This window comes from Leucopleurus acutus (genome assembly GCF_964270905.1).
Source record: "Leucopleurus acutus genome assembly, chromosome: 14".
Lineage (NCBI taxonomy): Eukaryota > Metazoa > Chordata > Mammalia > Artiodactyla > Delphinidae > Leucopleurus > Leucopleurus acutus.
In genome coordinates, this window is record NC_139156.1 from 10,044,982 (window position 1) to 10,187,743 (window position 142,762).

Sequence of the window (142,762 nt, forward strand, 5' to 3'; positions counted from 1 at the left end):
CTCAGCGCAGAGTCCGGAGAACAAAGGGAGCTCTGGGGACCTCGGCCTCAGTCACCTGGAGCCACCTGCTCCCGGGGCCGCGGACCGAGCGCCACGCCGGCATCCGGCTCCCGCGAAGGAGTTAATTTTGGTTCAGCGCCGCTCTTAGAAATCTGTGAAAGAAATCGCTCCCCCCTTGATGGTCTTTCTCCCCAGCCTGGGGACAAAATACAAGAGCTCTGGGACTCTAAAAGTGTTCCTGGGCTTGTGGTTTTACGATTTCTGCTTTGTATTCTCCGTCTCCTTCCCCAATTTTACCAGGATCCTGGCCGCATCATTTTTTTCCCCTTCGGTTTATTAAAGTGAACTTCTTTTCTCGTTTGGACGAAGTAGACACACACCCTCAGGGAAATAGCAAAACAAACCAAACGCAGACATCAAGAGGAAAGGGGGAGGAAGGCGCTGTGGAAATCGCGTCTTGCGAAGAAGGGAACTTCCACTGCACAGCTAGGTGGGCCTTGCCGTAAAACGGCTTTTATTTTCTAACTTCTAAATATACTTCATGGACTAGCTGCAAAACCCTATGTAAATGTTCCCAGACGCCTTAATTAGGAAGCCCCAAAAGAGGCTAAGTTCAGTCACCATCAATCACCAAGTACCTGTTGAGGGCCCGTAGGCACAAAGGCCGCTCATGAACTGCCCACAACCAGCCAGGCAGTGTGCCAGGCCCTGGACCGCGAGATGGGAGAGGCAGGCTGGGCTTTTTATGCATGTTATGATCTAGTGGTCCCCAATTAACCCTTTTATCCCCAAATTGTTGTCCAAGGTCAAATTCGGCCGGGCTTTCTCCCAGGGCATTGCCATCTTGGTTCAGCCGGCCTTTCTCCCTCTGATTCACGGCCCTGGAATCAGAAGGTGATGCTACAGGCACCTCATCACTTTCATTCAGCCAACGGTAATATTGTATTTGTCCATCAAAGAGTATCCTGGGTCTCTCTGGCACTCTTCCCATTCCGAAGGGTAGAATTCCTATCCCTAAACCCTGCTGGTAGGGACTTCCCTGGTGGTCCAGTGGTTAAGAATCCACCTTCCAGTGCAGGGGACGCGGGTTCGATTCCTGGTCCGGGAACTAAGATCCCACATGCCGTGGGGCAACTAAGCCCACGCGTGGCAACTACTGAGCCCGCCACCACAACTAGAGAGAAGCCCGTGCGCCACAATGAAAGATCCCACTTCCTGCAACTAAGACCTGATGCAGCCAAAAATAAAATAAATAGAAATTATAAATAAATAAAAATAAACCCTGCCGGTAGCACAAGACAATGGAGGGCGAGTGGGAGTTGGGGGGAGAAAGGCAGGAGCAGGTCCTGGGGACTCCCCTGGCTAAGGAGATCCTCTTGGAAGGCAGGGAGCCTCTCCAGGGAAGTCCATCTGATACAGCATTCTGCCATGATGACAATTTCCTCTAACATCTTCACTGTCCAATGTGGTGGCCCTAGCCACATGTGGCTTTCGAGTACTTGAAATGGGCTTAGTGTTAACAAAGACCTGAACTTGAAGTCTTATTTAACTTTAATTAATTTAACTTAATCACATTGGCTGGTGGCTGCCGTATTGGACAGCACAGCTCCAAGCAGCAACAGTGGGCGCGGATGGCAATAGGGGGCAGAAGGTAGCAATAGGACACCATGGTTGATCTCGTTCTAATTTGTCCTGCACCAGCTAAAACCACCTGCATGTTTTCTCTCCAGTCCGCTTGGAGGCGTTGTGGTAGAGGTGGTGGTTGAGGGCGGGGTGGGAGTGGAAGGAGAGCACGGAGTCTTGCAGCCAAGCAATGACATGCCGTAAATTGCTCTTAAGCAGCAATGGGCCGGGGATTAGAGGACTTTTCCGGCAGATACCGTTACTAGCAGACAGGGGTCAACAGCAGGGTTCCTGGACTATGGTTTCAAAATACTTTAAAGTGGACGTTGACTTCCTGTAACCCGTTCGCTCTTCAGTGATGGGTAAATGACAACCTCTCTGTTTCTCTAGAGGCAAGGAATGCTCTGAGCTGGGAGGGGCTGGAGATCATAGACAAATTTGTCTTTGCAGCTAGAAGGGGGAGACCTCAATTATGCAAAAGTGGGTGATGCCAAGGGTGGTGGGGCGGGCACATTCAATGACTTTGCTGTTAGTCCCTGACAACGTTGGGATGAAAACCCAGGTCTTGGGTGCCCTGGCCTCGTGCTGTTTCTGTTGCACAAGGTTGCCTGTCAAGTGCCCTGTGACTTTGGGCTTCATAGATATCACATCTGGCTGGTTTGGCCAACCGTTGAATCGATCAAATTTTCTTCACGTGTTCAGACTGGCAGACGCCAGGGAGGAACTTGCAGCTTATGGGGGTGACACTAGGGGACAGTGTTGAGACCAGAGTAAAATTTCCCCAGTTATGCCCTCTCCCACTATCTTTTACAGCGATTTTTGCTTTTCTTGAACCAGAACACAGTCAAGGTTCCTGAATTGCCCCTCAATTGCATTTTGAGTAACAGACCCAGTTACCCAGATGCAAATAGCAAATGTGGAGTGGATTTGTAAGCCTTCGTTTTTCAAACGCAAGCCTCAGCGATTCTTCAGAATCTTCCATTTCCATTTGTTTTTATACTATCACTGATAAGAATCATTTTACGAACCAAAAATGTTGGCCTTTAATTCTTCCCCTGTTTTGAAGACTGTGCAAATTCAGCTAATGAAATTGTAAGTGTGCAAAAGAGATGTCAGACGATCTCATGCACCTGAACTTGAAGGTTCTTTGAAACATAACATAACAGCAATGATAACCCTTACACAGATTCTTCTTGGAACACTTGAAGAAGGAGAAATGGGCTGGACTCATGGGGAGTGGGTAATTTCTCTGGAAATATTAACATTTTGGGAGGCAGTGAATTCTACTCAAAATATCTCAGTTCTATACTGAGCGGAATCGCCTGGCGTAAACAGATGAAAGTGGCTGACTTGCTCTCGTGGCCACGGAAAAGAATCCCAGCCTGATTGGGAGAACAGATTTCTGGGTTTCCCTGCCATCAGCCAGCATGGTGGCCTAGAGCCCGTCACTTCCCCTTTCTGCACCCTGATTTCCTCCCCTGTAAAATTCGGGAGTCAACAGGATGGTTTAATACACACTTCCTCACCTTGGGCCCAGTCTCCCTAGGAAGACCTACCAATGTCATTCAAGCCATTTGGAAATCTAGCAAACCATCAGAGCAGGGCAGAGTGGCAATTTTTATTCAGATGCTCCTCACGTTTTCAAAGAAGCTCTTTCTTAAGCTGTTCACTGGTGTTAAAAGTGTCTTCTGCCCAGCACCACCCCCTCTATCTTCCTTGCCATTCCCTGGGACCGCTTCTGGGCAGTGGGTACCAATGAGCGTTGTAATGCTTTCCAGTTGGATGGCCATTTGTATGACTTGGCTGCCTTCCAGCCATTTCATCTTAGGGGGGGTCTTGGGTAGGCACCTCCAGTCCTTTCAGCTGGGGCAGAGGAGGATTGGGGAATCCAGCAGTGTTGGCTCCAGACTCGCTTTAATTTTTCCAGTAGTCCCAGGAGGTGGGAAAAATACTAACAGCTAATAATAATCATAGCAAACACATTGCATTTCCCATGTGCCCAAGAGTTGCTCTAGAACCATGGGGTATCTGGATAAAAAGGTCTAAATGCTTGTCACACCTTAATTCATTTAATTCTTTGAGTGACTCTATTAAATTACAGCAAACCCCCTACATACGAACGAGTTCCATTCCGAGAGTGCGTTCGTTAAGCCCTATTTGTTCGTAAGTCCAACAAAGTTAGCCTAGGTACCCAACTAACACAATCAGCTATATAGTACTGTACTGTAATAGGTTCATAAGACGTTTGCATCGTTGAAACTTCGCAACTTGAAGGTTCGGATGTAGGGGACTTACTGTACTACAAGATAGGTACCATTGTTTTCCTAATTTTATAGCTGAGAACATGGAAGACTCAGATAACTTAAGTTTTTCTCCAGGGAAGTCTTGGCTCAGAGATTCAGGCCCTGTTCTAAGTGTAGAATCATTGGTGATGATCAGTGCTGGGATTCATGATTTTGCTTCAGCTAAAATGTCATAAGCTCCCCGAAGATGGGTCCAAGCTCTCCGACCCCCCGCCTCCACCAGCCCGTCCTAGGATTAACGACTGTCACCATAGTCCTTGGACTATTGTAGATTTCTCCTTTCGAAAGCTTCTTTTATGCTACAGACGTTCTTGAGATGTAGCTTAAAGAATAAAATTCATAGTTTTGCAGGGCGCTCAGAACCACGTTAAAATGGCTCATTAGCACTTAAATGTCAGTAGCCTTTTTATTCCTCTAACTTTTCTATCGGGTGAAGGAACAGCCACCCATTAAAAAACAAATTATTAAAAGAGAAATTCTAAATCTTTAAAGGAGAGAGGCCCATGGCAGCTAGGGTTCCCACCCCCTCCCGCTTTCTCTTCGCAGAACCAATGGGCGAGCAGCAGTTTGTCCCTTGAAGCTTATGGGGCATTGGAGTTCTGGTGTCCTCATTTTCCTTCCTTCCATTGATGTATCATTACTGGAGTGAAAAAAAGAAGGGCGTCTCGAGGGCTTTTGAAAAAAAATGGGTGACTACTCAAGACATTTTGTAAAGGGGGGGGAAATTGTGAGGAAAAGGGGCCTCAGTGGGGGGCGGAGGGGCTGTGAATGGGGCCTTGTCTGGCGGTTCTTCCAGCTGAAACCTGGTGCTGGCGTTCGTGGTTCCGTTCAAACTGTCACCTTTAGTTCTTTCTGGCTTCTCTGCCCTCGGCCCTGAACCTCAACAGATTGGGGCTTATTTACCTATTCACACTCGGCTGTGGAAGCTCATTAATAGGCTTATTAGCTACACCATTCACGGGAGGCCATTGACAAAAGGGGTTCCAGCCACTTGAAGAGGGAAGAGAAAAAAACTGTAAAGAGATTATTTTCTCATTCAGAAGCCTCGCTGGTGTGAAAGCTTTCCTAGACCCTCTGAGGTCACTCGAAGCCTAAATATGATGACAGGATTGGTTTTTTTTTTTTTTTTTTAAATTCCAAACATGCTTTTGCTTTTCTCAAAACCAGTTTGCTGTTGTGGGCTTGCGGGCTTCACTCACTTAAAAACGGACACTCTTAAGGGAATAAGGGGCTTTTGATGGATGGGTGTCTTTTCATCCCTTTAAAGAATAAATTCTGCAAACTGCATCTGGACGTTGAAGTAGGTGTTCTTATCTGTCATTTTCAGCGGAAGGCTTCCTTTTTATTTGACGTACATAGAGCCATTGATGAATGGGGGATAGGGACGGCAGCTTCCTGCACCACTAATTTATGTGAGAATGTGTTAACAGCATTTTCAATGGCTGATGGATTCCTTGCAGGATGGGAAAGGAATCTGTACTGAGACGCTTGAGTTCCCCATTGGCAGGGAATATAAAGATGTAAGTGCCAGTCTCTGAGCAGGCAGACGCTCAGCCACGTCTCTTTCCGTGACCCCTGATCTGAGATGCTGAAAAGGTACTGATGTGGTCATAACAACTCAGGTGTGGTGGATAGCTGAGGGTCACCGGGCTGAGGTGTCCATGAATTAAAAGGTTCTGGGACTGATCCAGGTTTGAAGACTTGACCAAAACACATAGCCCTCCCCCAATCATATACATGAACTAATTGTTTTACTTGAGAGTCAGACTATTACTTTTGCTGTCACGTTTCCAAAATAGAATTTCATAGCCATTTGCCTGAAGCATTTCAATGGATCTGTTACTCCTGGCTTTTAGGGAATTTTACATAAAAGTTCTCTGAGATGTATTGTGAAGAAAAATGATTTTCTAATGATGTGGCACCTTGAAAAAATATTTCCGTAAATGTTATGAAGTGTGCAGTGTCAATGACCCATGAGCAACTGCATTTCTAAATTCAGGAAAAGTCGATTTCCCAGGTCACTTTGGTACTGCTGCTTCATCCATCTTCGGGACTCAAAAGCACTTCTGGGTTTAATGACCTTTTTCTAAGGAAAAATAATTAAGGTTTTTATCTATATTGTCTTGGACTTAAGGCACCACTGCTTAGAGCTGGATGAGTGAAGAAGAGAAAGTATATTAAAGAATAAATTATCCGGTAGATACAGCCTAGTGGAAAAGGTAAATGGAAAATATGAACTTTAACCAGTTACAGCTTGGCATTTGGTTGAAGAATCTTAAGATTGAGAGAGAGGAATTGATTTGCTCAAGGTCGTACAGCTATTTACAGTGGAGTTGAGTCTTTAGAATCTTCCGAATTTATTGATCCAAATATATATTACCAAACAACACTTTTTTTCCTCCAGTTTTGAACTTTTTCTAAGAGATCCAGATTCAGAGCCAGGCTCAGCTGCTGCCTACTTAGTAACCAGTTGTTTAACCCTGGACAAATAACCTCTCTCATCCTCAGTTTCCTTACCAGGAACTGGGACTATTACTCTGCAGGGTGGCTGTGTCAATTAAAAAGAAGACTATTCCGTGTGTCCCACCCATAGCAGGGCCTCCAAAAATATTCGTTTTTCTCATTGCTCTCGTTTTGAAGGACAGAGCAGTGTAGCGTCCAGCAACCATTCCCAAGTTGCTTCCTCTCCTCTCAAAGTTTCAGTTGCATTACGTTTCTCCCCCCAATACCACGCAGACGCATATTAAAGTCTCTTTAGGGGGTAGAGCAGGCATTCTGTCATTTGTTTTGACTTGAAATAAGACAACGTAACGCAACCGCCCGGCAAACCGTCGGTCAGGCCAACTCCCGAAGAAAGGGGGCGGGGGCGGGGGCGCGGGACCCGGCCTGATTCACCGAGGATGCTGATGCCTCTCTCCGTCCCGGCGCTGGCCGGGCCCCTCGCCTTCCCGGCCGGGGTCTTGGGGCCGCTCGCAGGCGTCGGGAGCCGCGCGGAGCAGGGGCGGTCGGGGCGCGCGGCGCTGATTGGCAGAGCGGGCGCCGCCGTCCAGGAAACGGCTCGGGTTTCAGCGGGGGCGTGACCCGCCGGGAGGGGGCGGCGGCGGCGGCGGCGCGGGCGGCGGCGGCGGCAGTGGAGAGCGCCGCGGAGAGCTGAGCGGGCGGGCGGCGGGTGAGGAGCGGGCGGGCGAGCGAGCGAGCGAGCGAGCGCGGCCGCCACAAAGCTCGGGCGCCGCGGGGTGTGCGCGCGGCGTAGCTGGCCCCGCGCGGCGACTCCTTTCCATGCTGGCTGGGCCCGGCCGCGAGCCCCGGGCGCCCCGAGGCCGCGGCTTTCCTGCGCGCTCCGAGCGTTCGCAAGTTGCGAGCAAAGTTTGCTGGAGGAAACGCCAAGACTGAGTCCTTTCTTCCTCTCGCTCCCCAAATCCAAGCGCAGCCTGCGGGCGTCATGCCCGCGCGCCTCCGCAACCTGGGGTGCGCGTGAAGCCTCGGAGCCTTGGCGCCGGCGAGGACCCAAGGACCACTTTTTGGGGGGAGCTCGTCGTTTGCTCCGGCCTGACCCACGCCGGGCGCGGGGACAGAGCCGGTCGCCGGGGATCGTTGCCATTCAAGGTAACCTCCGTGGTGGGCCCCTCGGGGAGCCTCGCGGGACTGGAGAGTGGGCCCACGGGAGAGTGGGCGCCGTGAAAGCCCGGGACGCCGGGTGCACGGTCCCCCGAGCGGAGGGCTGGCACTGTGGAGGCTGCTCCTTGTTCTCCCTCTTTGGCTGCATAGGTGATGGGGGAGCTGGGTGCATGCTGACGGCTGGCGTTAGGGAAGTTCTGCCTCAACCACCCCCATCCAGATGCTGACATCTGCCTCTGGCGCTCACACCCGCCCCCCTGTCAAACTCCGGCCGGCGAGATCCTCCGACCCCAGAGTTGGCGGGCGAGCGGCGGGGCTGCCTCGCTGGTGGCACAGCCGCGCAGGTCCGGAGCTCGGAGGGGCATCTTCGGGGTGCCTCGTTCCGGGGCCCGGGGAGCACCCGTCCCGTTCCATCCAGGCCCCGACGGGGGTGCCCTTCCCCGGGAGGGAGCCGCTGGGGTGGGGCCGGCGACACCTCCGTAGGGTAGGAGGTGCTCGGGGGTGGCACATTTGGGGAGGGGGCTGCTCCGGTTCCCCGATTGTAGTGCCGGGCGCCCCTGGCCCGCAGCCGCCGTCGGCGCTGGAGGGAGCTCGGCGCGCCTGGGGCTAGGGGGCGAACTGGACCGACTTTTTCTAGTTCGCTGCCTGCTCCGCCGGCAGCAGCTCGGAGATGTCGAAAGCGCAGGCGAGTTCTAACTTGCGCGCTCATTCTTTCGGCTACCGGACCGCGCCGGGGAATCAGCTGGGGGCCGGGCCAGGAGCTGGCTCCGACCCTCGCGGCCAGAGGGCCAGGCGCAGAGGTCCGGCCCGGGGGCGATGAGTCTCCGCCGCTCCCCTCTCCGTCCGCTCCCTTGCAGACTCTTCTCGCGACCTTCCTTCCTCTCGCCCAATTCAATAAAACCTACCCTTAAAGGCAAACCTGCTTTCACCCATTATGTGTTTGGTGTGAAACGCTATCAACATTTAAAACCCCATTGTCCCCGTGGTCCCAAATCCCTGTAAATCTTCCACTGGCCTCGACTCATTTTCATCTGAAAAGACTGTTTAGTTTGAATAGAAAAGAAATCGGGAGCGTCTCTCTCTCTCTCTCTCTCTCTCTCTCTCTCTCTCTCTCTCCCCCCTTGGAATGTCAATTAAAATGCAGATTTCTCTGAGCTCTTTAGCGCCCAGAGAAGGGGGAGAAAATCAGATATTCCAAGCAAACAAATGAAAGAAGTGCTACAATGAAGCCGGGTTGGTGGTGTTCAGTTCTCCCGAAGCGGCGGCAAGTCGTCATTGGCTTGCCAGCGTTAACAGGGAAGAGAAGGTGGTCCCAGGTCAGCCTGTATTTTGCATTTTTTGAGAATTTCAGTATGTTGAGTAATCCCCACACCCACCGCATTTGACCCCTTGAGAGGCCCCTGCCCTGTTAGCTGTGGGGAGAAGGGGAGCTAGGGAGGCTCTGAGCCAGGAGGTGGGTCTGCCCCCGGGGGACCTGGGCGCCCCCGCACCTTGCCTGGCTCTCTTGACTGATGTGAAATATACTGGGAACAAAACACCCAAGTGCTCGTCATGGTCGGGCAGGCAGGCAGACAACCTCTTAGGGGTAGAAACTCAGGTAAGGCGGGCGCTGCATGGGCTGTCTTCTTGGAGCGTGGTGGTGGTGGGGTTGGGAATGTTCTGGTAAACCGAGGAGCCCAGCATCGACCTGCATAGGGACCACTCCCCAGCCAAGCCCACTCGCTTGTCACTTTGCCTGTCTTTGGGGGCGGGCTTGTGCCGAGGTGAAAATGGACCAGGGGGACGGGTGGCCACGAAGAGCCATCCATCACTGGGAGGGTGACAACTCCTCCCGCGCCCAGGTGGAGAAGAGAGTTCCCTTTCAAGGGGAAAAATAAACACGCTGGGGCTTTCACTGAGGCTCAGACTCCAGGAGGGATTATGGTATTGAAGGCAGGAAGCTGGGATTGTGGCCGCCAGTGGCATGCTGGGCCTGTGTTCCCAACACTGAGCCTGGGGACCTCATTATCCTGCCTAGGAGGTCCCTCCATACTTTTGTCCAGTCCCGTGAGGAGTTGTGCAGACCTGCCGCCCTAGGCCTCCACCTTCCAGAGATTTGGGAAGGGGGTGGCCGCGGGGCCTGGACCTGGAAATGGCTAAAAGTCAGTTTCTGGTGCAAGCTGTTGGGATGAATGAATGGTTTGGGATTTCGCTGAGGTCACTTACTGTCCACCTTTCTCTGCCTAGAGCAAAGGAAGCTCCTCTAGGCTGGGACAGGTGGGCGAGGCGGCTGGGGAAGCAGCCTGGGGCCCATTCTCCTGCTAGGATTTAAGATTGTTCCTGTGAGGCAGAAAATTCCCATGCATTCTGGAAATGCTTAGTAAGTCAATGAGAATGTTTGTGTGTTTCCCTCCCACGTGTATGTAGAAATAGATATGGAATTATCTTTTGAGGCTCTTAACTTGAAGAGGAAAGAAAAGTTGGCCAAAAAATCCTTCAAGCAGACTGAAAACAGGGTGGGCACACATGCTTTTCTTGCTTGTGCCGTGAATCACACCATTTCACATGTGCTTTCTTTGAAGCAGAGATTTTCTTTATTCCTCCTCTGGAAGTGGTGCAGCATCCTCTTTTCCCTTACCCACTTTAATCCTTAGTTAAAGCTAAAAGTTTTTTCTGATGTAGCTTTGGGGAGGCTCCAGCAGTATTGAAATCGTAGTCATAATTCGAAATACCAAGTCATGCAGAGAGCGTGGGGTTTAGAAAGTTCTCACCCCTACCCTCGATCCTATAAAATGTGGTTCATGCATGTATAGTTCACAGAATCTAACTGTGTCGATCAAATTCTCTAAAGTTTGTGCATTTCGGTTCTATACTTAGTAATTGATACCGAACAAATTTAAAGTTATTTGGAATATCTTAAGTGCGGAAAATTTTCTTTGCCTTTGGATCAAATGAGTGAACAGAATAGCAGGTTGGGCACCCCCTTGTAATTTCTGCTCTGAAATTTTAGCCAGTAGGTTAGCATACTGAAAGTTATTGGCCCAATCACATACCTTGATAATAATTTACATATCATCAGAAGCAGCATCATTAATAACTGCCTGTGATATTCATCAGAATTTGCATTTGCTCCACTTCTTAACCCACTCTGTCTGAAGACATTCACTAGGCCTGGGTTGCCATTAGTCATAGTGGAACGGGATTCAGCCTTCGAATCTCTTTTTGGATCAGCTGCTTTGAATGTATTGCAGTTCCGTTCATTCTTTGTAAGTGGCTGCTTGGCGAAAGATTGAAATACATTTCTGCATTTGAAAATGGATCTCGACAAGTGTAAACTGGTGGGAATTTTTGGTCGCCTTCCTGGGGTTCTTTTTACTTTGCTTGTCTCCCTTCTTCCTGAGGCTCCAGCCCCCAGAAGCAGATGCCTCTGAAGCGCAGTTGGCCTGAGAGAAGTTAACGAGAGGCTGGGTATGCCAGCCTGAGCATCATTAACTTGCTTTTGTAGTTGCCCTTGAAACTAAGGTCATGTTGCTCCTGCTTCTTGAGGGCGGTAGAGGTGACAGTGGGTAGGAGAAGAGAGTACACTTTGCCTAACTGAAGTGGCCGCACGTATCTGTGTCCTGTAGCTCCTCTTTTTTTATCTCTGTTTCTTAAAAGTAGGCTTTCTAAACGATCAGCCTAACACCTTTTGTGGACGGGTCTGGTGGAAACCCCTGGGACTCACGTGCGGATGGAAGGCATTTGCAGATAATGAAAAAGAACTGGGTTGAAATGAATTGGAGTTGGGGAGGATTTCACTGACTTGCCGACTCTCTCCTCTAGAGGCTACAGCAGCAGCAGAAGTGGCTGCAGGGCCAGCAGAGGCTGTCACAGCACCTCGGTTCCCGAGCCCAGCCGGCTGAAGGCGTTGCTGCAGGCAGTCCATGGTCATAGAGGAAGTGTGCAGATGGGATTAACGTCCACATGGAGATATGGAAGAGGACGGGGGATCGGCACTGTAACCATGGTCAGCTGGGGGCGCCTCGTCGGCCTGGTTGTGGTCACCATGGCAACCTTGTCCCTGGCCCGGCCCTCCTTCAATTTAGTTGAGGATACCACGGTGGAGCCGGAAGGTAAGTTGTTTAATTTCACTTTCAGGGTACCAAGTTTGTTTTGGGATCTGTCCGGGGAAGTGGCACTTAGGTCGAGGCCTGTCTGAGAATCAGCTGCCCCTTACGTTGTAAATGAGTCTTCCAAGAGCAAGGGAGAGTGGGCTGTCTGCTCCCCGCAAGCCAGAGATTACGAGAGCAGGTTCCCAGCTGGGACACTGCAGGCAGAGTGGTGTAGTTTGGTGGTTTTTTGGCATGTGCGTTTCTCTGACCTGGGTGAGGGAGACAGCGGGCAGTTTATCCAGTGCCCAGGAGAGCCGTGGAAGGGGAGCTTGTAGCTGAATGCCATCTAGGGCTTTCTGCAGGACCATGCTTACCGGAGAAAGTTTTGCTCACAGTGTAAAGAATTGCTGTTTTCTGACAAAAGGAGTCACTAAGGGAAATTGCCGACATCTGAAATGCTGACATTTTATTTTCATTGTCTAAGGAGAAAAAGCAGCCTCTGAAGTTCAGCACGGAGATGCTTGACACATTACATTCTTTTGAGCCATTGTAATTCATAATACTTAAGCAGTACGTTACAAAGCGGCAGATTCTATTTTAAGTCAATTTGAAGTGTACCTGGGCCTTTCCTGAATCTCTGAGAACTTCCAGATCTAACAGGGCGTGCGTTGGTGTTTCAGCTTTGGAAATTGCATGAAGGCAACACATTATGCATTTTGGAAGGTACAGAAAGGCGTGAGGCCAGTTGTGTGCACCGAACAGGGCTGAATTATCCCGCCGGGCAGATTTGGAAACTCTTCCCAGGTCCTTCCGAGATGTCGGTAGCCAAGCCCTGACTCGGTGCAGCACTGAAATCTGTCATCAGGAGGGAATATCGGTAGCTGAGCTATTTTTCAAGTGGTAATCTGAGAATAAAACGGCAGATCCTAGCACTCATCGCCACTTAATGAACCTGTTTGCTGAGAGCCCACCTGGTGCCTGCTGAGCTCGGGGGCCTGAGTGGGCTGGGGTCAGCTCAGCTGTTCTGGAAAGGCACCCAGCACAGAAGAGGACCGCAAGCCCGTCTAGGACCACGTGGGAGGGAGGGCTGTGTCCCCATACGAGGGGGGCTCCCGCTGAGACCCCGAGTCAGGAAGCATAAAGGCATATCTTTTTCTAAGACGGAGGGACTTCTTACCGGAAGCAGTCCAGCAGTCGTGAGATGAGGCTCATGCCCTTTTTCTTACACAGAGGTACGGAGGCTTTATAATGAACAGGTGCGGTGACATCGCCGAGGTTTCCAGATCCCCGGGAAGGAAATCTTGTAGGAGCTTGTGTCTGTGACTACCTCCTTGTGACATAAGCATGGCTGTAATGTGCAGTGGTGATGATTTTTTTTTTTTTTTGCGGTACGCGGGCCTCTCACTGCTGTGGCCTCTCCCGTTGCGGAGCACAGGCTCCGGACGCTCAGGCTCAGCGGCCATGGCTCATGGGCCCAGCCGCTCCACGGCACATGGGATCTTCCCGGACCGGGGCACGAACCTGCGTCCCCTGCATCGGCAGGCGGACTCTCAACCACTGCGCCACCAGGGAAGCCCAGGTGATGCATTTTTAAAGGGTTTAACTTGAGGGAAAAGGGTCCTGGTTTCTGAAAGTCATGCCTGTACTTCTTTAATTTTGCTAATAATTAAAATGGATGTTTCTCTAATTGCCAGTTTTCCCCCGAGTGCGTGGCTCAGCCCACACGGAGGCAGCTGAGCTGGGATTTCCCAGGAATGGCCCAGGTTAGGAGGAAAATGTCATTTTTCATTTAGACTTCCAGGGCAGCATTATTGGGAGTTTATTTCAACATAAAGTGTAAAATGGTCCTGGAGGACTTCTTTTTATCATATTTAATTATTGAAGAGAGTTTAAAATATGTGTGCACATACTGGAAGAAAGAGGTGAGGCAGAGAGGGGGAAAAGCAGTGGACAGGGATGGAGTCCGCACGGTGGTTCTTTGTTAAAAATGTTCATCCAACAATGTGAGTATCGTTGGAAGCAGGTCTTCCCAACTTGGCATCTGTGAGCTTGCGGGTTGAGGGGAGGTGCCTGAATTCCCTGAAATGGTAGGTCATATTTTGCAGATGTCCTTCTGTGCATATTTCGGGGTTCATAGCTTCTATGAGGTTTGTGTCCAGAGTTGTGAGAGGTTAAAAAAAAAAAAGATTTAGTGGACCCCGCAAAACCCTGCAAAGAGGTGACTTTGGAAAAGCTCACAAACCCCTGGACCTCAGTTTCCTTCCCTTTCTGTCGTCTGAGGGTTGGATAAGACAGTCTTCAGGGTCTCTTCATTCGTGCTAAATGAATATTTATATCCTCAGAACCTTCTGATGACCTGCCTCAAAAGCTTGCTGGGAGATTTAGGTGGGCCTGGACGTGAAGTGCGGTTAGCACAGGGCCTGGCGTCTAATGAGCACCTGGGATGTGTTGTCATCATTGTTCCCAGTGAGCTGGGCACATGCATCTTCCTGGTCCCGTGGGCTGGCTGGGTCAGTTGCCACAGTGTCAGGAAACATCTAGGCTTTTGGAGACAGTTGAGTAGAAAGTTGCTCTCTAATGGAGGAGGCCCTTCGTGTTTCCAGGCAGCTGTGTTTGTTTGCTTTCTGTAGGGTCTGTACTTCCCCTTTCAACTGATTTGAGCCCTCAGATGAGTTCTTCCAATGCCGGAGTTTTGCTTTGGTGTCAGAGGTTGTTAGGAATGTAATCTAATTATAGATGAGGAAGAGGAGATTTTAGCAACTGGAAGCAGACTAAGTAGGGCAGCTCCAGTTTAGGCTGTGGTACCAACGAATTGGAGAGAGACAGACAGAGAGTCCCCCATCCATGTGTGTCCATCAGTCCCTGTCTGTCCTCCATGGTGAGTTTAACTGTAGCTTTGGTTAAAATAAATTCAACCTTGACCTTCTAGTGCACAAGGCCTTATCTTATTTTTGTTTTGCTAATTGGGAAGCTCAGTTTAGATAATGTGTATCGGGCTGGACCAGAGGAAAATTTGTGCGGAGAAAAAGGTAACTAAGTTCCAGGAAGGAGCCCTAATGCTAGAGGGTCCTTTTCCAATTGTCCCAGCTTTGTACAGTATCATGTCATCTATCATCACCCTATCCCATCCATCATCATATCATGTATCACATCATCTCATCTACCATGTACCATCATATCATATATCCCATCATCTGTCATATATCATTTGTCTCTGGACACATTCTGAAGTGGTGGCAGTAGGTTTGGGTCTACTCAACTGACTTAAGAAGAAAATAATCTCTAGAAGATTTTAGTTAATATTCCAGACTAAAAATGAATATTTTCAACTGGTCATTCATTTTTGTAGGTGACCAGCTGCGAAGGGTTTAAACTCAGTTGACTCAAAGGGGCCAGTAGTCCTCAATGCCAAGTACTGCTCTGTTGATTAAGATTGTAATTATTTAAAGTATAGTCAAGCTTGATTACCTTGGGGTGGAGGCGACTCTTACTTTCAAGTTCTTCCTGGCATTGTCACCTACTCTGGTTAATTAAGTCATTGTTGACATTAACCACATCTTTGTTTACATCAGCCCAGTAGGAGCTAAAATAAAAGGGCTTTTCCAACCCAAAACCCTTTATTACTTTTCCACCCTCCGCAAAGTGTCATTCTGAAAAGCAACAACCTGGGAAGAAAGCAGTATGCCTTTTTTTTTTTTTTTTTAATCAATTTTTGGGCAAGGTGGTCCTGACTGATGTGAGTTGGTCCAAAGTTCAATAGCAGAGAGATTGAGCATGGGGTCCACACGGAGACCTCCTTACCTCAGATTTTTCCAGTATGGTTTAAGTCCTTTGTTAGAAGTATTGTAAATGCCATGATATCAGCCATACGCATTTAATTGCAAGTTAAAAGAAAAGAAAAAAAGAATATATCCGCATACCAAGAATGAATGATTTAAAATAATCTTCTGTTTTGTATTATCTGCATCTTTGTTCCTCAGTATGTGTTAATATTTAAGAGTTGACTGTAACTTGATAGCTTAGGAACAAGGACTTATTCTTGGTAAATTAAACCAAACGTAGGCTTATGCAGTTCAATACACAACGAAGTACACATTCTTTATTAGTATATAAAGTATTTCACAATTCATAGACAAAGAGCTGTGTTTAATATTACTTCTAGAGCAAAAATTTGGCAAGCCCAGAGAATTGGTATTTGTATACTTTCTGTACTGGCTCGCTCTCATCCAAATTCCAAGTGTGTGTGTGTGTGTGTGTGTGTGTGTGTGTGTGTGTGTGTGTGTGTGTGTGTGTGTGTGTGTGTGTGTGTGTGTGTTTGTATTTTGCCTTTTTATTTTAACCAGTTAAAACACTGAGTACCTACTAGGTGACTAGTCCTTGCTAGGCCATAACTGAAGACTTGTTGCTCTCAAGTGTTTCCCACTCAGCTGAGGGTGAGAATTCAGATAACTAGAGCAATCCAATATGAGATGTTTCCAATATCAGACTTAATGAATAATTACATGGTTATGAAATAACTGGGGTCGTGTTTAAACAGGAAGAGTTTTGTTTAATGTTTGTGTTCTCAGTAAAATGTGTCCAGGAGCCCTCCCATTTGTAGTCTCTTGTTTGGGTATTTACTTATCCAGGGTAATTGTTAAAAGGCTGCCCCCCTCTTTCATCAGAGTCTGGCTTAACTTCACGTTTCCATTAAAAATGCTGTCTAATCTTAGTCTTTAAAGGAAAATGTGGGAAATTGATTTTTGGGTGCCGGCATCTTAGGCTCGGTAGGAAATACAGCTAGTGTGCTCCTTTCCGCTGTGTCGGTTTGACTCTTAGCAGGGTGCTTGCCTTGGTAAGCAGTTCAGAAGTGATTGTGTGGAAGTTTTTCAGGCTGTCCCACAAATGATTCCGATCCAGTGGGGTTTATGAGGCTGTGCAGAAAGGCCCATGGTCTTTATTATTATTTGGTTTTCCTGGAGGGATGACTTTAGCCTTAGGTTTTGCATCCTTCTTGTGCTTTTGCTGCATCCAGGTGGGATTTAGAGATGGCTCTGCTTTTCCGGCTTCCCTGGCATTGCAGTGCCTGATGCCACACCCTCACCCCATGTCCTTCTCTCTGCCTTACCATCTTAGCAGTAATTTCTTTTAACTGATGGTGACAGTGCTGAAGGCCATATGTGGCTGAATCGTGAACCTAATGTAAGGGCTGAACGTTTGGCCTTAAGCCAAAGAGGTGGGTTTCTGATCATTATATCCAAGATGAACAAACCCCGAAGAATTCAGCTTTGACTCCTTAGAGGCTTAGAGGCTCTTGAACTTGAGTTTTTAAAGCTACGCACAACTCGTGTTCCATTTTGCGGACAGTGTTTATCTTCATGGGAAGCCTTAAGGCTTTCTGGCAGCCCGAGAGTCTGCACAAACTGGCCACTTCCTCCTGCTTACCCAGATAGACCTGGAGTGACCCAGCCAGATTCAGCTCTGGCTTTCCTGGATCAGGGAATGGGAGGAGGTGCGGAAGGGAGCTGAGGCCGAGTTCTGTGAAGAAGTCTGGTTGAACAAGCTGCTGGCCTTTTCCCTATGATGGGCCCCCACGTCTTGGAGATGTTTCCTTTTGAAATTAACAAACGTCACACTTTTCCCAAGTTCTTTTTCCCCCCGGGCTCTGATTGTTACTACCCCGGTTTTGGGCATGACAGGAAACCCAAAATGGTAGCCACATCAGTGGTAGATGGTGGTTGCAGGCTTTCAGTGGCCTCTGTTTGTGTAACTTCAAGCTTTTACCGTTTATATAATCATGCAAAAGGATATTTTAAATTATCAGGCTAGACCACTGTTGTCCATGAAGAGTGCAAATCAAGTAGAATAGGCATGCTTTAGAGTTTCAGTAATTTTGGTTTTAGGAAACTTGTACCATGATGGAGTTTTAAGATGTTGGGTGTGAGCTGTTGTCATTTATTCCACTTTGGAATGCCATAAGTAGTTACGTCCCATTCTGGACTTTTGCCGTTTCATGTGAATATTAAAAATTTCAACTTCTTTTTGACTGTACTGAGTCAGGGAGCTAAGGTGTGGCCTACTCTTTGCTCTAACCCCTGTCCAACTAAAGCGTGGTAAATTCCGAGTCGTGTCTGAATGGAATGCACATATATAGAATGTCGGGTCGTGGTGAACATGTTTAATGGGGAGGTCAAAAAAATAGCTTATAAGGAAAAGACTGACAGATTCAGAATTGAGGTCAAGGGACATATATATTTTATGATTTATATACAGCACTTGACTTGAAAGAAAGAACCCAGTTCTGAGCTCTGACATTGATACGGTAAACTCTGTATATATTGTCATGATTATTTTCTAACACTAGAACTTCTTCTGAGTTACTATGTGTGACCTCTTTTTAAAGGCCAGTTTACTGTTAAGTTTTGCCATACATAACCAGCTGTAATGTTTTAAGAATATCAAGACATCAAAAAGTCCAACTTTGCGTGTTGCAGGGGGCAGGGGGGGTAGGAGGTGGGGGGGTGCTATAAAATGTATAGAAAGATCTTTGCAGTGGTGAGTTTAGGGTTTAAACTCTTTGAAAACCCTTACACTTCAGATTGTGAGTAGACAGTGAGTTTGCCCCAAAGGAGTGTGGCTGCCTTCAAGGCACCTCCTTCCTTTGGGAATTCCATGGCGGTCCAGTGGTTAGGACCCTGCGCTTTCACTGCTGAGGGCCCGTGTTCAGTCCTTGGTCGGGGAACTAAGATCCCGAAAGCTGGCTGCACAGGTGGCGGCCACCCCTAACCCCTGCCCAAAAAAAGGCACCTCCTTCCCATCCCACTAAGCCTCCTGGATCTTGACCAAAACTTGTCGCCTTTTTAGCTGACCCAGGCAGGTGCACAATTAACTATACATCCTAGGGTTCAAACAGAAAGTCACTCAGATCTCTAAAAGACCAGGAATACTCTATGTTATTATCGTAAATTCTGCATCTGACTTTTTATTTTTCGTAGAAATGAATAAAATCATTTCAAATGGTATGTAATGTGCTTTCTGGGGACCGAAACTCACAGAAGGAACTTGGCCTTGGGAGCTAAACAAAGCAGATTTGAATCTTTCCGTTGTCTACTGGCGCTGTGACCTTGGATAAGTTAGATAACCTCTCTGAGCCTCTCTTTCTTTATCTAAAAGTGGGTCTGATAACATCTATCTTGAAAGGGGGACCATGACGATCAAATGCAAGTGTATGTAAAGCCCGTACGGTAGTTCCTGGCAGATCGTAGGTGCTCAGTAAGTGCTAGTTTCCTCCCTGCCCCACCCCACTTCCTTGTAGAGGTAAAAACCTGAGATAGGATGTCAAACCAATATTTCTGGGATGTTTACCCTACGATATACAATGACAGATATTCTGATGAGAGGCACTTACTTTAATTAAAGTAGAAAGGGAGCCTGTCCAACCCTTTGTATTATCCTGGGCATTTACAAGTCTGGACCCTAGAAATGGGGTCCTCTTGCTGCTTGCAGTCCAAATGGTTCAGGGTTGACATTTTTTTTCCCTGTCGAAAAAAGTCAATTGCGGCTGTGTAATAACGGCTGGATATGTGCTTCATAAGGAGCAATATATTTTGGCAAGGAGTTCTGTGCTTGGGGCTTCCAAACAAAGGATTGTCAAGAGGCCCTGTGAAGAAGGATGGAGAGGGACTTCCCTGGAGTCAATGGTTAGGACACTGCACTTCCACTGCAGGGGGCACGGGTTCGATCCCTGGTCAGGGAACTAAGATCCTGCATGCCACGCGGCACAGCCAAAAAAAAAAAAAAAAAAAGAGAAGGATGGAGAGAGGTTTATGGGATGGGTTGGCGGGGAAGGGGGGTGTCACATGCTCTGCTTTTGTCCTGGCCCGTGAGGGGAGCTCCATAGCATGTTATGATAGGCTCTGCCAGGTTGGCCTGTGGTGACTTCCCCCGGGCACTCTGCTGGGCCTTCCTTAGTTAACAGGTGGCTGGGCTTCCAGTCTTCGTGGAAGGGAGCTCAAGGAGATTGTTATGGTACCCATGGTACTGGGGGTGTGAGTGGGAGTGGGCAGTGTGGATGGGGTCATATTCTGTTAGCCCAATCCTTGAGAGGCTGAGGATGCAGGTGGTGGTAACAGTAATTCTTATTACCATCTATTAAGTGCCTGTTGTGTGTTGGACATTGTGCTAGGTGCCTTGACATGTTATCTCTAATCTCTTTCCCCAGTTTTATTGAGATATAATAGGCAGCACTGTTTAAGATGTATGGCACAACCATTTGAGTTACATATATTGTGAAATGATTACCACAGTAAGTTTAGCTAACATCCATCATCTCATACAGACACTAAAAAGAAAAAGAAAAAAATATTTTGGGATTAACTCTCTTAATGACAGTCACATATACCAGCCACAGAGCCGTGTTAACTCTAGTCATTACGCTGTACATTATACCCCTGGTACTTATTTCCCTTCTAACTGGAATTTTGTACCTTCTGAACCACTTTCCTCCAGTACCTCCTCCCGCCACCATCTCTCATCTTAGTAATGCAGCTGACCCCAGCTATCCACGTTCGCATTTTATGGCTGAGACTCTCGGAGATGAAACGATTCCTCCAAGGCCCCGTAGGTAGTGAGTGCGTGTCCAGGCCTTGGGGTACATTGATTGGTGCAACAAAGATTTCCCAGTGGCCTCCTCTTTCCTGAGCAGGTGGCTCTTCTGTGGAATACTGTGGGGAGCTGCTCATTCTTAAATCTGTCATTTGACTCTTAAAACATGTAAGGACAGTGCTGGTTGATGCAGTTTCTTCTCATCTGTCCACATCTATTCCCCTAAAGCTATTTGAGGAAAAGTCGTAGACGATAAAACCATTCCAATAATTACCACTTCGTGATTCTTCTGGAATGGCCTCTGGTGGTATGTCGCTTATTGGTAAGAAGCTAACCCTCTCTGCTGCGCAGGAGACCAGAGGGAGACTGCGTGGAGTCCCAGATAGTGTCATGCGGCAGGAGTCACAGCAGGAAGGGCCGGCCCGCAAGGCAGCAGCACGAGGCCATCCCGTTGTCCTCGTCCCAGGTGCTTCAGGCGGTCTGCCCTGGGACCTACTCAGTGTTCAGTTTTGGTCGTCAGTTTGACATTGCGTCAAGCTTTTCTTCAGCATTTCTGGTTTGAGGTTGGGTCAAGGCCTACCTCTGCAGACTGGTAAACCTGGGGCTCCTGCAACCTGTGGTCATGGACAGATACTGAGCCCTCTAATGTCAGAAGCTAGGAAAGCAAAAATAAATAAAAGGTGGGGGAAGGGAAAAAAATTGCCAGAATGAAAGGGCAGAAGCAGCAGCACCTATATACTTCCTGTAGCCTTGGCCAGGAAGGGTGTCCCGAGGGAAAAAAGAGGCCGGGGTGCAGAGCCTGTTTTTAAAGCAAACGAAGTTCAGTTTGGTGGTTTAAAAAAAAAAAGAAAGTGAACTCTGAGCGGTTCCAGCCCGACGGGGAGGTGAATCAAGCCTGGTTCAGCCAGTTGCACTCCGCGCCGGCCACCTGCTCGGTGATGCAGAAGACGCAGGCATCCAGAAGGGGGGCTCCGTGTGGGTGAGAGGTTGTAGGATGCTTGGCTGGAAGGTGACACTGCACGGTTCCCTCTGAGCCTCTCAGCCCTGGTGCGGCCGCAGCTTCCAGAGCCAAGGTCATTACCACAGCACACCTTTCAGATTGCAGCGTCGTTGCTGTGACTCCTTTGAGTTTGTCCCCCAATTATGTTGAGACCCTGCTATGTCCTACTGTGTGCCGGGCTCTGTGGGGATAGAATGACAAGCAGAGAAGTCTCAAGTCCTGTTGAATTGGGGGGGGACGGGGGGCGGGGAAGGGGACTGGCATTTGTCAAATACTTGCAAAAAACGAAGGGGCACCTTCCAACCTGAGGTGAAGGTAATCCGAGGTAAAAGCATGGTGTGTCTCAGAGGGAATCGGGGAACCCCGAGGAGGCCAGTGTGCTAGAGATGGGGCTGCGGAAGCAGGCCAGGCCGGGCGGGGCTGGAGCCAGCCTACGTGCCATGTTAAGGGTTTTTCTGGGTCTTCCAACCGTGCGCCTTCCTGAGGCTGGTCTTGAAGGCAGTGGGTGCCGCCTTGATTTGCTGGTAAGTTCACCGCGTCGGCCCTAGTCAGCCCCGGCCAGGTGTACCAGCTAGGTTGCTCTGTGCCCACTTTGGGAATCCTCCTGACCTCTCTGCTGTCCGGTAAGAGGTACCTACCTACCCTTAAAGGTATGGCGAGTCAGGAGGTCACGGGCAGCCCTCAGCCGCCACTTGAGTGGGGCATCTCCTCGCTCCTTGACAGTCTGGAGCTGCAGTTCCTTACCAGACCCACGTGGATGCAGGGAGACGGCCCCGGGGAGCCAGGGAGACCTAGTGAACACGATTCTGGTCCCCTCTCAGGGGCCTCACCTGGGCACTCAGAGATTCAAACAAGGCTTCCTCCTCTTTCTATGGAGAGGGGTGCACAATCTCAGCTTAAGAAAGGACCTGGTACGCCCTGTCCACGTCTTGGGAAGCCAAGACGCTGGGGAGCCGTGCACAGCGTTTCCAAGAGCAAATGCTCCCAAGGGTTTTGAAAGGGGCTCTATTAGGAGGTAGGGGCTCTTCAAAGTTTGTTTCCTTGAAGTTTTTACCTCTCTGCAAATAGGCGGCTTAGGGTTGGGGAGAAAGGTTAACCGCGGTGGCGCCTATCTTAATTTGGAATTTCCTGAATGAATGTGGTTTCAATCCTCAGGCACAGGATTCCCCTAGGGAGACGGTTTCTTTTCTCTGCATATCACGGGAGAAAAGTGATCCCTGTGGCTTGTCGTGCCTTTCTGGGTCCTGCCGGGCCCCCGGCTGGGAATGGGCCCCGCCCACCACAGAGGCTCCCCGCCCCCTCTGACTTCAGGGAGACCTCTGCCAGGGGTGATTCTGATCGAGCTGCTCGCTGAAGACCCCTCGGGCTAGGAATCTGTGCCTTCGCCTGCCCGAGCCGTATTTCAGCGCCGGCCGGGCCTGAACTTGTTGAGGCCCGGGCCGCCGGATCAAACCCATTCAAATGAGGAGGCCCATCTGTTTCCCAGCATCCAGCTGCTGTCCCTTCATTTGCAAATGGCTGGGATGCTGCTGGAGGGGGGACCAGTCTGGGGGACACATCTGCAGGCTCCGAACGGGTGTTGGAACTGGGGTCCTGCTGAGAGAAGAAAGGCCGAGCCCTTTAAGTAAACTTGCTGAACAGTACCCCCATAAGGTCCTGAGTTGCAGAACCCGAGGCAGCCTTGCCCTCAAGGAGTAACTCTTCACCTCCCTCTCTCCTCGTCAAGCTTCCTGTTTTTTTCCCCTCTCATTTGCAGCTGGGGCCGCTTTAAAAGTATTCATGTATTCGGAACGTACTCGCTGAGGGAGGGGCTCGGGAAAATGTCCAGTAGGATTTGGACATTGATCTGACCTTTACGGGACTTAGAGGGCAAAGGTATCCCCTGGAGTTGGCACCATTTATGTCAGTAATGGGGCCATGTGAGCCACAGGTAACACTAAGGTGGAAAGGCGACCGCCCCTGAAAACTTGCTTCTGAATGTGGTCAGCCTTTCTCTGGAACGCAGGCCAACTACCCCGCTCACTGGAGCCCAGGTCCTCAAGCTAGTGGCCTCTGGGTCTGGCGTTCAGGGGGTTTCATGGCCTGCTGTCGGGGTGCAGTGAGTCATCCCTGAGCCCAGCTGGGATCCTCTTTTCTAGGGAGTTCTTTGGGGGGTTACCATGCCCCCCATACAAATATCAGTTATCTCAAATTTGTTGGATGGATGAATAGTAAACGGTATTTTAATAAGCCACAGGCTTCTTCCCTTACAAAAGTAATCAAACAGGTGTTGTACATAGCCGTTGATGACGACGACTCTCACAAGATCCTTGGATGTTTAGTTCCATTTGAGAACATTCCAGAAATCCCCACTTTGGTAACTTACATATATATGATGTGGCAGATTTGTTCATTTGAAAGAAAACCCCTTTTTAAAATCAGACAAATTCAAATTGAGGTTCCCATGTGATTGGAAAAATGTAATCTGCTGATCAGTTAATATATTACTCAGCCATAAAAAGGAACAAAATTGGGTCATTTGTAGAGATGTGGACGGATCTAGAGACTGTCATACAGAGTGAAGTAAGTCAGAAAGAGAAAAACAAATACCGTATATTAACGCATGTATGTGGAACTTAGAAAAATGGTACAGGTGAACCGGTTTGCAGGGCAGAAATAGAGACACAGAGGTAGAGCACAAATGTATGGACGCCAAGGGGGGAAAGCGGCGGGGGGTGGGGTGTTGGTGGGATGAACTGGGAGAGTGGTATTGACATGTATACACTGATGTGTATAAAATGGATGACTAATAAGGACCTGCTGTATAAAAAAATAAAATAAAATTCAAAAGTTAAAAAGAAAAAGTATCAAGCTACAGCCCACAAGCAGGAGCCTGGCCTGCTCTGGCCAGTGCTGAGGGGTAGGCAGGCAGGGCACCCCTGCCGGGGTGGAGGCTTCTCTTAGGTGTGCCCCCCACTTTACAAAAGCCTTCCCAGGCAGTCTCTGGTTTTGTCCCCGTGGTGACCTTGACCTAGCCTGGAGGTAGCCTCTTCTACAGACCAGGACTCTGAGGCTCAGGGAGGAGAAGGGGCCGCCCAAGTTGACAGGGTTCATCACTGCCGCAGCAGGTCTAAAGCGTGTCCTTAGACACTGGAGCTGAACTTCTCACAAGGCGGCCCTTGGACCAGGAGTATCAGCATTCCCCGGGAACTTGTGGGAAATCCAGAATCTCAGACCCCACCTCAGGCCTCCTGACCTAGAAACTTTGGAAGGGGCGCCCTGGAAGCTGTGTCTGGGTGATGTTTATGCAAAGTAAAGGCTGAGAAGCAGAGCCTCCCTCCTCCGCTCCCCCCCCCCCCCGCCCCCAGCTCTCAATTGGAGTGGGTGGGTGGAGGCAGACTGTATTCTGCTGGGAATATACTAGATGGATAAACAAAGACCTGATGAATTGGAGATGGGAGCCGTGCAGTCTGTCTTAATGGGAATCAGAGGAGATGATATTTGAGCTGGGCTTTGAAGGCTGAATAGGAGTTTGCCATGCAGAGTATCGGGACAGGGGATGCAGGTAGAGGGAACAGTGCCCATGTGAACAGACAAGCCTCGGGTGTGAGAGAGAGGGTAGAGCGGGATCTGGGGCCAGGAGCAGCCAGGGCCTTAGTGTGGGTGATGTTCTTTGGGTTTCACCCTGTCGAAGTGTGGAGTGGTCTGTGCCTTTTTTTTTTTTTTAAAGTGGTGGTAAGATTTGCTTTTCAGAAGATTGCTCTAGTGGCTCATGAAGGACACAGGGGGCGGCCCATGGGTGATGGGTTGGGGGGTGTTGCAGAGCTCTTTCGGAGAGATGGTAGAGGCCTGGAGTAGTGGGCCCGTGGGACCGAAAGCCGCCCTTGCTTTATCTCCAGAGCTGTTGCAGAGACAGACTGAATAGGGGAAGAGATGTGGGGACTGACGAGGTGGGAGGCGAGAGGGAGCAGAGGTGCTGTAGGGTGGATTTGGAGCTTGCGTTGATGTCACGTGGTGACTCCATTCAGCAAGAGGCCAGAGGAGGAGGTTGAAGGCCATCTGCCTGCTTTAGATAGGACCTCTGTAGACACCCAGGTAAGGTGTTCCCTCGGGCAGGTGGAAATGTGAACCTGCAAGCAGGGGCTTGAGCGGCATTGCCATGTAGGGGTGGGAAAAGCTGCAGAGATGGAGGAGATCAGAATATAGGGAGAAGGACCAGAGGAGCTGGGGGTGGAATTCAGAGCGTATCCACAGGTATGCGGGGCGGGGGGGAGATTCCCAGAAGGGCAGGAAGGTCTCCATGCACGTTCCTGTTCTTGAGAACACATGTGCACACGCGTGTGCGCGCACACACACACGCCAGCAGAAAACAGCATGCCGCTGTAGGTAAATAGGTGCTAAAGTGTGTGTCAGGGGCTCTCCCTTTCCTATCATCGCCAGCCTTCCACGCTGAGAAGACCTGGTCAGGGGCGTTTCCTCCGTTCACGGTTAGCCAACTGCAGCCCCGGAACAAGACTTTCAGCCACAGGTTCTTCCCCACGGCTGGTACTTTTGAGCGCTCACTAAGTGCTGGACACTGTGCTCAGTGCCTTCCGTGCACTGTCAGTTATGGTTGTTCCTGGTTTGCAGGGGAAGAACGACGGAGTGATTAGAAAGCTGAGGGCCCTGTCCTGGGTCACACAATTTCTAAGTGGCAGAGTTGAGACTCAGGCCTGTTCTGAGTCTGGTCTTTTAACATCCCTAGCCTGTCCTTGCCTTTTCTGAAGAGTCACCAGGGAGGGGACAGAAGTGAGGCTAAACGCTAAGGTACCACAGGGAACAGCTCCAGGAATTGAAGGAGCATCGGATGAGGAAGGTGGCCTCCCACTCTGTACAGCGAGGAGGGCCGCCTGGGGTCAAGGGCTGCCACGAGGACTTGGGGACAAAACTGTTTTGGGGGGCAGAGGACGCGTGTTTCAGGACCGGAGATGATGATGTCTGTTCATTTTACAGGCGATGCCTCTGCAAGCCCACTTCAGGCAGATCCTGTTCATTCCTTCATTCCTTCACCTCCTCGCGATGCCCCCATCCCCGTTCCCCCCGTTTCCCTTCCTGGTTGTGGTGATACAGGGAGTACAAAACCTTCTGCTGAGAAAAACAGACAAATTTTCCAGTGGCCTCAGTCAGTCGGCAGGGCCAGCTTTTTGATGATGTGGCTTTCCTAGAACAGCATGCCCTAGGAAGCCTAGATTTCGAGAAGGGCCAGCCTCCTCCGCCGTGTCTAGCAAGCGTGTTCCCAGAAGGCAGGCTCAGGGCCTGGACGACCAGGGGGCTGAACGCATAGGCTCGCTGTATATCCGACCTGGGGCAGGGGAGCTACTTTGACACAACTCTTAGCGCCAGTTTCTGCTTCCTGGGCACTAGATACCCTGATGGCTTGTCTCTCTGGGAATTGGGTTTTGAACAAAGGGCTCAATTTTGAAGTTCTTCCTCAAGCAAAGCTACCAATATCTAGGGATTTTATGCAGGTGCTTCTGTTCCGTACCCTCCTCCTGGTGGTCCCGTGGGAATTTTGCTCTCCAAACGTGAGTTTGATGCACGTGTTGTGACCGGGGGAAAACCTCTTTTGTGTCCCTCTTGCTTCCTTTTGGAGGACACTATCATTAATAGCCTAAAACCTTGGATCAAAAGAAGATGGGATGCTGACAAAATACGGGGTGAATATTTCCGCATTTTGGGTCCGAATATTGGGCGGTAATGGTGGCTCACTCTTAAATGCGTACTTTCTTAGGCACTTTACTATCTCCACATTTTTATTTTCTCTTAGGTAACAACATCATTTCTTTTCGAACTTGGAGAGCTGTTCACCGGGTTTCTCAAAGACAGACCTAAATTATATGAGGGGTGCGCCTAAATATATAATTTTTAATGGTTACCATATTGGAAGCATTAGCCATTATCCCATCTGATCACCAGGAATGCGAGCCAGGCTAGAGTTTCTGGAACAGTCAGGCTACTGTGGCAGAGACAGCCGTGAGTGGTTGGCCTGGCCCCCGTGATACCGCCAAGGAGAGTTTTAAGTCCTGACGTGAGTCTGCAAGACACCCCGACAAAGGGTTGGAAGAGAAAACTGCAGCCTGTTTACTTATCTGTGTTCCAGTGCTTTGAATTCTTTGAGGCCCCCATTTTTATGTTGGCAGTATTTCTTGAGGTAGAGAACTTTCATCTTTATATTGTGCAGAGTATCTGTCTCTCCCTTCCCCCCTTAAGGAACAAGTAGTACCCAGGCCTTATAAGGCCTCTGTTTGAGGCCCGGATTTTGTCTCCTGCAAGCCCGTTCTCGTAAAGGAGAAGCTTCGAGCCTGTCTGAGCTGAAAACAGCCAGCTCTGCTGCTGCCATCTGGGTGTCTGCGGAACCCCCGTGCTAGGGCACGCGAGAGTGGTCATTTCTGACTTCATTGCAGGGACACCAGGACCTTTCAATCTTTCTACGGCTAAGCTTTGATGCCACCTAGATGGAAACTGTGCCGTAGAAAAGTGTGGGCTTCGCTCTTCCAAAGCCCCTGTGCTCTAAGACACCATGGATTACGGAAAAGCAATGTGATATAGATGTCTGTCTGTCCAGACTCCCTCTGTTCCGGCTGGTAGAAAGTACTTTGGCAGTGCTGTGTATGTGAGGGATTCTGTATTCTGTTCCTATGGACAGGAACTGCGGGGGTGGCCAGTTGAAACTTCTTGCCGGGACTGGAGTGTGGCCTCTACGGGCCATCGTAAAGACCAGGAGGATCAGTCTGAAACAGACACTTACCTGCTCTGTGCCCTGTGACATTGCGGTGACGTGTGCAGCTGCGTCCTGTGTATTTCTTCTGTCAAGACAGTGGCAGCCCCACAGCAGTGATATTTATTCCTCTCGTGCAAGGTGGCAGAAGGTCGGGAGGGCACCAGGAAACCAGGACCGTTTCACTACTCTTGCCTCACATGCTGGTGTCGTAGTTCCCAGGGAGGCCTGCCACCCATACCCCCTAGCAGGACACCCCTTTCCCTGTCTCTTCCTCCCCTCCTCTCTTGCTGAGGAATCTGTTTAGGGATTTCTTTCTCCATTTCTTCCCCTTCCTGGAGGAATGTCTTTAGGGCTTGGATGCCCCTGACTTTCTCAGACGGAGAGACCTCAGGGGGGATGCATTCCAGGGGTGACCCCCCTGCATCCTTGAAGCCGGGGCTCCCATTTCTTAGCTGTGATCATCTTGACCTTTGAAAAGACACTGGTCCCTAGGAAACCCCAGAAAAGGCTGAATTTGTGTAGTTAGTTGTCCCCTTGGCATATGCGGCTCTTTTCTTCCTTAACAGTTTAAATCTGTCATCCATTCTCCACGAAATGATTGGACAGGGCAAGACGCGGGTTTCCCATCTGTTCTCTGTTTGCGTTTGGGCGCCATTTCAAAAACCACACGGGAAAAGTTTATAGGCAAACATTATAAAAAGTGACAGTCTGAAGTGCTGCTATGGCTGGTACGGCAGCATCAAGTGTTACCTGAAATAGCTCCCTGTTCCAAATTCTCTCCTGTTCCAATTCTCTCCAATTGTCTCAAGACGGCCTCCCGATGACACCAGGGAAGAATTCAGCTGGCCATGTACAGCGAAGTCCCAGAAACCACAGCCTTTTCTGACTTTTACGAGACTTGCCCCTCCCTGGGCTCTGCTCACCCCCAGCAAGGATTGGTTTCACTGTGTTGATTTCCTGTGAAGTAAAGCTGGTGACATCAGCGTGATGTCACACCTCTGCCCTGATCCACTGCGGGACTTGGGGTGTCAGGCAGCCCTCACCTCCTCAATCTCCTCTCCGCAGTTGGAGGGCCCTCAGTTCTACATTCCAGGAGCTCCCAAAGCATCCCGGCTTCAGAGTTTCTTAGGGGTGGGAAGGAGATGCAGCTCCGAACAGGAATCACACACCAGCCGTGTGCAGTGGCGGCTGTTAGTCACACCATTCACTTTTTGATGAGCTGCAGAGATGCCCATCTCTCATTTTTTAATATCAGATTAGTCCATTTATTGGAAAGCAGCTGTGTGATAAGATGCCACTTGTGCTTCTCAAGTGTTTGAAACTTGTGGGGAGAAAGTTCAGATTGATGCAACCAAAGATCTGCACAGCCGAGCTGCCCCCGCCAGGCGTGTGGCCTCAGCAAGTAGAAACACGTGCCTTTTCGTCCTCCCAGAAAGTAAACTCAGCGCCTTGTTTGTTTAACACTTTTAGGTACAGAGACAAAGAATGTCCAGCACTGGTGTGTGCGCTCCAGCCTTCTTGCTTCTTTGTGGATTGTAATTTATATCATGAAAGATATGAGGAAACATTTTCTGTCCGTGGAAGCCTCTGAAAGAGCAGTTGGTGCATAGCAAAGTGGCTTCTGGAGCCTTCTCCTCGTTGTGGTTTGGTGAGAACAGATGACGGAAGTGTTGGGCTGTGTGTGTGCTCTGCATGGATTTCTCCACTCCTGTCTGTAAGAAAGAGTAAAAAGTATGCTACAGTACCAGAAAAAATAAATGCAGGGAATATTAATATTGCTATAAAAGGTATCGTTTAAATCTCTCAGGGAATACTTTGCCCCGTGTCAACCATCGTATTTATAGAGCAGGCCGTGCAGCGTGGTGGACTCAAGGGGAGGCACTGTGACACTGGGAGGTGATCACATCACAGTTAGAGGGAGGGGTAGGGTACCGCAGATGCAGCATCCCCGATGTCAGAGGGAACCGGCCCGTCGTCTCCATGGAGCAAAGTGAGGTCGGTACCACTGTGGAGGTGCCCACAGAGCACTCGGGAGCACGTGGCAGGGAGTCACCTGGAGGATAGCGGCACAGAAGAGAAACCAAGCCCCAGTGGCCGCGTGGGAGGGGCAGGGACAGAGCTGCCTCCACTGAGCCAGTGGTTTGGGTCTCGGGCTAAGTGTCCGTACCCTGGGATGTCTTCGATGCAGGAAGCTACGAGCTGGGCCACGGGAGCTGCTGGGTGGCCTGGGATGGGTGTGTCGTTCTGCCCCTCACCCCCACCATGTGCCCCACTGGTCTTCCCCGACTTTTAATCCCCAACCTCTTCTCCCTTCTTCCCCCCTTTCTATTCACTCTCCCATCCTCCCTAAGTTGCGCTTGAAGTCCTAGATCATGCAGGAGTATTGCTGGGTTCTGCCGGGGTTCCCCAAAGCCGCCACAGACCCCCAGATGAGCCTGTTGTGAAATAATCAGCTGGGAAGAGGGGAGCACACACTTTTAGAATCTCCCGCTGGTAGTGGTTACTGGTTTCCGACCTTGAAGGTGGATGGCTTAACGTTATGAGTGAACATTGTTATCTTATTGATGTATTTGGGGGAATTATTTTACTACCCTTGAAGCTTATCATCTAATTGGAAAACTGGGTGACAGGTTTTTTTTTTTTTTTTTTTTTTTTTTGCGGTACACGGGCCTGTCACTGCTGTGGCCTCTCCCGTAGCGGAGCACAGGCTCCGGACGCGCAAGCTCAGCGGCCATGGCTCACGGGCCCAGCTGCTCCGCGGCACGTGGGATCTTCCCGGACCGGGGCACGAACCCGTGTCCCCTGCATCGGTAGGCAGACTCTCAACCACTGCGCCACCAGGGAAGCCTTGGGTGACAGTTTTTGTTTGTTTTTTTTTTTAAAGAAATGAAATCCTTTAGTTTATTTATTTATTTTTGCCGTGTTGGGTCTTCGTTTCTGTGCGAGGGCTTTCCCTAGTTGGGGCAAGCGGGGGCCACTCTTCATCGCAGTGCACGGGCCTCTCACTATCGCGGCCTCTCCTGTTGCGGAGCACAGGCTCCAGACGCGCAGGCTCAGTAGTTGTGGCTCACAGGCCCAGTCGCTCCGCGGCATGTGGGATCTTCCCGGACCGGGACACGAACCCGTGTCCCCTGCATCAGCAGGTGGACTCTCAACCACTGCGCCACCAGGGAAGCCCTGGGTGACAGTTTTGACCTGGTTTTCCTGGAAATTAAAACCACTCTTAGTATCTCAAGTCACCTTACCAGTCCTTTTGACCTGGGAGCCAATCATTAGTAGCATCACTCTGTATCCATGGCGATACAAATCCAAGGAGTCTCTCTGATGATCCTCCGAAAAGAGTGGCGCTCGAGATCGTGGTAGTGTCTTCAGCCTTGAAGAATGATGGAGATAGTGACCGTCATGGGCCCAACAAGGTATAGTTGGAAGGTCAGGTTCATATTGAATGGCTTGTTGGATTCTCAAGATAATATCCTGTTTTGGGGGCATTCTTGCTTCTCAGGAGATGAGGAAGCTGAGGCCGAGAGCCTAGGTAGGAGCAGAGTGGGCTTGGACCTCAGGGCTTCATCCTTTTCCCAGGCAGGCCGCACGCACTTAACCAGCATCTCCTGTGTGTCCAGCCTGAACAGGACGTGGTCCTTACTGCCCAGTGTTACCTCCTTCTGCAGCAGCAGGTGGTAGTGTCCTTTTGGTGATGTTGGTCCAGCATCTCAGATACTCCTGGTTTCAGCAAGACTTTGTGGTTTACCCATTTCAGATGAAGGAAAGGCTTCTCAGTCAAAATGCTTTCCTTTAAAAATGGAGAAATCATAATTCCACCTTTGTCCGGAGAGAAATTTTTCTGCATCATAATTGCAAGCGTCTTGCTTTTTTTTCTTTTTAAACAAACAAAACAAAAGAGAAACAAAACAGTATTAGAGCTTTCCAGTGCCTCCATGAAATAGGGACATGGCTTCCCCTTATGCGAGGGCCAGGACAGAACAGGTTGGCCCTACGGGTCCTGGGCTCTCCTTTAAGGGACGAAAGTGTTGCAGCTTCTGACCAGCTGGCTTCTTGCTCCGTCATCCCTTGATGACCAGTTCCGGCTCAGAGGAGAGCAGATTCCACAACATTCTTGGTAACTTGCTGATCATACAATGTGGTTGTAATAAATATCGATTATTTTATGACCCAGGCTAAGCCACTGGCAGCTCATCCTAACATTGTGGGTGCTGTTTCTGTGATCAGTTGTTGGAGACCCAGGACCCAAATGACATCTGGTTCTCGCCTTGACCAGCTGTGAAAGGGGTGGGCCAGGTGGCCTTTGGGGGCCCGTCATTTCGGATATTGACTGGCCCTGACTCTAGGAGGTGAGAAGAGGAGATGCTCTGAGATTACGGGCCAAGCTGATTTCTTTGTTCTTCTCCGTTTCCCCTCTTACCCGCATTTCTGCTCAGGATCCAGAGTTCAAAACATTTTTATTAGTCCCTGAATTCGGCAGCATTATGACTTAGCCTTGGGAGGCCGCATCTGAGGACCTTCCAGCTCAGTTCCCAGCCACATCTTTTAAGCATTGCTTTGCCCTTCCCTTCTCTCCAGAGAAGACCTCTCTGACCATCCTATACAACAGGAGTTGGTGAACTTGCCCTAAAGGGCGAGACTGTAACTATTTTAGGTTCTGCAGGCCATTAGGTCTCTGTTTCCACTACTCAGCTCTGCCACTGTCACATCATAGCAGCCCCAGACAATATGTAAGCATGGCTGTGCGCCTATAAAACTTTGTTTACAAAGACAGACGATGGCTGGGTTCGGCCCGGGAGCTGTGGTTTGCCAACTCCTGCTTTGGAGCCCGGAGCCTCCATCTCTGGGTGTGCCGCTAACCTGCTGAATCTTCTCCCTGACACTTAGGACCACCCTGCATACTTTCTCGTTTTGTCGATGTTGTATTTATTGTCTATCACCCACTGTAATCAATATCCCATAAGTGCAAGGACTGTTTTTGTTTCCTGTTGCTTCTTGAGCATCCGGAGTGAAAAGCAGCGTGGCCCGTAGTAGGTGCTCAATAAATAACTGTTGAATGAGAAAAACAAACTTTTGAAATGTAACCTGCTTGTCAGTTGGGGCTTCCAGCCCTTGTTTTGGGGTGTGTTTTTCCCTGTTAAACATGACTTCTATTTTCTCCTCTTTGTGTGGTAACCTCCTTATGTTCCCATCGTGTTCAACGTCGGGGCCCTTCTTGGTGTGGATGCCTCGGTGAGGCTAGGGGTGCCCCTTTGGGGGGCCCTGGCCCTCCATGTTGGCTGGCGGTGGTGGTGGGGAGAAGGATTTTTCTAGAACCAGATGCGTGCGGCTCTTGCTGGTCCTTGGATACAGGGACTGAAACGTGAAGTAACTTTCTTTCAATCTTATGTGGGAGGTTGGTCCAGGCCACATTCAAAAGGACAAAACAGTTGCCTTGTGATGTTGCCCAGCTTTGGAACCGTCCCAGAGCCGGGAAGCTTTGTGTTTTTCTGGGCCTGGGACTCTGGGTACCATTCATAGTTCTCCCTGTGGAGGATGAAAGCCGATTCACAGACCCTCGTGGGTCCCGGCTGGCAGCTCCGGCTGTTCTTGACGCACGGCTCCTCGTCAGTCCTTTCGCGGAGGCTGGGTCCTGCCAGGTCCCATCTTGCCCTGTTCGAAATGATCACCTTCCATGCGTCTGCCTGGGGCAGGGGAGGGGCTCACGAAGAGCCACAAGACCTCAGCCCTCGCTTCAGGATCTTGGCGTCTCCTCTGGGGACAGGACAAGTCCCTCAGGAATGTCGTCCGTCCCCAGGAGCTGGGGAAGAGGGGAGACCCGCTTCGCTCTGGGCCAGGGTGGCTGGTGGCACACCCTCATCCGGGAGGGCACGAGTGATCTGGGCCTTGAAGGACGGGTTGGTGTTAGTGTGCAGGCAAGGGAGGAGGAACAGCCCTAAAGGAGACAAAGGCCGAGGCCTGAGGAGGCTGGAACCCAGGGTGTATGGCGGGGGCTTGTGGGCAGGGAGCGGTCCAGCTTTCCGAATGGAGCGACAGTCCTGCAGCCTTCAGCAGCTTCATTTCAGGATCCATTTACGTGTAATGGGGACTGGGGACCGCCTCTTGGCTCCCTGGGGGCATTTTTCTCTTTTCTGTTTTGACGTTAACGCTTCCAGGCTATTATCATTTTAAGGGAAAGCAGTGTATCCCAGCTCACCCAGCGCCGACTTACGTCTCCAGACCAGCAATGTTCTGATCTGAGCCTGAGAGTGTGAGGCATTTCTTTTTAAGAAGCTCAGATTTATGACAACAGGCAGGGTCAGCACAAATAAATAGGGGTGTGTGTGCGTGCGTGCGTGCGTGTGTGCACAGCCATGCAGTCATGTGGAATTAAACCATTTGTAAAAAACACGTTCTCACAGATTAAAAACGCCACGATGATGGACTTTCCCGGGGGTTACAGTGTAAGCAGCCTTTGGATTGATAATCGACTTTAGAGTTTTCTTGTACAGTGTCTTTCCAAGTTGGGTTTGGGGTTTGTGTTTAACGCTCTACAGTTTGTGGAAACTCAGTGGGGCAGCTTTTGCCGGGTGCTTCCTCTGGTTGGTTTTGGATTCTCCTCTTCTCCTTGGTGAGGGCGGCTTCTGGGGGTGCGAGGAGAAGCAGACACCCTGGGGCCATTTGCAAAGCCTGAACTGCCTCTCTTGGGAGTCAAGGGGCCTCCACTGACCTTTGTTGGACGTTCTCTCCTTTCCCTCTTTCCCATCTGTCTCCGTCTTCTCTCTCCCACCTTTCTGCAGAGCCATCAACCAAATACCAAATTTCCCAACCAGAAGTTTACGTGGCTGCGCCCCGGGAATCGCTAGAGTTGCGCTGCCTGTTGCGAGATGCCGCCATGATCAGTTGGACTAAGGATGGGGTACACTTGGGGCCCAACAATAGGACAGTGCTAATTGGGGAGTACTTGCAGATAAAAGGTGCCACGCCTAGAGACTCCGGCCTCTATGCTTGTACTGCTGCTAGGAATGTAGACAGTGAGACTGTCTACTTCATGGTCAATGTCACAGGTGAGTTGGCCTGCCAGCTGTCTGCTCTCTCTCTTCTCTGTAGCCATTTTTCTGGGTAAAGTGTTATTGGACAAGTGAAATCATGGTGGGATCTGCTAATTGGATGCCAGGCACAGAACTTCACAGTTTGTGACTGATCTGTTTTTGAAGTTCTTCTACGGGACCTGGTATATCAGAGAGGATGGTCGTTAAAAATGACGGGATTCTCATGTGCACAGTAACATTTTTCATTTAAGACAGCACACTTTCCTATAAGTAAAAACACATCTTTTTTTTTTTTTTTTTTTTAACCCCCATACCACCGGCATCCTTGGCATTTAGAACATAGAATTGAAACTTGGATGCTGAAGATTTCTGCTTCCTTTTGTTAAAATTTGAGTCTCTCTCCTTGACTTTTCTTCCATGTGGTGAGGAGGGACTGCACAGGACCCCTTTTGCAGCCAAGTTTAAAGTTCCGCTTTCAGAATATTAGTAAACGGTCAGAAGGCCACACGGGGGCTAAGTTTTTCTAGCGACTAATTTGCTTTCTTGAAGTAGACCCCGAGTGCTGAAAGCTTGTGTTGGAAAGAATCTTTGGATATTACACAATCAGTAAGTTCGTTGGGGACTCGAGTACCATTTGAAGCTTAAAATCCAGTTTCAGTATATCCAATTTTATAGCATGTTTAAATAAGGTGAAAGCAAAAAACGTTGAGAATCATAATATAGACGAACTATCATCATGGAGTGAAAATTTAAGCCATTAAAACCATCTTAACTAAACACGGTCTCAGACTTCTTGCCTGGGTTCCTGGGTTGTTGAATCCCCTTTCCAGAAAGACTAAGTTGTAGATGATTGCAACCTTTGGCTCTGCAAAAACACAACCATGGATATGTTCTTTTGAATACAGATGCCATCTCATCCGGAGATGATGAGGACGACACAGATGGCTCGGAGGATTTTGTCAGTGAGAACAGTAACAGCAAGAGTAAGTAATTGCTGTCTCTGAAGGTCCCCGAGAGAGGAGAGCTCAGTGGGAAGGCCTGACTCTAAGCTGTCTCCCTGTCGACTCTTCGGGATGCTGTCGCCCGCGGTCCCCACCTCTCTCTGCTGTGTCTCCTCTCTTGACTTGCACATCTGAGAATAAGCCAGTGTTGCTGTGCGCCCTTCTCTGCTGTTTGTTCTTTCTTATTGTGGCGGAAGCCACTTTTCTTTTGAAAGCAGTCAGGACTTTTCTTTCCTTGGCTTTCCTTTTCCTCTGGCTTCTCGCTGTTTGGAGACGTAAAGCCAGCAGAGCCGTGTAACATCCTGGTCTCTTTCATGACCGTCGACGGTGCTTGGTTTGTCCCAGTGGTTCTCCACGGGGGGTGATCCTCCTCCTTCCCCCTCCCCAGGGGGACACTGGGCAATGTTTGGTTGTCTCAGCACAGGAAGTTGGGGGGATGCTAGTGGCTTTGAAGAGGCCAGGGATGCTGCAAATAAACATCTTTACAATGTACAGGGCAGCCCCATAACAAAGAATTATCTGGTCCAAAATGTGGATCGTGCCAAGGTTGAGAAACCGTGGCCTTGTGAAACGTTAGTGCTTGCTGAGCAGAAATAAGGGAAGTGTGTCTTACGTTGCAGATAGAAAAGGGGGGCAACAAATGCTGTTTGCGCATTTAAAGGCAGTTAAAGCACTGCCGTAACTGACACTAGGAGGCCTTTACATGGTGAGTGAGAACGTGGCCTCTCAGAGCTGGGCAGCCTCGGTTCAAATGCTGCTCCACCACTGCCGAGTTGGGTAACCTTGGGCAAGTAATTTAACTTTTGTGCCTCAGTTTCTTTATCTGTAAAATGGGAATAATCACAGTATCTTTCGGGGTTATGAGGATTAGTGAGTCCATATTTGTACGTTGCTCAGAAAAATATTTGTGAGTGTTTATTCAGTAAAGAAGATCAAATATTTCCAATAACATGGTTGGAATATTTCCAAAGTGATTTTGCATTGGTCAGTGGCGTTCTTTGCTTAGATGTTATATGCTACGTTTTCTCAAAAGGATATTACTTTAATAACTTTAAACAAGGCCTAAATAATAAGATAATTCGTTATTAAAATAGACCCAGGGCTTTTTCAAGGAAGAAGAGAAAAATCCATGTTGTCCGGCACCTGGGATAATGTTTTGCTTAAGCGGGGAACTGGATTTGTCTCTTGAGTCTCCTAGCAGCTTAGGCAAAAAGGGAGGTATTTTGGCTCATATAGTTTTCACTCTTTGGCAAGAGAAAGCTTGCGACCACTAACATCAGCGCCACTTAAGAACTTACTGGGAGTGAAAATTCTCAGGGCCCACCCCGGACCCACTGAATTAGAAACTTTGGGAGTGATTCTGATGCACAGGAAGCGTAAGAGCCACTGGCTTAGGGATTCACACATGCAGATCTGCTTCCAGAAGGAGTTTATTGTTAGAGATCTCGTTGGTAAAACAGTGGGTAATAAGGCGAGTGAAAGTGTCTTCCGCTGTGCTTTGTACCAGCCATCTAATGAGGTTGTTGTTATCATTGCGATTTAGTAATAAAACACTGGTACGTTACAACACGCCGCTCACTTCTCATTAGTTCTCTGGCTCCGGCAGGAGAGGCAGTGACCCTGACAGTGATGAAAAGGGTCTGCTCTGGGCCGACTCTGGGCTGGCTGCTGGTTCAGTCAGTGCCCCCAACGACCAGATAAGGTGGAGACAGGAGTTGTTTGTGTTTTATTCATTGGCAGCTTGTGGTTCAGTGAGCCGAAAGCCGAGCCGCAGCTCAGTCAGAGAGGCCTGTTGCATGTCTAATCACAGCGCCCCTCTGCCGATACTCAGGGTGGTGACGGGGGTGAAGGGAGGATGCTCGCACAGCTGTTTACAGCTCTAAAGTGGTACCCGTGTGTGGGAGCCATTGCTGGTGACCGGGGCATCAGATTCAGCGCGGTTCTGTTGGCATGCCTGGGAACCGTGTTGTTCTGGTGATCAGTCCCCTGCCTAATAACACGTTACCCGAAATATGCAGGAAGTTATCAAATGTAACGGCAGGGTAGGCTGAATGAACTGAATCTCTCTCTGATGACTCTCTTTTCATCCTGAATACTAGTCCTGACTGCTCAGTGCCCAGGTAGGGCCAGGTAGTAGAGTGTTGCATTTAAGGCACGCCAGCCCGCGTTGAGTGAATGGCCGTGCCTTCCTTCACCTTGCAACCAGGGTTCTTTGTAATTAGCTCTCGAATGACACCAACTCTGCCCCGAAGTGGGTGCTCTGCAGTGATTAAGGGCTGGTGTTAGCTGTACCAGGCAGATACTGCTGTCGGGAATTGCCTCTGTTTGGTGCCTGTGAAACATTAGATGCGATTTAAAGTGATAGCAGTTCTTAGCTGGCTCCTTGGCCTCTGCCATCTGTTAGTGTGATTAGGCCGGTCTGATTCACAGGTGCAGCCTGGGGCAGCTGAGATTAAGCAGCTGTGGCCCGTGTGGACAGAGGAATGCCATGGCCAGGGTAATTGGCAAGGCGGGGAAGGGGATGTTGCCATTAAGACAATTTTTTGCCACCTCGAGTGTCAAATGCCTGACCTGATTAATAGGGAAAATTGTAGAAGCACTGAATTCTTTGCATTTTCAGCCACCTGGAAACCACTCATGTGTCCAAACTGATTCCTTCGGTGCCTTCTGATTGCCTGGAGATGCCACTGGGGTGTGTTTGAAAGTTCCCCTTCAGTGAAGTTAACAAATGATGCTCAGGTAACCCTGTGCTGACAGTGATAGCCCTGAGCTTCTCTGAGAAGGGTTTTTCTCTTTTAGGATTGGTCTACGTTACTTCTCCATCAAGTGACTCCAAAAATAGATTGTAGCTTACTCTCATTGCTGGTATTCTTGTTTATCTAATTTTGTCAGTCAACTCTCAGAAGCCAAGCTTATCTGCCTGGTAGAGTTCTTCTTAGATTCTGTACGGAGTACAAAAAGTATGGTAGTCAAATATAATGGCAAAAAGAACAGTCAAAACTTAAGGCAGGATTGTTGCATTTTGGCCGTGAAACTGGTATCCGTTAACCTCCAGGTCCGATTTGAGTTTTATAGGAACGTACTGCAATGTTCGGGTTGATCTGAACTCTTACCTCATCCTGCGAGACCCAGCTCAAAAGTGGGCTCCTCTGTAGAAGATTTCCTTGTTTACACTGGGCGATTGAGTGGCTTTGACTGTTGTTCACGGGTTCTGTTGTATCACAGGTAGTGTACATTGTATCACGTGTAGTATCACGTATCTCAGACCTGCCTTTTCTGGTAGATTGCTTCTGGAGGGCAAGGACTAGCCTGGATGTTGAATGAATATTTTGTGGAACTACCGTCCTCACGTATATCTTTTACAGATCCCATTAAAAACAGAGCAGCGTTCAGGTTTGGTTCGTACATTAAGAGAATAAGCTGATGTTTCTCAAAGAGTATCCCTTGGAACCCTAGTTCGGCATAATTCTCTGCCAAAAATGAGTTGTATTTTGAAATGAATTTGGAAAATACCTCATACTGTGACCTTTCTTGAAGACTTACGGTGTCCATCAGCCTGTTATAAGCTCTGAGAAGTTCTGTAGTAAGACATCTGTTTCTTTTTGTCCTTTCCCTGGGTTTTCCAAACTTACTGACCGTAAGACCCTTTCTAAAATATAGCATCTATTCACATCTTGCTGCACGTGCTTGAAAATCCCTGCAATGGGCTGATTTGATTGATCTGACTGCCTCTCCTTTAAGGCAAGTTCTTCCATCACAGATGTGAAGGGCATTCTCCGGTCATATTTTAGCAGCTGACTAGCTGATGACCTCACACTTGACCAGTGCTAGACGTTTCCCTGAGTGGAACAATCTTGTGATGTCACTGCGAGCCCGGCTGCCAGGAAATAATGCTGCTACACATGCCCTTTGGTGAAAGAGACTTTCTACGGACAGAAAGTTGTGATTTCAGATGCTAATTTTTGAAATGCGTCCAGGTTGAGGATTTTGAAAAGGTTCAAGCTTTGTGCTTTAGCTTAAAAAAGCGTAACTTAACTAGTCCTTGCCTTCCTAGGTACTAAGTATCTTAATGGGTTATCTGGCAGCAAATAGATAGACGTGTCTGTCCGTTTTTTTCGAGGTGCTTTTTATCACCTCCGGCTTGTGTTTAAGTGATTCCTGTCTCTGGAGAACTTGAGACTGACTTCTTGGGAAGGGCATGAGTGACAGAAGGTTCAGGTTGGCTGCTTAACTAGAGGGAATTGATAGTAAGACCGCCGTATCAGGTGGAGTGGTTCTTTCTACTGAGTAAAGAGAGGGAAGGTAATTTTCTATTTTGGCTTTGTTTTCGTTCAGACCTGCATCTGCCCATCCTCCATATTAGGGAGAAAGGCAATTTTTTTTTTTTTTTTTTTTGTAAGCAACTGGGGAAAATGAGGGTTCTTGGCCTGAGATTCTAAACGTTCATTGATAGACCTGCTGATCGTAACAGTTCACCGTCTCCTTGGCTCTAATTGAGATTTTCCTTGGAAGAGATCGTACCTAAGTTGGTAAATGCTGGTTTCTTAGTTGTGCTGAAGTTTCCAGGAACTGAAGAAAACAAATTTTTAGAAAATGTACCAGCTGCCTAAAGTTTTTGAAACACCTTTGCGGTGAAAACCTCATTACAAGTTGGTTTGGGTGTTTTATCACAAAGGCCGGGGGTGGTGTTCCATCCATTCGGCCAGATTGAGCGTCTTTTCTTTCTCGGCCTCCCGTCTGGTCCAGCAGCATCACCGGCCACTAGCGGGTTCTCTTTCGAAGACAGAGCCTGGGAACTCCCCCAAGCAACTGGTCTCCCAGTGGACTTAGGCGTTTCACATGTGGGTCGCTTGCCTGGTTTGTTTTAATGTATTTCTTATTGAATGCCTTGTTGGTCAGCAAGCTGTTGTTTTAATGAGATTTCTCAAATAAAGCCCCCCTGAGCCCCACAGTCACACCTTCACTGACATCTCCATGTTTTGTTAGATTTGTTTTCTGTTTCTCTGTGCAAAACTGAAGACAGATGAACTGCAGTCTACTGCAAGGATGGGGTAGAGCTCTCAGAGACGTGCCTCCTTCCCTCATCAGGGGTCAAAGCATTGAAATGTCCTGATTAGTGATATTTTTAAAGGCACTAATTATAGACTTAAGACAGAGGCCTTAGTGAGGCTTTAGAGAGTTTGTGAGACTTAATCTAAGAGCTGAAACAGGCTGTTGTTTTTTTTTTTTTTTACATCAATAAAAATACAGTTGGCAGTCATCAGCGGCCACAGCTCACATAAATCTTGAACTTTTGACTTAATTACCATGGGAGAGTTCAAAGGGCAGCATGGAGTGGTTGAAAGAGCACTGCTCAGGGAGCTGGAGACTTGGGTCTAGCCTCAGCCCAGCCTCTGGCCATGTGACCTTGATCAAATCACTTAACCTTTCTGGATGACATTGATCACACCAGCCATTGGGCCAGATGGTCACTGAGGTCCCTTTTGGTACAGTGGTAATTTGAGTCCATGTTTTTCCTTTAAACCACCAGGCTGTATTCTCTCTATTTGGTGAGAGAGAGAGAGAGAGAGAGAGAGAGAGAGAGAGAGAGAACCATAAACCTTCGATGTCAGGGTGGGGATACGTAAGAGTTTTTGTGGGAGCTGGCTCAGCAGCCCATGTTTTCTCCTTGGGTTTAGGTTGCAGGGTCAAAATAAATCCTCTGATCCTATCATTTGTTGACAGAATCAATATCTGTGTAGAATATAGATAGATACCTGGAAAGAATGTTAGAACCGGGAGGGGCCTTATCAGAACATTCAGTTCAGCTCCCTCATTTTATAGCTCAGGCTTTTAACAGTCGTCCATCTGGTCTGTCCATCCATCCATCCATCCATCTGTTCAATAAACACTTGAGTGCCTGCTTCGTAGTCTGAAGGTGGCTCGAGCTGCACACTCCAGGTGATCTGCCCTTATTGGTCAGCAGACATCGAGAGGAATATATTTCAGTCTAGAAACACTCTGGGCATGGAAACAGACATAATAACCAATAACCAATAACCAATAACTCTGGTCCAGAGTTATTGGTGGACCAGAGAAGGAACGATGAATCTTTATTGTGGGTTGAAGGGGGGTTAAGAAAGGCTGTGTTGAGGGAACCTTGAGGGAAGTTTCTGTGGGGTTATAAATCTGCTTAACCAGCCACAAGTTAAGAGACTTCTGTTGTATTAAATTAAAATTCTACTTACTTGGTATTATTACTAACATACAGTATCTGTTTCAGTGTAGAAAATGATAATGAGTCAATACGCTGAACCTTGATGATGGGCTTGTATTTATTGATTTATTTTGGCTAGGTCTTACTGTTCCCTTAACTTGGTCGTTATTAGTATTTAATGACTAAGAGAATGTCGTTCTTTTGCTACATGCTACAGCAGAAGATTTGAGAGTATCAGAGCAGAAGGGGCCATACCTATCATCTAGGTCAACTTATTTCCTCCTGATTTAAGTATAATTCATGTTTTATGCCATCAGGGGCTTATACCACGATTCCGTCTCTATTAAATATATCCCTAAGATTATGTCAGGGAAGGTGTACAAAGTGGATGCCGTACACCTCTTTCAAGCAACATGATGTGGCCTTGGCCATCCGTATTGAGCATCTACTGTGTGCTGGAGTCTTCTCTGCTTTTGTAGATCATTAATTTGTTAAGTGAGTTCCTCCTCCAAATGAAAGTTGTTAATGCTGTTCACAGCCTTGGGATAGAGAGGCCTCATTAGGTAGAGGAGCTTTTTAGGAGCCTGGTCCCTGTTTCTCTCCAGCTGCATTGTAGTTCTTGGGGTGGGGACCCTGGCATTTCCATGTGTCCAGACTGCAAACATAGCAGGAAATATCGAAGACAGGAAGAGTTCGCAGAGGACATAGGACATTGATGATGGAAACACAGCAGGGCCATTCCTACAGTGTAATTATTTTTCTGGACCTTCCAGATTCTTCAAGTTTTCCATAAAACTAGTTTATTTCAGAAAGAGCCATTGTAAAATAATAAAATAACTCCTCCCCTCCAGCATATGTTCTTAAAAAAATTCGTGAGCTTGACTTCTTAAAGGAAGGCCTCATCGTGAAAGCACATGGTGCCTGTGTGACGTTAGCACCCGGAGTGGTGTTGGACACGGAGTTGGTGGTGACCCATCACTGCCACTCAGGGGACCTCGGGAACTTGGCCTGACGGCCCTTTTTGTTGAGTCAAGCTTTGCCGTTATTCAGAGAAAGCGAATGTTGTGAATTCGGGTTTCCAGTGACAGTCATGTAGGTGATTGGCTTCTACTTTGTTGATTAGATTTCACGGTGCCTCACCCACCTGCGATCTCTGAGCCTTTAGATGAGACACACGGTGCCCACAGACTTTATTTAAAAAGTTTTTTTTCTGGTTTCTTCTTTTTTTTTTAACATCTTTATTGGAGTATAATTGCTTTACAATGGTGTGTTAGTTTCTGCTTTATAACAAAGTGAATCAGCTATACGTATACATATATCCCCATATCCCCTCCCTCCTGCGTCTCCCTCCCACCCCTCTAGGTGGTCACAAAGCACCGAGCTGATCTCCCCGTGCGGTGCAGCTGCTTCCCACTAGCTATCTGTTTTACATTTGGTAGTGTATATATGTCAATGTTACTCTCTCCCTTCATCCCAGCCTAACCTTCCCTCTCCATTGGGTCCTCAAGTCCATTCTCTACGTCTGCGTCTTTATTCCTGTCCTGCCCCAGGTTCATCAGAACCTTTTTTTTTTTTTTTTTTTTTAGATTCCGTATATATGTGTTAGCATACGGTATTTGTTTTTCTCTTTCTGACTTACTTCACTCTGTATGACAGACTCTAGGTCCATCCACCTCACTACAAATAACTCAGTTTCATTTCTTTTTATGGCTGAGTAATATTCCATGGTATATATGTGCCACATCTTCTTTATCCATTCATCTGTCCATGGACACTGAGGTTGCTTCCATGTCCTGGCTATTGTAAATAGTGCTGCAGTGAACATTGTGGTACGTGACTCTTTTTGAATTAGCCCATAGACTTGAGATGAGAAGCGTGGCTGTGTGTCTGTTTTGCACAAGCAGATTTTATAGGTGCAGGTTTGATGATTGAAATTTCACCCCAGGGAAGTGGCTATCTGCCAGAAATTCCAACAAAATTCTTTCACCCTTGTCCTTAAATAATTCCTCAGGCTCCAGGAAAAAGGTGCTGGTTGCCAGTGTGCTCTTGCCACAGGCCAAGACTGTACAGGCCCATGTGGCCTGGGGATCCCCATGTGGGTTGCAGGCTCACCAGCAGCTTAGCCCAGTGACGGAGGAGCCTCGCAGCGTTCCTAGTTGCTAAAGCCGAGTCCTGTTTTTCCACATAGGGAACATGGAAATCATGCCTCTTGGTACGTAAGCACACGTCTGTTGATTTCTTTTTATATAAAAACGTAAAGACATTCCACGGGATCAGGGCAGCTGTAATTGATGGTATCTGAAAGAGCTGCTACATTAATATTTAGCTAATTCGTATGAATAGGCTATTGTGTTTACTTAAACAGATAACATGAATGCAGACACCTGACAGCATGAGGTATGCTTTTCATTTAGGGCAGATTTGTAAAAGTCTTTGTGTAGCGACAAAGCTCGTTATTTATTTTGTGCTCTCAATGCTTTCTTTTTTAGTGGCTGCGGATGGAATTTTCTAAGTAGGAGCTTTTAAAATGAAAGATGATTGAAATTGTTGCAGTATATGCCAGGCCCTGGGAGACTTACGATAAACAGGAATCGAGTGCTCCCTGGGGAACCCTCAAAAGAATAGGTGTGTTTATGGGCATCTGACACCCCAAGTCAAGTGGCTACCAAGTTGCCTACTCATTACAGATGCAACTGGATTCAGAGGAAAGAAGGGCAGCTCTATTTTCTCCCCCAGCTCCCCTCCCGCCCTCCCACTGGCCTTTCTCCCTCTGGTGCACATGACTGACAAGTTTTGCCTCCCTTTGCTCTGCCTTGGCATCATGTCGATACCCCACCACCTTGACACTTAGATAAGCAGAAGGATAAAGAAGATACAGCATGTCCCCGTTAAGAAATCCCTGTTTCACCTTTTATAGCAGGTTTCAAGAGCAAGGGTGAGGCAAAGAAGGGTAGGTGTTTCGGATGCAGTCTTTCCACTTTCTGATCCCACCACGACAGCCTGGCTGTTAAGTGAAGGGCATTGTTACCTCGCCAGGAACGAGCTGTGTCATCCACAGAACAGAGGAGGAAGCTTCTAAGTCTGCATCATAGACAAAGCCCCTTCCTACGCCCGTTTTTGCTTCTGGTTTGTGGAGGGTGTGTGCCGCTGCTCAGTCTAACCCTTGTTAGAAATAAGCACTTATGGATCAGTCTTCAAGAGTTTTAGTGTTCTAGAATGTTCTAGGATGTTAAAGGCCCTGCCGATGGATGCTTTGGGGAGGATACAGGGATTTTGGTTACCTGTTTGCTAAGACAGAATCACGCATGTGACAAGTTAAATTGCTGTGTAAGATTTCATTGGAAATCCTGGGCAGTAATAACGGAGGCAGTGTGCCTTCGGCCGAGGCTGTCCTGGACGCCAGTCCTGCACATTCAGAGAGGTTAAAGGTATGGATTCCAATGCTTTGGAGCGTAGGTAGGGAGACCAGCAGTGGGCTCTGCAGTCAAACTGCCTCGGATCACATCCTGGTCGCGCTTCTTCCTAGTTTTGTGGCTGTGGGCAGATTACTTCTCCGTGACTCAGTTTCCCCATCCCTAAACAGGGATTATAATTGAATTGTGTCAGGATTAATACAGTAAACACGTGAGAGCTTTGGGGGCTTTGTCTGCAACTAAGAAGCACCCAGTCAGTAGTGGTCATGAGCCATTATTAGCAGGCTTGAAGAATTTATGGCAGTATTCCCGATTGATGCTGTGACTTTAATTTAGAAAAAAATGTCCTTCCTGTGGTAATTGAAAAAGGTGTCTCCTTCTTTGAGTTTAAAAAATCACTAGTGTTCCTGTCTTTGAGGGCTACTTAGAGGGCACAACAATGTTTAATTGGCAGCCTCCTATTAAGTTACCTGCTTAGACGTGCTGGTAGAATTATGGCATTCACAACCACCATTCGAGAGGAAAGAAACCTTTTTTTTTTTTTTCATTTTAAAAATTAAAACATATTTAGTAACATGGCTTGTTGACTTGTCAGATAAAGTGCTGGGAAATTAATGAATCCTCCCTGAGCTATTCTACCCTCCTGAGATAAGTTATACTATTGATTACCCTTTGAAGCGCCAATGGATAAATTGATGTGGCTTTTGGGCACAACCTGTTTATGTGTATATGTGATCCTTTCGTAGGTGTGGTGATCTAAAATGATACATTGGAGGGGGACTCAGCTGTTGTTACGGTATGTGTCGTCACTGTGTCTAAAGTAGCATTTTAAAGCATGATTCATGGATTTATATTCTGGCACTAAGAACAGGGAGAGAAGGTTCCCTGTTAATAGACATAAACTCTAAACTATCAAGCAGCCCACCTCCAGGGACCTTCTGGGAGGCCAGCTGGAGCAGACTTCAGAAAATGTTTCCCTGATGTAAATATTACCCAAAGGTTTTGAAAGCGTCGGATCATTCACCTACAAAAGAAAATGATCTTACCTGTTAGGATTTAATGATGGAGATGAAGCTATCCATCTACGTACATTATAATGTCATTTTCCAAAACAGGGGCACCGTATTGGACCAACACAGAAAAGATGGAAAAACGGCTGCACGCCGTCCCAGCAGCCAACACTGTCAAGTTCCGCTGTCCAGCTGGGGGGAATCCAACACCAACGATGAGGTGGCTGAAAAACGGGAAGGAATTTAAGCAGGAACATCGCATTGGAGGCTATAAGGTAGAATGAAGCTTTCAAAATATTCTGTTTCTTAAATTTTTATTTCTTTATTTTTTTAAGTAGTCAAAAGTTAGCAGGAACTAGAAGGAATATTCTTTTTTAAAAAATCAATAATTATCATGATTGATCGTTTCCATGTTTGATATTTTAAAAAATTTACCCTGGACTTGCATGTAATTTTAAAGTACAATCCCCATTTGTGTTGTTCTTTATATGAAGAGAGTTTAGTAATAGAAGGGTCGAAAGTTGAGAGTCTGTTTTCTATATGTTTTATGGTCTGTAAAACTAAAACTGAAGCAGAATTTGAGAAGTGTTGTAAGTACAGTTGCCCTATCTGAGCAGGATTGTATGAACAGTGGATGGACTTGGATGAGAGACTGGGGTATGAAATACTGCTTATTAAGAGAGAACACTTCCCGGGACTTCCCTGGTGGCGCAGTGGTTAAGAATCCGCCTGCCAATGCAGGGCACACTGGTTTGAACCCTGGTCCGGGAAGATCCCACATGCCGTGGAGCACCTAAGCCCGTACGCCACAACTACTGAGCCTGTGCTCTAGAGCCCACGAGCCACAACTACCGAGCCTGCGTGCCACAACTACTGAAGCCTGTGTGCCTAGAGCCCGTGCTCCGCAATGAGAGAAGCCACTGCGATGAGAAGCATGTGCACCACAACGAAGAGTAGCCCCTGCTCGCTGCAACTAGAGAAAGTCCGTGCGCAGCAATGAAGACCCAACGCAGCCAAATAAATAAATAAATAAAACTAAAAAAAAAAAAGGAACACTTCCAAGATGACAGAGGCAATCTCCCTGTCCTCCATCCTCAAGGATTCTGAAGAGCCCATTACAGAATGTGGTGAAATATAGTCTCATCACTCACTGGGGAGGTTGAAACTGACAACCATTTCCCTGAAGATGCCTCTTCAGGCGTTTGTTCATCCATTGAGCAAATGTTGATCGAGTGCCCTCGTAGCAGGCACCGCCCTAGGCTCTGGGCAAAGCACGGCCCTAGCTTATCGGGGCTCCTCGTCCAGCAGGAAGGCAGACAGAAGAGCTGGCAATCAAGACACTGATATGGGTGAAGTTAGAAGAGTAGGTTGTGCCGTGGATGTGCAGAGAGGTGATGTTGGCTCCTTGGGAGACTAAGGTAAAGGAGATCAGGAAAGGATTCTAGGCTGAGTTTGAAGGAAGGTTGTCTCAGAAGAGTGATGTGGAATCTCCAGATCATTTAGTGTGGAGGGGAGAACTCTACGAATTTAGTATATAAGGATGACTTAAGGAACCTTACTGTGAAATTCTTTGGTGCATTTGGAACGTGAGTGGGTATATCAGTTACCCATTGCCTTGTAACAAATTACCCCAAGACCTGGTAGCTTTAATAACAGCATTTATTCTCTCACAGTTTCCATGGGTCAGGAATCCAGGTGTGGCTTAGGTGGCCTTCTGTCTCAGGGCCTCTCACAGGAGGGTAATCACGGTTTCAGTTAAGGCTGGGGTCTCATCTGAAGGGTCAGTGGGGAAGAATCTGCTTCCAGACTCACTCATGTGGTTGTTGTCAGGATTCACTTCCTTGCAGGCTGTTGGACTGGGGGCCTCAGCTCCTCACTGGCCGTTGGCTGGAGGCCACCCTTTGGCCACATGGGCTTCTCCATAGGGCAGCTGACAGCATGGCAGCTGGCTTCCTGAGGGGGAACAGACAAGACAGAGGAGTGTATGAGGAAGATAGATGTCGCAGCCTTTGTAACCTAATCACAGAAGTACCATCCCACCACTTTTGCTGTTTTCTACCATTAAGTAAGTCACCAAGGGAGGTGATTATTGAGGGCACGAGTATCAGGAAACACAGGGATCACTGGAGCATCGGAGGAACCTGCACAGTGGATGAAGCAGGATATGCATCAACTCAGGCCCCAGGTCCTTAAGAACCATGTGGGAGAGGATTTCTTGGTGGCAGCAGTGTGATACCCAGGAGGACTTTCCTTGATGTACCCCTTACCTGTGTTAACACAGCAACATCACTTTAGATGGCACGTGAGTCCCTGTCCCATCCCTGCTGCGCTCAAATGGGGCTTCCCTCCACACAAAGTGCCCCGGAGCCCTTTCCTGAAACACTATACACAGTCACTCATCTTGAAAGGGTTAGTATTTTCGTCTGTAGGAACTCTTGACTTTTGTTTTAACATTGAAAAATTACTTTCTAGAAGCCAAAACCCAGAGGATAATTGGGAAAGCCTACGAGTAAATTTCTAAGCGCACGTGTGGGCAGTTTATGTGTGAAACAGATGTGAAACACATCTGCTGGAAGGTGGATGCCTTTGAAGCCGTGGAGTAGAAATACTTGGGTTGTCTTCTACGACTCCTGCTCATTGGGGGAAGCAGTAGCAGGAGGACGATTTGTCTCTTTGTTCAGTCCTTAGAGTGGTACAGTGAGATTGGAGGTTGGCTTTTTTTTTTTTTTAAAGAATGAATAGACAGAGATTTCATTAGGTGATGCTGGTTGTAAAGGAAGAGTTAAACCACTAAAATCGAGGCCCCTGGGATTGTTCTAACCACCAAACGTTCTCTGAAATCATAACTGATGCAGTTCCAATGATTTATTTAAATACAACTTGAGTATAAGAAGGGTGGTCAAAATCTTGGTGGTTAACTCATTTCCTTCCTCAAGAAAGTCTGGGAAATGAGTGCAAAGGGTCAGTGAGCCTACAGAAACTCCCGGTCTCAAAATAAATAGGACCAACATCATTATTACGGGGAAGGAGCTTTTTGCAAATCTGAATTAGTGGTTACAGGTACGCTGGGAGACTGAGGGCGCCGAGTGAGGAAATGCTGCTTGCTTTTAACAGGTGCAGTTCGGTTTTGATTATTGATGACAGCACTCCACGAAATGAAGAGCAGCTAATGTTCTAAAAGTGGAACTAGGAACCTTTAGCCTCATCCCGAGGAGGCACAGACGACCAAAGTATTTTTGTTGTTTGATGTTGGAGTCATTTCTGGAGTGAAAGAGGAATGGAATTTGAGTGTGTGGGGAGAAAAATCTAAACTCTGTTTTTGTTTTCAATGAAAAGGGCAAACAAAAGGGAGAGTATTACACCTTTGGAGCGGGGGTGGGGAGTGCCGGCCGGCAGTGATGCGTCTCTTGCCCAGCTGGCCTTTCTCTGTGGGCCTGACTGGCCTGGGGGCTTGCCGCATCATTGCAAGGGTAGTCAACCTGGATTCACAACAGTTGTGGCATCGGTCATTCGTTTTGGGAATACGGGACACCCTTAGAAATTCCATTGAGCCCAATGGGCTTCTGGGACTTGAAAGGAAAAGACAGAGATCTCTTACCTCCTGGGAAAATATAGTTACCTAAAGCCTAAGTCTTGCTAATGACGTGTTAGACCCACCCCAGGTCCCCAGGTTCCTAGGCCATGAAGTCGCTAAAGGTCACACAGGTGGACTCCCACCTGAGGGCCACCCCTGCTGGGCTGAGCTCCAGGGCAGAGTGGGGAGCATGGTCGTGATGGGAGGTTTTCCCTCTGATGTTTCCTGTGTTACCTACATACACTTGTAAAGACCTGTGTCTCTGAACATGTGACTTGAGGGATCCGTATTGTACAGTTTGTAGTTTCCATTCCTCGGCACTTCCCCCCAAAGCCGAGACCTAATTGTTCACGTGGAGGGCCCGACTGATGTCCAAATGACCCCTCCTCTCACTCCCGTCCTTTTGCTCTTTTATTTAATGAAGAAACAAAGTGTCAAGTTTTCCAAGATGTATTTTTCCAGAAAGCAAGACCTGAAATTTCCCACAAACAAAATTGTGATTTTTTTGGTGTGCATTTCTGTGATTTTTTTTTTTTTTTCTCCTTCATAAATCTCACTGCATAAACCATGGCTGTGCTCTGATGGCCCAGCTGTCTGTCTAGCTCTTTCTACCTGTTTATGGGCTGGGCACTTTGGCCCTGGTCTACTGTATTATGCATATGTGGCCATTGAAGGGAGAAGAAACACCAAAAAAACCAAAACAAAGTCAAAGAGAATTATGAAACAGGACAGAAAGCTCATTTTAATTAAAATGGCCCATAGAGCTCTTTGGTATTCTGTGTTTCAGTCTTACTTATCAAAGAACTCATGCTGAGCCATTCTTAGGTTATTAAGAGTCAAATTACTGTTTTTCTTAGTATGTGGGCAAAGCCTGGTTGGATGTTATATAATGACGAAGCATGACTTGAAGCAAAACCATATCTCCCTAATTGTGCTGATGCCTGGGCTTTTTAACATCAGTTGAAAAGTTGACTGAGCTCTCTGGGCTTCACATCACCTATCCTTAAGATGAGAAGATGGGATAGGAAATCTCTAACGTCTGATCCTTTCCAGCACTAAAACCTGTGATTTAGTAGCCTGACCATAAGGCAGCATCAGCCATTTTTCATCTTAAACAGCAGCACAGAGGTTGTTTTTTATAAGGAGGTTGCCTTTAAGGCTAGATATTTAGTAGGGCTCTGAGCAGTGATTACAATTAAATGTAGAAAAGCAAGAAGATGACTGAGATAATTAATAGGCCAGCTCAATTGCTAGCTCATTCCTAGGTAATGATTTAGGCATAGAGGAGAAGAACATTCTTAAAAACCGTCTTTCAAGCCACGTACTAACTGCATAAGACCCAAGAGAGATCATGGGATAAAGCTCTCCCTCAACATGGCCATAGAATTGGCACAAGAGCCCACGGCATCCAAGAGGTTAGAATTCCCACGGAGCGGCCTGGCAGAGGAGAGGAAGCACTGTAGAGTATGGACTGTTAGTTTCCAAGTACATTTCAGGTCCAAGAAAAGACAACTACAAAAATTATTTTCTTATCACAACTGAACTGGTTGTTTTGATGGTTAGGTTAGATTTACATTTTCTAGGTTATTAAGTGTAATGCTTAACCCCAAAGTGTGTTTATTTGGAAAAATCAGTACTAATTTGCGTTTTAATGTATTTATATTCGTTGAGCTTTTTTTCACCCAAGACACTTCTGCTTTAATGTCAGATCAGGGAGACTGTGACGCGGGGCAGGTGTATGTTGGTATCTGCTGGCATGTGTTGTCTGCTTACCTGTGTCCTGACTGTTCCAGGTGCCTCCTGTGTACATGGCACCCTGTCCCCTGCACAGCCCAAAGAGGTGGGCACTGTTCTTTTGTCCCTTTTGCACATGGGGCTCCTAGGTGGTGGAGCTGTTATTTGGACCCAGGCAATTTTTGCTCCAAAGTTCATGCCCATATTAAAATATGGCTCCATGTTTTGTTTAAAAAAAACCCCAAAACACTGTTATGATAAATGAAAGACACGTAGGTAGTAATGGCTTCCCAAGAGCATATAACTATCAGTTGATGCAGGGTATACTGTTGAGAGTAAAGTTGGGGGGAGGGGTATGACGCTGTTCTTCTAGCTTCCGTGACCTGTATGAGATTTTTTTTTTTTGGTGTGAGGTAAAAGTATAACATAAAATTTGTCATTTATTTCTAAAACTTTTTCATCATCCAAAATAGAAACTCTGTATCCATTAAACATTAATTCCCTACTCCTCCTTTCCCCAGGCCCTGGTAACTTCGAATCTACTTTCTGTCTGTGAATTTGCCTGTCCAGGTATCTCCTATAAGTGGAATCATAGGAAATGTGTCCTTTTGTATCTGGCTATTTCACTTAATATGTTCAAGGTTCATCCATGTTGTAGCATGTATCAGAACTTCCTTCTTTTAAAAGAGTGGCTGAATCATATTCCGTTGTATGGATATATCACACTTCGTTTATCCATTCATCTGTTGATGGGCGCTTGGGTTGTTTCCACCTTGTGGCTACTGTGGATGACGCAGCTATGAACATTGGTGTACTAGTATCTGTTTGAGTCCTTACTTGGAGTTCCTTCAGGTGTATACCTAGGAATGGAATTGCTCGATCATATGGTGATTCTGTGTTTAGCTTTTTAAAGAAGGCCGTGACGTTTTTAAAGAGTTAAGTTCAAAAGGCAGCGGATGCCCTTTTGGCAGTCTGTCCCCAGAGCACCTTTCTGGGCACCGTCAGGGAACAGGCATCGAAGGGAACAGGCATCGAAGGGATCAGCCTTGCATTTTATAATTCACTTCCCACCTCCTCAGGAGAGATCCATTGTTTACTGAGTAGAGGGAAGAGTTTCTGCCATTGGTCCTCAAAGATCAGAGCTCACCCAGCCCTGTTCTCTGGACCCCTCCCGAAAAGCAAACCTCTTGGCGTTTAAGCATTAAACAGGTGTTTGTCTCCAGGTCTGCGTGGTGACAGGAAGCAGCGTGTGCTACAGCCCTTGGCACATGTAAGCTCAGCTTGTATGTATACATCCCAGAGGGATGGTCTGGAGTGCCCCAGGAACCAGCTGAAAATGGGGATCTGCCATGGGCTAGTAAGATTTTAGGCATCCTCATGACACCTGGTCTATGTTGAATTGTAGTTCGTGGGGCACCTTATGAAGGCCAGGGTTAAAAGGGAGTGCTGTCCTTCTCCATAATTTGAGCCCTGATACTGGTGGAAGGAAGTCTTGGGGGTATTTACCATCATGTGGACACATCATTCCTCGATTTGGCACAGAGCAAAACTTTCCATCCAGCTTCTGGGTGTTTATTCTGCTTGTTATCGAACACCTGGGTGTTTGGAAATGTTCAGAGTTTTTTGCAATGTGGAAAGCAAACATCCAGGTGACAGCTGGGTCTTTGACCTTTCACCTTTCACCTAGGTGTTTTGGTGTCCTACCAACTCAGTCGACATTCCCAGTTGTCAGCTGAAGGCTAGGGGTTTTAGGTGCAACGTGGAGGCTTTAGGTAACTGAGGAATTCCGAGAAAACCTGTCTGGGCCACCTTTTGTCTTTGCAATGACAGGGTGTAGAATGTTTGTGGATCCAGTTTTTGGATTACAAGTAAGAAGAGAGTTGAGGCCATTAGCTTCAGTCGGCTTGGTTTCAGTATTGAAATGTTATTTTTAGAAGATTTTAGTGAACATAGTTTTGAAACCCCATGCTCTCTCATTTTGTTCCTTGGCAGATGAAAAATACTGATGAATTCCACAAAGATTTAGCCACAGGGAGGAATGAGAAGAAGGGATTGTGCGTGGTCGGTTACTGCAGGATTTCTCTTCTCCCTGGCTTTTGTGGTCTGTCCGCCGGAGAGTTACACATGCGGTGGTTCTGCCACAAAACAACTACTACCCTAGGGTTTATTTCACTTTTTTTGTTGTGTGTGTGTGAGATTTATGTTTAAATTTGAAAAGTGAAAATGAGAAAAGAGTAAACATTTCTAATCCTACTGCTTAATTATATAAAGTATATCACTAACAGTTGAGTACATTTTCTTTCTGATTTTACCTTGTACACAAGTCATGCTTACAGATTCAGGCCTATATGCGCCTAGAAGGTTGTGTGTGTGTGTCATGTGTGTGTCTTGTGTGTGTATGTTTTTTACAAAATAGAATCATGAATATACATATTTGCACTCAGGCTACTTGTTTTCATTCATCAGTAACTATCAGTGATATTTTACCGGGACTAAACATAAGAATACCTCATTCTTTTTAATGACTGTATGCTATTCTTTTGGAATAAACTGTTCATGTTGAATGAGTCTCCTGTTGATGGATTCCAGTTTTCTTCTGTTACAAACTGTGCTTGAAGCAACAATTTTATTATGTGCTTTGAAGTAATCCTGCTCTTTTCTGTGTAGGCAAGATTTCTAGAAGTGGAATTAGCTGGGTCCAAAAAAAAAAAAATGTGTGTTGCTAATTTTAATGGGTACTAGCAAATTATTTTACAGAAAGGTTTTTCTCAACTTATGTTATCAATTTGAGTTTCTATTTCCCTCCACCCTAACCGAGTACTCAATGACATTGATCTTTCTAATTTTTGTTAATCAACTGGTGAATAACAGTGTCTCATCATTGTTTTTCCTTTTTTTTTGCGGTACGCGGGCCTCTCACTGTTGTGGCCTCTCCCGTTGCGGAGCACAGGCTCCGGATGCGCAGGCTCAGCGGCCATGGCTCACGGGCCCAGCCGCTCCGCGGCATGTGGGATCCTCCCGGACCGGGGCCCGAACCCGCGTCCCCTGCATCGGCAGGCGGACTCTCAGCCACTGCGCCACCAGGGGAGCCCTCATCATTGTTTTAATTTGCAGTTCCCTGCTCCTTAATGAGGTTAAGCATCTTTTCATATGTTTGTTGAGTACTTACATTCCCTCTTCTGTGCAACCAAAGATGGTTTATGTTCATTTGACCTAAGTGGCAGAAACAATGGAGCATTAAAAAGCTGAGGAATTGAGAAAAACGTGTTGAAGGTGACATCTTACATTTTTGTAGTTTCTTTAGGCGTACCCGGAATCTTGGTATGGAAATGGTGTGTTTAAAAAAGCACAGAAATCTTTGTGCCTCTGTTCCCCATCTTTGTAGAGTTACTGTTTGTAGTCTCTTAGCTTGTCATTAAGCAACCAATAATTGATGGTAGGATGTCCCCTACAAAAGTGTCAAATAGTCTCCCTGTTGGAGACTTCCAAGGGCATCCATTGGAAAATGCCACAGCTCATAAAATTTGGGATTGGTGGTATGTCAAGGAATCAAATACTGGGGCCACGGTGTAAGAAAGTAAATATTAACAGCACTGTATGGGGCAATATTGATTGAGTACCAAGGTCTCTGGAAGGGCAGAAGCACCCTGTTGAGTAAATGTGTTTCTCATTGTGAAAGCATTTTATAAATGTTAACTTATTAACGTTATTGTCGTGCATCTCTAGGAAGTAAATATCGAGGGAGCGCATGCCCTTGTAGATCTTACGTGGAATGCCATAGCCCCGGCGAAAGCCTGGAGCTGACCATAGGCCCTAGGGTTAAAAAAAGGCAGTGGCGTGCGGGGCTGTATATGCCAAGATTTAATGCCTCGGGCAGAGACAGACCATGCCCTGCCTGCACAGTTCAGGTTCAGCTCCATTTGGAATCCACTCTGTGCCAAATCTGGATCCAGGCACAAGAAAGACATTGACAGTTTGGATGGGGTCCAGAGACAGGCACTAGCCATGATTAAGGGCTTATGGGCATGACATTTGAGCAGGGGCTCAAAGAACTGAATATTTACAGCGGGGCTAAATGCTGGATTACGTGGCTTGGTGACATCGGCCCGAGTTACCCTCCACGTGACTGGTTCCTCAGAGGCCAAGAGAGCCCCATTCCTGCTACTGCTGAGCGCTTCTGGAGCGGGAGGGTCTCATTGTGGGCTCATCTGCCTCGAGTTAAGTCAAGGAGCTAGCACCTGCCTTTTCCATGCTCTGAGCCTACAGCTCCGGGGTAGCCCCCAGGGGGGCCAGGATTTCCATAGGGAATTCTTAAACTGGAGATTTTAGCATCCACATCTTCTCTTCTTCCTGAGCAGCCCTTTTATACATTCTGCAAAGAAGGTGCTTCTCCCAAGAGGAGACACAGCCTCTCGTTTTGGTTCTCCTAAAAGTCTGTGGCCCAGCCAAGAGCAGAAAGTGAGTCTTCTCCAATGTAGAGAATAGACTCTCTCCATTGTAGGTCTGATGACTTCAAGTTCATTGACTGCCAGACATTTCACCTGGGACAGTGAGACGAACACCCCATCACCAGCTCTAGGACCTTAGACTGAAACAACCTCCATGGTTTACAGGGGGAGTCGTTTTCAGGCAGCAGCTGAAGCAAAGTGACTGCTCGGAACGCAGTCTTAATTCAGGGCTTGTAGTCTGTGAAGAAGAAGAATCCAGCCTTCACCCCCATAATGCTTCCCAAGACTGTTAGTGATGACCAGCAGTCTTGTTTTTGGACTCAGCGTCAGTAACTGCACTCTGCCGTGATGGCTTGTGCTGAACTGAACGGCTGACATGAAAAGAGTTGTACTATCGCGTGTTCTTCTAACCTCTTACCTCTGTTGGCTCTGCTTTTCCAAGTGGACAGCTGCTCTGCCCTCCCCTTTTTATAATGGAGCGTTCACGAGACGATTTTCTTTATTCTCTAATTTAGTTCCTTGAATCTCTCGTGCTTGCGCAGGCTCTGCTGGCATTATCGGTTTTTTATGTGATTAAGGCAGAAAACACTTGCAGTGCTCAGGGAATCATTCAGAAGGTCAGTTGGAATCCCTGAAATAAGATGAGTAGGCCCTGGCTTTTTATTTTTTCTTTCCATTTCTCCAGAATGCCTTGTCCAAAATGCCTTTAAAGAATGATACGGATTTGGAGAGAAATATTAAAGCCATGAACCTGAAAGATGAAATCTGCATTTTGACCTTGATAAGGAAAAATCATGCTTGCTTGAAAGCCTGAGTCTGTTGAAATACTTTGAAAGCAAGGTGGAAACCTTAGAACCTAGTCTGTTTGCATGTTGACAGAACTAGGGTAAGAATCACAATAACTTCTTTTCTCACGTGCTGCTTATCTTTGAAAAGTCTCAAGGAGTTTGTAAACAGATGGATACACAACTTAAGTTTCCTGAGGATTCATTGCTCCCACATTTGAAATTCCGAGTGTATCTCAGGAACATGTAGCATCTATTCAGCCAGAGATGGGAGGGGCAGACCTATGTTTCCAGCTGAAACTTCTTGAGATGTCCTGACAGCATCTAAGCGCTGTGGGGAAGGATCTAAGAGGACTTCAAACCAGAAGCTTCCGGGAACCATAACAGCACCTACCTCGTGGGCTCCTTGGGGGAGTTAAGGTTAAGTTAGCTGAGGTGGAAAGGAGGGCTCAGGAAAGTGCCTGGCTTACGGTGCGTGTTCACTGGCGCAGCTCCTTGGCGCTGTGGGGTTTGAGGGCTCCCAGTGGATGAGCAGTCTGAGGCCCACCTGCCCTGGGGCACTGATGCTGTGGGTTAGTGTTGGGTTCCCCGGCCACTTGGCAGCTCCTGGAGGACCCCTCAAACCCATGACAGTGACAGACCTACTGCAAACAGTCTTTTGTATCTTAACATGATGATGTCAGCTTGCCAGATGTTCACCATGATGATAATTGTTGTTTTCCTTTGTCACCCGTCTGAGTATTTATTATGAGGAAAATTTAGAATTCAGGTGATTCTTCTCTACCTTCCTTGTCTCCCTCAACTTCTTTTTAAATCAAGAAAGCAAAGCGCCTGGTGTTCTGTACTAAGATTGTTCAATGACCACCTTTCCTCTCATCTTTGCAGGTACGAAACCAGCATTGGAGCCTTATCATGGAAAGCGTGGTCCCATCCGACAAAGGAAATTATACCTGTGTGGTGGAGAACGATTACGGGTCCATCAATCACACGTACCACCTTGATGTTGTTGGTGAGTTTGCTTCTCCCCGAGCGGCAGCCACGTGCCAGCCTGCTGCAGCTTTACTCATTTGAAATTGTGAAAGTGAGTCTTGTTTCTCCCCGTGCTTTCAGGAGGCTTGGTTTGTTTTCATTCTTTCTAAATACACGCTAACATTTGGGAAGGATTCTTCTGTCATTTGACAATGTTCTGTTTCCTGATTAGCTGAGTTTTATGTGTTTTGCGTGATCCCCTTGGCTCCCAAGCATCATTTTGTGTAATGTGGATGTGGTGTGAGATGTGCTGATGTTCTGGAAGCTGAGATTTCTCCGCAAAATGTTAGTGTCTGCAGGGAAAGGTACAGTTAGACTGTGGGAGAACGTTGTTGCTGAAAGAAGGGCAACTATATAATGCTGGCTGAAGAGTAAAGGAAAAGGTATTATAATGACTGAGCTTATAGCTGGTTGGACGAAGGTTAACGTCAAGGGACCCTTCAGTCCCATCAGAAGAAAGTCATTAGACACTACAAGTTCAACATCTATTCCTAGAAGCTATTTCTTCTGTGAAAAGGGAACTGTTTTAATGGGCTTATGAATACTTTTTTTTAATCAAAGTGCTTAAATAAACTATTTTAATGAAATATCTTAAGACAACATAGTTTGTTGTCCTGGAAACTCAAATTTCTTCCTAAGTCTGGTCTATTATGATGGGTTTTGTTGTAACTGATGAAGAAAGGCTGTTTCTCTGTCTTGTTGGAGGATTGATAAACTTACACCCAGGAGGTGTCTCGTTTCGGGGTGGTGGGCTGAGATCTTTCCTTTGTAGAAGCCACCTTTTGTCTTTGCCATCTACCCTGACTCTCAGTGTGGCCACCTGTCCTTGAGTCCTTGCTGTGGGTTACCTAATCGGTTTGCACATCCCCACATGCAGGTTTCTGACTCCTGCTAAAGTCTCAGTCTCACCTTGACTCATTTTGCGTTAGTGTGACCCTCTGTAACCCCACAAACTCATGCCCGCCCCCTGTGCATCCACAAACAAAGGCCTTCCGCCATCATTTCCTGTGCATGTGCCCTTAGTATTATTTCACATGTGGGCATTTCTTCTCCTTCAATAAAACATAAACTCTTTGCGGAGAGAGACCCCATAGATATTGGAGTTGCCCAAAGAGCCATTAAAGAAACTTTGCAACATCTTGATAAACCAAATTACATAGATGTGGTTAATTGAAGTTTTAGGTTAACTGAAAATTAAATAGAAAACCATTTTAATTTTCTATCAGGTTAAATTAAATCCATAAGAAACTCTGCCTTGGAAAGCATGATTCAGTCTTTACCTCCATTTGTAAAGTGTTCCGTGAAAAAAACAGCATTTTGTTATTCAGAAGGCTTAATGTGAAATTTGAAAGGATTTTGTATAATATAGATTCTATAGATATTCATAAAAGCCTGAGTTTTAAGAGCCTTCTTTTCTCACAGAGATATTTGTGGAATGTTTCTTAGCGGGAATCACTACGTACTGATAGTTTACCAAACAAACACAAGGAGAAGTAACACTCACCCACGAGAAGAAAATGGTTAACATTTATTTTGGCATTGATGTGTCATAAGTCTATCAATCAAAGAGCACACGACTTGGACTTCCCTGGCGGTCCAGCAGTTAAGACTCCACGCTTCCAATGCAGGGGGCGCAGGCTCAATCCCTGATCGGGGAACCACGATCCCACGTGCCACATGGCGTGGCCCCCCAAAATAAATTAATTTAAAAAAAAAAAAGAGCACACCACTTGGATTTCATTTTGGGCCTCGCATATCCTGAGTTTGACATGAAAGTGTTCCTATTAAAGGAAAGAAAGTTTTGGGGCTAAAAGTTCTAAATAGTTAATTTTGGACAAAAGTCATTTATTGTGGGAATAAAATCATTGTGTTAACAGCAGTCTTTGGGGATCCTGGCTTTGCAGAGATCTACAAATCATTCATTAAGATTGGTTGGGGCCATTCCAGGAATCAGGAGTCATATCTCGGCCACTTCAGCCACGGGCTCTCGCTTCTAGCAGGTTTTAGGTTGAGTTGTTATGTAAAATGTTCAAAAGCCCCTCACCCCACCTCCCCTTTCAGCTTTCTGGCAGCTCATCTCTGTGAAGCCCTGAAATCTCTCTTAGAGTTTAGGGTTGGATTTGAATTGTGCTGCTGAATAATGGAATTGTGCTGTCTAATGTTAATCCCCTGGCAATCAGTCTTGTTGAAAAGAGCGTATGATTCAGTGGTGTAATGTGGAGGGAGCGTAGTGTATGGAGTAATGCAGAGAAAGGCCTGATTATGTCACAAAGTTGGGAGATCGCCCAGCTAAACGTGGGCCAATAATGACACAATGCTGGTTGGGAATATCCATTAAAGCTCAACCCCAATAATTTTCCAAGCCTTGAACCTTCTTAATAAATAGAAGCCAAAAGTCAGTGGAGTATAAGACATTTTCAGGAAAGATGGAGGTGTGAAATACTCTCATCTTTGCTCAAAACCCTAGTAATTGCTTTGAGAAGTGGTAATAAAATAAGAATTGAGTCAGCTGAAGAGTCTCAGGCAGACTTACAGGGCTGGCAGACAGTCACCCTGAACATCTCGGCAAGTGGAAACAAAAGGGGTTCAGGCTTGAACTGTGAATTTCTGGTGGCCTGTAGGTCCAAGTTTAATACACGGCTGCGTGGTAGCAGCCTCTCACCTCTATCTCTGTTTGACAGAATATCAGAGACTCTTTCCCAGAGAAAGTGAAGTCCTGACCTAGTTCCCATTCTCCGAGGTTTTATTTTTGTTGCTATGATACATAGGCTTGTAGTTTGGATATGACGACGCATCAAACTGGGTGAGACCTTTTTATTGAAATTCTTCCCTGGAAAGGCATTCCCATAAGCACTTTAATGTAAAAGCTGTGTAATTTAAGTGACATTCTTGTGTTCTGGAATTAAATAGCGAGCCATTGTTGTGTGTGAGGGAAACGCTTTGGTTTATGGGAGCCTTTTAGGAGCCTTGTTTGATCCTCATTAAAATTGACACCATTACTTTTCAGCCATTTACTTGCAAGGGAAAATTAGTGTGAAGCTCCACATCTCAGTAATTGTGGTGATAATAAAACGGGCTCTCCTTAAAATAGCGAGCTCTGGGAGGTGGCAAGTGCTCGCCCGTAGCTCATCAGTGAGTGAGGCTGGAGCGCAGAATTCTGCCTGGGCCCCGCCACCAAGAAGCAGCGGCCTGGCAGAAGGCCTTTAACTTTTTTTTTTTTTTAACATCTTTATTGGGGTATAATTGCTTTACAATGGTGTGTTAGTTTCTGCTTTATGACAAAGTGAATCAGTTATACATACACATACGTTCCCATATCTCTTGCGTCTCCCTCCCTCCCACCCTCCCTATCCCACCCCTCCAGGCGGTCACAAAGCACCGAGCTGATCTCCCTGTGCTATGCGGCTGCTTCCCACTAGCTATCTATTTTACGTTTGGTAGTGTATATATGTCCATGCCGCTCTCTCGCTTTGTCACAGCTCATCCTTCCCCCTCCCCATATCCTCAAGTTCGTTCTCTAGTAGGTCTGTGTCCTAATTCCTGTCTTACCCCTAGGTTCTTCATGACATTTTTTTTTTTTCACTCTCCTCGTGTCTGAAAAGGAAGGTGCTGAGACTCACTAATGTTAGATAAAGGCAGCCTGGTGTTGTGAGCACAGCGGCTCTGTCGGCCCACACACTGGGGACCAAGAGAACTGGGACAAGTGACTAGCTCCTCTGAGCCTCTCTCAGCGATGATGCTTACCTCGTTGCTGTGATGGCTGTATCAGTTTCCTAGGGGCTGCTGTAGCACATCATCACAGGCCGGATGGCTTAAAACAATAGGAAATGATTCTCTCGTCAGTTCTGGAAGCCAGAAGTCTGAAGTCAGGCTCTCCGTAGGGTTGGATCCTTTTGGAGATTCCGAGGGCGAATCCGTTCAGGCCTCTGTCCCAGCTTCTGGTGGCTGTCAGCAGTTCTTGGCTTGTGGACATATCACTCCACCTCCAGCTCTGTCTTCCCGTGGCCTTCCTCTCCGTGGTGTCTCAAATCTCCCTCTGCCTTTCTCTCGTAAGGACACCTGTCGTTGGATTTGGAGCCCATCTTCGATCCAGGATGACCTCACCTTGAGATCCTTAAACTCCATCACAAAGACCTTATTTCCAAATAGGGTCACGTTCACAGGTGCCAGGGGGTTAGGACATGGACTCATCTTTTCTGGGGCCACAGTTCAACCCACTCTAGTGGTTATGAGAAATCGGTTGGGTAAACAGGTGAAAACACCCAACTGGTACCTAGGTGGCTAGCAACAAATGCTACTTTCCTCCTTTCTAAACTTGGAAACTCCTTTGAGGGTTAGAAGACGTCTTAAATGGCCTTTATTGACTCAACCAGAAGTTTTATTGAACAACCTGGTTGCCGTGTTGGGACCGCCAGAACCGGCCAGTGGCTGACGGTCACTTGTCCTGCTGAGGTTTCCATCTTTGGTTAATGCTGTCGTCAGGGCTTTCCCAGGACTGAGATAGTTGCTTGAACTCACAGAAGAGGGTTGTAGAGTTTGAGAGCTTCAGGTTCATCGAGTTGGTCTCGTCACCTCCACCTCCACCTCCCACCCCATTTTACAATTGGGGACCTCCAGGTTCCGGGCGGGTAAGTGATGTTTGCCAAGGTCTCGAAGGAACTCCAGAGCTGGGTCCTCTCGAATCCTAGACTCGTGCTGCGCGCACCACACACTGCTGTCTCTGCTTCAGGATTGCTGTGGAGTCAGCAGCTGCCGCAGCCAGACTCAGAGGTGAACCCCATGTGCAGCTCTTTGTTTCCAAAAAACCCCAAAATGTGAGAGAGAGAGATGGACGTATTCAGAAGACCAGTTGCTCCTTCTGACTCATATATAGTCCCTTTCTTTGGCTTGGAATTGTGAACTCTGCCTCCTTTCGATGTCCAGTTCTGCATTCCCAGAGACCATCAGATAACTTGTGAGCTTTTCACCTGGCATCGGGTATTCTGGGGGGCAGCAGAGCAGCAGAGGTGGATACGGGGCCTCTGGATTTGCAGAGGCCAGCCTTGCCTACTCCTCTGCAGTCTACTTTCCAGAAATTTGTCCTCCCGGGGCAAGAGCTATAAGCAGCACACAGTGTCTCGGAGGCTGGTTGGGAGCCGATCGGGGCCAGGAGTCCCTTCTGGCTGTGAGGGGATCACCCAGGCCCCTCCGCCAGCGCTGACTTGTTCGGCGGCAGACAGGGACAGTGCTGTCCACTGGCCCTTGACATCAATCTGCTGTAACCCGGCTTCAGACGTGATGGGACTCAGCCCGAAAGCAAGAAGGAGTCCGTGCCAGTGCTGACTGCCACCCCCCAGGTGTGTGTCGGGGAGGAGTGAAGGCTGTGTCAGTGCGGGCGCTGACCCATAGGCCTGACGAAGGGGCTGACGTTGAGCGCTCGGCAGCCCGTCCAGTGGGAGAGGTGGTGTCAATCGTTTATTGCTTGGGGCAGTCCCGTCCTGGGAAGACAGAGGACCCAGTGTGATCCCTGAGCCCTAGGGAGGGGACTGAGGCAAGTCAGAGCCCCCGAAACCACACTTCTGCAGTGCAGCGGACCTTTCTTTTTGGTGGGAGGTGTCAGGTTGGAACCGAGTAGTGTTTCAGTCAATGAAGAAATGGTGGTCTAGTTCATTAATTAACTGGTTGGTTTATTAGGACCGTTCCCAGCCACTTGCTCCTTATGGAAGACCCTTCTCTGTCCTAGTTTCTGTCACATCATGGCTCCCGGACACTGCTTCTGTTTCTCTGAGTGAAGAGGGTGGCTGCAGTGCAGGTGGCATGAAACCACACAATACCGTGTATCTGGAGATTTGAACGCATTGGACACCTGGCTCTCACCTTCCAACCTGGAGCTCTTGTGCATTTCCCTGGCACTCGCCAGGCCTCAGCTCCACAGAGCCCCTTGGGATTCTCAACTTGAAGCATCTTGACCTAGAAGCTTCCTGGCCAGACCTCATTTGATTTTCCATATTCGTGATTTTGATGCCAATGAATTCTTTTCCATTTCTTGCTCTGAGTTCAAGACTTGGTGTTTATCCTGATACTGGTTCTGCGTGCCAGCTTGACGTTGTGAAATCTAGCTGGAGGAAGGCAGAAAGCCCCTCAGCTGAGAGCGGATGGATGGAGGTGCCATGCCAGGCACAGGCCACAGCGACGCCTCCCTAAGTGGGCTTGTTAAAGTGGACGTGGAATGGTGGGGCTGTAGCGGCAGTTGTGTAGGAGGCCAAGTCCTGCTGCTTTTGTGGCTCCAGCAGCCAATACTGCCTCCCTTGTCCTAACCGTTGCTCCAGCATCAACCCTCGGGGGGACACCTGAGCACCTCTGCAGGTACTGGTGGGAATTACGTGGGTGAGTGGTTCAAATCCTGTTTCCATCCTTTGCTAGCTTTGTGGCCTGGGAAGTCATGGAACTTCTGAACCTCAGTTTTCTCATCTGTAAAATGGGGGTGGCATGCTTTGGTAGGAGGGCGGTGCTTTTAAATAATGGGACCCACTGGTGATGTCTAGTCCTGTCATTAGGGGGTCCCACACCTCCTTTCATAGCTCTCAGCGGAGACATGTACACTCAGCTCAGCCCTGGCTAAAGGAGTGGTTGGTCCTCTCCTTTCCTTCAGGACACAGATTTCAAAACTTCCTTTGGTAGCTACTGTTTAACGAGCCTTTTGGTTGCTACAGAGTGGCTTTTCATACCTATTTCACAACAGGTATTCCAGGGGCAAAAGCTGGCCAGTGGGTGGCTGCATCAGCGCCGAATGTACTGAGCGGAAAGCGCTTTCCTGCAGGACTGATACCAGCTCAGAGTTACTCCTTCTGGGCGTTGAGGGCAGGTGATGCCTGTGGGTGCCAGCTCCCGGGGCTGGAGCAGGCCCACGCTGGCCTGGATGGGACCATGCGAGAACTGCCGTCTCAGCATATTTGCCATGTTCTCTGCAAGCCGTCAGTTGCCCTCTGCTCCATAGTTGAGGAAGGAAGCCTTATTGATTGTTTTCGATTCTGGCCGTGGGCCTGACTGCGGTGACTGGGGTGAGGGCTGATACTTGAGCTCTTGTCTGATCTTTGGCGTTGAGTCTGTGGTGTGGGCGAAGAGGATGTAGAAGTGTTACAGACAAGTGAACGACTTACAGCATTTTGTAAGAGGGTCTCTTCGTCGTGGCTGGAAATAATTCAGGCGGGCGCAGGGGGCAGAGAGAAAGCTGGTTGCTCCTAGTCTCTGGGCAAGTAAGCTTGGCGTGAAGATGTAGGTTCATCCATGGCAGTCAGAGTGCCCAGCGATTTGAGCTAGAACTTAGCAAGATTTTGATCAGTATGTGCTGAATTGAAGTAATAGAAGAACAGCCTGAGTCACTTCTATTTGGGGGTATGTGGTTCTTAACATACGGCAAACCCTAATGCAAGGAATCTTCCGAGTTCCTCTCTAAACGTATATATACAGCTTCACCTACCGGTCACCTTTTTTCACAAAAGACCCCAGTTGAGACGTATTATGCCGACTCTCATTAAGATGAGTGTAGAAATGCCAACAAATTCTTCCCCTTTTAAAGAATACTTCCACCAGAGTGCTTTTATGGGTTCTCCCTCCCTTAGAACACCCTGCTGTTACATTCAGGTCTTGTGTTTGGTTTATTTTCACAGTCAGGAGAAGGTAGGGCAGAAACGACCTATCGTAACAGGGGTGTGTTCCCAAGTTCAAGAGCAGGTTTGAGTTGGAGAGGCAGCGTTTAGAGTTTCACCATAATGAGGTCAGAGTCGGGTTGGAAGTGGGGAAGAGATGGCTGAGGGGAGGATGTTAGTGTTTCTCTGGGAAAGTTTTTCTGTTTCTCCTTCTGAGAAGAGAGAGATGAGGAGATGAGGACATCAGTGCCTTGGTTTAGAGGGGAAAGATAGAGCAGAGCATTCTACAGGGATTGTCTTTATTGATTGTACTGTAATGGTTAATCCTCTATCTATGGGGCATCTCGTGCTTGGCCTAGAGGGTGTTTGGGACAATTGGTTGAATGAAACACGTGCTTTGGCCTCTTGGGGTTCTCAGCTCACAGTGCAAAAGACCCCAAACTGCCGCAGTGAGAAGATGATAAGTAGGGACGGAGATTCCTGGATCTTGATAGAACTTCTCCTTTTACTTTCTTTCTCCTGGAGCCTCCCCCTTAGAGAATTCTCTCAAACAAGGCCTGTAGGAATTCTGTCCATCCCAAATAAATGCGCACATCACAGGTCAGGTGGTGCCCCAGGCATATTCTTCATCATCTCAGCGTGAAAGTGCTCTTTTTTTAAGATACGCATTGCATATTATTTGGGAGGAATCTTTTGGAAGTTGTGCTTTTTTTGAAAAAGGAATTCCTCGTTTTATTTGGTTCCGTATACACTCTGGACTGAGACTGAGAAATGAAGGATTTAGTCCTTTAAATTCTACATGTTGGCCAAAAGAAACAAAACCATCTTGTGTGTGAACCATCACTGAGTGATCGGTGGGCAGTGGGCAGGGTTGCAGGCTGGCCTGAGGCCTCCCATTTGCCTTGGATGGTGAGAAGACACGTAGAATTCATATTGGAGCCTTTTGTGATCTGGGTGACTATTTTGAAACTTCTCTTTAGATGATGCTTATAGCAAGGAATTATCTAGAATCACTTTTATTTTCAGGGTCTGAGTTTGCCTCTAAGAAAACAAATGAGGTTTTATTGTTCCACTTCTCCTATGGTTCGTTACCAAAGGGAGGCATTTCTTGTTTGCTCAGATGGGCTAAAAGCTTTTGCTTCTGCTTGACACGCCCCAGGAGCAAAGTAAGGCATCTGAGAGATTAGCATGATAGATTTTTCTGGACTTCCTCTAGAAGTAAGGTTTTTTAATGGTGAAAGTTGATGAAACTGTCAACATTGTTACCGTGGACATCTCTCCATGTCTGTACATATCTCTTTGCTTCATTCTTCCTAGTGGCCTGTGTGCTGTCTGTTGTGAACAGAGCATAATTTATTTAATCAGCCCCCTTTTGCTAGGTATTTAACTTGTGTTCATCTTCTAGTTTCCAGTTACCAGAGAGGCTCCGTTGACAAGCTCTGCATACACCTATTTGTTGGGCACCTGGGTGAATATTTTTCTAGGACCTATTTCTGGATCTTTTTTGATGTCAACATTTTCATCCTAAACAGCTTCATTCTGATCGCTGCTGTCTTTGGGACTCCTCCATGGTTTGGTTTGTAGCTTCTTTGCAGATCATTTGAGAAAAGATATTCTAAATCAGAGTTCTGCCTGTGTAACAAGAGGGTATGTTTAATTCCTGGACTTTTCTTTTTTTCTCTCTTCTTTTTTTATTGTTTCTAGCATACTCTTCCCATGAAGGGAACCCAGCTCTGCACACAACAGCTGATAATCTTGCATTCCTGAAAGATGTTGCACCCGCTATGGCAAGTGGCGGGGTGCTGAGGCTCCGTGATGGAGCTCCCCAGCGTGACTGCTCTCAGCTGTGTTTACCCCAGCTCCTCAGGAGGGAGCCTGGGGAGACTGATGTCTGAGTTTCGCATCAGCGTGAAAACCAAGCACAGTACGGGGTGGTGGTGGGGGACCTTGTGCAGAGTCTTTGCGTCAGAAGAGAGAAAAGCCTTCATTTAGTCAATGGGACAAGATAAACATGCTAAACTAATTGAGAAGGCAGCTTTTCCGTGATCCTAGGACTATATCTTACTCTGTGATATTGTCACCTTTGCCATGTCTCTCTCTCTCTCTCTCTCTCTCTTTTTTTTTCAGTTGCGGTAAAATACACATAACATAAAATGTACCATTTTAACCGTGTGTAAGTGCGCAGTTCAGGGGCATTAAGTACAATTGCTGTGTAACCATCGCCGCTCTCGCTCCCAGAACTTCTTCATCATCCCAAAGCTCTGTGTCCTTTTAACAAAAAGAAGGGCATTTTTGAACCTAAAATTGGCGTACCTTTGTGGCGGCCAAAGAGTCTTCAGTTCCAGTTTAACTTTTCGAAGGCACAGAGATCAGGGTATCGTAAACATTTGGGGTGTAAATAGCACACGGCCCTGCTCCTGTAATTTGCCCAAGAAGACCTAAATTGACACCCAGCTGGTGGAAGCCACTCAACTCCCAGCCAAATAATACCGTCTATGACATTAATTAAGGAAGGCACTGCGCCTCCGCCCGCTTTGGGCTTCCCAGGCCCTCCAGCCTCAGCCAGCACTTCACCCTGCGTCTCCACCTCATCGAGCAAACACAAAGGAATTAGTGGTGTTTTGCTTCTAGCATTTCACATGGTGCAGCCTCCATAAGTCACTGAGGAACCTCAGTGCCGGAGGGAGAACGCTTTGGCTTTTCCCAAACCAGCTTTTGCTCCCCAGACTTTGCTCTCTCTGCCGAGAAACATGTACGTTTTAGAGGAAGATGGATCCCCAGCCCAGTTCCTCAAGACCTTCCAGAGTCAGATGTCCAAGCAGGAGGAAGACGAGGCGACGTGCAGGTTGGAGAAAGAGCGGCAAACCAGTCACTTTCTACCAAAATGCATTTCCCGGCCCCCCTTTGTTCTTTTAAAGTAATTCCAGGTACCCAGCGTCCCTAGCCTGTTGTAGAAGGTGACAAGCAAAATACTCGTTACGCATACCTTGATTCTTTCTGAGAAAGAAAGAGATGTGGTACTCCTCCTGTGGCACACCTTCTCATCCTATATCCTAACTGTCCCTTTTCCTCCAGATCACTTTTGGTTCTGACCTTCTTTTGTGCCAGTCTCTAGAGGCTGGAGGAAGCTTAGGGAAAACAAAACTCAGAACGCAGCTAGATGTAGCCTGTCCGGCTTGAGGCTATTTGGCACAGTCTTGACAAGACAATGAACTCATTCTACTAATTGTAATTAGCATGAGGGCTTTAGCAGGTTTTTGGACTCCTCAAACTTCAGAGGCCTTTGATCGGCCCCCCTAATAACCATGCCCCACGCTAACTGGCTTAGTGCGGTTTTTTTATGCAACAAAAGCCACCACCGCCTCCTCTTGAGAAAAAAGGGAGGCTGGGCTTTAGAAACAAGAATTCTCAGTTGTTTTCACTTGTTCTCTAAATCGCAGAAGGTTCTTCCCTTATTCAGCCCCTTGGAGTTGCTAAGAAACTGCCGTTTTAGAGGAAAGGTAATTAAATTTTGATTTTAATTTAAAGACAGGGAAGGCAGGGTTCTTCACGTTCCTTAAATGAAGGGGCGCCCCGAGAGGAGACTTTCTGTTTCCAGATCAGTCCTGGGCAAGCGGTGTGATTGGAGTCTTTTGGTGTTTTGCTGCCAGAGAGCGGGGTTTTGAAATGGTTCTTTGCTGCAAGGCTGCTGAACTTTGGGGAGGGATACTTACAAGACCAGCGTGTGCTGGGAAACCAGTGACTCTGGGCTTGATTAATTTATAGGGTGTGACTTAAGAAGCTGGTTCTCCTTCTGATCCCCGGGATGCGTATTTACTGAGTCCGTACAGGAGGCCCCTCTGCCCGGTGGACATTTTTTATGGCCTTTGCTATGTCAGAGCAAAAGTTGTAGATCTCTTATGAGCAAACGTATTGTTATGTCCAGGAGAGGATGGGCATGTTATAAAGTTTCAAATGGTCAATTAACAAAGATTTATTCTTTGTCACTCAGGTATTTTCTCTCTCTTTCTCAATAATTAGCCCTTGGAATGAAGCAGGCTGTGTTCTTCCTGCTTTCCTGGTCATAGCTCCAGAGCAGGATTTTGAGACAGGCCGTCTGATGTTCAGACTCTTAGCAGCTGGGCCTTCTGGTTCGGTAAAGTGGACTCATTTGGAGCACTTGACAAAAGGGAGTGAGGGAGAATGCGGGGGAGAGAATGTGTTTTTTAAAGCACTCCGGGCTGTGTTTACTACACATTTATTTGGTAGAACCTCATTCCAGCAGGGCAGCCAACTGTCCATTGGCTGCAGCCACGCCCTTTGGACTGCCTTCCATTCTGTCTTAATTTGGAGCTCACGCAGGGACCTTAGAATCTCTATTGTTAAGAGTTCTCATCCTCTTTTGGGCCCATGAACTGGCCCCTGCAACCTGCTGAACCCAGAATATGTATTTTTAAACATTTCAGTAAAAACACAGGTGAGGTGCTCATCAGCTTTTCTGTATATGTATTTCACTCCCCCGGTAAAGAGAAAAATCTATTTGCTATAATATCTGAGAGTTGAACATGCTGTAAGGGACCCTTGCCTAAAACGAAATCCTTCCTGGCGGAGAAGATGTGACTTTCGTTATCGCAGAAGGACAAGAGATGGGCCAGCTCTGGGTTTTATTCTCTCATCCAGAGATGATTCACTGACTAATTCTTCTTTTTCTATCAGCTTGCTGCCCAACAGAGTTGCAGACCCAAGGGCTTTGGTGTGGCCCAGGGCCGAGGAGCACACATTCGCTGTTGGAGGGTCTTCGTGCCCACCGTCACTGCCCTGTCCCCGGGGTGCTTCCCAAGTGCCCGCTGGGCCGGGCCTCGGAGGGGCTGCCCGCTTCCTGGGGGCTGCCACCCAGCCTGTCCTCCTAGCTGCCATCTGCACCCTGCTTTCACCCCAGCTTTTCAGAAGTTAGAACGGGAGTCCAATCGCTGTCATCCCCTCACTAACGATTCCTGTTCTTAAGGGTCTGATGGACACAAGGAAGAGTGATCACTGAAGGATCTGAGAAAGGGGAGCGCCGTGCTCGGCAGATGCTGGCACCCAGGGACCTTTTCCAAGATGTTTCAGGCCTCATTCTCCGACTTGTTTAAGGGCAGAGAATAAGGTTGCAAAGGAAATCAAAGCCTGATGTGGAGAAACGAAACATGAGGCCTACTGACTTTTTAAAAACATTTTAAATAACATTCTCTAAGGTTTCATTTTATACTGAAGGCAGCTGTAATAAGTTTTGGAAGGCGGTGTAAGGTTTCGGTTACAGAGTGATCCAGCTTGCAGTTTTTGTACCCAAAGTGAGAAAGGGCTGAGGGGGAGTTGGGGTGGCTAAGAGGTTATTTTGAATAAGGTGAGAAAACTTGAAAGGATGAATTCAAGACTGTAAGCGGTAACATTTGGTACGCTGTAATTTGCAAATGCAATAACATGAAACCATTGCAAAGGTGGTGGGTTTTTTTTTTTTTTTTTTTTTTGGTGAACATAGTCCGGATAGCAATGGAATAACTTAATAACCAGAGCGCAGCAGCATGCTGACCACAAGTAAAACAAGACTGCAGCTCCGTCGTGGGCCCTGCCAGTGTTGCCCCAGTGACGACGTTCTCCGCTGAAGGCTGGCGCAGGCTGGAGCTGTCGTGCCGTATGAAAGACCTCATTGTTCGTGGGCATCGTTATTTGGTATTACATGCACAGTGTTTGCTTGTGAAACGATTTATGAGAAACAAGCATGTTTAAGAAAGAGGACTTGGTTTGAAATTCAGTTGATCTGGCTTATGACATTTAAGATTTTATAGTACCTTTGTTTCTGAGAATAAATATTTAGGTTCACTGTAAATATTTATCTCTGAACATGCAAACACATGCACGCAAAACTGGAAAACTGAGCCAGAGAATGAACCGATACCTGACATTCACTTCTCTGTGGAAAGGCGTAAACTACCTCAATATTTGATAGGTGCAAAGGTGCCTGTTTTGTGAACTTGGCTGGCCGTGTCCAGCCCGGAGGGCAGTGCACCTTGGGCTTAAATCTCTTGGGAGGAGGCCTGGTGGGGAGAGTGTGTGTGGACTTAATTCTGTTCTTCTCACGTGGATGGGGCGAGCCGGGGTTGAACCAGAGCTCTGTCCCTGCCAGCTGCTGGCAGGTCCCTGTAGCATCCAGCTGGCCGCCCGGCTGGACCAGGAGACTCGCAGTGGCCCATCGCTAGGATGGTGTCTCAGGCAAGCAGTGAGTGTTTCTAGTGATGCTTGAAAGGATCCCGGCTTTGACATTTTCTGCCCACAGAAACTAGGAGACTCGACTTCTGGGCTCTTTGCTTAGCCTGTGCGGGTGATACTGTGAAAAATGAATGACTTCTTTGGGGATCTGAAATCTTTATCTTTTTAATGTAAAAATATAGGTGTCTGTGAAGTGATGGGAGATTCTGGAATGAAATGTGCTCAGAGTCATTGCCAGCACTTTTTCTGTTTTCGATTTTCCCTCCCTCCCTCCCCCTCCCCCGGCCCCCTCCCTCCCTCCCCCCCCCTCCCCCTCCCCCTCCCTCCCTCCCCCCTTCCCTCCCCCCTCCCCCTCCCTCCCTCCCTCCCTCCCCCCCCTCCTTCCTTTTTTTTTTTTAAAGTTTTTACAACCAGCAACAGGCTTATTGCAGTAAAATCAATTTGCGCATGGTCTGGCTCTTGTCCAACACATTCCACTAAATGACATTTTAATCTGAAAGCCCAGATATAGAAAGGCTTAGGTAGCCATCGTGCCGATTGGCTGTTTCCCGCCCAGTGCGCGGAGGTACTTAGGCGCAGCATAGAGACATCCTTGCTGTGTTGGGCCTGTTGGCCTGCCCTCGTTTTCCTTGGTGGTGTTTTAGGCTGGAGGGTGAAGGCAATGGTACCCACAGTGCGGAGAGGGAAATGGGCGGTGGCCTGTGCGTACCGGTAGGTGGGGATGGGGTGATATTTGTGAATGGACGGATGATTGGGTGTGTGACTCTTGACCGAGCTGCTGTGTAGGAAGGTTCCAGTCCAGTTGTGATTGTGGTGCCTCTGTGGACAGGATCACACAACAGGCTGGTCTGTTAGTTATTCTTACGGAGCCTGGTGTGTGTTTGCTCCTGTACCTCGGTGTGGGTGCCTCTACAGGGTTTCTGCGGAGACCGCCTCTGAACCGGAGAGTTTCCCTAGAGACTGAGGCCGATGAGGGAGGGTGGGAAGTCATTGCTGGCTTCTTCTCTGTGGGGCCTCCTTTAAGACAGCCTGAGACATGGCCAGGGTTTGGGAACCCGTGTTGCTTTTTGTTCTTTCGGTGCCACGTCTGAATAAGCTGAGGAATGTCTGTCTGTGCGTCTAGCATGGGATGCACAGTGACACTTAACTACTTATGGAGGAGGTGAATGGGGGCATGGGACAAAGAATGACCGAATGGAGTGAATGCCACAGCAAAGAGACGAAACCATTTGTTCATAACTTTGGGCCTTAGCTTTTAGTTTATTTTCTTTTTGAAACAATGGATGGGAGTCTTCTCAGAGCATCTTAGAAATGCACGGGGAGACACTGCCTCTAGGCACCATTTTGGAATTCAGGGCGATCTTAAAGGTAGTCTTGTCGCTTCCCTGGGATTTGTTAAGCTGACGACCATTTGTTAAGCTGATGGTGTCCCCAGTGGGATGAGAGAAGAGGCACTCATTCCCCGCCATTTGTCGTTTAGATTGTCAGAATAAAATCTCATCCCTTGTTCGTCAGGTGGCCACGGACGTCCAGTGACTCATGATGTAGTAAGTTCTTCTCTCAGTTTTCTAAATAAGTACTCCTTTCACAAGGGTCGCGCTCCAGCCGTCTCCTTTGAAGTCGTTTTTGTTCTGTGTCGGGCTGTGGTGTTATTTCAAAGGAGTCAGCCAGCAGGCTCGAGGCCTTTTTGGCTTGAGTTCACGGTCAGCCTTCTGGACAACACAACTTATTTGTTCGTCTCTCCCCCCCGTCCTGGCCCTGCTCCCCCTTCCACCCCTCTCTCCCCCAGAGCGATCGCCACACCGGCCCATCCTCCAGGCCGGACTACCGGCAAACGCCTCCGCTGTGGTCGGAGGCGACGTGGAGTTTGTCTGCAAAGTGTACAGCGACGCCCAGCCCCACATCCAGTGGATCAAACACGTGGAGAAGAATGGCAGTAAATACGGGCCCGACGGGCTGCCCTACCTCAAGGTTCTGAAGGTGAGCACGTTCTGAATCCAAAGACGCCCACGGCCGGGGTCTCCCTGATGGGTTTGGCCACAGGTTCTTTGGCTTCCGTTGGATTTGGGAGAAGACGACTCTCTTACGTGTTCAGCACAGGGTGTGTTTAAGAATTAGCAGATCGTTAGGCTTGCTGATAACGCCTCAGAAGGGAACCAGGGGGTAGCGGGAGGACTGCCAAAGCTGGAGTCGGAATAGTTGAGCTCTTTATCGGCCCTGAGGTCTTAGATGGGACATTTAGGCTTAGCTGCACATCTACAGAAGTGGTAATATCTCCCCTACAGGGTGTTACGCAGAGTTAATGGGATGAAGTAGCCGGAAAGAGCTTTGTAAACTCGAGGCGTTGTACCAACGTTTATTGTTACACTGATGTTGTCTTCTCTTAATATCCCTTAATACTACGTTAGGATCACATTTTAGTAGCCACCTTTTAGAAACAATTTAGATTTTCCTTTTAAGAGAGACCCCTTAACCTTTGAAATTCATTCACACGTGGTTTAGTGATAAGCTTGAGAAGGTATTCCTGCACTCATGTAATGCTGAACAAGGAAACTTTCTTTCCCCTTGTAGTCCTTATTTGGTTCCTTGCAAGACCTTGTTTTAATAGCACCAGCCTCTTTATTTCGTAGATCTGTCTTGCTTTTCAGGATGGAGATAGCAAGCAGCAGTTAAGTCTGTACAGATGCTCTGAGTGCACTGCCTGCCACGTCTCCCACGTTGAGCTGCTCATAGAGAATGTCCTTTAAAAGAACAGTCTCCCAGGGCTTCCCTGGTGGCGCAGTGGTTGAGAGTCCACCTGCCGATGCAGGGGACACGGGTTCGTGCCCCGGTCCGGGAAGATCCCACATGCCACGGAGCGGCTGGGCCCGTGAGCCATGGCCGCTGAGCCTGCGCGTCCGGAGCCTGTGCTCCGCAACGGGAGAGGCCACGGCAGTGAGAGCCCCGCGTACCCCCCCCCCCAAAAAAAAAGAACAGTCTTCCAGTAGGACCATAGGAAGCTCAACTCAGAACATTAAACCAATGAAGTGTTCTCTCCAGCTGAGAACACCAAGGATCCAAAAAGCTGGAAAGAGATGACCAGCCTGGGGAACTGTGGACCCGTTCTGCAAGGGGATTGATCACACCCTTCCTCCCCTCTCCACTGGGCCACTTCTGCTGTCCACTAGTTGACTTGTTTTCTTCCTTCTAAACCCACAGCCCTTTGATGTTGCTGTTTAGATGAGATGGAGGTTGTTTTTCTGTGGTGTGTTGGTGGTGGGCCCCTAGGTAGTGTGAAGTCCTTCCTGGTTGGCCATTATATTGTTCTCCTATGTCTGTTCCAGCACTCGGGGATAAATAGTTCCAATGCAGAAGTGCTGGCTCTGTTCAATGTGACTGAGGCGGATGCTGGGGAGTATATTTGTAAGGTCTCCAATTATATAGGGCAGGCCAACCAGTCTGCCTGGCTCACTGTCCTGCCAAAACAGCAAGGTAACAACGTTTTTTTTTTGGTTTTGTTTTTGTTTTTGTTTTAAAGAAGGCTGGATATAGAAGCTGAAAAGACTTGGTGCTTTGGGAGACTGCAGGCAGCTTATAGGATAACTCTGTGGTCTTGGTATATTCATCATAATCTTTCTTTGGTGATGCAGCTGGTGTGATACCAGCAGCCATGGAAAAATGCCCACAATATTCAAAGTGCTTGCTCTAACTTCTTCTAAAGATTACCTTCCACCCCCACCCAGTTTTTAAGTTGTCCCTTCTGGTTTATCTCGTTCAGGCTGCACGTCTCCCATCATTACTGCACACCAGCACCATTGTAAACACACACCGGCATGCCTATTGAATTTGTGGCATTTGCATAGTAGCAGAATTCATACCTCCTCTGCCCCACAGTTGGAAAGAAATACTGGCATGATATAACCGGTTCAACAGAGCATCATTTCCTTGATTGTGTAACTGATGCTTAAGGAATGCTGTCCTTGACTTTGTTTTCCCAGTTCAAGGATATTCCATCTGAATGAGTAGATGTACTGCTGGCCACTGTTGAAGACAGCAGGTTGCCTTTCTCGATTTGTCACGACTCACGTTCAAATGTTTGTATTAAGAAAAGAAAAAACAGAGTCCGGTTTCTTCGCTACCAAGATCATGCCTTCTTCCATTTTCTTTCAATGCAATGTATGTCGGGATGGTTACGCAGGAGTAAACGTAAGCAGAGCCTGCTGACCAGCACAAACTCCCTTCACCCTGGTGGTTCCCACAGGCCTGGAAGGAGGTGCCAGGTGTCCACTTGGGCTTATCTGTGGTGTGCTGTCTTACGACACGACAGTTGAGGCAGAACCATCCTTTTTTCGAGGTGGGAGTCTGCAGCCAACAGGACCAGAACCCAGCTTGGACTTTTGGGTGCTATACTTTTGGAAAATCACCCCTATATCCAAAGCAAAGCAAAGCAAAGCAAAGGCCAAGAGAATGGATCTCTGTGGGTTGATTTTTCCATGCCTCTGATTGCATGCATGTATGTCTAGGTGGTGAAGCCAGTGTGGTGACGGGCCTGTGGAGGTGAGCTGCTCCGTGTCGCTCAGTCTCTCTTGGTTGTGGGCTTTGTGGATGGGCTGCAAATCGGAATCTTCCGGTGGCCGGTACCCTCCGGAGCCCCCGGCGCGACGCCTCATGGTTCCATGGCCCCCTCCACAATCATTCCTGTGTCGTCTAGCCTTTTCTCTTGCTTTCCTTGTTTTCTAGGCCGCCGGTGTTAATACCACGGACAAAGAAATTGAGGTTCTCTATATTCGGAATGTAACTTTTGAGGATGCTGGGGAATATACGTGCTTGGCGGGTAATTCTATTGGGATATCCTTTCACTCTGCATGGTTGACAGTTCTGCCAGGTATATACTGCTCTTTCTCTCCATGGTTTTTTCCCTCTTCTGGGTTGATTGCTATAAAATTAACACAGCTTCTGTTCTCAGAAATGGCCCCTTTTCCCCTTTGCATAAAGAGTTTTTTAAATGTTTAAAAATTATCCCCCAGGGATAAGAAAGTTGCCTTGGAAATTCACTCACAATGAGATCCCACCCTCACATTTATGATCAAGTGAAATTTCACCCTTCAAACCCGAAGGGATCTTATATTTTTAGTGAGTCATTGGGTCAATGTATAGATTTACCCATCCCCCTTTCTTTTAAGGAAGAAGTTGAAATTACTTTGTAAAATCCAAAGTAATTTTTTCTCGTGTCAAATTCCATTTTGCTAAAATCCCATAAGTACTTTTATTACTTTTGTTCTGCTTTCTATTTTTAACAAGATGTAAATAGATGGGTGTGTGTTGAGGTGGCCGGGGAGAAGCACCCCCGTGCGTAGGGTGTACAGAAGCAGTGTGTTACCTACCTTGGGGATCGGTGGCTTGCTGCATGGTGGAATGCAACGGACTCTCAGTTTGCTTTTACTGCAAAGCATGCTCTTGCCATCTTGGGTTTGATGTTATTTCTACCCTACAGAGAAATCAACATCACTGAAGCCCTGTTGCCTAAACATTGCTGCTGTCTGAATCTTTAACCGATATCTCTATCCTAGTCAAGCTTTCTTGATAATTACTGTCTCCTTAATGCATCTGTCTCTTCGTCATTTCCTTTGTGAAACTGCATAGACTATGGTTTGCTAGCTCATAATGTGCTACTCCAGTTATTAATGCCTTATTTTTAAAGTGCGGTGCCTACCTGCATGCTTATTTTATATCCAGTAAAAATAAATGGAGCATTTCGTTTTGTGCTGTGCTGCTAAGAGTTTTGACTGTCTTGCAAATAGATTTCTGTTTCAAATGTATAAGCTTTAAATAATGCCATTGCATTCGTGTTTCCTTTTGTTGTGAATCTGCTCTGTGAACATTTGCTCTGAGACAATGAGATGCCTCTTGTATTGAGCTTGCTTTTACTCGCAGTACTGCATTCTGCAAGTGCCTGATCGGCACTTCGTAACCAATTTGCCTGACAGCACAAGCACATTAACTAAGAATGCAGTTTGAGAAAAACACTACTTGGAAATACACTGCTTGTCGATTGACCGTTAAGCACTAAGGAGGAAGCAGACATTATTGGAAGTTGGTATAAGAATGTGCTAACTTAAGTCATTATATGTATCCTCACATGCGACATTATCTCTATTTTCCCTTGAAGAGAAAAGTTGCAGTGACATCAGTATAACAAGATACACAAAAATTTAAATGGTTATTGATGAAGGAATGTTACAAGCTTTTTATCGTATGGACGTAATGATTCTATATTATAAGCAATTCAGTCTTTATATTAAATGCATTTGTTTGTTTAGTTGAATAACCTACTGGACTATATAAAGAAATTTGAACCTTTTCCAGTCCGGCCTACTAGATGAATATTTATCTCATGTCCTATGGAACTGTGTTCATCTGGGTCAATGACTTTGTCGCGTCTTCCTTTGGAAGAGCTTTACCCAAATAAGACTGAGGCCATTCCTTTAGAAATAAAAGTGGGCATCGTTCCTATTTAAGAATTTTTAAATGGTTTGCCTCAGAGACCATCAAGGAAGACGACTATCCTTTTGTTGAGGTTGTGGTTGGCTGCTTTACTCTGCCCAAATGCCTAACAGAATGTGACCTCGTAACCTGCCCCTTGTAACTTGGTGGCAGTCAATCCACCACAATCGCAAGATTGCAGAGGCCCGTTGAGGATAGAGATAGTGACCACCTGGGCCCCGGTGGTAGAGTGAGCAGCCCTTGGCTATTCACCTTCGTTTGGAAGAGGTGCACGGCTGGCCCGGAGCCCACGCCCTCCTGCAGCACTGAGTTATCGGGAAGCCCGTCTTGCCTTGGGAACGGTCGTCGCCTTTTGATTCCTGTAGTTCTGCCAGGATGCATCCGTCCAGTGTCCTAACTCTGTGGCCTGCTTATCTGTTCCTCTCGTGTGATCTGCAATCTAGCTCCAGTAAGAGAAAAGGAGATCACAGCTTCCCCAGAGTATCTGGAGATAGCCATTTACTGCATAGGGGTCTTCTTGATCGCCTGTATGGTGGTGGGGGTCATCGTGTGCCGGATGAAGAACACGACCAAGAAGCCGGACTTCAGCAGCCAGCCGGCTGTGCACAAGCTGACCAAGCGCATCCCTCTGAGGAGACAGGTAACAGAAAGTAGATAAAGAGTTTGAAGAACCTTACCCCTCCCCCCGCCCAGCCAGCTCTTGGGTCTCCTCCTCTGCCTCGTGCCATCTTCTACTGCTGGGAGTGTCCCTGTGCCAGTGGTTCCCGTGGGCCTCCCGGTGGCCATCTGATGAGTGTCTGGACTTGGAGGGTCAAGTTTTGTTGCATCAGTGGGGTCCACCGAGTCTAGTTCCAAGGGCAGGAAAGCCCAATGGTGCAAGACTCTGAGCTCCTCCGCATGACTGGAAATAACCCAGGAGGCAGTGCCCTGGTACGTTTGGTGGGACTCGAGTGCAGTGGTCTCTTCAGAGCGTAAGCCCCTTTTGTTCCTGTGATCTAACGCTTTTTTCAGAGACAGGCTCATGCCACTAGTTGGAAAGCAAGGGACTCTAGTTCTCTTAGACTTATTTTTTCTTAAGTCAAGTTCAGAAATCTGTCCCTGGAGGTGACTGAACTACTGCCCCATGAGGAGGTGACTGAACTACTGCCCCATGAGCTCTGTCTTAACTGAACTTTGGCGCCACCTCTTTGATTCTTAAAATAGAATCGCATGCCTGTAGTGTACTGTTTGCACTAACGTTGTGACTGTGGATTCGGTGGCAGAATGATTTTTTTTTTTTTTTTGCGGTACGCAGGCCTCTCACCGCTGTGGCCTCTCCCGTTGCGGAGCACAGGCTCCGGACGCACAGGCTCAGCGGCCATAGCTCACGGGCCCAGCTGCTCCGCGGCATGTGGGATCCTCCCGGACCGGGGCACGAACCCGTGTCCCCTGCATCGGCAGGTGGACTCTCTACCACTGCGCCACCAGGGAAGCCCCTAGAATGATTTTTATAATGAATAGGGAACAGATTGTTGTTAGCCCCGTACTTGGTCTTTGGTGGTTACTTTTTCCTTGTGTGTTCCTCCTGATTGGTTTACTCTTGCTTTGGGCAGACAGGGCAAGGTGCAGCCTACACCTCTGCTTTCAGCCGAAACCCTGCAGAGCTGACAGAGCAGGCAGTGCTCTGATTCTCTCTCATGCTCACGAAGATGGAAAGGGGAAACGGGTGTGAAGGCAGTGTTTCCAGAAGTACTTGGAACTTGGTTCCGATAAAGTCATGTTTTTTGAAACAGCAAAGAGGATGGCTACCTCATGGGCCCTAACTCAGTGTGTACTTCAGTTGAATTTACAGGGCGCTTGTTAAAACTGTAGACTCCTTGGTCTCAGCCGCCGAGATTCTGGTTGAGTAGGTCTTGGATAGGACCAGGAACCTGCATTTTGAGCAAGTCCTCCAGTGATTCTGAAATGCACTCTGAGCCGCTCTGGGTTAATCCCAGCCCCGTCCCTCCCGGGACTTCAGGTGGCGATGACATCTTCTGGGCAGGGCCCTGGCAAGGATCAGGGACCATTCGGTCAGCAGCGGTTTTAGCACAGATCCGGCTGTTCTCAGCCCACCTCCGAACTCCAGGCTGAACGGGTCCTTGCTGACTTCTTTGAAGCCACGTTTCAAGCAGGTCTTTCTGAATGGAGGCTGAGGGTAGCATCTGGAGTATGTGTCACGTGCAGGCAAGTGCTCAAATGGTGTTAAGAGTTGGGGGGGAGAAGGGTGCCCATCGGTCCCCCTGCCTCCAAGAATGCTGTTGTTATTAAAGGTACCACTGTCATTCTTGGGGCCAGGGCAGCGATGATGAGACCACTTGCCTGATTCTGGGAGAGTCCAGTCCTAAGGTGACTCTTACAAGCTGGTACCCTTGGTGACCTTCAGGTGATGTGGCCACCCCTCCCCAACCCTGGCTCCTTACCAGTTACCTCTGGGCCATCCTTACAGCCACCATCCTGAGAGCCTGGCTCCAGGGAGCTGAAAGAGGGAGTGGTGTTCCCATCTCTATTATTATTTTTTTTCCTAATAGGGAAAAATGCTGCCTTCTAGAGGAAACCTGTAATTTGGTGTAGCTAGACCACTGTCCTGTAATTATTTCATCATCTTTTTTTCTGCAGCTGTTTACAATGCGCTTCTCTTTATTTAATATAAAAGAGGCAGATGCCTTTAGAATCCCCTCGACTCAACTCTGTTCATTGTGTTTTTATTTCTCTCTGGCTGACTGGCCTTTCTTCATTGTCATCTCCACCTAAGTTGGCCATTTCTCCTCTGCCCCGCTGTGTAACTAAAGGGAACATCCGAGCTCTTCCTCCTTTTTTATCCCTCCCTCCTTCCCTCCTTCCTTCATAATTTTCTGAGTGCTTAGTCTAACCCAGGTTCCATATAAGACGTGGCCTGTCGCCTTCGCCAGTGGCTCCAAGGTCATTTGGGGGCCTTCATTTGAGATGCAATTGCCTTGTGTTTCAGTAAGGTCGAGTACTGTAGGAGAAGCAGAGCGAAGTGGGCAAACACAGTTCCCTGGAAAATTAAATCTCTGGGAGTTTATTTGTGGAAATGTTAACACGTCTCAGCTGCTTATGTGGGATGCACTGATTCTTCCCAAAGAGCGATTCGTCCATAATAAGCACAGCCCCTTTGGTGGAGGAGATGCTTAGCGGGTAGCTGGATAAAGGGGGTTATTGGACTGTAGCTGGAATGAAAAGCCCCAGAAAGGCCAGCAGATATGTTGATGACGGAGAGCATACCACAGGGATGCCACGCATGCCTTTACCTGGCGACAGGTGAGCCTGTAATCAGATGTCTTAGGGGGTGGGTTTTTCCTAGGCATTTGCTAGGCGCCTGTCATGCTGCATGTGCCCGGCCCTCTTTTTTACACGGTAGCATTCTGCGTCTTTGTGGTGAGTCCGAATTTCATCTTCTTGGCCCTGACCCTCGCCCCTCCCGGGAGGAGCACAAACCGCATCGCACTCAATCAGTCGTTGCTCCCTTTTTAGAACAAGAGAAGGTTAAAAAAAGTTTTTTATCCTACTGTGAATTTTTCTTTTTCATTGACATTTACTAATCTGTACTGGACTTACCAGTGTAAGACAGACATTTGAGTTTGTTTTTGAGACAAAAATACTTTTTCTCCAGTACCTAGGAAGGAATTCCTTGTGATCATTTCCCAGTAACCATGAATTTTTTTGAGACTCTTTATGCGTTTTGGTGTTTGGGGAAAGAGAAACAACTTTTAGGTGGGGGGGAGGCGGGTAGCACGGGGCATCTCCTGGTTCCCCTTGACGGGGGTCCTCCCACATTCTGAGCTGGGGCTCAGGCAAGGGGAACAGCAAGAGCCAGTCCAGAGAGGGGCGTCTGCGTGAGCCTGTCGGCCCTTGTACACGTTTCCAGGGCTGCTGGTGGACGGCGTGGCCATTGTGAAGCCTTCCTTGCACATCCGTGAATTACAGGGAGGGCTACCCTTCCCGCGTTTTGCACAAATTGGTTGGGTGGGGGCAGGGAGGGGTGTGAAGGGAATTGAGGACGTCTGTTCAGGAGGCGAGCAGCCTCGCTGCGTTTGTTGAATTGGTTTTTCAGGGAGCACGTCAGCCTCTTTCTCTGGAGCCAGGCACTTCCATAGGGCATGATGGAGATTCAACTGTCTCCATAAACAGATAAACGCAGCTCCTGGGTGGGGACATACACGTGGGTATAGCTCATGCTGTCTCACCACCACCAGCATCTCAGAAGGGGCTGCAGGTTTGTTTGTTTGTTCTTTTTTCAGACTTCAGTTTCACCCTCTTGGCTGCCGATACAGATAGGTTGAAAGCCAGAGAAAAGTCAGGGGCTGCCAAGGTCATGCTTTGTAACAATGTCTTTGAGGCAGATGGCACGTTCCCAGGGGCGCCATGAACAGGGCAAAGATGGCGCGTGTAATTCAGGAGCCAGTTCTCGGGGCTGGGTATGAATGGCTATGAAACATACCGAACTCCGTGAAGGGCAGTCCCACTCCTAGAAGCTCATTTTCGACCTAGCAGCTAAACAGCGTGATCTCGGAACATTCTCTGTATTTTGGTCAATCAAGTGGTCTAATGAAACCTCGCCAGTTCCAGAAAGCATGTGGGTAATTAGATGGTCATGGATGGTTTAACTGGAATTTGCCCTTTTGTGTGGGCGCCTGGCCCTCCCAGCCCCCATTTGGTCATTCTCTCCTCTTCGCTTCCAGAAGACACAACAGTTTGGCTAAGCTCGGGCCTGGGTGCGATCTTCTAGGAAGACCAGCCGGTTGGGGTTGGATAGGTTTACTCTTGAGAGTCCTGGGGGGAGGTCTGGGGAGACGGAGACTTGCTAAGGGAGAAAAGTGCGTGCCAGATCGACTACCCTGCCTCTTTACCTAAAATTTGTTACGAAAGGAAAAAAATCCCGTCCCCACACCCCTTGGACCTTTATTTCAGCTTGGGCTGGTGAAGGCATTTTGCCTGCCGTCGGGGAGTGATGGGCAGGGCTTATAGCAAACCTGTGTCGACTCCAGGACCTTGTGCTTTGGTCTGGGAATGCGGACCCGTGGACTGAGAGTCAGAGGGTTTCTCTGGCCGGTTGGGGTCCGTTTGTGAGTCCTCAGAATAAGCAGGCGCACGGATATTCATACCTCTTCCCTGTGGCATCTGTGCCTCTGTCGGCTCTGTTCTCTGTGGGCCCCCCTCTCACTGTTGAATTGAATCTAGTATTAAAAGATAACATAGTTTCTCGGTGGCCCTTTAAAAAGAAAAGAAAAAAGCCCGGCTTCCTTGCTTAATCTCCTTTATGTACCGTGGAAATAGACAAAAAGCACATTTAGTTAAAGGCTTGATTTATGGCACGAGGAATTTATGGTAAAGAGATTCTGGAAGTGAGGAAGCTGAATGGAGACTGAAAAAACATGCTAAAAACGTGGCTGCCAGGGTTTGGGAGTGGGGAAAAAAGAGCTTGTTTTAGACTGTTCATGTTTATTGTTGTACGTAACTAAATGATCTCTATCGATGGACTATTTTAAAATTAGATAAAAAGGAAACCCAGAATTGAAGAAGCATATCTGACAGGGAGGATTATGATTTTGTGCCCAAAAAAAATAGCGATCATCTAACATTGCTGCGGAAGTAGGATTCAGAAGTGGACAGTGGATTTCCTTAAGGAGTGTGGTCCAAAGGAGAGAAGCTCCAGAAACACGGTGTTCCACGGAGGAATTGCCTGCAAGGAGTCGGGCCAGCCCTGCAGACACGTTAGCACGCGGAAGGAAACGGAGTGAAGAGAAAGCCAGTCCTATTTTACAGTCTCAGAGGGGATTTTAAAAGCATAGTAAAAATGCATGGAGGTAAAATTAAGATATACGTCCACAGACAGAGTGATTGAATTCTGCCGTTTCTTACACTTGGGGCATTTTCTTACCTTTTTTCTCTTTGTGTGTTTTACAAAAGTATTTTCCAGATCTGTACATGGAATCTAAACCTCTACACTTAATGTGAGCAAAATTTCCGTAACTTTAATCATAGTGACAGCAACTAAGTTTGGAAAGGTTTTCCATGTTCAGAGCTCTCACCTTAAAACCTTGTTGGAGACAATCTGTTTGTGGGGGAAGATGTATATGGGTGTGAACTTTCGTCACGGTCTGTGGGCCAAGATTCCTTTGGGGTCACAGGTCAGCCGCAGAGCAGTTAACTTCTGACTGGTTGTTTCGTTTTTCTTTCTGAAGCGGCCTCTAAGCCCTGTTTGTCATGAGGACTTTCTTGCTCTCTAGCTTTCCTCTTGCCCTGGGACCGTGCCCTGACTCCTGGGTCCTTAATTTCTGGGGTTTGCTTTTTTGCTCACTGGAGCCCCGGCGCATCCTGGCTGTGAGCAGAGGATCTAGTCTTTCACAGCATTAAGGCAAGTCCTGCCCTTAACGCCGCCGGTGGGGTTTCTCTCTCCCGCATTGCACACCATGTCACAGGAGCTCACACACAGAACGGCCTTGGGCTCCAAGTCCTCGGGCTTCCCCCGGGGAGGGGCCATCTGAGCTCCCTTGGATCTGAGCAGCAAACGACTCTAAAAAGATGCTAAGAGAAACCCTTGTGGGGTTGGTAGCGAAAGTTGACTGAGCTCCCAGCAAGCACCAGGCTCGGCACCAAACGCTTTATGGGTGTGACGTCATTTTACCGTCACGGTAATTCTGTGATGTGGGAACTGTTCCGGTCTCCCTTTAACAGGTGAGGAAACCGGAGCCGAGGAACGTCAAGTGACTTGCTGAAGCTCTCACAGTAACTGTTGGAACAGGGATCCCACAGCCCGCGGTGGTGCACTTGGTCAGGATGCCGCCACCGGCTCACAGCCCCACATTATAAACAGTTTGCAGGCGAAGGGCACCAGCTAGGGGTGGCTGCTTGGCTAGGGGAGGTCACTGGGTACCCACACGGAAGGATGCAGAGACGCCCCCGCACCCAGCCTCTAGCCCAGGGAAGGGGCGACAGCACTGATCTCGTCATTTTAACTCATTTTAGAAGTCAGTGTATTTTAAGCATTTGACCTGTTTTCCGCACCCCCAGTGCCATGCCTCAGTCCAGATTCTCTTTATTCTTAAAAATATTTTTGTCATTAAAGAAAAGTGCTTTGTTTTCGTAGAACGTAAAAGAGATACATATGCATGGGAATGAAATTCAGATGGTTTAGGAAGTTCTGAAATAAGACATAGTCTACCCCGTCCCTCAGCGTCCTATAATCTCTCTCCCCAAAGGTGACCACGGCTAAGGCTCTTATATATCCTTCCCGAGGCTTGTTTTCAGTGCCCGTGTCCTCACACCTTGCCATGGGAAGGCTACTCCTCTGCGTTGTGTCCTGAAGCCTCAACCGTGTGTGATGTGCGAGGACGTGGCAGGGAAGGCCAGACGGGCCTCTTCACCCAGAGCTGCACCCCCCATCACCGCCCCAGGGGTTTCTCCCTCACCACGATCCCAGCACACCATGCACAGCAGTTCTGGCCACCCCGCGGTCCAGCAAGGAGGGCTACGCTGCTGGCCTTGGAGCGGGTGTTCGTCTGTGAAATCTGCCAGCCCTCGTCTGGTTGGGGCCTGTAACTGTCTCATTGCCAGGCTGACTTTGACTGCTGTTCGAATCTTCTTGCCTGTTATCTTCAAGCCCGGTTCCCACTGCAATGAGTGGTGATTTTTGCTTCTTCACGTGGGAGACCTTTTTGTCTCTGAGAACACCAGTCTCCTTTTGCATCCATAGCTCAAAACCGACGCAGGGCGTTAGGATTTGGGGAATGATTTTTCGCCCAACTTATTCCTTGAATCTTTCTGAACCCTTCTCTGCAGTTGGAGCTCAAGACATATATATATATGGTCAGTGAAGGCTGTGGAGGTCTTGAGGACGTTACTGGTGGGCCCTGCAGCTGAGGTCAGCGCATTGCAGAGGTCGTTTCCACGGGCTTTTCGTCTTTTTCTTTTTGCTTCTGCTGTTTTGCCTCTGTGGCCCAGACACTTGGGTGTGAAGCCTCAGCCTCTTAGAACCATATCTATTCATGAGGCCCCTCTCAGCTCCAAAATTAATGATTGTTCAGTTCCTTAAAAAAAAAAATTATTTACTATGCTCACGGTCAATAAACATTGATCATACTGTCTGCATAATAAAATTTAGGAATAACAACCTTTGACAAAAGACTGCTCAAAAGGCTCAGAAATGTTTTCATGGACATTTAAAAAGATAATAGAAATTCTGTGTTAAAAATTCCCTACTTCTTGATATTAATATGAAAACCAACTTCCTGTTCCTAAAATGATTCCCTCCGAATCCATTCTTGGACATCTTCTCAGGTCTCCTACCTGCTTTTTAAGGGCAGTCTGGGTTTAAAAAGGAGAGAATCAACATTTTTTAAGTAGGACGTTCCCAGGAAAGTACAGTCTTCTGGTTCCCTGTGGGAATGGTCCAGGCTCCACCTTGAAAGTTCATCCCCATTAAATATGTTCATCTTTACTTGGTCCTTGTCACCTCGATTTAAAAAGTGTTTGTAAGCAGAGCTGGGAAGATGGGTTGATGTGGGCAGTCATGCAGGGGACAGAACCACGTTTGAGGGGTCACGTCAAACCCCTGATTCCAGCTCTCTCGGGCCAGAGTGTTGTTCACGGTTTGGAATAAGGTGATGGTCAGGCAGCCGGTGATGGTCAGGCAGCCCGCGATGGTGTTTTCCTTTACAGAAACCAGCACGGGGAAGACGATATAGTTAAGAAATAACCATTTTATCAAATGCAGACTATAATGGATTAGAGTAAATGAGAAAACTCGGTGAAACCCTGCAGGCTTCCCAGGGGGAGAGGAGCTTTCCCACGAGATTGTGAATAAAGAGGTATTTTTCTTTCCCTTGACTCTTCCACTAGTTTCTGAAACTGAAGTTGACAAGAGGCAGTTGATTTTCTCCAAATGGCCTGGGCATCAACCAGTTCCCCGAAGGACTAGGGAGAAGCAGATAGTGGTCCCCAGTGCCTGGGTCTCTGGTTACCTTGAGTAAAGGCACGTGGAGCTACTGGAATGCTTTTCACATTCAAATCCTAGAGCTAGTTCCTTGAGGTACTCTGCTTATGTTTCAAAAGATAGAGCTGATTGAAGAGCCGATTTTCCACAAGTTTTTATGGAATCTCATAAGCACAGCACTGATTCATCATCCCTGCTGGTCTACGAGCAGGAGATTGATAATCCGGGGCTCCAGTACAGGCACAGGGAAAAAGGCAAGAATGAAGCCCATGGGGTCTGCCTCTATGTCCTCAAGTGATTATCTTGAGGAATTAGGACAGAAAGAAGACATTTTTTATCGGGCACTCTCTAAAACTGTTGTTTGGAAACCTGGCCTTAGGCCCGTGTAATTTGGATGCAATCTAGCACATACTGCATGGATGGGAAGACAGAGGAGTTGGAATCCAGGGTTTTGGTCCTCAATTCACGACTTTGGCCAACCCTCACCTTCCCACCTTTCTAAGAGCTGACTGGCTGGCAGGGCTCTGGCCGGCTTCCAGCCTTCGCAGGTGGAACCAGGATTACATCTGTGTCTTTGTATTTTGTATCCAGGTTTCTGCTGAGTCCAGCTCCTCCATGAACTCCAATACCCCACTGGTGAGGATTACAACGCGCCTCTCCTCGACAGCAGACACCCCCATGCTGGCGGGGGTCTCCGAGTACGAGCTGCCGGAAGATCCAAAATGGGAGTTTCCAAGAGATAAGTGAGTACTTCTGTGGGACGCATTGCTGATGGGGGCTGAAGTATAAAATGGGGATATTGGGCTGACACAAAGAACTAATTCTCTCTCTCTCTCTCTCTTTTTTAATAGTTCTTTTAAAACAGAGCTACTAAGCCATGGCTGATCCCCAAACATAATGGTACCTTGGTAGCATTTTTTTTTTTTAGCTTTCTAGATAATTCAAACCCAGTCAAATGGAATCAAAGTGGGATTATCCCATTTATAAAACAGAGTTGACATTCCAACTTCTGGTTCCTAGAACGTGTCTGTCCTACAGTTCATTTCCTTAGAGAAATTAGGTCTAGCATATAAATTGCCTTAAGAATCTTCACCCAGTGTTGCTGTTTTTAATAGTTATTAATATAATATTGGGCTAGAAATCTTCAAATACGGTACCTGACATCGAATTTCTTGTGGTCCCCAGTATTTTCCTTATCGGTTGATATGGGTGTGTTCCAGTCAGAGATGTTCAGTCAAAGTGTGGCCACCTGGGCTCTGCTGAAGGCATTGTTGGGAGCTGTGTGTCTCTTGGTCTGGCTTCAAGTTCAGGGACTTTGGATTCTATTGGGCTGGATTGGAATCCCGGCTCTGCCAGCCAGTGGCTGGGCAACCTTGTGTGAGTTCCCTGATTCTCTTTGAACTTCATTTCTATGAAATGAAGGTCATGGTACAGACCTCCAAGGACTGAGCACAGTTCTTGGCTCATGTGAATTTCCCTTCCTTCCATTTCCCTTCATAACCTGAGAGATCTGAACTGCAAATCTCAGCAAGATGGCAGAGCTGGGCATCGAGTCAGTGGACAGATCTTGGAGTACCAGCCCTCCATCTTCTAGCTAGGGACCAGCCCCCAGACTCGCCTTCTGAAATGAATATGATGGTCATTGAAGGGCTGTCAGCTCATTTCCAGGGTCTCTCTTGTAGTAATCAGAGTCCAAACAGCTTGAGAATAATGGAAGGTAGAAATCGCTGACTATACATCTGCATCAAATCAGCTGGAATAAGCTTTTGACTTGCTCATGTACAGCAACCCTATTGGTCTTGACATTTGCACTATCTCCATGAGATTATGTCGGAGAAGTGTCTAATTACTGGAGAAGGAACTCATACACAAATTTGGAAATACAAAGATAAGCTCTTCCAGGGTCTGGATATCATGTGCTCCCTTTGGAAGGAGAGAGAGCTTCCATGGCACTCGTAATTTTAATTCACACAGCTCCAACCAGCTTTGTTTTCTAATGGCTCGTTACTTTAAATAATAAACAGCTCATTTATTAATGTGCAGCATACATTAGAACCAAATTATTGTACCGATATCATTCTGTTAGAGTGTTAATGGAAATGATTTCCAGTTTATTTGTGTACTGTTCATTCATTCAGTACTTGTTACTGAACACTTACCAGTGAGGTACCAGAAAAAACAAAGAATGATTTCTTTACCTGTAGAATGTGGAAAGGGGGTGTTTCTCGTGAGCCCCCCCAGCTCCCTGGTTTGATTAAACAAGTAGGTGGGTTAATGTGCACATTCCTATGGATATAGGACTGAGTTTGGGAGCTGTGATCATACTTTAAGAAACTGCAGCTCTCAGGTTCAATCTGTGGTTTTTGCCACCTGTGACACCACTGGCAACAGTGGGAGTCTGTCTGTTAGCTCCCACCCGGGGTACCCGGGGTACCCGGAGTGTGGAAAATCTGAGTGCAAAGCATTTCAAAATAGTGTTTAGCACAACCGTAGGTGGAGCAGATTTCCAATGAATGAAGGCCATTTAGAAGCAGTTTATTAGATCGGAGGCAGACGTTATACAAAGAAGGGATTGTTATGCTTGTAGCAGCAGGGCAATAGGACATAAATTAGTCATTTTTCCAATGCAAATGTTTATTTTCTGCCAAGATATTAAATTTAATTTTAGCTCAGGATAGAAAGGGAATGACCTCAGCATAGCACACACTGCCCTCGGTCTTTGCTGTGACTTTTGCAAACCATTGCGTACTTACCAAAAATACTGCTTACTAGTGGCAGCTTGGTACTTTGCTGTGTTATGCTTAGATGAAAAAAACACATTCATAAGTGTTCCAAAGTCTCTTCCATTCAGTTGGTTTCTGGAGCGCCCAAGGAGTCTATATGGCTATTAGTATGATGTATGTAGAGCTTCTGAGCTTAGAAATTAAGTTTGTTGTGATCACTTTGGATTTCTTCATTATTAATTTTGGGTAGTCATAAGGATTTCTAAACTATTATGTCAAAAAAAAATTGCCCCAATTTCTAGCATTTCCTTTTTCCTTTAATGAAAAAATAGAGATTCCTTGAAATGCGTTTAAGATTCATATCTTGTAACTTGGCCCAGAATGTGACCGTAAAATCCATTGGTATTCGAATAATAGCGATTTTTAAAGACATCACAGAGACAAAAAATAACAGCTTTAATGGTTTTCTTTGAGATATTCTAAATGATGAAAATTCGATAGGCTCAAGATCAAAAGCTCCTCGTTTTTAGCACTTAGGAAGGCTGACCACCTCACTTGCAACGATACCGTCCATAAAGAAAATAAATCGAGAATACAATGTGAAATTCAATAGCTGTTCCAGCAGTAATTGACATTCTCCAAAACGTCACTAAGAAAATACTCAAGCGCATGTGTACCCCAAGTCTCATTAGTTCCATATGATAAATGCTCCATGCTTTTGTAAGCCGCTGAAAGATTTTTATATTGAGTTCAGGAATTTCCCTCGCTACACCAGATGCTGTTTGCTAATCCTCTCTTTACACATTTAGGCTGACGCTGGGCAAACCCCTGGGAGAAGGTTGCTTTGGGCAAGTGGTCATGGCTGAAGCAGTGGGAATTGACAAAGAGAAGCCCAAGGAAGCAGTCACTGTGGCCGTGAAGATGTTGAAAGGTGAGTGGGGTGGAGGTGGGGAGGGTGGGGGAAGGGAGGAGTGAGGGCGCCTTATCAAGAATGTTCCTTTTGTGGCATGTGAACTCTATCATGGCAGGGGGTTAGAGAGCACATAGTTGACCTAGGGGTTGAGAAGTTTTCAGTATAAATCAGCATCTTGGACAGACTATTTATCTTGAGCTGTGTGCACTTATAAAAAAGAAAAGCCAGTTGTATTGGAAACTGGCAGCCTAATTCCCTTTATATTTGTATGTGCTTAGAAAGTATCGATTCACGTAGAATTGATTAATTTAGATGAGTATTGGTATGTCGGATTCAGGACGCAAACCTTAATTTACAAATGAAGGAAAATTGGCCGTTTTAGAGGGAGAAAGGAGGCTCAGGGAGAGGAGGACACACTTACTCCTTTGCAGGAGGAACAAAGCAGGAATGACGTTGTCTGTGGGAGTCGCTTGGGAAGCTGAAAGGGGACTCACCGGATTGGTGCTGGTCTAGAGCTTTCTGGGACGTGTGAGCCGTTACCCAGGGATGTAAACGTCGAGTGGCGTTCGTGGGAGCCTGAATGTCTCCGCATTAACCTTCCAACCCTGCTTCATGCCTGCGTCCAAGGAGCTTAAAGAACTTTTAACCATTAACTTCATCCTCCCACAGTGTTCTTTCATGAGAGGAGTTATAGGGAATGGTTGCCTTATAATTCCCATTGTAGGCATCTCAGAAAGGACACCCCAAGCTGAGTTTTTCCCACGTGTCCCGGAGGAGAGAGGTCTGTTCTCAGGACATGGGGGGCCTCGCGCGTTGTGGACGCCCCGGGGGCTAGGCCCTTTCTTTCTTTCATGGGTTTTTGTGGGATAGTCACCACGTCTCTCCCTGAGGGGAGGGAGCAAGGTGGAAATAGTCAGAAAGGTGTTGGGTGTTTTCTTTCTGTTTGTTTTTTTAGCTATGGATCTGAATGGCTCCCAAGGCATACTAGGGTGTTTTGAGCTGCTCCCCACTTCGGGGTGTGATGCCTGGGAGGACTACGTTCTCCCACCCTGCGTGTCTCAGCTCCACCGACAGAGGCAGCCAGCCCTCTGCCTGCATCCTGCATGGCCTGGGCCTGCCTCCTGTGCCTTTGCCTTGCCGAGTGGCAGGTGCAGAGAGCTGTGGGCTCCCACCGGCCGCCCCGACAGCCCCTGGCCGTGTACCAGGGCCGAGTATGTGGAAGGCCCAGGCTCCCGGTCTCTGTGGACAGAGCTTCTGATTCGGTTTACGGAGCTCAGGGGGAGGAGGTCTGGGAGTTCTCTTTCTCCGGTTATTTCAAGGCTGGCCTTCCCTTAGGATGGAGAAGGACCTTAGCCACAGAGCCCTTATGACGTGGCCATGTTTACAGCCAGTGGGTGGCTCAGAGCTTAGAGGAGACCCCACAGTGTCACCGCAGTGGAGCCTCTGCATCTGAGGGGCAGGCGCTCAGTCCTCCACATGAGTCTGCGTGGACTTTACACTCCAGGCAATTGTGTTGCTCTTCCTTTTGTGAAGCTAAAAAGCTTTATGCAGCATGGCTTCTATCCATGCCCTTACCTCATTTTTTATAGTAAACCCAGATTTCCCCATATTGAATTAGCTCAAAGGGGGATACCTGGAGAAGAATCTTGCCACTTTTTGGAAGCTAACTGTGAGCCTGTGTACGCAGAACCTAAGCCGTTCTTGCTTGAAATTATGGAGCAGAATCCCAGCCCCTTTGGAAGCCCGTAGAAGGCATGGACCTTTGCCCCCTCAAGGTGCACGTGCACACACGCACTTTTGTCCTCAGTACAGGGTGTCCTCTGAATCCAGCTGTGAATGCTCTGTGGGCTGTGAGGGCTCAGCTTAGCAGCACGTGGTGCAGAGAAAGTCTGAAGTGATGTGAAATGCTCCCAAACTCCTCTCCCTCTTCCTTCCCGGAAGTCCTCACAGTTGCTTTCAGGCCCCATGAATTTTGATGTGATTTTCTCAGGTACCTTAGGTCTGCCAGAGGATGGAATTATTTCACGATAGAGAAAAATGCCCCCTCGTTTTTGAGGTTTGCTGGAAAAGATTTGGCCTTGGCATCCAAGGCCTATATATTTGTTCTGACTTTTGACCCTATTGACCCCAAATTAGCTATTCGACACGGAGCAGGGCAGTGCTGGGCCCTTCCCGCTTCACCAGTAAGATGATTTGGAAAGTTTTTCTGGTTCTAAAATTGACTTTCACGCTGTTTCAACCAAATTTTCATCAGCTAACGGTAGCAACCGACGGGGTAGAGGAAACTGATCTGTAATTTACCTAATGTTCCTAGATGATGCCACAGAGAAGGACCTTTCTGATCTGGTGTCAGAGATGGAGATGATGAAGATGATTGGGAAACACAAAAATATCATAAATCTCCTCGGAGCCTGTACTCAGGATGGTGAGTAGGAGGAGAAAGAGCTTTTATCCACATAACCCAGGGTTCAATGTCAGCGTCGTTTTAAAAATGGATGGACTCTTAGATCCTGCTCCTAGGGCCTCTCAAGTGCATGTTTAAAGTTTTCCTTAAAAACCCCCTCAGGGGGAATTCCCTGGTGGTCCAGTGGTTAAGACTCTGAACTCTCACTGCGTAGGGCCTGGGTTCAATCCCTGGTCAGGGAACTAAGATCCCACAAGCTGGGACTTCCCTGCTGGCACAGTGGTTAAGAATCCACCTGCCAATGCAGGGGACACGGGTTCGAGCCCTGCTCCGGGAAGATCCCACATGCCGCGCGGAGCAACTAAGCCTGTGTGCCACAACTACTGAGCCTGCGCTCTAGAGCCCATGAACCACAACTACTGAGCCCACGTGCCACAACTACTGAAGCCCTCGTGCCTAGAGCCCGTGCTCCGCAACAACAGAAGCCACCGTGAGGAGAAGCCCGCACACCGCAATGAAGAGCAGCCCCTGCTCACCACAACTAGATAAAGCCCGCGCACAGCAACGAAGACACAACACAGCCAAAAATAAATAAATGAAAGTAAATAAGTAAAAAAATTAGTAAAATCCCACAAGCCATGTGGTGTGGCCAAAAAAACCCAAAAAAACAAAACCCGTCAGGAAGTGTTCCTGGCCACGAACACAAAGAAGACGTTATGACTGTGCCTGGGTTCTGGGGGCGGGAAGGTGGGCATTGGGCGACTCTGGATGGGAAGCCTATAGCGTCCTCCTGTTTTTAGGGTATAACCTGGAGGGTTTTTGGAAAAGGCAGCCTCCTTATGTTTTCGTTTTGTAAGTGCTAAGAGAGATTTCTCCAAATAAGATCCTGCATTTTGGTTGACAAGTTCTTCCCTTAAAGTGGGGATTGAGGAACCCATGTCTTGTTATGGGTACCAGGTGGCTGAGCTCCCACGAGTGGCCTGAAAGAGGGGAGACAGATAGGAAGGGGCACATTATCCTCCTCAGGGGAGCGAGACCCCTGACTTCTCTCGCGGATGATCTGTGGCACTTTGCGAATCAGTTTGATGATAATTAATAAACTTGAAAATGCCTGTCTTTGCCTCAGCAATTTCCCTTTGAGGTCTATACCAGGAGTCAGGAGACTTTTTCTGTAAAGGGTGATTATAAATATTTTCGAATTTGTGACAACTACCCATCTCTGCTGCCGCAGTGAGAAAACTGCCACAGACAATACAGACGTGAATGGGCCACGTTGTGTGCCGGTAACATTTACACGCAAAAACAGGCTCGTCTATACCATGGGGAAATTATTGCATATATACAGAGACGTGCATAGCAGTGCTCACTGCACACTGTTTGCAATGGCCCAAACCCGGAAACAACCCATAGGGGGATGGAGAAATAAATGTGGTGTATTTATATGATAGAATCTATGTAACTGTTAAAAGGAATGATCTAGATCTATTTTTATCAGCCTGACTGGCTTCCAGAAAGGTAACATGTGGGGGGGGAAAATGGTGCAAAGCTATGTCTTTATTACTCATTGATGTGATTAAAAATAATACGTTGTTTATTGATACATAGGTATCTGTAAAATAGTTAAAATGCACTACAAGGACCAAATTTATGGTAGCTGTTGCTTTCCAAGAGGGCGCAGGTGAGAGGCTGGGTGAAACAGGGAAAGGGCACTCACTGTAGTATCGCTGTTTTATTTCTTAAAGACTGTTGAGTCTATCTCGACCAAGCGTCGGTTGTCATTTGGGGGAGCTTAGAATGCAGGTGTTCTGTGTGTGCTTTCTGTATGTTTAACTTTTTTTAAAAAAATGATAAAGCACTGGGTTGTAATAAGTAAAACTCCTTTGCTGAGCTGCCCCAGGGCAGATCCGGGCTTCCCTGCCTCTCCAACTTGTGTTCTCGTCGTCCACAGGGCCGCTCTATGTCATAGTCGAATACGCCTCAAAGGGCAACCTCCGGGAATACCTCCGAGCCCGGAGGCCGCCCGGGATGGAGTACTCCTATGACATCACCCGCGTTCCCGAGGAGCAGATGACCTTCAAGGACTTGGTGTCATGCACCTACCAGCTGGCCCGGGGCATGGAGTACTTGGCTTCCCAAAAAGTGAGTCCTTCCCATTCTCCTTGGTTGGGTGGATTCCAGTGAAAAATGTCTTTGAAGAAAACAGACCACGGGGACGTGCTCATTTGCTGAATCAAGCCCTCGCCTGTCTTGTACGACCTGGAGACTGTGTCTTGCGTTATTCACATTGGGGTTTAATGAACTCTTTAAAAGCCAAAGCCTCGTAAACCAGCAGTGACACCACAGAGATGAGCAGAAGGGATGTCTCTTTTCGCAGGCACGGCTGGCTGTGGTCTGCCGGGGAGTCGGCTCTCCAGGTGGACAGCAGTTGGGTTAGGGGGGCGCTGCCTTTAATTCTGAGGATTTTTTGGCTTTATTTGTTTCGTGGTTATTGAGTCTTTGGACGTGGACTTCGGGTGTTGTCTTCATGGTTTTGAGTTTGAAATGACGTTAAATAGTCTAAGAACAAAGATCAAATGAAGGGGTATTTCGGTAACATCGAGTGCTGGGTATCCGCTGGATTTATTTTGTCTCGTTGGCGGGGTGACCCTCTGCGGTTAGAAGCTGGCCAGGTCCCCTGAGGTGAATCGCCTGTATTCCGATCATGCCACACGCAGTGGACTTGAAACATCTGAGTTATTGTGAAAGCAGTTAGACAGGTGCCCAGATATCCCCTGGGGTATTTTGGACGGCCCAAGACACCCTTCCCTGGCCCATGCCTGGGGGGAAGTACAGACCTACCTTCTGGGGCAGAGGTGGGTCAGCTCCTAACCGCGCTGAAGCTTAATGCAGCATCAGGGATTCCTCTGGTCCCCAAAGAAGGAAGAGCCTCTGGTGGGCGTGGACCGTCTGTCCCCTTGTGGCCTGGGCTGGGTCCTGGCCATGCCAGTCACATGAGTGAGCGAGGCAGCCCCTGTCACATCACACCGAGTAGGGATTTGGGGACCGGTGGCTGCACCTCAGCCCCTGCTGTCTGTAGCCATGTGGGAACACGGCCAGAGCCACCACATGTTCTGTTTTTTGTTTTTTTATTTTCAAGAGAGTCCAGAGTTGAAGATTTTTCAGAGCTTTTTTTTCCTGTAAGATGTCCCAAAGTATAGATTTTAGGAAACCGAAACAGGGTTGTGCGATTGTGTACACGTGCGTGTGCACAGCGGACTTTGCCAGCTGACAAGTCTTTGGCAGGAAAAAACAATCAGATCTAGAATGTGGGACATTTGACGAGACAGTGCTTCAAAATGTCAGTGTCCCAAAAGACAAAAAATGCTGGGGAGACGGTTCCAGATTAAAGGAGGCTTAAGAGACGTGACAACTGAATGTCCGTGTGTGATCCCAGAAGGGATCGTGTTCTGGATGGGAGGTGGGGCTGCCGCTTTTATAAAGGACATTTATGAACAATTGAAATGTGAAATTGATAGGATAGTAGATAATGTGACTGTTTCAATGTTAAATTTGGGGGTGGTGATAGAGGTCTTGTGTAAGGTGGGAGGTATGTGCTAATGAGGTCTGCAGCTCACTTTTAAGTGGTTCAGCCATAAAACGTGTGTGTGTGTGTGTGTGTGTGTGTGTGTGTGTGTACAGGGAGGCTGGGTGTAGAGAGAAAGAGAGAGCAAGGAGGCGTAACAAGTGAATCTGGCAAACCCGGATAGCTGTTGTTCTCTTTCGCCTTTTCTGTAGCTTGGAACTATTGCTAAATAAAACCCTGCGGAGGCAGCCTGTCCGCAGGCTGCCTGTCCTGAGCCTCTGGTCCTGGTCGCCCTCTGTCCTCCTGGTGTGGGAGAGGGAGGAAGGATTTTTTGGACTCAGCAGGGCACTGCTACTAATCCAAAGTGGTGGGAGACTGGCCTGGTCATTTTATTAATCCTTCAACGAATATTCCTGAGCGTTCCTGATTCGGATGCCTGGTATCCTGGGTCAGGTGACCAGGATGGACACAGTCCTTGGCCTCTTGGAGCAGGAACTATGGGGGGCAGCAGGTGAAATCAGCAATAAATGTGGGCATAAAATAAGTGTGTGAAAGGCTGAGAACCGTGCTGTGGAGGAAACCGACGGTGTGAGGTCAGGAACAGGGGGGACTTGGGAGGTTGCAGGGGGAGGTGAAGGGCAAGCCCTCCCGCAGAGGGACGGGCCGTGTGGAGCCTCTAGGGCATCTGACTCTGCCCTGTGCTCTGGGCTCTGGGGAAGCCACCGAGGGGGAGTGATTTTGATCAGGTTTGAGCTGTAAAGCGGCTCCTGGGACCATGGTTTGGGCTGAGGTTTATTGGCCCCGATAGACACGAGGGAAGTAGGTTGCTTTGGGATATATTTTGCTATCAGGACAGCTAAGGGATTGAGTAGCTGTAGGAGGGAGAAGAGGAGGGATCAAGGCTGACTCCTGGGTTTCCAGCTTGAGAAACTGGATGGTGGTGCAGCCTCACTGGGATGAGGAAGGTGGGGGCATGGGGCGGTGGCAGGAATAGGTTCTGGCGGGAAATCCAAGGTACGTTTTGAACATGTCTGAGGGTCACTCGAGGGCAGGTGTCGACCGGGAAGCTGCGGGCTGAGGCTCAGCTCTGAAGGCTGGGCTAGACGCCGGAGCCAGTGAAGGAAGGGTAGTTTCAAGCCATGGGAATGGATGGGTTCTCCTTGGGTGGGGAGGTTGGGGAGAGACAGAGAAGAGGGGGAACAGAAGCCTGGAGTCAAACCCTGAGAAAACTCTCAAACCTAGAGATGGGCTGAAAGCACAGGAAAAGACGGAGGAGACATGGTCAGAGAGGGTCAGAGAGGGAGGAGGGAACCCAGAATGTGGTTCACAGAGGCCCCGGGAGGAGTCTCAGGAAGGTGGAATAGGAGAAAGGAGCTGGTGGAGTCTGGCTTGTGGAGCAGTGGTGGGTCCCCCCCATTCCGCCGAGGACGAGATCCTTCCTGCTTTGAAGCTGCTTGGTGTGGTGGGGAGAGAACTAAGAATCAGGTGAACTTGGCAAAATGGGGAAAAGGATACATTTTAGAATGACAAACTGAAAATGCCCTTATTAATAGTATTGTAATAATAATAATTATCATTATTACTAATCACTACCACTTTGTGAGAGCTTAATGTCTGCCAGGCATGGAGCAAGCATTTTACATACAGTATCGTCCGTAACTCCAGAACAACACAGAAACAGGTGTGTTTAAATCCCCATCTTATGGATAAGGATGCAGGGGAGTGTTTGGAAGTGCCAGGAAAGCTTTGAGCCCAGGTATGAGGGAGTCACTGTCCTAATTTCTGAGCTGGGGACTCGTCAGCCCGGAGAGTAAAGTGGCTGGTCCCAGACCTGGCCTTTTTGTTCTCTACCCACCTATCCTGCTCTCAGGTATTCCCTGCCTCCCTGGACCGAGAAGAGGACCATTGAGATGCCCTGTGTTGGGGCTTTGTTTGCTAACCCAGGGTGGGGTAGAGGGGACAGAGTCCTGTTTCCTAAGGCTTTGTAGTTGTGTTTCCAAAGCTCTTTGCTGAAGGCAACCGGCAATTAAGGACCTAGAACAGGTTTGAAGCAGGTTCTAGACCAAGATCTTAAGAACGGTCCCCTGAGTGGAACATGCTTCCAAAAATGGAGGGCGTATTCCTGACAGTGGAAAATGAAGAAACAGGGGACAGGTCAGCCCCGTCACACCCATTCCCTCCCAGTGGATGGCGATAAGTTTGTTAGAGACCCGCCTGAGGAACTGTTGGGTGAGACATCTGGTTCATTGCTGATGGAGTGTAATTAGGAATTCAGCTCAATGGACGTTTACTGGGTCAGGTTCTGTGCTGAGAATGTAGAGGTGAACCTGCAGTCCTGCCCTCGACCTGGGGACGCTGGGGGTCGACAAGTTAAGAAACTCCATGATGTGTACAGTCATACAATGAGGTGATGTGGGATTTGAGCCTTCTACCAGTTAGGGAAGCCTTTCTATTTTCAGTGCAAAGTACACTAATTTTTCTTTTTTACAAAATCTTAAGGCCAGTTAAACCTCCCAGGTGTTAAACTTGAGCAGCTGTTTTTGTTTTTGTTTGTTTGGCTTTTCTTTTTTTAGGAAGCTCTAACTTCCCCATCTGTAAAATGGCTATAATAATAGCCATCTCATAGGTTGCTATGGGAATTTAATGTGATCAGCTGTGCAGAGGCACCCAGCACACTGTCAGGGTCATAGAGGTGTTAGTTTTCCCTCCCTTAGCGACCCGTTGACCTTTGTTTATTGAAGAAATGGAACACCAAACAGTCCGAGAGCCCTAGTTATGTAAAATGGTCAGCTCTTTGCACTGGAGAATAACTCAGATTTCTGCAGATGATGGGAATTTGGCTTGACTTTGATTATTTTCTTTTGCTTGGTATTGGTTCCAAGTCTCTTCTTGTTCAGCCCAGAGGGTGGGCTTTGGTGTTTCCTAGCACCCTGGGATGCGGGAAGTTTGGTGCTGAGTTCTGGCTCTCGTGGAGAAAATGGGGGTCGCCGTCGTAGTGACTCTTGAGTTGAGCCCTTATGTGTGGTCAGAGCCCCACGCACAGGGAGTCAGATTCTTCTGACCACACAGCTTGCCAGACTCACAGAGCTGTGTCGGCAGGGAGCACACCACTGGGAGAGTTTGGCCCAGGGCTTGGAAGTTCAATTTGAAGAGGCCTCCAAAACCAGGAACACAGCTCCCGCCCCAGCTGGATCCCTGGGCAGCTTCTGGGAGCTCTCACATTTCCTGCTTCCATTCTGGCCGGGCACAGGCATGCCTGTGGGGCTCTCCTGCCGTCCCTTCAATGATCTTGGCCCATCTAGGGGGCCACAGAAGCAGATTAAAAGCAAGGAATAGTTGGAGGGTGGGCAGAAAAAAATGATCCCGCATTTATTCTTCAGAGAGAGTTTGGTCTGCTCCTTTTTCAATGGGCCATGTTGCGGAGTATCAATGTCAAATCAGCCCCATTTCACCCGTGTCAGATCGGTTGGTAAGACTCTCTCCTTCATATAATAGTTAGCCTTTGCCTAGAACCTGTGTAAAAGTGTGTGTTAGGGATGTTTGTTCACTTCTTCATACCTTACCATTTCCAAAACTAGGAGGTGATGATTTGGGACCCTAATTACCATGTATCCTGGTAAAATCTTGGTGTATTAAAGTACAGCTAAAACACTTTTAACAGCTTACAAAAACGTATCATTTGTAGAAAGGGAACATAGAAGTTATAATGACTAGAGCTTTCTGAGACCAAAGAGTTAGTATCGGAACCATAAATCAGCTGCCCTGTAGCGAGCATCTCAGCATCTGGCCCCCGTGTATGTGGCAGACACAGGTTGGGCCCCGTGTGGGGACCAGGTGTTGGGTGAGAACTGGACAGAGAATATGAATAGACAGGCATTGGCCTTCATATAAGCCTGGAACAGATGTGATCAGCTCCTTCAGAAACATAATTTGAGGGAAGCAGAGAAGATGCAATAGTGCTGAGTTTGAACACGGAGACCTGTTGGAAGGGTGATGAGACCCTGAACTAAGGGCTTAGCAGTGGGAACGGAGCCGGGTGGACAAATTGGAGAGGCATTTGGGGGTTGAAATCAAAAGAACTTGGGAGGAGTGTGTAAAGAATTCTGCTGTATATATCTCAGGTGTATACAAAAAAGACCAAGAAAATGAGAATAGAGTAGAGACCTTGAATTTAAAGGTGCTAAAGGGATGTCAATGTGGAAATGTCCTATTGAAAATGAGAATCTGGATCCCAGGAGAGAGGTCAGGTTAGAGATAGGGCTTTGCAGATCTTCTGTATGTATCTAAGAATGGAAGCCATGTGGATATGTGGAAATACACAAAAGTAATGGGACAGGTCCTCTATTTTGAGGGAGAGAGAAGCTAAAGCCAAGGAATCTGAGGGATCGGGGAGAGAGAAAGAGTGAGCTAAGAGAAGGGATGGGTTTAGAACTCAGCGGGGGGACAGTTTCAAAAATGAGCAAGAAAGCAGCAGTGTCCGGAACTGCAGAGGGGGAATAATTGTGGCATTAAAAGAGGTCATTTAGGGCTTCCCTGGTGGCGCAGTGGTTGAGAGTCCGCCTGCCGATGCACGGGACACGGGTTCGTGCCCCGGTCCGGGAAGATCCCACATGCCGCGGAGCGGCTGGGCCCGTGAGCCATGGCCGCTGAGCCTGCGCGTCCGGAGCCTGTGCTCCGCAACGGGAGAGGCCGCAACAGTGAGAGGCCCGCGTACCGCAAAAAAAAGAAAAAAAAAAAAAAGAGGTCATTTAGCTGTTCATAATACGAAGGATACCAGTCAGCTGCAGATAAAAGGGCATGTGTGTTCTTATCTACCTTTGCTCTTTGAAATAGTTGGGGTCTTGTTCTTTTATTTTAATTAGAAAAGAAATACCAATTTTTGATGTAAGATGTATTTTCTCTCTGCATTATAAGAAGCGCGTATGTTACCTTTTTATTCTTGTAGCATTTTGAAACGCGTTCTTTGTCGATTTCAGTGCATTCATCGAGATTTAGCTGCCAGAAATGTTTTGGTAACAGAAAACAATGTGATGAAAATAGCTGACTTTGGACTGGCCAGAGATATCAACAATATAGACTACTACAAAAAGACCACAAATGTAAGTTGTGGCAGTGATGAAGTGGGAAGGGGTGGAGAGGTGGCACGGGATGTTCACATCCCGTTTCACGGGATGTAAAAGATGTTGCTCAGAGCTAGAAGGACCAATGCCTTTTTACTCCTGTTCTTCTGCCTTACTCTTTATGAACTTCTCAGTAAGCAAGTTCAGACTACAGTTAAGATACTCTCGGTAAATGTGAGCCAGTCTTATATACAGAGCAGTCAGCAGCAAGAATCTTCGTAAGGCTCCTTGTCAAGACCTTTCCTAGCAAAGGTTAGAGCCTGGGAGTTTCTGGGTTAATTTTCACCTAGGAGTTGGTCAGGGCCTGCTAGGGAGATAGATGATAATGAGAACCCAAGGAAACGACATTTTATTAACGTGTCCAAATCTGTGCATCTCCCACGCTCTATGTAGTCCCAGTTGGAGCTTATTTCTGCGCTAATGACTGTCCGGCAAAAACCATTAGAGTGTCAGCTCTTAAGATAAACAGGGCACAGCCCGGTTGAACCTGCTAAAATGAATCGGTTTTAATATATTGGTTTTTACATTTCTTCTACACTTGCAGGGCCGACTTCCAGTCAAGTGGATGGCTCCCGAAGCCCTTTTCGATAGAGTGTACACCCATCAGAGTGATGTGTAAGTAATTCCCTTGTCTCTGCCTTTTCCCTCGGGCTGAGCTGTAAAAATCTCGTACATTCTTTGCCTTCCTTCATTCTTTGGTCCCCGCTGCATTTCACACATGCAGAGAAGGTGCAGGAGCTGGCCTTAGAAAGGATGGATTTTATGGTAGGCTGGTAACCAATGCTCTGTTACTAATCTGCCCGGCTTCAAAGCGCACAGGAGGTGGAACCGCTAACCTGCTCCTGCCAGAGCGGAAGTTCTCCCCCTTGAACTAATTCACGGATGTGCAAGTACAAAGCTGCTATCTAATTTGCGAAGCTGTTGGCATGTTCTTCGCGCCCTTAAACTTTTCCTACTTGAGAGTAGTTTGTCCTGTTTTCCCCGTCCTAGGTTTGTCCTCATAGGGGAAAGCTGGTTGGGACACGGTCCACTAGGATGATCTCGACAGGGCCCGCTCCCTGTTTATCCTTTGAAAAAATTCTGATCTCGTCGTAGCATCCTTGATAATGTTACAGAAATAGAGTGCAAACTATACAGTATTTCTATTGTGATACACTTAGAACTATTATTAGGGCCAGGCTCCAACTGGTATTTTTGAATTCCAGCTTTGGAAATGTGGTCGAAAGATGTTACCATTGTGAGAAACTGGGTGAAAGGTACAGAGGATCTCTCTGTGTTCTATTTTTTGCAAGTTCCTATGAATTAAAAAATCAGTTGAGCTATTCTTGTTAGTGTGGGTGGGAAGATTTCTGGGGCAGGCGTGGATCCCGTGCTATAGCCACTGGTCCTCTTCAGCAGTCCTAGAAGGAAAGTGTTACGATTCCCAGTTCTGCAGTAAGCACACGGCCTGGATTGTGCTGCTCTTCTCGCTCTGCACAAAACCAAAGGCGGTTTCATTTCTGAAACTCAACAGAATCAGTGAGGGTGTATTTCCAGTGACATAGATAGATGCAGGATTCTCGGCCTGATCAGCTCAGGAACTGTGAGTCTCTTGAACAAGGCTCCGGATCCAACTGTGTGTCTCTGCACGGTCAGGTATAAATTGTGCCCCGTGAGATGTTTTCGCTTTCTTTCGTATGAAGTTTGTCTGGGGCACAGGGCTCCTCCATCCTAATCCCAGCCCGGCGCTAACTCCCTTCATGACCTTAGTAAGTCGGAAAAATTCTGTGCCCTCAGAGGGTCCACTGGCCACCTTGGGCAGCTGTTACCTCTCAGAAGTAGCATGCTGGCCTTATTCTGTCAACTGCTCATACTGTAGGTCACAGCCCTGGGGTCAGGCACATAGGCCGGCGGAAGAGCTGGACAGGAGCATAAAGGGCTTTGCAGTTTCGAAGTTCATGTTTATAACACTTGCCTTAAGACAGAGTTTTATTTGAGAATGATGGAAGGAGGAAAAAAACCCCCAATCTCCACCCTCCCCTCTGCCCCCCAAAAGAGTGGTGGTTTACGTATCACTTGTCTGTTGATGGAAAATTCCATCAGAATAGCCTCTCGTTGTCGTCCGGGGATGCTCTTTGGGGGCAGGAAGGGGCAAGTTGGGTGACCTGTAGGAGGGCCCCGGTCAGTTGTCTTTGAATGTAAGAAGTAAGTGGGCGTTTATCTTCTTAACTGGGCGTGATTAGGTTTCTGTGATTCAGACGGATTACTAATGCTGCTTTCTCCCTTCTTTGCAGCTGGTCCTTCGGGGTGTTAATGTGGGAGATCTTCACTTTAGGGGGCTCGCCCTACCCAGGGATTCCTGTGGAGGAACTTTTCAAGCTGCTTAAGGAAGGGCACAGGATGGATAAGCCGGCAAACTGCACCAATGAACTGTAAGGGCCGTCGTCTCTCCCGCTGCCCCAGGAGCCCCTGCCCGCCAGTGATGCTTCTCCTGGATGCTTTGGTTTTCTAAGGCCCCTGGTTGTTTAAACATGTCCTAAGAAGAAGAATTGCTGAAACTTTCTGGGCCCAATCCTGGAACTGAGATAGAAAGCTCCATGGCCAGCCCTGACTGTCCAAAAGAAAGAGCATCCTTCTGAGGTGTATGGAACGAGCTTTAAACCACAGAGGGTGTCGGGCTGCCCGGCCAAGGGCTCCTGACTTCACACAGCGAGCCCGGTGATCTTCCTGGGCCACTGTACTGTGCCTTGCTGTTGTCAAAGTGACAGGAAGGTACATCAGGCTTCCCACATACACAAGCTCAAGAGCCCTGGGGCCGCCCCCTTTCCTCATGGGCTGTGCCTGGCCCCTGCACAGCGAGTAGTGGAGCATGGGTGCTTCTGCAGCCTCTTTGTGACCATTGAAAATTGCTATTATAGATGGACCTCAACCACATTCCTCAGGGCGAATGAACTAGCGTCTGGTTACCTCTGTTTTACCCATATTTTAGTGCAGAGAATTAAAAACTTGTCCAGGTGCCATCCTTGGAGTACCCGATCTGACTCTAAAACCATGAGCTGGTTTCTAGCAAAACCTACCCTGCACTTTAAGTGGAATTACACTGTGTTGGTGACATGGGTCTTGCACAGTAACGTCAGGGCTTTATAAAGGAGTCTCTCCTTCCAACCCTCAGAATTGACTAAGAAGAGGGATTGTCCCGGAGACCGCGGTCTCTTGGGTATCGTTTCACGGGATTTTATATCAGTAATCCCATGAGTGCTTTTCGGTGTACAGTGGACATCTGATGAATGGCCACATTTTATAGTATGTTATATAAAGGCATTTATTTGTTTATTTATTTATTTTAACATCTTTATTGGAGTATAATTGCTTTACAATGGTGTGTTAGTTTCTGCTTTATAACAGAGTGAATCAGCTATACATAAACATATATCCCCATATCCCCTCCCTCTTGCATTTTATTGTGTTCCTTGTCATTCCTGGTGCTTTTGCTGCCTTAGAGGGTCTGTCGGAACCCATCCTCAAGATAAGGCCTGGGAACCTAGGCCTATCCAAGAGTTAATCAGGAAGTGAAGGTACAGCCCAGTGACAGCAGATTAATTCATAAGAACCTTGCCTTAAAGTTGTAGTTTTCAAACTTCAGTTTTTTAAAACTGAGGAACCTTTGTTCAGAGTGTCAGGCAGATAACAGTAGAGCAGCTTTGGTCCAGGCAGCGCTGTGTGGGGAGGGAAGACTGGATTCCCGCCTGCTCCTCTAGGGCTCTTCCCACAGTGTGCAAAAGTGCCGTGGAAATGTGATACCCTATTATAAGTCACTGCCACAGGGATACCAGAAGTCAGCCGTGAAAACTCATGGAAGTGTCTCTTTTGATGGCATATATACCTTCCTAAAACGTTTTGGTGAACGTGATGTTTTTGTAAATCCAAGTGCCTTTCAGAGGAATCAAGCAGTGCCTCTTTTGGCAAAGTGGATCCCACCCCCTAATTTAGCTGCTAGGGGAGTTCTGACACATTTTCGTAATTGAGGACATCTCTCCATATTGACTATTAAGACTGGCTTATAGCCATGCCCCCTAGTATTTAGGGATTTAATTCACCAAGGAAACCCATCTCTTCCAGGTATATGATGATGAGAGACTGTTGGCATGCGGTGCCCTCACAGAGACCCACCTTCAAGCAGTTGGTAGAAGACTTGGATCGAATTCTCACACTCACAACCAACGAGGTAAGAACCTCCTTCCAGAAGCCCAGGGTCCTTGCTTGGGAGACCAGCACAGTTTTTGAAATGTAGCCTCCCCTGTTGGACTCTGGGGTATAATTTATCCTTGTTCCACAGGGGTCAGACAGAGTGAACCTAAGTGTTCCTCCCAAATCCTGACTTTTCTCAGAACTACATCTTGAGAGTTCTGTCTCACAAAACCAGAGACAGAGGACCCCACCTGAGGCTGCCCCTCACTGTGGCATGTGGGTGGTGGGTCCAGGGTGCGTATATGTAGGGGGATGGGGAGAGGAAAGAAATGTCCGACTGCAGTGTTTGGGTTTGCGTGGGAAGGAGCTGGGGTTTCTGTGCTGGTTGGATTCCTTGCCCTGGTCATTAGGGTGAGGGCTGCTGATGGTCCATTACTGATGAGCTTGATGGGATGCATTGAAGTTGTGCCATTCCAGCTTCTACATGACACATTCCAGCTTCTATATAATGATGTGACCCTGCCTGGTCACAGCGTAAATGTACACAGAGTTTCCTTTAATGAGTGACTTACAGGATCTTTAAGTGAAAATTCATACCTTTTGTTAAAATATTTATTTTCTAGAAAATATTTATAATCTATACCAACAAAAGAAACCCTTTTTTCTCACTCATTGTCCAAACTCGGCCATGTCAGTGGCTGCTTCACCATAAGGAGAGAGTCATCTCTGGTTGTGGGAACAAAGTGGTCTGAGCAGGAAAGATGATAAACCCATCAAGGCCAGAAAAACCCCACAATAGGGAGAACTTATTAGTGAATGAATTAGAGATATTTAATGAGAATGTAGAACAGTGTTCCTCCAAACAGTGGGGGGTGGGGGGGGGAGAAAAACCCTACAATTGTCTTAATAACAGCAAAAAAAGGTTAAAATTGCCTAAATATTTTAGAAGGAAAAGAATACCTTTATTTTAAAATAATGCACTTAATAGTTTCAGACTGATTTTTTAAAAAAATAATCAAATATTGTGATTTGAAGCCTCAAGCCAGCAATATTATCTGTGCGTCTGACTGTAGCTGATAGAGGGAGAGATTGCATTTAAATGAATACAGCTGACCTTCAGAAGTTGAAAGGAACAGTTCAAGGGGAAAAAAAAAAAACACCAACTTTCTTCTCCTGCCAAAATTGTTGTTTCTAGTATAAGTTCCTTTAACCCTAGACTTGGAATCCACTGATACCCGTAGTTTTTTTTTCTTTTTTCCCTATCAGATCTGAACGTTTATGGCTTCAGTTAGAAACTGGGAAAGCACTAAAGTTCCATTTTAATGATCCTGTGTCCGTGCTCTATGCTGTTTATTTATATATTTACATTAAAAGTGGGCCCATTTTCACCCTGAAATTTACATCTAGCATCCTAAAATTAAAAAGCAGAATGCCATATTGTCTAAAAGCAGAACAAGGATATAAAAATCGAAGTTTCTTTCCTTCTGAAAATCATTACCATATGCTGGAGAAAATTGGTTCCATTTAGGACAAAATTTCATTTTTATCATTGTAAGCAAAAAAGTTCTCTTTTGATGTGGTGGGCGTGTTTGTTTCCAGTTGTGCAGTTCCTCCTGATGTTGTTGGAACTGACACATCCCCCATTCTTGGATGGGGACTTTTTTCTTGCCAAACCTGGTGATGAATTACAGGGGTGGTTTGGGTTTTGTTGTTTTTTTTTTTTTTTTTGTCTTTTAAAATGTATAGTCACCAACATTCTGTGGGCTCTTTTCTGATAACACTGAGGCTGGTTGTGCTGTGGTCTGCACTTTTTGCCCCCCTTCAGCAAAACCATGTGTCATAGTATTCTCCTTGGCTTTTGGGGGGGTGAGCAGAAGCACCCCAACATGCTAGCCCAGTTGAGGCAGTGATGCCCAGAAGTTCCCCAGTTTAGAAATCTTTTCATACTTTGCAGACCTTTGCTGTCAAGGGCCAGACAGTCAACTTTCAGCTTTATGGGTTTCTTTGTGGGTTTCTGTAGCAACCACTCAACTCTGCCATTGTAGCAGGAAAGCAGCCATGGACGATGTGTAAATGAATGTGTCTGTGCTTAGATAAAACTGGATGGACCCTAAAATTTAAATTTAATGTGAGTTTTGTTATTTTACATAGTTTTAATACCATGAGATGTTATTCTTCTTTCGATTTTTTTCCCAACCATTTCAAAATGTTAAAAAACCGTTCTTAGCTCACGGGCCACACAAGAGCAGGCAGTAAGCTCTCACCTTGTCTCAAGTCGGAAGCAATGTTATCTGGGGGCCATCGGGTGGGCTTTCTGACAGCAACACCGATGGATACTTCGGGGAGCAGAAGAGCCCTTTTTGAATTTCAAACCTTCAAAACGTTAAAACGCAACCTGCATTTTCCTAAACCGTTCTCCAACAGTCCATTGTGGGTGTAACAAACACGAGTATATCCAAGCCTTTTTTGAACCTGTTTACATTTTCAACTCAGAGAGCTTCTGAGAGTAATGAATTGCATCTGTGAAATTACCTGCTGAATGAAGACATATTCCCCTTAAATTATCCTGGAAGCTACAATAGTAAAATGTAATTCGTGAAATAAATATTCATGGTCTCGGCTATGGAAAGGGGTCCCGGGCATCCACAACATCTTATGTTTTTTCCATTTTGCTGGGTGCGGATTTGAACCATGTGGTCTAACAAGCAGGTCCTTGGGTCTGTGCCCGTCGAGGTGACTGCTCAGCTGGGTGTTAACATTCCCTACTTGCCGATAGTTCATTTGAGATGGCTTGAGAAGAAAAGTGAAGGGCAGCCTAGAGGAGATAAAGTTGGGGTCTCAAGATGGTCTTTGTGGAAGCTGGGGTGGGCAGGTCTTAACCTGCTGGGGGTGCCCCCATGTTGTCCCAACTCCCATATCAACGTCTCGAGAGCCTGCGTTTGAAATAAAAGTCTTCTCTTCGCTTCTTTCAGGAATACTTGGACCTCAGTCAGCCTCTCGAACCGTATTCACCTTGTTATCCTGACCCGAGATGAAATAAAACGTCTCTCTTCCCTTCTTTCAGGAATACTTGGACCTCAGTCAGCCTCTCGAACCGTATTCACCTTGTTATCCTGACCCGAGATGAAATAAAACGTCTCTCTTCCCTTCTTTCAGGAATACTTGGACCTCAGTCAGCCTCTCGAACCGTATTCACCTTGTTATCCTGACCCGAGATGAAATAAAACGTCTCTCTTCCCTTCTTTCAGGAATACTTGGACCTCAGTCAGCCTCTCGAACCGTATTCACCTTGTTATCCTGACCCGAGATGAAATAAAACGTCTCTCTTCCCTTCTTTCAGGAATACTTGGACCTCAGTCAGCCTCTCGAACCGTATTCACCTTGTTATCCTGACCCGAGATGAAATAAAACGTCTCTCTTCCCTTCTTTCAGGAATACTTGGACCTCAGTCAGCCTCTCGAACCGTATTCACCTTGTTATCCTGACCCGAGATGAAATAAAACGTCTCTCTTCCCTTCTTTCAGGAATACTTGGACCTCAGTCAGCCTCTCGAACCGTATTCACCTTGTTATCCTGACCCGAGATGAAATAAAACGTCTCTCTTCCCTTCTTTCAGGAATACTTGGACCTCAGTCAGCCTCTCGAACCGTATTCACCTTGTTATCCTGACCCGAGATGAAATAAAACGTCTCTCTTCCCTTCTTTCAGGAATACTTGGACCTCAGTCAGCCTCTCGAACCGTATTCACCTTGTTATCCTGACCCGAGATGAAATAAAACGTCTCTCTTCCCTTCTTTCAGGAATACTTGGACCTCAGTCAGCCTCTCGAACAGTATTCACCTAGTTACCCTGACACAAGGAGTTCTTGCTCTTCGGGAGATGATTCTGTTTTCTCTCCGGACCCCATGCCTTACGAACCCTGTCTTCCTCAGTATCCACATAGAAACGGCAGTGTTAAAACATGAATGGGCTTGTCCCCCGTCCGCAAACAGGGCGGCACCAGGAACCTAGCTGTACTGAGCAGGGAGGCCCTGCCTCTGGGAGCCTGTTGTCTTGGCTTGTGTGTGTATATGCATCAGAGGAGTAAATAATTGGAAAAGTAATCAGCACACGTGTAAAGAATTTGTAATCTTCACCAGGAGAAGAAGAATGTTTCTGGGGCAATGGACTGCCATGGGCCATAACGTTCTGATGACCCACTGTGGGTACTGGCTGTGGACCAGCCAGACTCAAGGCAAACATGCATTCTGCATTTCTTGTGAATTTTGTAATAAATGGAGAAAATATATGTCAGCACATACTTATAGAGCACAATTGCAGTATATAGGTGCTGGGTGTATGTAAATATATTCAAATTATGTATAAATATATATTATATATTTACAAGGAATTATTTTTTGTATTGATTTTAAATGGATGTCCCAATGCACCTAGAGAATTGGTCTCTCTCTCTCTCTCTCTTTTTTTTTTAAATAGCTATTTGCTAAATGCTGTTCTTACACAGAATTTCTTAATTTTCACCGAGCAGAGGTGGAAAACTACTTTTGCTTTCAGGGAAAATGGTGTAACATTAATTTATTAATGAATTGGTAATATACAAAACAATTGATCATAGTTTTTTTTGTTTTTTTGGCTTTTTTTGGTAATTTAAGTGACATTTCTGTGCCGGCAGCGCATCAGACTAGCTAACCTTTTGCTTGGACTTAACTAGTTATCAGATCCTTTGAAAAGAAATATTTACAAACTAGGACTGACTTGGGGAAAATGAAGTTTTGATTTATTTGTGTTTCAACTCTGCTGTCAGATGATTGTTCTTGAACCACCTAAATGCCCATGTTAAAAAGAACTCGTTCATAAGAAGGCGTTTTGTTTTGGTGCAGCTCTGTCATTGGGCCCATAAACGTTTAACTGGGCTCGCCAAGACAAATGGTACCACCGTTCTCTTAAAAAGATGCCTTAGTCCATTCCTCAAGGAGGGCCCTTCGTTGAGATGCTAGCAGAGTGTTCTGCTCTCCGGCAGCTGGCCTTCTGCCCCTGAGTTGCACGTTGATCAGATTAGCCTGTATTCTTCGGCGAATCTTCATAATGGCTTCCAGATTCATTGGCGACAGAGAAGCCTTTTAGAATCTTCATGTCCCATCGAAGAAAATGGAAACACCGAGTTGTTCTGCTGATAGTTTGGGGGATCCTTCCACCTTTTTAAGGAATTGCTTCCGCCTAGCAGGACCTCACCAAAAGAATCCCACGTAATGCCAACGTCAGAATACTGCCACGCTGTCCATTCTATATGAAAGTGCTGTGTTTTGCTTTCGAAACACCTACTCACTCTGCTGTAGCCATGCAGCATGAATGGAGATGACACTGATTTTTAACGTGCTATGAAATTGGAGAAAGTATTTAATAAAGCCTGTTAATTTTTATACTGACAATAAAAATGTTTCTACAGATATTAATGTTAACAAGACAAAATAAATGTCACGCAGCTTATTTTTTTAATACTCGTGTCTTACCAAATGGTTTCCCGTGTTCGGAGGTGCCGACGCATGCTGTGTGGTGTGATTGTGCGGAAGGAAGGCAGAGCTGGGGAGGTCTGTTCTTTGCTACAAACGGTGACATGTCAGAGGGGTTGTCCGCGACCAGCAGTACCTGCAACAGGTGGGTCCAATGGAAAATCAGAAGAGGCTGGTTCAAGTCCTGGCTCCGTTGCTCCCTGGGACCCCAGGGGAGTCCGTGTTCCTTTCTGGGCCCCAGCCGCTCGCAGAGGAGCACGTGAATGGCATCAGAGGGAGCTCTGCAAACGGGCAGCTGTTCTAAGGCTGGGAGGTATTGAGAGGGGAGATAGTCAGAAGGTCTGGATACTGGGCACCTTGAAATCTTTTAGGCTGCCTTCCTCATGATGTAGAATTTGCTTCAAAGTCTCAAAAAGACAACTTGAACAAACTTTCAAAATAATTTTACTTATTTCCATGCCACCCAGAATCTGAAGAGGGAAAGGGCTTTTTTGGCCTCTTAACAAATGTGAATCTGTGACTCTTAACGGCTTCATTATATTCGCTTGCCAGCCTCAACACCAGGAAAAGGAGACAAAAACAATCCGGCTTCTGAACTTCAGCCACGCTCTCAGAACCTTCTGGGGCTGTTGGTGGTTAAAAAGTGCCGTCCTTGGCCAGAACTCAACTTTTCAGTTCAGAATAAAATAAATATTTCTCGGGCTTCCCTGGTGGCCCAGTGGTTGAGAGTCCGCCTGCCGATGCAGGGGACAGGGGTTCGTGCCCCGGTCCGGGAAGATTCCACATGCCCTGGAGCGGCTGGGCCTGTGAGCCATGGCCGCTGAGCCTGCGGGTCCGGAGCCTGTGCTCCGCAACGGGTGGGGCCACAACAGTGAGAGGCCAGCATACCGCAAATAAATAAATAAATAAAATAATAAATAAATAAATAAATATTTCTCCTGGGGGGAAAAAAAAAGAAAGTGGCATCTTTGTTCTGTTTGAGGCCATTAGTGGTAGAGTGAGGGTCTCACCAGCCAACTGAAGCGTGGCCTCAGCCTTCGTTGTGCATCTGCCAATCTCCTGTGCTATTTATTATCAGGACAGGGTTATAATCCCACCCAGAAGAATGGGATTTAAAAAAATAAGATAACACGGGAATTCCCTGGTGGTCCAGTGCTTAGGACTCGGCACTTTCGCTGCCTTGACCCGGGTTCAATCCCTGGACGGGGAACCAACCCACAAGCTGCGTGGCACAGCCAAAAAAAAAAAAGATAACATCGTAAATCAAGTATACTTCAATAAAAAAATTAAAATTAAAAAAGGGAAAGCAGCCTTTAGGCACATGTGTTCAGGAAGATTATTCTGCAGCCCTCTGGCCATCTACACCAATGGGCTCCCCTTGGCCAGGCTGCGGGAAGGACTTGCTGGTTCTCCACATCCATGCAAATCCAGGGTCCATCTTCTATACTTTTGAGACTGAAGGAGCAGCTTACGGCTTTTTACAATGTAAGCTATCTTGTAAATAGACAAGGTAGATTATATGCCTAGCTGTTGGCCATTTTAGTTTTAGAAGTAGATTTGTCATCAGGGGAACGAAGGTAATGTGGTCCATGAGAAGGATGGGAGCTACTTCTTTTTTGATACCTACCCCAAATAAACCGACACGGGCAAGGCTTGGTAAGAATCCTGGAGCATCAGGCTTCCCCCTGCCCCGCTTAGCTTAGCCCACCTCCCACCCTGAGACTTAAGGAAACAATGGGAATGAGTAGAAACACAGTGTGATTGTCATCGAGACATGAAGAACCAAAAGTCGCAGGCATCTTGGTGAGGAAGGAGGGGTTCCTGACGCTGCTGTCTCCAGCCCGGAAGCGGGGTGATTCGAGAGGCTGCTCAAGGTCTAGCTGGTGGCGAACTTGGAAAGGATGCGTGGATGGAGAAGCACGGTGGAGAAGTCAGGCCTTCAGGGGCGTTGGGTGGATTCCCTGAGAACCGGGTACCCTTTTCTCCTCTCAGCTTCTCCATCCCTTGTTACCTCAGGGAGCTCGCCTCCACCAGATGTTTTGGGAAGTTCCTTGATGCCACGCATAGGAAACTAAAACGTGCAGTTACAGTAAACAGTCTGACAGACTTGAACAGCTGAGGATTGAGGACCCAGGCCCCATTCTGGAAACAAGATGTTGGTCTGCTAGTTGTACTGTATAATTGAGGCTCTAGGTACAGAGCCTCAGAGGGCTAGGTACAGAGACCACTATTACAGATCAGGAATTTGAGGGTCTGCTTGAGGTTCCTAAGGGTCACATGGCTGGGAAATGGTCTAAGTAAACAAGGCTGCAGCCTTATGCCGTCCAGGAGGAAGACAATGGATGGTGGATTGGGAGGGAACTGGATTGGTTTATTTCTTACAGCTGGGTGATGTCGGGCAAGTCCTGGATTCTTTCTGGACCTTCGTTTCCTCAGCTGTAAAACTGGTTATCACCAGTGTCATGGTCTTACCATGAGGGCTGCCCATAGGAGCTTAGCTCAGCTCTGGCAGGTGGTACTCTATTAATAAACAGTTTTCTCTTCCTGAGAACCTGTTTTTGTATATTTGTGATTTTTTAGTATATATTCACAAGATGGTGCAACCATTACCACCGTCCAGAACATTTTCCTCGCTCCAAAGAGAAGGCCTGTCCCAGTTAGCAGTCACTCCCCACTGCCCCCTTCTCCCAGCCCTGGCGACCACCCATCTGCTATTTGCCTGCTCTAGCCACTTCACGTAAATGGAATCATATATGGCCTTTTGTGTCTAGCTTCTTTCACTTACCATAATGTTTTCAAGGTTCGTTCATGTTGTAGCGTATATCAGTACTTCATTCCTTTTTTGTTGGCAAATCATATTCCATTGTGTGAATAGGTACACATTTTGCTTATCCATTCATCAGTTGATGGGTATTTGGCTTGTTTCCACTTTTTGGCTGTTACGAACAGTGCTGCTCTTAACATTTGTGTACAAGTTTTGCGTAGTCGTATGTTTTTGTTTTTCTTGGTTGTATACCTAGCAGTGGGATTGCTGGGTCATATGGTCACTCTGTGTTTAACCTTTGAGGAACTGCCAGACTGTTTTCCAAAATGGTTGCACTGTTTCGCATTCCCATTAGTGTATGAGAGTTCCATTTTCTCTCTATTCTTGCCAATACTTGTTATTGTTCATACTTTTTATTATAGCCATCCTAGTGGGTGTAAAAGGTCTTCCTAAGATTTCAGTAGCTGAGGAAATAAGACTTAGATCATGGATCAAGGTACATAATAGCTACTGGGTTTTCTAAAACAAGATATTTCAGTGAATTGGCTGGCTTTTGCACCTATAAACTGGCCAAGAGAGCTAAGAGGGCTCAGTGGAGCTTCACGGAGTAGAGGGCCTGAGAAACTGATCAATTCCATGTCTTTCCTCTTGACTGAGAAAGGAAGGAAGCACTAACGCGTGATGCAGAGGCACAGAGATTCTTTCTGGCTGGAATCCTTGAGTGCCTCTCTGCCCCATGTCCCCAGTTTTATAGCAAATAAAGTCTAGTGAGCTTGAGCAATCCCCTGGGACCGATTAATGCACTATTACTTATGTATGCACATTGGAGTCGTCCTTATCCAGCCTGCATTTTGATGTTATTTATTTTTTGATGTTTTTGAAGATGAAAGCGAAGTTTATCTTCTCTCACGTTTCATTCCTTGGAAGCCTTGAAATGACTTGGCTGGGCAAGGACTACAGAAGCCTTCCACGTCTTAAGTGACATTCTGGAATGGGGCCCCTCTGTGTCCTCTTTTCCTCAGGGTTTCCGGGGGTTTTGATGAAGCTGCCAAACACTGTTCCAATGTTGGCCACTGAAGCAGCCACACCAACTGTGGCAGCCCCAGCACCAATAAACTTGGCCGCTGCGTCGGTGTCCCAGGGGCTTCAAAATTGCCTCCAAGGCCTGTCTCACAGGTCACATGAGGTGCTACAGAAGACAGTGGATATGAGGACAGTCAGTGCCAATCATCTGGAAACTCCAGCAGCCCTTGCCATCCTCCCGGGACCTTTGAAATAAAAGGCAGTGGATTTCTTTTATTTGCAAAGTTGAATTCTAGGGTATGTAGTTTAGTGACGGAATGAGGCTTAAAATACATTTGCAGGTAAGTAATCTATCTCTCTTCCTGTGACTCAGGATACTGCCTTCTGTTGGGTTGTGTGTTCTTGAGTCTCTTTTTCCCTCTAATTCTTTAGTTGACGGCACTTAACTGAATCTTGCCTGCATCGCTTACAAGTCAAAATCCTCAGCATAATGTACTTGGAAAGGGATAGATTTATGGATTTATAAATTAAGAATAAAGGAGGAAATGTTTTCTTGGTCTGTAAATGGCGTGACAAATGACCCCTTTCTCAAGTGAGAGTTGAATTCAGTGAGATTTTACTAAACACAGTGCCTGCTACGTAGCGCTCAAATATTAGCTGTTCTTTTATTTATCTATCGGTCGAGCAATCTAGATGTAGACAGACATAGATGTAGAGACAGATATAAAGAAAACTATATGTACATGTATGTGTTTATAATTGTCATTTTTACCGAAGAAACTTATTCATGAAATTGCTAGTTAATTGTGAATTTCACTAGGACCATGTCTCCCCCACTTTTGTAAACAAACAAACAAAAAAAATAAGTTTTCAGTCAGTGAAAATAATGATCAAAATTTTTTTAAATTATGAAATTATGTTTACAACAGTGAACCTGTTATGTTCCCCTTTTATTTTTTTTATTGAAGAATAGTTGATGTACAATGTTAATTATATTCCCCTTTTAAAACAAGCATTTGCTCACAAATACTGCCAGGCAATGCCCTGGATGAGCTTTAAGGGACGATTCAATGCTTTCAGGACTGTACCAGCCAAGCTGGTGAAGGGTTTACGTACCACAGTTAAAAAAAAAAAAAAAAAAGCAGACCAGACCAAAAATGTAAAAGTTTGGAAGGGTTTTTTGCAAGGGAAGCTCCTCTCTGGCTCTGCATGTGATGTCGTTATAAGCAAATCAAAACTGGTACCGTGACAAATGGAAATATCACATGGAAAAAATAGAGGAGGCCTGAAGCAGTGCTGTCCAAGGATTATGATTGTAAATTGTTCAGGGGCGGTCCCAATGAATCTTCGAGAGTTGTGAAGTTAGCGTAAGTTCCCACACAGGGTTGGAAATGTTGAAATAAGCTCTCTCCGTTCTGTGGGGAAGTTCATCAGGGAATCTGGCCGACTACAGGCATCTCTCATTGCTGCTAATCGTACTGTAGAAGTTTAAATGGGAGAAGATGGCCAGAGCCTTATTCAGAATAGGAGCTGCCTTTTTACATTGTTTTGTGAGTTGACTTGCTGCCTCTTCTGGAAAAAGGCTAACTGTATCTGTGCATATACTAACACAGCAGGAGAGGAAATCAGAAACCTAGACTCCTTCCTGGCCTGGTCTTTATTCCCCATGAGACTAGCCCTTTGGTTGCTTCTAAGTGGATTTAGATTTAACCAAAATACAGAAGTTCCTGGTTCATTTTGGCCATCACCCCGTAGTAGCCAGAGCCGGGAATGAAAAAGGCAAAGACAAAACGTTAAACCAGAAACTGGCAGTGAAATGACTGGGGCCAGGGGTGTGGCTAGTGGGGGAGCTTGTCTCGCTCTCGTGCAGCACAGGGGTGGACAAACTATGGCCCACAGGCCAAATCTGGCAGCCCACCTGCTGTTTTGTACTGCTTGCAAGCTAACCATTTTTAAATGGTTGAAAGAAAATAATAAAGATGTATCTTGTGACATGTGAAAATTACATAACCCTCAAATTTCAGTGCCTATAAATAAAGTTTTATTGGCACACAGCCATGCTTATTCATTTATCTATTGTATATGGCCACTTCAGTGTATATTATATCGGAGAGCTGAGTAGTTTCAACAGAGGCCAAATGGCCCACAAGTAAGGATATCTACTGTCCGTTACCCTTTACAAAAAAGTTGACGGACCCCTGGTTTAGATGATGATGTACCAGGTGGATGCCAGGCCCATGCAAGTGGCTTGTGGTCAAGGACAGTAGCAAATAACAAGGTTCTGAAATTGGGGGATGCTTTCAGGATCAGGGTCCACTTGAAAGGCCTGGGCAGGTGGGGATGAAAGTCATGAAAAATACCCTTTGGCCAAGCGGGATGTTTTGAGATCCTTTGGAGACAGCGGCCAATGTGATGTGTCAAGACAAGCCTCCCTGGCGCCGTTTCTCCCCTGGAGCGCCGTGTACCAGCATGCCCGGTACTCTTCCAAACAAGGTTGCCACAGACAGCCCCAAACCAAAGCCTAAGTAAATAACGTGGTTCTTTCAGAAGCGGGGAAGGAGAGCGGTTGACATTCGGATTTGAATGATGCTTGTTTGGCAGGAAGTAAATCTGATCTCTCCCAGCAAAAGAGCACCTTTGGACCGTCACACTCTGTATTCCTCTGCAGGGCTGGGACACTGTGGTCAGGGGGCAGGGTGGCCCTCCTTACGGTCTTGTTGGCTGGACCTTATTTTCCATCACTCCGGTGTTCTCGCGTGCATTAAGATTTTCATGGATGAGATGGTAGGCACACATTCTGGTCCAAGCTTCTCCCTGAACACAAAGGCCGTCAGAGGACAGATCACGTTGGTGCTGCCTGAGTTCACCTGGACCCATCACTGAGCGTGACTTCTGTTTGCTTCCCTAAATCTGGAGTTAAAGTTATCTCTAAAGGTCAGATTGCTGAAGGCTTGAAATGACAGAGCCCCTTATCCCATAAATCAACAAGCGACTCTCCCACATACACAGATCCAGAAAAAAAGAAAAAAAAAAAAGCAAACCTACATATGCAGTAAATGTATGTATACAGGTAATAAAAATGCTTGGATCTGGTCTCAGCTTTTTCCTTGTCTTCTAAATGAGGTTTAAAGCAAATCAAGCATTAAGCCCTTATTTTTCTGACCTGAAAGCAGGTGAGTTTAGTCAAGTGCAGGATATATGACATGAAGGGGACCCCTGGGAAAGGAAGCCGGGGCGTGTGTAGCTGCTCTGGGGAAGCTGAGCCTTTGGCAGCTCCCCAGAGTGAAAGCCGGGGCGGGTGCGAGGGAGAAGGCGAGGATGTAAGTGGTTATCCCTTGAAAGGTACACATTGTTGGCCTGACCTGATTTACATGGCACCTGTAGACCCAAAGAGAACCTGAGAAGGGGCCCCTGGGCAGCGGCCGGGCGGGGATTTGTGGTTGCCTGTGTGTGTGCACACGCACCATTGTAGATGAGGTTTTTAGAGCTTTTCAGAAAAATAAAAATATTCCGAATTCCTCTGGTCGCCCCACGACATAGGGCCTCCTGGTTATTTAAGATCTCATGGGACCCAAGCACACCTTAGGAGAGTTCAGATCAGTTCCACATCTACAGAGGAGCACACTGGCTATTAAGAAGGAAAGAGGTGGGAGGGCAGAGGTGGTTCCAGAATTTCTTCACAGAATTGGTGGAGGGTCTGAAATCGGTGTGGAAGGTGGTTTGAGGATTTAGGGAGTTGGTCTGGGGCTGCTTTTCCATTGCAAGCGTTCTGCTTTTATGTAAATCAAATGGTTTGGTTGTTGATGTTGCTGCATTTCAGGGCTTGGAGATTGGACAGGGGGCATTGAAAGGTCCCTAACCCCCCGCCCCCCACTGCCCACCTCTTCTGAGAGGTCTAATTAGCCTGAGCAGTTTCATTTCTCAGGCCTTCTCCCCAGAAGTCCCTCAGACCAAGTTTCTAACCACTCCTGACCACCCCTGCTCCCCAGCCACAGCAGGCAGTGAGGAGCACAGAGCATCCTTTCTTGCCCCTTAAGAAGTCGTGCATGACTCCAGCTGGTGCGGGGCCGCGCTCCACGGGATGAACGCGGGGCAGTGTCTGTCCTGCACAGCAGAAACGTTGTCAGAGTTTGTGCAAAGGGGGGCTCCAGTGGAGTGTTTCACTTAGCTCCCATGAGGCAGAACCAAGGGTCACGGTGCATTCTAGAAATGTGTGGCCACACCCTGTTTCCAGGGGAGGAAAGGCTATTTGGGTAGAGTTGACATTGGGTGAGGAGAATGGGGGATGGTACCTGCAGAGATGGCCCTTTAAGACTGTTCCAAAGGACATTTGTGAAGTTGCTTTGTCAGGGGACAACTTCTGAGATGACGTAGATGTTCATTCTAGCACTCTCCACCAAGCCAGCCAGTCATGAACTATGTGCTGTGGGCCCAGCACTGCACCAGGGATGGAGGGTGTATTAGCCATTATTCGTTGTTGAAGAGTCCTATAGTTCCCTCTTGCTGCTGTAAGAAATTACCACAAACTTGGTGGCTTAACACAAGCAGAATTTATTCTGCCACCATTCGAGACCCAAATCAAGATATCAACAGGGATGTGCTCCTTCTAAAGGCTCCAGGGGAGAATGTGTCTTTGCTTCCTCCAGCTTCTGGTAGCTCCAGGCATTCCTTGGCTTGTGGCTGCATCACTGCCATCTCTGTCTGTCTTCGCATGGCTTCTCCTCTTCTCCTTATGATCTCTACTCCTTTGTGCGTCTCAGATAAGGACACTTGTCACTGGATCTAGGGACCACCTTCATGATCCAGGTTGATCACATCTTGAAAGTCTTAATTTAATGATATCTGCAAAGACTTTGTTTCCCAAAAAGTTCGCATTCACAGGTTCCAGGGGTTAGGACATGGACATATTTGGGGGTTGGGGGGCACTATTCAACCTGTTATGGAGGAGGAGGGTGGGATATTTGAGACTTGGTGGCCTCTCAAATAATTTTACAATCAGGTTGGTGGATCTGGGGGCTCCCATTTTATCCGAGGGCCTTCTGGTGTCCTGACTGGCCAGAGCAGTAAACCCGTTCCCTGCCTGACCCTGGCGAGAAGGGGACTCAGCGGGGGTGGGTCTTCCTAGCATCTCCTTTCATGTTCGTGCCGCTCTCCCGAGACAGGTGCAGGGAGTTGAGGCAATGTAGTCACAGTTCCACAGCTGCCACGTGGGAGACTGGGATCCAAACCCGAGCTGGCCTGTTTCTAGATTTGGGAGACCTTCCTCAATATGCATACTTCCGGCAACTGCGCAGCAGTTAGTCCCTCCCTGGTGGATGAGCTTTGCATGAGGTGGTGACCCATACTTGACCTTCTTGGAGGATAGAACAGGCTGAGGAGGAATGCACGTGACCCAGGTCAGAGGAGACCTTGAGGGTCATTCTCTGGTGGACAACGGAGTCAACAGTGAGAAAATCTGTCCATGTGAAGGGGAGTTTTTAAGGAAAGAATGGTTACCTGGGCTGACTGGGGTAGATCTCAGCCCAGGTCTCTGTGGAATAGGCCTCCTGGAGATGGAAGAGATTGGGGTCTGGGGGAGGGTGTCAGGCATGGGAACTGAGGGGTGAGGGTGGCGTGATGCACCCTGGGTGGTGGCTGGCCACAGCGAGGTTGCTCCTTCTCCCTCTTCTTTGAGTCTGTGCTCGTCTTAGTCTGCTTGGGCAGCCATAAAAAATACCACAGACTGAGGAGCTTAAACAACAGACATCCACTTCTCACAGCTCTGGAGGCTTGAAGTCCAGGACACGGCTTCAGGCAATTTGGTTTGGGGAAGAGCTCTCTCCTTGGCTTGCAGATGGCCACCTTCCCACTGTGTCCTTACATAGCCTCTCCTCAATGCCTGTGGGGACAGAGACAGGACAGGGAGGGAGCGAGGACTCTGCTCCTCTTGGTTTAAGGCCACCAATCCTATTGGATTAGGGCCTCACCCTTATAACATCACTCATCTTTAATTACATCCCTAAAGGCCCTATCGCCAAATGCAGTCACATTAGGGAACAGAGGCTCCCACGTGAGTTGAGGAGGGACACAATTCAGTCCATAGCTGTCCTTTTCCCTCTCTTCCTCCTCTCCTTTCCTTCCTGGTCTCATGTCCAGCCCTCAGACCTTGTCCCCCCGGGATACAGGCTGCATTTCTCCACAGACCTCAGCCAGGGGCTGTAGACACGACACCTGTCTCTCCAAGCCAGTGGGGTAGCTTCTGAGTAGCCATGGGCTTCAAAGCCAGGGCTGGCATCTCCTGCCCGCCCTCACTGGATGGGCCGCAGGGAGCCCTCTCGGCCTTCACGTGGGAGTGAGAGGGGGGCAGAGTGAGGCAGGCCGCCCAGCCCAGTGGGGTTCAGGAGCTGGGCTTGAAACCCAGCTCGCCCTCAGCAGCCAGATGGCCCTGGGCAAGCCATTTAGTCCCTTGAGCTTCAGGTTTCTCCTCTATAATGTAGGGGCAGTTATCATCTCTGGCCCCACCCCCAACACAGCTGTTGTCCAGTAACCTTGGGAAAAGCCCTGGAAAGAGGCGAAACAGAAACAGGTCTAAAGGGCAACTGCGAGCGTGATTGTAAATAAAAGCCTTAAGGTCTCGGTCACGAAGAAGATACCTCTGCCCAGACCCCCAAGTTCACAGGGGAGCTTCGGGCATGACGGAATGAGTCTCGGGTCCCGTGGGGGGGGTGACCCTCTGCTGCGGACAAGGCGGTGTGGACTCTCTGGTTCTTTCTGGCTGCTCGAGGCACATGGTTCCAGAGAAGGAGAGACCCAGTTCTCCCAGGGCACAGGGGAACGTCATTTCTCTGGAGAAAAAGGCATACTTGCTATGTGTCCTCTGATGTCAGGATACCCCCCAGGATGAGGGTGGCCCGGCAGTCCTGGCCCCTGCACCTGTCAGATAAACACAGATAAATATCCTGTCCTTTGCCACATCCGGGGTTCTGAAAGAAAATACCATCAAAGAGAAAGGAGAAAAAGCGATTTTCTTTCCAGGTAACGCATCTGTGTTTTGTTTTTGTTTTTGTTTTTTTTTAAACTGAGTTATCTAGAAAGAGCGTGGGCTACTTGGTTGATCTTTCAAAACAATAGAAATGTGGTCCCAGAAGGAGTTGTTAAGTTGGACCTAAGGCAGAGCTACCCACGGCTGTCTCTATGTGGCCAGGAAAGTTGTAGGAGGGGCAGAGTGTGCAAAGATGCTGAAAATGGCCCATTTTTAACTGAGACACTCTCTCTTCTTACAGTATTTGGGATTTTATTGCCTAGAAATGGGTGGGCCAGCCTTTCCTGATAGAGACCACCCTCAGTTTACTGTGACCTTCTCTTGGCCTTCTCCTTGCTGTGTGACCTTGGGTAAGATGATGAGCACTTCTGAGCCTCCATTGCCTCATCTTCAAAATGCAGGCAAAGAAATGGACAAGGGTACCTACCTTCCAGGCTTATTGTGAGGCTGAGGCGTGATGAGATTGCCTAGAGTCTCAATGCCTCAGCAAATCCCTGTGGAGCACACAGGGGTGGGAAAACAGGTCACCATATCACAGGAGCCTCACTGAGACTTCAGCTTATCAGCTCTTTTTCCTTCTGGAGGTTAGGGAGATTCCTCATGAGAAATCACCTGAAGACCAAGAGGGGAGTACAGAGGGCTGCACCCACCTGCATTCCTGAACCGTTAACTCAGGGCCACCTCTGATTCCCAGAAAACACCTCTTACGCGTTGAATGGTTTCCATCAGCTGAGGGCATAGCATCCCAGGCTGTAGGTGGCCAAGTGCTTGGAATTCACCTCATCCTAGCCCCTCCTTTCATAGGCCCGGAGAAGGGGGAGCTGGCAGCTGGCCCAGCGACATACCGAGGAGTTAGTCAAAGAGCTGGGACAGGAACCCAAGTCTCCCGGCTTCTAGTATCAAGATAGTGCCTAACAAACGAGTCCTCTCTTTTCTTTCCTTCTCTTGACATGTTGAAATTCTGCCTCAGTCCTGATTAGCACGGGACAGAAGAGACCTCAGATGGTGCCGGCAAGCTGGGCTGTGTTTGGCCCATGTTGTGTTTCAGTTTTTTTGGACTGGGTTCTCAGTGTTAAAATTCAGAAGATTTCACATAAACATGCATCTCTCAAGCTCCCCCTGGAAATTCAGGTGTTGGTGACACTGGCATCACATGGCCACAGTGGCCAGAGCAGATTAGCATTTGTCCCCTCGTGACCAGGCACATGAGCTCCACCTGTCAGCCCCTACCTGGCCAGCGTCGCTTCTCAATGCACCTGCCTGGGCTCAGTGGGCCTGAGCCTGTGGCACCTGAGTAGACCTTGCTTACCTAGGAAGGGTCTGTCTTCCCAGCCCATCAGACAGCACTTCTGAACAACAGGTGGTTCCTGTTTTTCTGCTACTTTGTTTTCTCAACCAGTTAACCTGGCTTCAGGTAAAAGAGAAAGCAATAAGGCATCCCATTCCATAAGGAAGTTATTTTTCTAACGTCCCATTTGAAAACTGTGAACTTTCCAGAAGAAACTCTTGTTTTCTTTCCACGTTGACCTAGTTGCAAAGGAAAATCTCATTTTCTTAAAGAGCCTCGATCTTGCTGGTGTGGTGTGTGGACAGACTGGTCAACCTTTCCATTAGGAACACTTTCCTGGGCTTTAAAAACCCAGCCATAAAGATGTGTTTTGGACCGAAATTGGTCCTCCCCCAGTGGAACCTGGGAATCTTTATTTCAAGGACTCTTTCAAAACATCTTTCACTCTTGAAGTGCAAATGTGTGTGGTTTGCGGCCTCCTCAACCACGATTGGGGTTTGGGATTTTGCTGCATGACGTTTTTCCAACATTTAATTTTAAAGCCATCATCTTCTCTATTTATTTCCGTGGTTAAAATTGTTTTTTTCTTTTTCTATTGGGAGAGGATTGCACGAAAGGGGACTTTGTCCATCATTCCCAGTTGGGGTACACACGGACATGGGGCCTTGGTAGAGTCCCTAGCGTGGATGTCTCTTAAGTGTGTTAATTTATATCACCCGACAAGAGTCAGTGGACGTGATTCAATTACGAGTTAAGAAGAGGTTGCCTTCCCAGTACTGCTTTGCTTATGATTCTTGTTTTGATCCTTGCCTCCCCTTTGCAGGTATTTTTGATGATCTTGCTGGCTTTAATGATCAGGAGATAGAGTTCCAGGCTTGAGATGATTGTTCTGGGGGGAAATTTTGAAAATCTACTCTGTATCAATTAGTCATTTGTATTTTTCAAGAATTACTTACTGTGTGAAGTATGAAGAGGTGGCCTACAGAAAATGGCCCAATACGTGTCCATTTGCTCCATTCATGCCAAGTTACTCAAGTCTTCTCCTCTTCCTCACTCCCTAACTTGGTCAAGACCGTTCATCAGCCTCCCAAACCGGAGACTCTGGATGTGGCCTTGACTCCTCCCTCTTGTCCTCTCCCACGTCCAGTAGCCACCACTTCCTGTCCATTGTCCTGTCCTGGCTCTGTCCCTCTCATTCCCATCTCCATAACCATGGCCTTCCCTCTGTCCTCCCATCTCTTTGCCTCCTGACTAGCCCTGCTCTCTCCGTCTCTCCCTGGCCAGGCCACCCTCCACCCTCTACCAGTTTTAGTCCTAAAAATGTCACGTCTCATCCCATTCCATTCTCTTGCTTAAAAAAACTTTTGTTGGCCCCTGCCGTCTCAGGATAAAATCCAAACTCTGCAGCATGACGTACTAACCAACTTTCCAGGCTTGTCATTCACCACTCCCCGCTGAGACCTTATGTTCCCGTCACTCTGAACCCATCATTCCATGGACAACCTCTCCACTAATCAACGTTCTGTTCTCTATATCTAGAATGGCTTTCCCCAGACGCCTTTCTTTGGCAAACTGTTTCAAGGCCCAGGTCAAACATCACAGCCCTTGGAAGTCTTTCCTGGTCTCTTGCACGTGGAGTTAGAATTTTATCCAAAGCTCAGCAATGGTGTTTGTCATGAACTGTGGTTTCTCTTTCTTTGGGTCTTATCTTCCCCTAGACTATGAATACTTTGAAGATATTATTCCAGATATTATTTGAAGATATTATTCCAGATTCCTTGGGTAGGAAGGCTGATAAATGGCTGGCTCACTTTTGGGAACAGATCATCTAAAACCTGAAATCCTGATCTGAACAGATACCTCCTAGGGAGTATCAAACCTCAGGGACAAAGGCAGAGACACACTGGTCCCTTCATTATCACCTTCATCATCACCCTTGTCCTTTGGGAGTGTCTCTGAGGTCAGCACATAGACACTGTGCAAGTCTGCAAGCCCAAGTGTGATTGAGAGTTTTCTGTCTGTTTGTCCAGGACACAGGTTTATACACGAATGACCCAGCGTGACTCCTGCGTGTGGCTGAAGTCTCCCTGGGGGACACCTGTCAGGAGAGCCAAGGTAATTACCTCCTTCCTGGAGGGATGTGGATGGGTTCATCTGTCTGGTATGTTTAGGTACAGTCTTCCCTGGAGGTGGGGTCCTGAACTAGGACTCCTCCCAGATCTAGTCCACTTTGGAGGCAGGTGGGCTGGAAAAAACAGTGGCTGAAGAGTGTGCCTCACTGGGGTTCCAGTGCAGCTCTGACACCAAGGGGGGTGTTTGCTGCTTCTCTCTCCAGCATCATTCCTTCTTTTGGCCCTTCCCAATTATCGGCATCTCTGTTTTGCTGATCTGAGTGGTTTGGGGGAATGGATTCACCAGCTGGCTCCAGGGATGGAGCCGTGAGAAGCCAGTCCAATCAGAGGACCTTTGCTGGGCATCCAGGGCAAGGAGACTTTGTTTTTCCCCTGAATATGCCTGAGCAACTCTGTAATCCTGGGGGCTTGTTAGAAATGCAAATTCTTAGGTCCTACCCCAGACCTATTGAGTCAGAATCTCTGAGCCCGAGCCCAGGAAACAAGCCCTCCAGGTAATTCTGATGAGCACTCCAGCTTGAGAAGCACTTCTCTCAATTTCTAGATGATTAAACATATATATATACAGGCACGAAAAAGCAAGGCAATTTGCCCATAGTCACACAGCTAGTGAGGAGCTAAGCCAGGTCTAAAAGTCAGCTGTGCTTCCACCCACGCCATTTAAAGGCATCTCTTTTTGTTTGTCTACTTGTTTTTTTTAAAACTTTTTATTTTATACCGGAGTATAGTGGATTAACAATGTTGTGTTAGTTTCAGGTATGCAGCAAAGTGATTCAGTTATACATGAACAGGTATCTATTCTTAAAGAAAAAAAGAAGAGGCATCTCTGTGTTTTCGTTAAACTGTAAAACCATCAGAAGTCACTTCTCGCCTTTGAAGGTCCTCCCCTACCCGGTCTTTTTCTCCAGGGATGAAGATAAATTTCACTTGCTCTGAGGTTATGTGGAGTGAAGCCTCACTATTACTCACTATTACATGTTTATGTCCCTATCACAGACTTGATCAATGTCGGCTGCCCTCAGGAGACCTTGGAGTCAGCGAGGACCACATCCTGCCTGAAGAGACAGGTCCACCTTTGGCCCAAGCCCCAGGGCATGCTGGGAGAAAGGTGGGTGCCACCCTTTCTGGGGTCAAGGTCCTGGTCTCTTGGCTGGCTCCTCCCAAGTTGATCTGGGCTCCCAGCTTTGGTTCGCCACCCAAGGCTCTGCTCCATGTGTATGTGAGGGTAGGTGGGGCTGGAGGGGTACGGCTGGGTCCTGGCCAGAGTCGTGGCTCCAGTCTGGAAGTCCAGGCATACCTAAGTCGTCTCTCGTGGCTCCCCAATGCCATATTAGGCTGCCCCCTCTGAAGGGTGGAATCTCTGACTCATCCACCCCCTCCCCCCACACCCTCACACTCCTGCCAGTTTTGGCCAAGATTAGAATTCACTCAAATCTGTGGGTTCTAAGGTTTCTGCGCTATTTCAGTTTGGCAAATGACTCCTTGTTTCAAGTTAGAAAACGAAGTCCTTTCCCGAAAGAGGCTTGGGAAGGCTTTTCTTGGTGACCCAATGGTTTGGGCAACTGAAAAGGTGATGATTTCAGTGCATGTTAAACAGAAAGAAGCTGACTCTGTTTCTCAAATACATCTGGGGTTAACAGATGAGAAGCAATGAGACTTTCTCATCAGAATGACAATCTAATCTACCCTCCCGGAAAGTCCTGTAGATTTTCAGCCCTGTGCTAGGTCGTCTCTGGGCATTTTATTAAGCCACACCCCAGTCCCAACAGGTAGGCAAACTTTCCCATTTTAGAGATGAGAAAACTGAGGTTCCAAGTCACGTCTAAAGCCTGAGGCCATACAGCTGAGAGGTGGCATCGGGACAGGAGCTCTGGTCTCACCTGTGGTTTTGCCACACTGATGGTCCTGATTCTTGGGAAGAGGCAGGGGTCTCGCTCTGCTACCCCAAGATGACCAGCTGTGCAGTCTCTATGCCTCTGCCTTTGGATTTGAAAGGTGAATCAGATAGGGCTTTGGGGATGTGGGCAACAGAACAGGCAACTGAAAATGAGGGACAGAATCAGGGGGAAGTAGACCAGCCAGGGCCGAAGGATCGGAACGCGGCTGCTCTGAGAGTCTTGGCAGAAGCAGATGGAAGGTCTCTCTGTGGTGGTGCCACTGGAACAAGGCCACCAACCATTTCCTGCTTTTTGTCCCTCTGCTCATGATTCAGATTCCAAGGAAAACCTGCGTAGTGGGCTCTGTCGGGCTCAGGTGCCATCTCTTGTCTTGGGGAGGGCGGGGCATCTTGAATGACGGTCTCATCAGACAGCTTGCAAGTTTCCAAAAGGAAATCAGGATGCCGTTACTGAGAGAGAAAGTGAGGAGAGTGGGCGTTGGATTGGGTGCCAGAAAGCCAGAAACACAACACTGGGTGTTGATGGGGAGCCCAGACAGCCTCTGGTCCTCTGGCTGTGGGATGAGTCTTTTTCCCTCCTCTCATTAACACCTCTGAGGCCTGGATGCGTTTTTAAGTCTGGTAGACCTGAAGACATTTTGGGGTCCAGGCTGACGCGTCATCCTGAAATGTGGCTTCGAGAGATGGCCCAGTTGTGATAATGGGGCTGGGAGATGCCAGCCTCACGCAGCTCAGGCCCCTCCTTCAGAGCACAGCTCCCTACCGGCTAAGCAACGCCCAAGAGGTGTGCAGTAGGGGGGCGGGTCATGCATGCCAGCTATGAGAACTCCCTGTTGTTCTGCAAACTTTGAAGCTCTGGGGCAAAAAGGGCCAGGAGATAATGAGTGGGGGCTGAACAAAACTACTCCTCTGCCTGCCTGCCAAGAAATGCTCCTGGGATGGAGAGAGAGGAAGACAGTCCAAGGGGTCTTAGAGATGACCCACGCCAACCCTTTTGACTCTAAGAGGGAGACTGAGGCTGGAGAGGGGAAGGCAGCGGCCCAGGTGGTACCACTGATGACTCAGGTTCCAGCCTCTGCTCTGGCCATGCCCCTCCCATTCAGTCTCCCAGCCACCACGGATCAAGCACCAGCTGTGGGCTGCTCGGTGGGCACACTGGGTCTCATGAACCTACTCTTTACCCCCAGGGAGTTTATAGCCAAGAGGGAGGAACCAAGGAAATGAAAAACCACAACAAGAAGCTGGAGCTGAAGGGTTTTACCTCAGGGACTCAGGGGGGCACCTTTTTGACCTCTGTTGACCCCCAAAGCTTGTACCTTTGTCATGAGAAACCCTGGGGGCTCTTGTCCAGAAGCTCAGTTCCCTTCCTCCATGCCTGTTCTACCTTCATCGTGGTCTTCTAAGTCCTAGCTCGAAGGCCTGCCCACACCTCTCCCTCGGGGGAGACGCCTTTTCTGCATCCCAGTCCCGGGAGCCCTCTCTCTGCAGATCCCAAGTGAAGTGCCCGGGGCCCGCTTGTGGTTGGCTCTTCAGTAGGGCCACCTGCATACAGTGAGGATAAATGATGAATTGCACCCTCTCTCGGCTGGACCCCCGGTGTTTGCCACCCGCTTGCCCTTTCTAGGCTCACTCCCAAATAGCACTTGCCCAGAAATGCTTTATACACTTGCTGAATAAACATCTTGGTTCCATTCTGGGGCCACAAAAGCATCACAAGTGAAAATTATGCCTCACTGAAGTGGAATTTGGCAAGCATGCAGTGGCCATGGCCTCATGGTAGGTTTAAACTAGAAGTTCAAGCTCCAGCTCTCCCACTTAAAGGCCATGTGACATTGGGCCAGCCTCTGAACTTCACTAAGCCTTAGTTTACTGATCTGTAAAATGGACAGAATTCTGATGCCTATCTCACTGGAAGTACGTGAGAATCAAATAAAAGAGTATAAATATAAAAGTGCTAGGTAAACCTCAAAGTACTGAGCAAATACTAGGTATCATGGTTACATGGCCCCTTGATATGGTCCATTTGAGAAAACATAGGATAATTCAAATCTTAGTGCCTGGGCCTAATCTTTATGATAAAAAGGAAAACGAAAAAGAAAGAAATTTAGTAACCTGTGGTGCTTGGCTGTTTTCTCTTAAAAATGAAGTTAAAATCCAACAAGAAAGGCCTGGGAAACTAGAACTGATTAGATAATTCTCCCAGGGCGTCCCCAGTCCTTTTCCAGGAGGGCAGGCGAACACTATCACAGGGCTCAAACAAAACATGTGTTGACTTTTCAAAGTGGGTATTCCCCCACCCACAGAAAAACCTGGCCCGGAGGGGTGGCCTGGCAGATGTTATCTTCAGGGAGTGCCTGGTACAAAGGAAAGAAGTGGGGGCATGATGGCAACCAGAACAACAGAGGCAGCCACGGGGAGGAGGCCAGGCTGGGAAATGCCGGGAACTTTGCCTTTCTTTAAAGAAACTCACTCGTTCCAGGAGCAGGATGGGGCATTGAAAACATTGTTCTTATCTGATTCTTATCCAGAGAACGATGTGGTAACGCTTTCCAGTATGTGACAGGGGAATGCCACAAGGAACGGGGTTACTCCAGTTGCCCCTGGCCTCAGGATGGGGAGACCCGAGGGCTCAGTGCTGTGAAGAAGTCGTAAGCCGAGCCGTCCCCAGAGACAGAGGTGTTGACACAGAGGCTGTAAGGCCCCAGGGAAGAGGAGGGGGTGATGCAGAGAGAATCCGCATCAGATGGGATGAAGATGGGATGGAGGGTCATTTCAACTCGGGTTCTTCGGTTTTTCCCAGCTTTGAGATTTGGGGTTAAAATCCTAACAAGCACCTTCTAAAGATGAAATCCAGCAGAATGCATGGTCCTCTGCACTGCAGATCCACCAGTGAAAAGACATGGATCTCCACTGGGTCCTCAATCCCTCCCATACAGGCCCTGCACAAATAATTGTTAGTTGGATAATCACTAAATGATCAGAGTCTGGTGGTTAAGTGTGTGGGACTGCTTGGATTCAACCATGGCCCTATTTCCTGCTACCTGTGTGACCTTAGCAAATTATTTAACCTCTCTGTGCCTTGCAGCCCTCGTTGGTGAAGTGGGGCTAGAAGTACACTCGGCCTCGTAGGTGGTTGTGGAGTTCAAACGGGATGATACGTGCAAACTGCTTATCACAGTGCCTGGCACGTAGTAAGAGCCCAAGGGGGTTAGCACGGAGGTCGTTAGGACACAGCATGGGGAGGACGCTACTTCCCACCCCCATGAACTTGGGTGGGGCCGTAGCACTTGCTCTGGCCAATAAAATACGTGTAAAGTGATGTGTGGGACTTGCGGGTGAGAACTCTTTACTACATTCCCTTCCCCTCCCACAGCCACTGTGGAAGCACATGCTGAGATGGACCCCTGGGTCCCCCAGTGACTACAATGAGCAGAGCCCCCTGCCTCCCTGCACCAGACAGTGATGGGAGCCAGAAATGAACTTCTGGGTGGTTAAGCCTCTCAGATATGTGGTATGTTTGTTATTGCATCATAGCCTAAATTCTGCTGACTAATACAATCCCTTATTTCAGTTTTAGGATGCAGGTACCCATGGAGAATTCTCCTCACACACTTTATGTTCTGGAAAGAAGCAGCATGATAGGATGGCCAGAGCTCAAGCTCTTGTGTGGTAGACCTGGGTTTGAATCCTGCCTGGTTGCTGTCTAGCTCTCTCTTTTCAGGCAGGTTCTTTAACTCCTCAGAGCCTCAGTGCCCACATATAACCAGCCCTGCTGTGTTGGGTTGTAGGGGCTCCGGGTGCTGGAGGAGTGCGTGGCACAGGCCAACAAGCCTCCCGTGTTTAGCACTGATGCGCTGTGGCCAGGGCTGCTCATGAGAACTTCTACTGTGGCCGCACATCACCTCCTCCTGGGCTAGTGAGACACATTAGATAATTCTCCGAGGGCGTCCCCAATCCTTTTCCAGGAGGGCAGGCGAACACTATCACAGGGCTCAAACCAAACATACGTTGACTTTTCAAAGTGGGTATTCCTGGCCATCTGAGCTGGGCTGACATCTTCACTTTGCCCCGGTGGAACCACTCTCTACTCTCCCCACCTTCTCTGCCCCAGAGGCTGACACATATAGACACACAAGCAGGCCACTGGCCTCCGCTGGGTTTGGGGTATTTATTCCTTCCATATCTTCCCCCGCTACCTGCCTGTGAAGCCACCTCAGGCTGGCATTGCCACTTGACTCCAGGGCCCTGTTTCTCTCAAGCTGGCCTCACCATACAAGGTTCCCTGGGGGTATGGTAACTATCCCTGAAGGTGGTAAGGGCTGTGCTGTTGCCCTGTTTCCGCACTGTGGGCTTCCTCTCACTCCACTTTCTAGAATGATCCTATCTTCAGTGTGCCACCCAGTTCCTGCCAAGGCCCTGACGATGTCTCAGTCCTCAGTCCTCTCTCCCTCTCTCACCTCCTGTGATCTCTCTTGACGGTCTTGCTTCCCCCGGACAGAGCCTTCTCTTCTCATAGCAGACTGGCTTAGCCCCTTCTCTATCCCTCATCTTTCCAGTTCTGTTACAGGCACGCTCTTTAAAGGCAGAACCTCTCAGGCCTTTCTTGGGCACCTGCCCAGACTGGACTGGAGGACTCTCCTCTCGCTGCACATGTGGAGCGTGTATAAAAATACAGATGCCTGGGTTCTACCCAGACCTATTGCATCCAGATCTCTGGATGGGGCCTGGGATTTGGATAAGCAGACAAGGGTTGAAAAGCAACAGAGGATGAGAATTCCCTGGTGGCCTAGTGGTTAGGATTCTGGGCTTTCACTGCCACAGCCTGGGTTCAATCCCTGCTGGGGGAACTGAGATCCCACAAGCTGCGTGGTGCGGTCAAAAAAAAAAAAGTGGGCTTCCCTGGTGGCGCAGTGGTTGAGAGTCCGCCTGCCGATGCAGGGGACACGGGTTCGTGCCCCGGTCCGGGAAGATCCCACATGCCGCGGAGCGGCTGGGCCCGTGAGCCATGGCCGCTGAGCCTGCGCGTCCTGAGCCTGTGCTCCGCAGCGGGAGAGGCCACAACAGTGAGAGGCCCGCATACCGCAAAAAAACAAAAAAACAAAGCAACAGAGGAGATGGTTGGTAACTGTGATACACCAAGGCCCTGTTAATTATATTATGATTGTGCAAGAAGCTTGATTATGCGTACTCATTCCACGTGCCTGGTGTGTGAGTGTACGTAGGGGCAGGCTGGCTAGTCTGCTCGATGTCCCACAGAAAGGCTCTGCCCACTGCTCCCCCTGAGCCTTCATTCCTGCTACTCTCCTGTAAGAACAGCAGAGAAATACCCTTCCTTCTGCTCACGGAAATTCCCCCATCTTTCAAGGCCCACCAGCTTCGGCCGGCCATTGCTTGCGGCACACAGTGAGGGAGAAGGTCCCCTTTGATATTTACTGTGGTTTCATGCCCAGTTGTATTGATACATGAATGATCTCATGCTGTATATTCATTTGGAGAATGGGAACTCAATTTTAAACTTTCTTTTTCCTCCTTCTCCTCTGCACTGTTGATTGACTGCCTCGTCTATGCCAGCGACCATAGGTGCTTTTTTTTTTTTTGCGGCACACGGGCCTCTCACTGCTGTGGCCTCTCCCGTTGCAGAGCACAGGCTCCGGACGCGCAGGCTCAGCGGCCACGGCTCACGGGCCCAGCCGCTCCACGACATGTGGGATCCTCCCATACTGGGGCACGAACCCGCGTCCCCTGCATCGGCAGGCGGACTCTCAACCACTGCGCCACCAGGGAAGCCCCATAGGTGCTTTTTTTTATGTCAGGTCATTAATCGTTACAACCATACCATGAAGTAAACATTATTATCACCATTTGACAGATAAAGAAGCCAAGGTTCTGGGTGGGTGGGTGGACAGGTTGGGGGTAAATAACTCGTCAAATAACTCGTCCAAATGTCAGAATTGGGTTTTCATCCCAGGTCTGTCTGGCTCCAAGTCATTTGCTATAAATCAGACCAAGCTCTTTGGTCTCAGGACTCCTTTACATTCTTAAAAATTATTGAAGATTCCAAAAAAAACTTTGTTAACCTGGGCTATATCTATCCATCTACCATATTAGAAAATAAAACCAGAAAAAACACAAGTATTTACTTCACATAAATCAACAATAATAATCCCATTATATATTATACGTATAACTTTTTAAATGAAAATTAACGATATTTTCCAAAGGAAATAAGAGCGAAAAGTGGCATTACTTTACATTTTGCAAAACTATTGCCTGCCTTAATGGAAGACATCTGGATTCTTGTACTGGCTTGTGCAGTCAGTCTATTGTGATACAGATCATGTAGTCCCTGGGAAACTCCACTGTTCACTTTGGAGACAATGAGAGTGAAAAGGGCAGACAATTTTTGGTCTTGTTACGGAAATCATTTTGAACGCATGTAACCCCGAGAAGGTCGTGGGGACCCCTGGGGATGCCTGGGCAGTACTTTGAGAATCACAGCTCTAAGCTGATAAGCTCTGCCTGCTCTTTGCATTCTCACCATTTCTGGGTACTCGTCTATCTACAGCACAGTCTGGACTTCATGCATACCCAGCCATCACTGGGTAACGTGAAGGTAGGAAGAGGATGACTAGGCAGTCTGCATCCATCCTTTACCAGCAGAAAAGGGCACCCATTGAGTTTGGCTCTGACCCTGGGCTCCTGGAGAGAGGCTGCTATGGTCCAGTGAGCGGCCCAGGTTCTCCAGGCTGCACAGGGCACACGGGAGGTACGGTGTGTTCTTGACCAGGTTTCCTGAGAGTTTGCAAGCTCAGCTTGGTGATGAGCCTGTGACCTGAATGAATCACCACCGTTTATTTTCAAGGGAAAAAAGAGAAAAAGATACAAATGTCTCTCTCTAGCACATTGGGGATCAAAATACATTCCTGTCGGTTTTAGGAGGAGGGAGGGATAGGTGGAGTCCAGGGGATTTTTAGGGCAGTAAAATTATTCTGTATGATTCTATGATGGTGGATACGGGTCATTATACATTTGCCAAAACCCATAAGGTGTACAACACCAAGAGCGAGTCCTAACGTGAACTATGATTTTAGTTAATAATAATGTATCAATATCAGTGCATCAGTTTTAACAAGTGAACTACGCTAATGCAAGACGTTCATAATATGTGGGAATGAGGAGAGAGTGAGAGGTTATATGGGAACTCTCTGTACTTTCCGATCACTTTTCTGTAACCGTAAAACTGCTCTTAACAAAATAAATCAAAACAGAACATCCCTGCCAGTCTGGGTCTTAGCAGAGGGTCTTTGTGGTTTGGGGGCTGGAATGGCCCAGAGGAAAGCCCTGAACTGCTGTCTTGACTGTGCCACCACCCTGGGAAACTGTACCCACTCACACATCATGACCCCAGACGAGACGTTCTCTTGGGATCTTTCTCCCATTGTCTGTGTCTGTAGCTCCCAAAAGTCTACGGTAGCATCAGCTAGGATTTGGAAGGTATAATTCTGGTGGTGAGACTAGTAATTAGAGGATTGTTTAAAGACTCCTGGGGTTGTTTAATTACTTGAGAACTGTCAGCCCATCATCACTGGGGTAATAGCCCCAGTGAAGCCAGAACACTGTGCATCTGTGGCTGGGGAATCTCCTGTACTGTGATCTGGGAGGGAGCCCCAGCTCTTCTGCCCAGGCTGCTTGGGACTCGAGCCAGGAATTCGACAGCAAGATGTTTGGTGACTTGGGGAGGAATCAGAAGATGTGGCTGGCTGAGGTGTAGGCACTGTGAGTTGATCACCAGCTCAGGCAGCCATGCTTTGGCTTACTATAAGAGACACCCCTCCTCCCCGCCACTAAGTCTTCTTTTAAACAAGCCGAGTTGGGAGAACGGAACCTGTATGGCCAACCTTGGGGGTGTGTGGACCATAGGGTTGGGATGGAGAAGGCAAGGGAGGCACCTAGGGCACCAGTTTTTAGGAGGTACAGTAAGTGCAGACTTGGCACCCGAGAGCCTTTTGCATCCCAGGCGCCTGGCTCTCAGCTCCCTAGGCCCTGTCCTAGGTGTGCCTTACCTCGATAGCTGGTTGAATCTTCAGAAGCATTACCGGTCCTCGCCACACCTGAGTCCTATGCACTATAAATAGCTCTCAGTGTGGGCTCCCCAACTTCTTTCTCCAGTGTGCATCTCCTTCCCCAGCTCCTTCAGGGCTGGCGGTCCCAGGAAATGAGCTAGACTCTGGAAGGTTTGTTCCACAGTCCAATGAACACACAGGCTCTCAGATAAAAATATGCTTAGGAGACAATAAGTGGTTGTTTTGAGATTGAAAGCGGAGACCCTAGTGACAAGGCATGGGGGAGGCTTTCCTGAGACTTTCTACTTTCAGGGTGAGGAGTGATGGGGGGGGATTGTTTGTGAGGACAGGTATGGAGGTGACCCCTCAAGGAATTTGTTTGGGGTTTTTTTTTTTTTTTGGTTCTCTATTTGCTCAAACTTAATTAGTAATATTATAACTTTCCATTTAATCATTGACCTAAATGAGTTGTATTTTTATCTCAGCAGGAGTCTGGCTGGGGCTGAAAGAAGCAGCTGTGGCAGCTGAGTGAGAGGCAAAACTCTTACTAGAATATTTGGGCTGGCAAGTGACACCACTTCTGCTCCAAGATAAGATGGAGACTCTTCCAAGCTATGTTTTAAAATCATAAAAAACAGAGTCTCCTGCTGGAGATAAGATGTGTGTTGGTTTGGGGCATCTGGGAGCTGTGAAAGGGGAGGGTTATCCCAGCATTACTGAGATTATTGCTGAAACCAAGATTATAAGTAATTAAGGTTTTGAAAGTTTTCTCCAGGTACACAATAGACTTACTCAGTATCTTGGATTCTTGAGCTGGGGTCAGGTTAACTATTAAAAGAGGAAAAAAAAGTATTTCTAACAAACCTGAAGTTTATTTAAAGCCTACGCCATTCCTGTTGCTTTAGCAGATCTCGCTTTAAGCTGTAGCTCTTTTCCTGGCTCTCAGGACATCTAATGTTGATTCACTTGCATGCCTAGATTCATGGTGTTTAAACTCATTGCCAAGTTCAATTAGCCTCATTTTTACCCCTGGGTGGATGTCCTTCACCACACTGTCCCCTGGGATCCAACAGACTCACAGCCCTAGGAGAAATGAGGACCAACAATCATTGCATTTCTTCTCCAACTTTAACTCCCTTTGCTAGAACCAAATGCTGGGCTTGCACGGGACACTCTTGCTCTCAGAAGGAACAGATTGCATTTTTCATTGCAGAAGCACATGAGCCCTAACTTTCATGTGCCTAAAATGTTCTTTTATAGGCATCCCTTTTCAGTATCTTTGATCTGCAGGATGTAATCACATTTTCCTTGAAGATATAAATCATCTAGAAAAACATAGAAGAGGAGAAAATTCCCTTAAATAACTTCTCAAACTGAATTAAAAACATAAGTTAATTATTTTGAATTATTTCATAATTCTCCCGTCTGTATCTCCTGTTCTCATCTTGTCTTAGCATCATCTGTGCTGGCCACCCTGGGTCTTAGACGAGGCACTTCATTCACAACGGGAAACTTTTAATTTGCTTAAATTGGCATGGAACGACTTTCGCAGGATCAGAGGATTTAACTTTGTTTTTTAAATGTCCGTGTTTAATCTTTAAATGTGTTTTATTTTTTTAATGCCCACTGATAAATGGATAAAGAAATTGTGATACATATCTACATAACAGAATGTTATTCAGCCTTAAAAAGAAAAAGGAAATTTCGCCATTTGTGACAACACAGATGAATCTGAAGGAGGTTATGCTAAGTGAAATAAGCCAGCCCCAGAGAGACAAATGCTGCCCGACCTCAGTCATATGTGGAATCTAAAATAGTCCAACACTTAGAAGCACTGAGTAGAGTGGTGGCTGCCAGGAGCCGGGGGTGGAGGAAACGGGGAGATGTTGGTCAAAGGGTAGAAACTTTCAGTTACGCAAGATGAGCAAAAGTGCTGAAAACCTAACATACAGCATGCTGACCGCAGTGAACAATCCTTTATTGCATACTTGTGTTTGCTAACACGGTAGACCTTAAGTGTCCTCACTACACACACACACACACACACACACACACGTAATTATATGAGGTCACGGGTATGCTGATTAGCTTGACTGTGGTGCTCATTTCACGATGCATACGCAAATCCTACATCAAGTTGTACATCTTAAATATATACAACGTTCATTTGTCTATTACACCTCACAATCACCAAAGCTAAAATTTTTTTTAAAAAAAACAAGAAAGTAAAACAAAACAAGGGCTTCCCTGGTGGCGCAGTGGTAGAGAGTCCACCTGCCGATGCAGGGGACGTGGGTTCGTGCCCCGGTCTGGGAGGATCCCACGTGCCGCGGAGCGGCTGGGCCCGTGAGCCGTGGCCGCTGAGCCTGCGCGTCCGGAGCCTGTGCTCCGCGACGGGAGAGGCCACGACAGGGAGAGGCCCGCGTGCCGCCAAAAAACAAACAAACAAACAAAAAAACAAAACAAGAACTTTTAGCAAGCATTTAACCAAACTGTGCCATAGTGTTCAGGACTTTGTGTTGCAGACACCAGAAACCTGCTCAAGAAATAGAGAGACACTATGCAAAAGATGATAGAGGGGGAACTCTCAGGGCGGAAGTGGGCCCCAGGGCCAGTCAGCTCCGGGGTCTCAGGAGCAGGTACTGGGCCCCTCCGGGCAATTGCAGAAGCTTCTCCGCCCTGGATGACCTGTGCTGCCCATACCTTGGGGGTTGCATCTTTGGGGCTTGGTGCCAAAAAAAAGGAGGATGTTTCCAGTCTGTAGAGTTAAAAAAAAATATCCAAGAGAAGGGCTCAATTTTGCTGAACTTGGGTCATGTGCTCACGTCCACCAGCCACAGCACTCTTACAGGGGAGGCATTCCAGGTTCCAGAAAGGAGCCTTGAACTTGGGTCACGTGCTCACATACACCAGCGGACTGTCTGATTGTCCCTCAGAGGAGCTGCAGAGCTGCACCGGGAGACACACTTGCCCCACCACACAGGGTGACTTCATACCCTACACGCCAAAATGCTCCCCCCCAGCCATTCTTTCTATGAGGAAAAAATGAGCAGAGAGTAAAGTACAGTGTTGCCGTGACCAACCGGAACCTTTGATTAACCAGAAATCGGTTTTTCATTCAACTTCAGGGGAAAATAGAAGAAAGTCTTGGGGGCTTACTTCACAATCTCACTCTTAGGGTATGTTCCAGGGGGCTCTCATTCTTCCGGGTATCTTTTGCATGCTTTTTAAATTGTGATAAAATCCACATAACCTAAAATTTACCATTTTAAGTGTACAGTTCAATAGCATTAGGTACATTCACAATGTTGTGTAATGATCACCACAGAGTCCGTTTCACCATCCTACACAGAAACTCTGTGCCCATTAAATAATAACCTCCCCTGCCCCGTGCCCCAGCCCCTGGCGACCTCTAGTCTACTTTCTGTCTCTGTGAATTTGCCTATTCTAGATACCTCACAGAGGTGGAATCGTGTAATAGTTGTACTTTTGTGTCTGACTCTCTCACTTAGCATAACGTTTTCAAGGTTGGTTCACCCATGTTGTTGCATGTGTCAGAATTTTATTCCTTTTAATGGCTGAATTTTATATATATATATATATATATATATATAGGTATATTTATATATATATTCCATTCATCTGCTGATGGACATTGGGTTATTTCCACATTTTGGCTATTGGGAATAATGCAGCTATGAACATTAGCGTACATTAAATGTCTTTTGGCAGTGCTGAAAAAGTATTTACTTTCATTAAAATGATGCTTCAGTGTCTTCAATTACAACAACAAAAAACTGTTTCCCATCAAAATGGAGGCTCTGTGGGCTCATGGAGAAAGGATGGGCTCCAGAATCCCACAGACTCATCTTTAATGCTGGGTTTATGATTTCCTAGCCTGTGACACAGAGCAAATTATTTAATCTCTCTGAGCCTTTTTTTTCCCCCTCATCCAACAAATGATGGACAAAAATGTCTGAAATGGACATTTCTGGGTTGCTTGGAGAATTTAATGCTTCCCCAAATCACTCAGTAACCACAAGAGTGCCTGGTAGCACTTTTGAAAAACACAGATTCCTGAGCCCCACCCCAAAACTACTGACTTAGAATCCCTCGGAGTGAGGTCAGGATGTCTGCATCTTGACCAAAATCTTCAGATGAGGTTGATGAAGCCAGAGTTAAACCTCATCACTGAAATCAAGCCTGTGAAGCCAAGCCCTACCTCAGGACCTGATACAAAGGAGGAGTTTAATAGATGCAAGTCTTCCCTCTTCCCCCTTTCACTTCTGTATACTGTACCTATGAATACAGAACGATTGCATTTTAAGGGACATCTGCAACAATGACCGTTCCACTTAACAACAACAGAAATTCTAATGATGGGTTGTTTTCTAGTTTGAATGACTAACCAGTCACCTCTGACTATAAGTGATGTTGGCAGTTCAGGCTGTGAAGCCATTCCCTTTATTCATTTACATCTCTGTTGATGCATTTGGGTACCATTGCACTGTGTGCAATTCACATTGGCTAATGAGGGTGCTGGGGTGAAGGGAAGCTGGAGGAATGTACCAAGTCATGTTATGTGGAAGAGAGGACTCCTCAGAGATAGTCATGCAAACCCGAGGCTCCAATGCAGAGAGAGAACCCATGAATTTCTATCAAACAAGCCAGATTGATGTTATTATTTATTTATTTGGGGGTGCCCTTCAAATTATAAAAGGAGTGGACAGAGGGAATGTAGTAGACGTAATCTGTTCCAGGTTCCAAAAAAGCATATTTGTGTCTTATGAAATTTTACAAGAAAAATGTAATTCAAATTGGCTTAGAGATGAGAGCTGTCAAAGAGATTGAAAGCTGAATTATGAACCAAGACTAATGAGAGCCTGCAATGTGCACCAAGTTAGGGATGGAGTCCAAGAGAATCACTGCAAGGTCTTACAGGGGCGGTAAACAGCCTATTAATTAAGGTAGCAGATGGTAGTAAATTGGGAGATATTTCACATTCCAAGGACAGAAAAAGGAATGAAAGCGTGAGATCTGTATTGGGGAGTTAGAAATCCCAGCACGAAATCAATGACAGGAAAATAATCATAGCCGCAGGTAGTCTTGGATGCGAGCAGTATTCAGGATAGTATGGGGTTCACAAGAGGCTGTAAATATTAGTGGAAAGGCTGAGAAGCTACTGGAGAAAGCCATCCACCATGCAACTGCTTAGTTTCAGGGACTCAGCGAGTCAGCTTGGGTATGTGTGCCTGGGCTGTAGGTTTAGGTCAACACATTTCTGGGTAAGTGTAGTCTTAAATCTCCCCATGAGCATTTGCAGACAAGGAAGTTGCCTGATTAGAAGGGACTAAATTGCATGTAAATTGAAGAAGTAAATTAGCATAGAGAGATAAAAGCAGATGAGCTGAGATAATCAGTGTGATTTGACCAGAGTAAGAAGGCGAAGTGGTGAAGCAGCTAGAATGTGGGCTTTGGATCTCCCAGATTGGGGACCTACATCATCTCTGCCACTTGCCTTCGGTTCATTATTTAGCCTTTTTTGAGCCTCAGTTTCCCCACAAATGAAATGAGGACAAGATTTCTCACCTTCTATTGATAATGTAATTTCAATAAGATTTCTGTGTAGATCACCAGGAACACAGTAAGTTTTGAACACATGCAGACTCCTCCCTGTGCTGCCTGCATAATGAATGTGACCAGTACTTACTTGTAGGAGGGGATGGTGGGAGATGTTTGGGGAAACTTTGGGTAGCATTTATACAACTGTGCCTGTTTCTCGGTTCTTATGTTCTACAAGCAGAAATCGGTTGTGCTCTGTTATTAGAGTGAAGTCATATCCAACTCAGGGGTTAGGTTCTATAGCCATCACATGAAGTGAGAATCGCATATGAGCAAAATTATCCTTGAAGATACCTGAAAGTGCCCATAAAATACAGTACTGTGCTATCTTTCAAAAAGTTCTTTTTAGCCAGTTTTTCTTCCAGTGTTGGAACTGATCACAATTTTTTCCCCAATTGAGCACCAGTAGTTGGCTAGCTATGCTATATAAAAATATATATATTTGAGCCATGCTATATAAAAAAACTTTTAACACTAAAATGGCACCTGGCATGGTAAGATGCTCGCACCAGAGGGGACCCCAGGAACCGAGGGCAGGGCTGGGGCTCCCACTTCATGCCGTCTCCACACCTGTGCAGGCCATGTGGAACTTGGCATCTTTTGCTCTCTCTCTGGGCCACTCTCAGAGTCTGTCCTCATCCATTCTGGCTGCTATAACAAGATACCATAGACTGGGTGGCTTAAACAACAGAAGTTTATTTCTATTCTTCTGGAAGCTGGGAAGTCCAAGATCAAGGTGCTGGCAGATTCTGTGTCTGCTGAGGGCCTGCTTCCTGGTTTGCAGACAACTGTCTTCTTGCTGTGTCCTCCATGGCAGGAGAGACACCCTTAGTTTCTTTCTCTTCTCATAAGGACACTAATCCCATTATGGGCCCCACCCTCAAGAACCCACCTAAACCTAATCACCCACCAAAGGCCCTACCTCCTAATACCATCCCATTGGGGCTTAGGGTTTCAGAGTATGAATTTATGGGGGACACAAACAGGCAATCCATAACAAAGCTGAACGTGGCAATTCTTATGAGCTGAAGCAACTGAGGAGGATCAGACTGGCTGTCTGAGGGGTTGGCTTTGACTGTGGAGTAA

At 47.4% G+C, this 142,762-nt stretch overlaps 1 protein-coding gene across 8 annotated transcripts; it reads left to right on the top strand.

Moving 5' to 3' along the window:
* Nucleotides 1-7,132: 7,132 nt before the first annotated feature.
* On the top strand, nucleotides 7,133-111,813 carry FGFR2 (fibroblast growth factor receptor 2). Of its 8 annotated transcripts, none has more exons than XM_082854642.1 (18): nucleotides 7,133-7,532; nucleotides 11,346-11,635; nucleotides 34,716-34,982; nucleotides 35,873-35,950; nucleotides 46,693-46,862; nucleotides 58,014-58,137; nucleotides 73,800-73,990; nucleotides 75,334-75,481; nucleotides 78,937-79,133; nucleotides 88,059-88,210; nucleotides 91,000-91,121; nucleotides 93,418-93,528; nucleotides 95,456-95,646; nucleotides 102,046-102,168; nucleotides 102,734-102,804; nucleotides 104,463-104,600; nucleotides 106,288-106,393; nucleotides 110,157-111,813. In XM_082854642.1, the coding sequence occupies exons 2-18, from the start codon at nucleotides 11,470-11,472 to the stop codon at nucleotides 110,319-110,321; spliced, it is 2,520 nt and encodes an 839-aa protein (XP_082710768.1). In that variant the 5' UTR covers nucleotides 7,133-7,532; nucleotides 11,346-11,469; the 3' UTR covers nucleotides 110,322-111,813. The 8 variants fall into 8 exon arrangements, with proteins under 8 accessions (XP_082710768.1, XP_082710769.1, XP_082710770.1 ...); XM_082854643.1 differs by lacking the exon at nucleotides 75,334-75,481 and adding an exon at nucleotides 76,730-76,874; XM_082854644.1 differs by lacking the exon at nucleotides 110,157-111,813 and adding an exon at nucleotides 109,329-109,437.
* Nucleotides 111,814-142,762: the final 30,949 nt, after the last annotated feature.

Bases quoted from the DNA above. Each gene is read 5' to 3' on its own strand.
- FGFR2 (XM_082854642.1), top strand. From the start codon at position 11,470: ATGGGATTAACGTCCACATGGAGATATGGAAGAGGACGGGGGATCGGC. The intron at 91,122-93,417 runs GTGAGTGGGGTG...TAATGTTCCTAG, and splicing joins GGCCGTGAAGATGTTGAAAG to ATGATGCCACAGAGAAGGAC. The intron at 104,601-106,287 runs GTAAGGGCCGTC...CATCTCTTCCAG, and splicing joins GCAAACTGCACCAATGAACT to GTATATGATGATGAGAGACT.